The sequence below is a fragment of the Rattus rattus genome, chromosome 15 (assembly GCF_011064425.1).
Source record: "Rattus rattus isolate New Zealand chromosome 15, Rrattus_CSIRO_v1, whole genome shotgun sequence".
NCBI lineage: Eukaryota > Metazoa > Chordata > Mammalia > Rodentia > Muridae > Rattus > Rattus rattus.
In genome coordinates this window covers 23,182,112-23,307,931 of record NC_046168.1, presented here as the reverse complement: position 1 = coordinate 23,307,931, position 125,820 = coordinate 23,182,112, and the positions used below count along the sequence as shown (strand labels likewise).

General features: G+C 41.4%; 2 protein-coding genes and 1 long non-coding RNA gene across 5 annotated transcripts; 2 read left to right on the top strand and 1 right to left on the bottom strand.

Annotated features, from left to right (window-relative positions):
• Nucleotides 1–31,722: 31,722 nt before the first annotated feature.
• Dsg1 (desmoglein 1) lies at nt 31,723–61,170 on the top strand. Of its 3 annotated transcripts, none has more exons than XM_032886048.1 (16): nt 31,723–31,770; nt 40,393–40,428; nt 40,866–40,997; nt 42,063–42,218; nt 43,487–43,631; nt 45,827–45,993; nt 48,550–48,684; nt 48,974–49,159; nt 51,563–51,822; nt 52,128–52,267; nt 53,560–53,637; nt 53,788–53,928; nt 55,922–56,058; nt 56,377–56,449; nt 58,521–58,729; nt 59,811–61,170. In XM_032886048.1, the coding sequence occupies exons 1-16, from the start codon at nt 31,723–31,725 to the stop codon at nt 60,822–60,824; spliced, it is 3,057 nt and encodes a 1,018-aa protein (XP_032741939.1). In that variant the 3' UTR covers nt 60,825–61,170. The 3 variants fall into 3 exon arrangements, with proteins under 3 accessions (XP_032741939.1, XP_032741937.1, XP_032741936.1); XM_032886046.1 differs by having other exon boundaries at nt 53,560–53,661; nt 53,755–53,928; XM_032886045.1 differs by having other exon boundaries at nt 53,560–53,676; nt 53,770–53,928.
• On the bottom strand, nt 42,190–48,422 carry LOC116884818. The gene is made up of 3 exons (XR_004385899.1): nt 48,281–48,422; nt 42,806–42,871; nt 42,190–42,274 (listed from the first exon to the last, which is right to left on the bottom strand). It is a non-coding gene; the product is annotated as an uncharacterized LOC116884818 (long non-coding RNA).
• A 17,321-nt stretch (nt 61,171–78,491) lies between the features above and the next one.
• On the top strand, nt 78,492–113,490 carry Dsg4 (desmoglein 4). Its single transcript, XM_032885847.1, has 16 exons — nt 78,492–78,539; nt 88,487–88,522; nt 89,058–89,189; nt 91,441–91,596; nt 91,922–92,066; nt 94,146–94,312; nt 94,546–94,680; nt 96,330–96,515; nt 98,478–98,749; nt 100,109–100,248; nt 102,935–103,153; nt 104,390–104,695; nt 106,971–107,110; nt 107,258–107,321; nt 108,633–108,841; nt 112,720–113,490. Exons 1-16 carry the CDS (start codon nt 78,492–78,494, stop codon nt 113,488–113,490), a joined length of 3,126 nt encoding a protein of 1,041 aa, XP_032741738.1.
• Nucleotides 113,491–125,820: the final 12,330 nt, after the last annotated feature.

Genomic DNA, 125,820 nt, shown 5'->3' with positions numbered 1-125,820 from the left:
GTTCTCAGTTCAATGGTTGGCTGCGAGCATTCACCTCTGTATTTGTCATGCTCCGGCAGAGCCTCTCAGGAGACAGCTATATCAGGAGGAGACTGCTTTAAACAAAGAAAAAAGAGCAGAGATAATTGCTTGGCTCTTTCCTCCCAATGAAACCTCCATCCCCCAGATACCCGAATGGATAGTCTCATTTTTATTCAAAGTTGGACTCAACAATCGTGGGCTTCGTAAAACTCAACTCGATCCCCTTATCCAGCTACATGAAGTTCCACTCTTATGTTCCCCTTACTTAATTTATTTTTTCCCAAAGTGATTCACACATTCTTAACTGACAAACCATTGATTTATTTTGTTATCCTTGTCTGCTTCCCTGTGCAAGACTGTAAACGCCAATAGCTCAGGGATGCAGGGATATTTTATTTGCATTCCAAATGCTTTCAATGGTGCCTTGCCATGGTGGGGATTGACGAGCAGATGCTGAATGAATAGACACAAGGATAATTACCTTCCTTACAACTCTGCACTCAAGACTGGTAAGCACAGCTCATTGCTTTAAGTCTGCTTTTAAGTCCCCAGCTCCCCATCCATATTTATCACACAATTGCAACTCTATTTGTTGTACTATTCCAAAAATCTAGAAATACTTTGTCTTAGAAGGAATACAAGAAGCTTGAGTCCGTCAATAGTGAATGGGTCTGGCCTCTGACAACTACATGATGTGACTGGCAGATTATTTGCTCCTTGTATAACCTCTTGACCTGCCTTGCAGATGTTTGTAAGATTTATGGTCTGCTGCTGTTGTTATTGTTGTTGCTGTTTTGACACACAACCTCTGCCTTTGAACTGAGTATCTGAGGGTGATCTTGAACACCACCCAGATCTTTCTGCCCCCAACTCTTCATGCTGGGATTACAGGCATGCATTATCCTTATACATCTGTATATAGTATAAAACTCTGAGTCTGCAGTTCAAGAGAACAGATGACGTTTTGGTTTGGGGTTTCTCCTATAACTAGAAGCAAGCATTGGATTATTCTGGAGATGGGGGGGGTTATTCTGCAACAGGAAGGTAACTTTCTGACAAAGGAACCACATGACAGCAATAAAAGCTCATCCTTGAGTCAAGCATAATTTTATGTCAGCACCCCATCAATACCTTTAGGAATCACAGTTATTTTGAAAACAATTTTTAATTTGAGGGTCAGTTGAATAGAGAAGGGTAGGAAAATGGCATGTTCTCTCTTGGTCTTTTTTGAGGGATTCAATTTACATTACGACCTCTTGACCGTAGAACTTGATGTATTCATATTTGATTAAAACAGACACTCATTTCTCTGTCAAGAGAAGGCTTACAACAGAGCTTCTGAGAGGTAACACATGGTGCCCAGCTCTGCTGCCTTACAATTAGTGAGCTTTGCTCAAGTCAGAGTCAAGTCCATAAGGCATAGGTGTTCATATCAACAAAGAGCTTATAATTTAATAGAAATGCCATTTACACTACTTTATTTTTCAACAAATACTTCAATATCTTATGCCACTTCTGCTGTGTATGTTTGACATAAAGTAGTTAAGTAATAGCCCAGGTTTTCCATTGTTCTTGTGGGACTTAATCACAGCAACAAAACCTCTTTGGCTAAGCATGGTAGTGTTGTTGGGAATTTAAGAAGCCATTTATAAAGTATGAAAAGGAAGGCAAGTCCCCAGGCAATGCCTCTTTTTATCCAGTGAATGGTGCCCTTTGCCCAGCACAGCAATTCTTAACACTGATTACAAGCAGAAATTCCAATCTGGAGTTCAGATCATTTGCTTGTAATTGATGATGAATTTGAACATTGCTTGGCAAGTCAAGTGTCTGACCGTACATCATCTATTCTCTTCCGAAACTTTCTATGGGGTAATGAATGAACCTGACAGAGTAAGCTAACATGGTCTCAATTTTGATGCCAAGGTCAGATACTCATTTCTCTTTTCTAGGTCTGTTTCATGCAGAGAACCAGAGAAAGGGTCTTAATTTAATGACCCCAGAGTTCCTTTGCAAGGTTTTATAATTCTACTTCCATTAATTGTCCCAAATATGTATTTTTAAGTATCAAAATATATTCTAAATTTGAAATACCGTGCTCATTTATGCATTCATTCATAAGTGTTCTAATTTCATGGATTTAGAATGAATATATACATATATATGTATATATACATATATATATATATTTCAAATTTACCACTTCTAAATAAATGAACCTAGTTTTCAGAGTTTTTGTTTTGGTTTCCTCTGCCTTGATGTCTCTGCCCCCCATGTGTCTCTGTCTCGCTCTCTCTCTCCCTCTCTCTCTCTCTGTCTCTCGCACACACATTAGCACGTGTGTGTGTGTGTGTGTGTGTGTGTGTGTGTGTGTGGTATGTAGTTTTTGTTGAGGTGTTTTAAGGAAAATTAGTGTAGGAAAAGAAAAAGTGAAGAAATCAAATTATTTATGTCTTAGTTTCTTTTTTTTTTTTTTTTTTTTTGGTTTTTTTTTTGGGACTGGGGACCCGAACAGGGCCTTATGCGCTTCCTAGGTAGCGCTCTACCACTAAACTAAATCCCCAGCCCGATGTCTTAGTTTCTATTTCCATGATAAAACACCCTGGCCAATCTCCTATAACAGGACTTCCCGTGGAGGTATCCCACAAAACCTACAACCCACAATTTGCCCCAGCTACAAGAGGTGCAGGGATAAATATGGAGCAGAGATTGAGGGAATGGCCAACTAATGACTAGACCAACTTGGGACCTACTCCGTGAGAGAGAGAGCCAACCCCTGACACTATTAGTGATACTCTACTCTGCTTGCAGAAGTGTCTCCTAGGAGGATTCATCTAGCAGCTAATGGGAACTAATGTGGAGACCCACAGTCAAACATTAGGCCGAGCTCAGGGAGTCTTGTGAAAGGATCGAAGGAACCAGATGGGTCAAGAACACCACAAAAAGACATACAGAGTCAACTGACCTGGGCTCATGGGACCTCACCAACTAAAAGTATGCATGGACTGGATCTAGGCCCACTACACATTTGTAGAAGATGTGTAGCTTGGTTACCATGTGAATCCCCTAATAATTGGAGTAGGGTCAATCTCTGACTTGAACTCTGATGCCTGCCTTTCGATCCCTTTCCCCTAGCTGGGCTACCTTGTCTGGCCTCCGTGGGAGAGGACGCACTTGGTCCTGCTGCAATTTGATGTGCCATGAAGAGTTGGTATCCAACTGGGGGTTTGGGGTGAGCTACCCTTCTCTGAGGAGGCAGAGAGAGAGTGATAGGAGAAGGGGTATATGAGGGTGAGACTGGGAGGAGAGGAGGGTGGGGACTGCGACTGGGATGTAAAGTGAATAAATAAATTAATTAATGAAGAAACAAGCATCATGGCCAAGAGTAACTTGAGGAGGAGAGGATTGTATTCCATCTTATATGTCGGAGGTACATCATCCAGGAAATTGGGGCAGGAACTCAAAGCAGAAACTGACATAAAAGCCATCAATAAGTGCTAAGTGGCTTCTCCTGGCTTGTTCAGCCTCCTTTCTTATAGCAACCAGGACCACCAGTTCAGCAGTGGCACCACCACAGTGAGCTATTCTCTCCCACATCAATCACCAATCAAGAAAGTGTACTCAGGTTTGCCCGCATTCTGATCCATTGGAGACATTTTCTCAATTGACGTTTCCTCTTCCAAAATGACTCAAGCTTGGGTCAAGAAGTCATAAAACTAGCAAAGAAGCACATATACACATCAGCTTAGTTCCCCGCACCCTTTAATCAGAATGATAAGAATCAAAACAATGTTATCTTTTTTTAAAAAACATGTTTTACTTTCCAAGTGGTGAATCTATTACAATAAAAAAGAATCCTTGGTCTTCGGCACATGGCCAAGAATCAATTTATACAAAGCTGTCGTTCAAGGGTTTGGAATTATAGGGAGAGAAGAAATATTCTTTTTCATTTAAGTCACTTCCATTTGATATTAAATGTCTTATCAAATGATCTGCCAAACCATGTCATACCCTAAATGGAATATTATTTAAAAAATATGACCAAACCCCACAAAAAACTTAGACAAGAATTAGAGAACACAGATGTTGTTAACCACTCCCTGCATTTTCTCTTCCAGTCAGTCAAGGGTACGAAAGCACTTCCCACAAGCTCTAGTCTACCCTTTGCTGAGTGCTGGACAGCAGAATACAGTCTAGGATTGGGAGCATCACGCAGAGGTAGCATGCTTACCTAGTGAGCAGGGCTTTGCACTCAGTTTCCAGCTCTAGGGAAGAAAAATGAATGCAGCCCAGTATGGAAGACATACTAGCAGCCAGTTAAACAGCAGAGTGTATTGGGCACCATAGCCCACTAGCTCTTCTCAGAGAGTCAGGAAATAGTGTACAGAGGAGAAACCATCTGAGATCCTTCTTCTCAAGGGAGAAGCTAGAATCGAAGGGAAAGGGAGAGGAAGGAGGAAGAAGGAGGGAGTAGGGAGGAAGGGAGGGACTGAGAAAGATTCCGAGGAAAAACCACAAAGGCAGTGCCTGATAAGAGTAAAGGACTTTGCCTCTGGAACTAAGAATCAATAAAAATGGACTATGTGCTGGATACCAGCGGTGTCTGGGTAAGGTTCTGATCAGTTTTATATACTGTGCACACAACAGTATTTTGAAGCTAGCAATACTGCGCACGCGCGCACACACACTCACACTCACATACAAACACACACATATACACACACATTCTATATAAAAGCACAGCCTCAATTCGTGCCTTCATGGCGCTAAGAATTAGGAAATTAGATGACGACTGAGCACCACCCTCATGACTAAGGTACACAACCGTCACTCTAAGTCGCTTTATTTAAAATAAACGCAATACAACAAGCATCTCTCTCTAGCTCCAGCTCTCACATCCAGAGAACCCCACGGCTGCTCAGAAAAGAAAACTGTTTTTCTCTGCTGCCCTATGCATTCTTCCAAACAGGAATGCGTGATGCCGCGCAACCCACATAACATCGAATCCCACTCAACATTTACACGACTGATCCAACAGAGGGAAAGGTCTGAGAGCCATTGTACATGAAGCCGTGATGACTTTGGCTGGCTCCTGCTTCTGTGCTGTATATGAGACGGTGTCCCATCCCTAGGAAAGCTATTCTGGATCAGCTCTGTTCTAGACCATCCAATGTGTCTCATCCAGGCTCGTGAACTTGTCCTCAACCTTCCACTACTCTCTCTTTCTCCCCTGTCTGGCCCACTCTGGTGACATTTTATTCCTGGGAAAGAGTGCCCGGGATTATTACCCTCTTCTACTATTGTGTCCTTCCAGAGGAACCTAGAATCACCAAACTGAAGAAACGACAGTGGATTTTCCAATGAGCAATCAGACATTAAGGAGACTTTTCCCCCAATTAATCGTCATCCACAGGTGTCAGCGAAAAGTCACTGCAGTGCCCACCCAAGCTTCCTTTTCACTCTGTCTTCAGTGAGACATCCTGGGGTCAGGAGAGGTACATGATGAACAACATGATATGTTCCTGCGTGTGTGTTTGTTTGTTTTGGTCTTCCTTTCCCAACCAATTTCTGAATAATTTTTCCTCGCTCTTTCCCCAAACAGGATTCTCCCTTACGTAACCCATCAGTCCCTGGTGTGCATGTCAGCTCTAGCCAATCCCCTCATCTTACTGAACCCAGAGGTGCACAACCGGAGAGCAGAAAGCGAGGCTTCTGGTATTTACACTCTTGGTCCCACAAGTCAGCAGCTATTACATCTTAGGACACACAGAAAGACTAAATTTTATGTGATGTTTTTATTCTTTCTAAGTCCCAAAACAGTTCTCTGTTCAAAAGTAAAAACTGCTTTTGGATGTCTAAAATGAAAGGATTCATACATTTTTCTCCCCCTCTAGCTATGAAACTTTGAAGATTTCAAATATTTTTAAAATTAGGTGAAGATACAGTCAAGAGTTCAAATAACCAATATGTGGCTATGAGGCCAGGCAGAGAGGAGACAGGAAGAGTTGAGTCCAGCTGCAGAGTCTGGATTCTGAGAGGATGGAGCTTATGGAGCACATAGTGTCGTACATCAGCAGAACACCTCCTGCTCCACGTATACCTGAGCGGTGGCTAGCGAGTGTTCCAAACCCTTCATCAAAAAAACCTACTTGCTTATTTACACGACAGGACCTTAAGCCACAGCCCTAGCTCTGTGTGCGTGTGTGTGTGTGTGTCTCTGTGTGTGTGTGTGTGTATATGCGCGCGTGTGCGTGCGTGTGCATGCGTGATTGTGTGTGTGTTTGTGTGCACGTGCGCGTGCGTGTGTGCGCATGCGTGCATGTGTGCGCATGTGTGCGCGTGCGTGCGTGCATGTGTACGCGTGCGTGCATGTGTGTGTGCGTGCGTGTGTGTGTGTGTGTGTGCGTGCGCGTGTGCGCGTGTGTTGCTTCTCAGAGGAAAGCTTGCAGGAATCATCTCTCTGACCTTCCATGTAGGTCCAAAAACAAAAAAAGCCAAGTAGTAGTTTGATGGAGAGACTCTCCCCAAAATGAGCTGTCTTGCTAGCCCTAGTGTCTCCTTTTTACTAAATAGATACATAAATCCTCAGCAACCTTAGCTAGGTTACCATGTGACTTAATATCTCCTCAGAGAAGGTCCTTAACAGATTCCGTAACTAAAAACATTACACATCGGCTTCAGTTTTTTATAAACTCTTCGATTAGACTCAGCCCGTCATCAGCTGAAATCAGACACCAAATTTAGGCTTTGCTACTGCGGGCAGCAACAGCCTTCTGCCCTTCTTCGATGGCTCCAGTGTAAATCGTACACTGCAGCATGGCACTGATGACCATTGTTCCACGCATCTCTTACTTGGCTTTAGGAGCACAGTCTAAGGCTCCATCTTGAGTCACGGGGACGCTAGAGTGTCCACAGTTTTATTAGTTGATGACAACCTTTCCTTAGCTCATCTCTTCAATCATCATTGCCCCGCCCCATCTCTCCCTCTGCCTTTTCCCCACCAAGTTTTCAACAGCATCCTCCTCAGAACTGCACCCTACACCGTGCAAGTTCTGGCAAACGTTCACATGTTTTTCTCCCTTCTCCCAGTCTTCATGCCACCTTTGCAAGGCCCAAACATGCCTAATCTCAGCAAAGCCTCCTCAGCCCTCAGTATGTCCCAAGCCCAGCCCAGAGTCTGAAAGCAGGTTGCTGCTTGCTGAGGGATCTCCTCGGCCCGCCCTGCCATCTCTCTCCACCCACCGCCCCCACCTACGCCAGTCTACGCCCAGAGGTGATCACCTGCCCCGCCAAGCTAGTTATTGCTCTTCCCAGCCCCAGAGCAAGTTTTACTGCTCATTATTCACTAGAGGGTGGAAAGCAGTGAGGCAGCACTCAGTCCCTCTCAGGAGGCTCCTGGGAGGAGCGTCGGTTCCCTAAGACAGCGAGCGGCCTTCCATCTTTTTCTTCTTCACATCAAAATACATACACACACACACACACACACACACACACACACACACTCACACACACACGCACACACACATGTACGCACACACGCACACTACACACACATACGCGCACGCACGCGCACACTCACACACACACACATCCCAAAGAAAATAGAAATTAACCCAACACAATAGAAGAAATAACTGAATTACAGGATAGTATGTATATACAATTAATTCACACTAATTCAACTACACGGTTAAAAAAAACAACAGAGATTAAAATTGTGTATGTGTGCTTTTCATTATTTTATGCGCTTTATACATTTCTGTATTGTAATAATAAGTTATATTTGCTCAACACTTGCTGGAATCTAGAAAATGTGTTAAATTACACAATCTTCTAAGGCATCAAATAAGCACGGATTTTGCTCGGTTTTCTGGTAAGATCCTCAGAAGCAGGAAGGCTGAAGAGCGTAGGCAGGCAGATAGAAAGTGGTAGGAGTGGGATCTGAACCCACACTGATACAGTTCGCAACTGAGGCCCTGGCCCTGGTATCACATGTGTGTGACTTCGTACCACTGCCTAAGAGTAGCTCATACAGTGAAGTATATTGCTATTCAGGGTAATTTAAGGCTTTTTGCAGATTTTATGATTGTAGTTATCTTAGCTACAGGCCCTATTCAGAGGAAACACTCATTTTACACTTTCTAGTAAATTTTTGAAATGATGTAATCATCTTAATACAATAATTTGTTCTTAACAATATAGTATTCCTGTTAAATATAAAACACATTTTCAATCAGTCATGTATCTAACTTTTCAGACAGATGGATATCCTAAATTAAAACATGAAAAGCTTTAAGCTAACCCTCCTGTGTATCTTTCTTTTATTCTTTAACTAAAGAAGAGAAAATGGGTACTAGTAACAATACCAGAATGAATGGCAAACAAAAAAAAAAGAAGAAGAAAAATATCCTAAAAATGGGACTATAATCATTTCCCCACAATCTTAAAACCAAGAGTCTTATCCCTGCCCACTCTAAAGCTCTATTTGAAATTGATAGCTACTGGGAGAAGGAAAATCCACTTATTTCAATGGAGTAGCACTGAGTATATCAACCTAGTGTAGGTCCCATGCTCAGGTGAAGTTAGCCCACACGATTCAAACTCTATGGTTTGTTTGTTTATTTATTGTTATTTTGTTGGGAGTTTATTTTCATTGTATATAACTTCATTTATTTGGTTATTATTATTATTAAACTTGAATTTAAATGGGTAGACATTGGGGAGCATCCACAAGGAGCTAAAGAAGAGGAAAGAATATGGCTAAAATATACCATATGAAATTCTCAAATGTTAAATAAAAGCATTTTTAAAAATCAACAGGATTAGCAAACTAAATAGAAATGTTTCTCTCATGTTAGGGAAAACAACAAAACTCTGACCCTGTACTTCAATTTTGTCCACAATTTTAACTATTAATTTTGTCTTGCCTTGTTTAACTGTGAAACAAGTAGAAGTCTTGATATTAGTTTCACTACAGCTAATTTTTCTAAGTCACAGTGTCGTATCTAATGAAATGATGAACGGACACCGTATGGAAGCATGCATAAAAGGAGTCAGTGGACTTAAGTGACTCTTGGCCTACGCTTTCCTGTCTGTGGTGGCACCACAGAAAAGCTGCTCCCAAACTCAGATTTGATTCCTCTTAAAAAATACAGAATGCATTCTGGGAAGTACAAACTCACTAGTGCCGGAAAAAGAAACAACTTGCTATTTATTACACCAGATTAAAATTTTCAGCATGCAAAACAATCATCAGGGAATTAATGATTGCCTTAGGAGCCGTCCAGCTCAACGTAATTCCAATGCTCCTTTTCTCTGAAATTTAGAAGTGATTGCATTTATCACTGATGTTTATTTCCTGGATCCTCACACTGTTATAGCTAAGAGCAGCCCTACTTCACCTAACAAAACAACTCACTCTAGAGGAAAGAGGTCTACAATGCAGGGATGGGCCAACATGGTTTAAGCATAAATTATTTTAAAGTGAATGGCATCAAGGCCTGACCCACAACTTCCTTTAAATGTCACCGAGCAAACTTCTCATCTTTAATATCACAAAACTGTGAGACGTTTTCGAATTGAGCTTAGCTTCTTAAGGCTCTGTACGTCTAAACTATTTGAAGCCCTTCATCCTCCAAACTGTTTTGTGTGACTAAAAGTTGGTCAAGAGGGAGAACAAGTAGTGTGAGCAAGGCGCACCCACGCAGAGAAGAAACAAGTTTAACATGTTCCTGCTGGGCACACCCTTAACCAGACCCATTAATTTAGAAAAATAATGGTAATATTAGTATAAGCAACTATGGTAGCCAGTAGGATAATAAGACAGCATCCAGCATAAAACAGTGGGAAAACCTTCCCAAGTTGTGCAAGGTTCATTCCACTTCAACACGAACCTGAACCATGAAGCCCAGTGGGAGGTGTCTACTCTGTGCTTGTGGTCCTACCTGGGAGTTGCCGCCAAAGGATTGACCATGTAGTTAGTCAGGAAAAGAAGACTATTCCGCTTCTAGCAATACCTCTAAACTCAAACCATTCTGAGATGCAAGGCTTAATGTTTTAACTGAATAGTCACCCCGGCTTACAGAGCTTGGCAACCAGGCATCACCATTTTACCTTAATGCTCCTTGCTAGTTGGTTTCTTGAAAATTCTGCAATGTAACAACATCAAAATTCAGCAACTGCCCAAGGTTCAGGAGACTGATTTCCCAAGTAGATTCTGCGAACACTGTCTTGATATGTTTGGACCCTCTAGAAAGCACAAAGCACTAAGGCTGTGTGCAGAAGATCAGCAAAGGGGCCACATCTGATTTCTTCCTAGCATTGATATTGGCTGCTTCTAGCCTGGGCCTGGAACCTAGCCTTGGCTAAGCAGCCCAAGCTGACTTAAGCCCCACAGCTTCCTGAAACTCAAGAGCTGTTAAGTAAACTATGTAAAACACCCTTTTAAAATGATTCAAAAAGTGGCGAATATTTTACTTCAAAACGATTATAAAGAAAGAAATCATTTTTCTGCAAAGTATACAGTAAGTTAAAGGTCAAGAAGGCTTCTCAGCCGTTTCCACTCAGCTTGAAAATCCTTTTATCACACTAGTGTAGTAAAATATATGTGGCAGATTAATGTTTTCAAACTCTTTCAGACCATGTATTTATTTTAGATACAAAACAATACCATTAAGAATTACTTCAATACATTTGTTGATTTTATTTTAGAAACCTTAATACTTCTTTTGACATTTCTTAAAGAAAGTTTAATTGAAATATAATTACATCATTCCCCAGTTTCCTCCCTCAAACCGCTTTCATACCCTTTCTCTCAAGTTGATAAGTTGATAGTCTCTTTTTCTTTGATTGTATTTATTGCATATATATATATATATATATCCCACTGAGTCCATATTTTGTTGTTTGTGTGTATTGGACAACCAATAAGGGAGCTTGTCCCAGGAAAAGGCTAATAATTCTCCTTTTAGCAGCAGTCATTAGTCACTAGGGGTAGGACCCCCTGAAATGTCCCCCTTCCATGTTAGCACATCTACTGACGCTATCGATGTCCTGGTCTTATTATGCAGCATTTCTGTCCTACAGTGGACTTCCTAGTATTTTGGCTCTTACAGTCTTTCTATCCCCTCTTCTGTGATGTCCTGAGCCATAGATGCAGTGGTTATGATTCAGGAATACCCAGGATCCTTTGATCACTGCCTCATATCTTGTTGTATTTTTCCATGATGATCTTCAATTGTTGTAAAGCTTCAGCAACGAGGGCCGAGGGCCACACCTGTACAGGAAAGGTGGCACACACACGGGAAAGATTTATAATTCTTTTTTAAATAATTTCCCAAATAGTTTGTGAGCGGAGAGGGTAATTTAGACATCAAGGGAAAAAGAGGATTAGGGGAAATCGAAACTTCTACTTTTTCTCACTTAAAACACACTGGCTCTGCAGCCACTGCTTCCCACACTCTTACCTGGTCATATTATCTACTAACATTGATAGCATTTTAGCTGAATATTAACAACTTTGTATAAAATTAATAAGAAAATAGATTCATTGCAGAAAAATTAATTGATTCATGCATTTTGCTAAGTAGCTCGTTTTGAACACACTTATCATTTGACATAAAACCATTGCTTTCAAAGTTCTGGTGACTCAGTTCTCAAGAACTTGAAATTTTTAATGTATGAAATTTTTCTTCTAGTTATTATAGACGTTATGGTTGTATAAAAAGGTTTTACTATAGTACACAATAACGTCTGTCAAGCAAATTCTCAATGACTAAAGTTGCAACTAATTGATTAATTAGTGTTTTATTAATGTTATAGCACTTTGCAAGGAAGTCACACCCTATAAATACTTGGGAGTGTTCCTAAGATGTTTTATTCCAAATAATGAGTGGAAGATGTGCAGGTTTCAATCTAACGATTACTTAGAGTCTGATGATGGATTCATGTACGCTATCAGAGGCGCCTTACAGAGAATTCGACAACCCAATTCCTAGTAACCTTATTAAACACATCAGACTAATAGAAATATAAAACAGGGCTCTCCAGACTGTGAGTTCCCGTAAGGGCACGCACTTACACAGAGCATTGCACCTGAAAGTAAGTGTTCAACTTCTGCATGAATCAATACATGGTCAACAAGGACTCCTTGCCATGATCATTTACAAGTAAAGACACATAGACAAAGGGCTATCCTGTGGGACACACTGTGACACATTACAGCTTCCATAACGAGATGGGTTTGTTGTTCGTTTGCTTGTTTGTTTTATTCTATTGCTTTTGTTTTAATTTTCTAAGGGCAGATGGTAAGTACAGAGAGAGGGGGATGAGTGGGATTGGGGCGCATAATGTGAAATTCACAAAAAAAAAACAATAAAAAGTAAAAGAAAGGAAGAAGAAATAAGTTGACAAATAAAAATAAATGGTCAAATTGCACTAACTAGCAAGTCCATAAATCCATTATCTACCAGGTCTTCAAACTGTTCTTTTGTTAGCTCTTTCTGTGTGGCAACCTCTGCAGATCCTTGAGTGTTTATGGTGCAGAGTGTGGTGGAAAGCAGGTACACTCATTCTAAGGGAGAAGCAAGCCTGTGCTGTCACTCACACCAGGCAGTGAAACACTGTCCCCACCACTGGACCCACAGCAGCAGCAAAACAGTTTCTTTTTTAATGTTTTTTTAAAAATTATCATGCAAGGTATTAGATGTCATGGTTTCAGTGTTTTAGTGACTCTGTTCCCCGCCTGTCCCACCCTCTGCTAACCCTGATCTCCAAGTCTCTTCTTCCCTTCCATGTGTCCCTTTGCCCATCACATATCTTTCCTCATCAGCAGTTTTTGCTCTCTCTTGGGCTCCATTCTTAGTTTTTAGGATTTATTCACGCTCACATCTGGTTAAATGCACACACGAATGCTTTCTAGCAGTGTTCTCAGCCTGTGGGTTGCAACCTCTCTGGCAAAAACCTGTCTCTAAAATCTACTTACATTATGATTTGTAACACTAACAAAATTAGAGTTATGAAGTAGCAACAAAATAATTTTATGGTTGGGGTGACCCCAGCATGAGGAGCACTAAGAAGTCTGGGAAATGGTTCTTTACAGGATTAAGACCTGAACATGAGACTCTGAGGAGCTGCCTCAAAAAAGCAAAATAGGAGTATCTAACCCCTGAGGTCTCCAGAACCTTCCACAGACACACGTGCACTGCATGGTAATTGCTGCTCTGTGAGCAACAGCCAACGGGCCCAACCTACATAACCATCAACAGATAAATGCATAATGAAAATATACATAGAAACAATGGAATATTACTCATCGTAAAGAAAAATGACATTTCCAGGTAAATGGGTGGGTCTAGAAAAGGTTTCTTTTTTAAAAAGGAACATGTCCCCCAAGGTCAAACTGACTCTTCTCAAGAATTTCGATCTCAAAAGAACCCTGGCCTGAGCAAAGCATTATTGGTAATGCCAAACCCAAGGCCAAAGAACCCTTATCCCTAGAATTAGAAAGAAAAATGTGGACATCTCTTGAGAGATACATAGCTTCATAAGAAAGCTTTTTACCCCTAAAGCCTTTCTGCTGTTGCTGTCTTGCTTTGTTTTTCTGTTTTAGGCAGGGTCTTTCTATTATTTAGCTCTGGCTGTCCTGGAACTTGTAACGCAGGTCTCAAACTCCCAGAGATCTGCCTGCCTCTGACTCTTGAATGCTGAGATTAAAGATGTACAACACTGCACCTGGTTCTGTCCCAAAGTCTTGAGAATAAATAAAAGGCAGTCATGAAAGGAGAATGAGCATTTAACACACTAAGCCTTACATAACACACCAAGAAACATACATGCACTAACACACACACACACACACACACACACACACACACACACACACAGAGAGAGAGAGGTTAAGAAGACCACACCCCATCCCCCAGCAGAACATTCACGACAGAGATTGACACGAATATACTTTAAGCAAACATTTTGAAGGGAATATCTGGTTCTAAAAGTGCGTTTTGGATTCTAGTTGTATAAATAAAATGGATGTGAAATGTCACAATAGAACTGTCCTTCTCCACCTGAGCTAAAGAGGAAATGCTTGTTATAGAGCATCCCAAGATGCTGAAGAAAGAGCTCTCGCAGCAACAGCTGGGCAAGCATCCGGAAAATAGCACGTGGCCTTCAGAACAGTCACTCTGATGTGGGCTGCTGTGAGCAGGCTGGTGATGGTCGCAAAGCCACCTGTGAGGGCGTGGCTTGGTGAGGAAACAGGTAAAGAAGAGAATGACAGCCCACATGGCCTGCCAACCCTGTGAGGCTTCAGCAGCCCACTGTCTGGCAGGAGAAGGAAGTTCACTGATGAGCGCTAGTGAAGTAAAGAAGGGAGAGCCCTTTACAGCAGAGTCACCCCAGCAACAAGTGTCAAGACTCCATTTCTTCCAACGTGCTAGGCTTGGCACATCTCTGCTCCCTAGAATGACAGCTCCCTCCTCCCGTCCACCTCCGTCTAGAAACCCCCGCCTCTCCCTCCTCTCTATCCTTCTCCTCTTCCTCCCTCTTCCTCTCCCATTTTGAGACACACTTCAAACATTCAGTCCTTTGGGAAGTCCTTTGTCAGTCCTTAGTGGCTTTCCCTTGCCTTTTCCTATAGAGTTTTATGCAGAGTTTTATTACAAAATCAGCTACATCAGCCAAGGGTAGTGGTGTACACCTTTAATCCCCGTACCTGGGAGGCAAAGGCAGGCAGATCTCTGTTATTTCAAGGTCAGCCTGGTCTACAGAATGACCAGGACATCCAGAGATAAATTATGAGTGAGAAAGACCCTGTCTCAAAAACAAAAAACAAAAAAGCAACAACAAAAGCCTAAATTTGCCCCATGACATTTTAATTCAGTTTGACCTCCATGTCCACCCAACAGAGTGTGTTAATGAGTCCACCCACTGGCCTCGTTTCCATAGTGTACTTAGTAAATAGTAGATCGTGCAGCTGCTCCCTGAAGTACCCAATGTACATAACTTTCTCTGATGCCAGATAGCCTCCTCTAATGGAGCTCAGGTTGTCGCTGGCACTGTTTTCCATACCAAATCTTTCCCCACCTTTGTTCCTAAAGCAATTAGTGTTCTCCCTTCCTCCCCAACTGCCACCTCCTTTTCTAGATTCTTAGATAGGGAGGCTACAGTCTAATGAGGCTGGGTTTGTTCAAGGACAAAGCACGACTCTGGATATCTCTAATAAGTTGAAGACCATGAAAAGACTATGGGGTTTGGAAACCCGTCATCAAGTTCAAGGACTCCCTCTGGCTCTAAAACCATTCATAACCACGTCTGTGAGCTTCCTCTCTCTTGTCATTTCCTTTCGTGCTACAGTTCACGTCACACAAAGCTGCACAAATTCATCATAGTTCCTCACTCCTCCATCTAAGCCCCCACTTGCCCGCTGAACACGATGCTGATGTCCACTTTGCAAGTAAGAAAACTAAGACATAGTTTCTGATTGAACCAAAGTGGCATAGAGGAAGGCCCCGGCTAGAGCTCACCTCTGCATGGTTCAGAAGCTTGGCCTTTTCTCTATGCCTGATGATCTCCTCAAATCAGCAGTGGCATCCAGACTGCTGAAAAGCTCACAAACTAACAGGAGCAGTTCAGGTACAGATGTTCCCTGAGTGACCAGTCTCTGGTCATTTAGAGGATATTTCCAAAACGTGAACCAGGCCCTTGTGGTAACATCTTACCAAAGTCCATGTTCCCATATCAAAGATCTTCAAATTTAAGAAGACATCTACTTCATTACGGACGCTTGAACTAAGTAGTTTCCTGCCTGTGTTCTCTCAAAAGATGGATGGAAAGATGTAAAACTCTAGCAAAAAAAAAATCACATTTTCAGAAATAGTTTCTATAGGTTTTTTATACAAGGCAGTTGTTAAATATCTCCAGTAGGAAGTATACATGTTTGATAAAATTCTTGATAGAGTCCCTACTTGTCTGAATTTGACTAGGCCAACCTCTCCTCAGGCTGGTTTGAGTTAGAGCTGTTGGTTAAACACAGACCCAAGGTTCCTGATAGACTCATGCGTTACTGCAGTCCATCTTCTTGGTGTCTCTGATCATACACAGGTTTGGCTGGGTGTCTTCTCACTGCCTAAGTCCACCGCTCTGTGACTCAGAATAGACGAGTTCGACAGCTTGGATGTGAGCTTCCAAGTGTTAGTCATTGGAGTTTCAAAGCGTGTCACTGATTATATCATGGAATTTTGATGATGTTTGCAGATGCTTAAGATGAAAAAAAAAAAAAAAACTTCTCCCAAACCAGAAACATGTTTTAAAATCTGATCTCTGGTTTCTTCTTGTAAATAGTATCATAACTATCAGACACTATTCTGGCTACAACTACAACTGAATTCTTGAAGTCAACAATACTAGAAAAGTTATATATAATATTAATGTATATAGGCACTTTATACATACCCATCTCATTTGAGAGCAAGTGATGAGAAAACAGTTGATTTAGTAAAGACTAATTTTTCAATTATTCCTTCAAGAAACTGCAATGAGGTTGAGTTTGTACAGAAGTTACCATGAGGCAGAGTTAGATAAATGCAAAAACATAGTGGTAGATTTTCCAAAAAATGAGTCTTAACTGATATATTTTCCACTTACTGAGTCGACATGCAAAAGAAGGTGAGGGAAGAAAGGAGTTTCTCCACCTAAAGACCTTGTCAGTTAAGGGAGTATGCACACAGCTCCAGACCATAATTCATGCCTCCATAAACACCAGTTCCCAGGGCCACACCCTAAGGCTTTTGAGATCTGACGTCCAGGCACGTAACCTCTAAGTGAAGGTTTGGGGGCTGCAATCTGCTGTCCTGGAGATCACATTCACTTCTGGTGTCTCTTCTGATGTATCGAGGCCTCATATTCTTGTACCTGGTGTTTCTTAGCCACAGGACCTTCCACAATTTCATTTTCTTTACCTTCCAGAACAGTCCTCAGTCCAGCCTAGGGTCACTCTTTCCAAAGAGCACCCTCTTATTATTCGAGATGGTTCTAAAATTCTCTGAAATTCATTTGCTGTTTCTCGGTACTTCATTTCACTTGCTTATATTTCTCAATAAAACTCGCTTTATTCTTGAAAACTCACTTTGTTTTTATTTTATTAAAAAACACACACAGGAAAATGGCTGATCTTCTGAACTCTTTAGAAACCTTTTGTGTTGAAGGTTTGACTATAATTTGAATTACACTGGACAGAACTAGTTTGAGTGGTTCTTTGCAACAGTTTTTCAGTCTTCTTTGCTCACTCTTATCCAAGCAAATGAAAACCGGAGTCTCCCCTCAAGTAAGGTCTTCTGCCTTTCTCTCCAGGCCCACTTTAGATGGTTTCTTGCACTATCCAATCCCATTAGCATGTTTCAACTGGCAATTTTCTAATACCTCTCAGACTCAGATGGGCATTCAACATGACAGTCTGCTTATGTCACACCAGAAGGACAACCACGAAGCATAAGATATTTCTATCATTTATTATGAAGAGTGCTTTCGACTATTGAAATGGCTTGAAAGGGTACATATTTAAACATTTCCTTGTCCTATATGAAGATTTAGGTGAATAATTCCAGAAATGTTTGGGGCATATATAAATATGTATCCATAACATAGATTTTATCTCTATGCTGTCTATGACTATGATTTCGACCTCTTCCTCTACCAATACCTAGATATGTGCCTAGTTTTATTCTAGTATGCAAATGCGCACCAGTCACTTCGTCAACTCTGTCGTGATTGGCCTACATTGTTGCAATTTTTCACTATTCTACCAGCAATGCAGCAAACGTCCTCACATGTGATTAATAATCTGTTGAGCTGCTATACCTGTGGCTAAATTCAAAGCCTAAAAATTGCTGATCAGGGCTGGAGAGATGACTCAGTGGTACAGTAAGAGTGCACACTGCTTTTGCAGAGGCCTTGAGCTTGCTCCTCCACACCCACAGTTTACAATGCCTGTCACTCTAGTTTCAGGGGACTTGACTGACATTGTGGTCTCTGTACACATCCCACACACGGACACACACATACCATTAAACAATCATGAAATGCATACCTTAAAAGCTTGTTGCAACAAAAGTGTTTGTGCTTTCTAATTTTTGCTAGACTGTGTCAACTTGCCAGCCATCATTAAACCAACACGACTCTCCCGTTCAGAGAGACATTTTCCTGTTTCCCTATCCTCTTCCGTTAAAGGTATTGTCTAATGTTTTGCTATCAAATGTCTAGTGTTTGCTCATATGATTGGTGAAACCCTTTGCTTGTTTTCAGTGTTATTTTTATGTTTCCGACTGAGGTCAAACATCTTTCGTTCTGGCTGTTACTCATTACACATCCTGTTGAATGGCAGCTCCAGTTACAACCGCTGCCTGGGTTTGGATCATCAACTTTCTTAGTGATTTGCCATTACTCACTGAGCGTTAGGGAAACTGGACCTGTGCATTTTACACACGTAAATGATCTTATCCTGCTTTGCCCGTGTTCTCCTGGGCCAACGCTTGCTTTCCAGATAGACTTTCAAACTTTTTCTTGGCAAATGTCATCAGCCTTTTACTTGATGGGTTCTGGGTTTGCACAGGTAGTGCTCGCTTCAAATTTCTTAAATTCACGCTCAGTTTTCTTCTACAGTCAGCTTCTTTCTTTTTCCTTAAAAAAACTTTTATTAATACTTTTAAATTTTTTGCATAATGTGTTTTGAGCATATCCACCCCTTAGGCCCCAATTCTTCCCAGATTCACCGCCATTTCCCTAACCACCTAACTTCCTATCCTCTTTTTTCCTTTATGTTTGTCTTTCTACCCATCAGGTTCAAGTTTGTGCTGCCCATATGAGGTGTGGTCAACTCATCAGGGGCTACGCAGGAAAAAAAACCTGACTGTCATCTGTAGCAGCTGTGACTTGTCAATGGCTCCTCAGCTGGGGGTCAGATTTCACGTCCACCTCCACTCTCCATACTGGAACTTGGTCTAGCCTGAGCTTCCACAGGACTATACTGTGGTCTTCTATTCGAGCACAATCTTTACTCTATTAGAGATTTCTCTGGTATAAAGGAGTAGGCCAAGTTCCTTCCAAGTGCCTAGTCATGTGTCTCAGTGTTAACAAGCCATCCTAGTTTTAGACAGGAGATCATTTCTTAACACACACACACACATACACACACACACACACACACACACACACACACACACACACACACACACACACGGACTTGCTTACAATACTGAGTTTTTTCTGCACAAAACCAAGGTTTCTTTTTATCCACATTGCTTCCATGTCTCTCTGGAAATTGTTAAGTTTTACTTTGTGAGCATTTCACTTGTCAGAGTTTTATTCCAAAATACCTCAGATTTACAGCTGGTACACTGAGTGGTATATATTTCTTTTGCTATACGTTGTATCCAGTAACTGAATTTTTTTCACTTGATTGATAATTCCTTCACTTCATGATGCAAAAGTTGTAAGTTGCTGACTGTACTATTTGTTTGCATTTCAGTTTCTCATTGTAAAATGAAGAGCAATGTTAAAGTCCTCCACGCCCATTTTCCCTGTCCTTCTTAGCTGTCAATAAGCTCTGTGGATCAAACCAGACACACTCAAACTAATAGAAGAAAAAACTAGGAAGCATCTGGAACACATAGGCACTGGAAAAAATTTCCTGAACAAAACACCAATGGCTTATGCTCTAAGATCAAGAATCGACAAATGGGATCTCATAAAACTACAAAGCTTCTGTAAAGGCAAAGGACACTGTGGTTAGGACAAAGCGCAACCAACAGATTGGGAAAAGATCTTTACCAATCCTACAACGAATAGAGGCCTTATATCCAAAATATACAAAGAACTCAAAAAAAGTTAGACACGCAGGAGACAAATAACCTATTAAAAAATGGGGTTCAGAGCTAAACAAAAGAATTCACAGCTGAGGAATGCCGAATGGCTGAAACACCTAAAAAGAAATGTTCAACATCTTTAGTCATCAGGGAAATGCAAAATCAAAACAACCCTGAATTTCACCTCACCAGTGAGAATGGCTAAGATCAAAAACTCAGGTGACAGCAAATGCTGGCGAGGATGTGGAGAAAGAAGAACACTCCTCCATTGTTGGTGGGATTGCAGACTGGTACAACCATTCTGGAAATCAGTCTGGAGGTTCCTCAGAAAATTGGACATTAAACTGCCTGAGGATCAGCTATACCTCTCTTGGGCATATACCCAAAAGATGCCCCAACATATAAAAAAAGACACGTGCTCCACTATATTTCATTAGCCTTATTTATAATAGCCAAGCTGGAAAGAACCCAGATGCCCTTCAACAGAGGAATGGATACAGAAAATGTGGTACATCTACACAATGGAATATTACTCAGCTATCAAAAACAACGACTTTATGAAATTTAGGCAAATGGTTGGAACTGGAAAATATCATTCTGAGTGAGCTAACCCAATCACAGAAAGACATACATGGTATGCACTCACTGATAAGTGGCTATTAGCCCAAATGCTTGAATTACCCTAGTGGCCTAGAACAAATGAAACTCAAGACGGATGATCAAAATGTGAATGCTTCACTCCTTCTTTAAAAGGGGAACAAGAATACCCTTGGCGGGGAAGAGAGAGGCAAAGATTAAAACAGAGACTGAAGGAACACCCATTCAGAGCCTGCCCCACATGTGGCCCATACATATAGAGCCACCCAATTAGACAAGATGGATGAAGCAAAGAAGTGCAGACCGACAGGAGCCGGATGTAGATCGAACCTGAGACACACAGCCAGAATACAGCAAATAAGGCGAATGCCAGCAGCAAACCACTGAACTGAGAACTGAGGGACCCCCGTTGAAGGAATCAGAGAATGAACTGGAAGAGCTTGAAGGGCTTGAGACTCCATATGTACAACAATGCCAAGCAACCAGAGCTTCCAGGGACTAAGCCACTACCTAAAGACTATACATGGACTGACCCTGGACTCTGACCTCATAGGTAGCAATGAATATCCTAGTAAGAGCACCAGTGGAAGGAGAAGCCTGGGTCCTGCTAGACTGAACCCCCAGTGAACTAGACTGTCGGGGGGAGGCGGCAATGGGGGAGGTGGGGAGGGGAACACCCATATAAGGAAGGGGGAGGGAAGGGGATGTTTGCCAAATGTACATAAGAAATACTCAAGTTAATAAAAAAAAAAAATCTATAAAAAAAAAAAAAAAAAAAATAAGCTCTGTGGAAAAGCTGGCTTTTCTTCACGACTCTCACCTAAGGAGCCCTGTGAGCGCACAGATCTTGCGAATTCCTTCGCAGTCAGAGAACCAGGGGCGATTAGCATCATCGTTCCTTTGATACTTCTTGGATCAAAGACACTTAAGCTATTATTATGCAGCAAAAGTCTGTTATTAAAACATACAAACCATGGTCTTGGAATTAAAGCAACATGCTATCCTCAAGTTATATTCGATCTTTTAATAAAATAGAAACAAGAAATAGGTAAGAGGAGAAACAGCAGAAAAGCCTAATATGATAAAATGTCCGCCATATTACTATGCTTTATCTATTATCTATTATCCTGCCTTTGCATTTACCATCTACAAGAAAAGCTTTCCCTGCCCCCAAACCCTCATTCCCCGCTCCTCTCCCTCTATACAATCTCCTCTTGAAGCTTCTATTTCAACTTCATCATGTTTCCATCGACCTTTCCTGCCTCAGGGTCATTGTCCTACCCATTCCGATTGTATCCAGTGTGGCTCCCTCGAGTCTCGTCTCTTTTCTTTTCTTTTTTTTTTCATTGGATAATTTTTTATTTACATTTTAAATGCTATCCTCTTTTCTGGTTTCCCCTCCAGAACCCCCCTATCCCATTCCCCCCCCCCCTACCTCTATCACTGTGCTCCCACCCCCACTCCCTCCCACCCCCCCCCCCAATGTTCCCCTACACTGGGGTATCTAGCCTTGACAGGACCAAGGGCCTTTCCTCCCATTTATTCATGACAAGCTCATCCTCTCTACATATGCAGATAGAGCCATAGGTCCCTCCATGTGTACTCTTTGGATGGTGGTTTAATCCCTGGGAGCTCTTGGGAGTCTGGTTAGTTGATATTGTTGTTCTTCCTATGGGGTTGCAAATCCCTTCAGCTCCTTCAATCCTTTCTCTAAGTCCTCCATTGGGGACACCATTCTCAGTTCAGTGGTTGGCTGCAAGCATCCACCTCTGTATTCGTCATGCTCTCACAGAACATCTCAGGAGCCAGCTATATCATACTCCTGTCATCAAGCACTTCTTGGCATCCACAATAGTGTCTGGGTTTGGTGACTGTATATGGGATGGATCCCCAGGTGGGGCAGTCTCTCGGTGGCCTTTCCTTCAGTCTCTGCTCCACACTTTGTCTCCATATTTCATTCTGCAAGTATTTTTGTTCCCCCTTCTAAGAAGAAATGAAATATCCACACTTCGGTCTTCCTTCTTCTTGAGCTTCATGTGGTCTCTGAATTGTATCTTCGGAATCCAAGCTTTTGGGCTAATATCTACTTATCACTGAATACACACCAAGTGTGTTCTTTTGTGGGTTTCCACACTCAGGATATTTTCTAGTTCCAACCATTTGCCTATGAATTTCATGAAGTCATTGTTTTTAATAGCTGAGTAGTACTCCATTGTGTAGATGTACCACATTTTCTGTGTCCATTCCTCTGTGGAGGGGCATCTGGGTTCTTTCCATCTTCTGGCTATTATAAATAAGGCTACTATTAACATAGTGGAGCATGTGTCCTTTTTATATGTTGGAGGACCTTTTGGGTATATGCCCAGGAGTGGTATAGCTGGATCCTCAGGTAGTCCTATGTCTAATTTTCTGAGGAACCTCCAGACTGATTTTCAGAGTGGTTGTATCAGCTTGCAATCCCCCCAACAATGGAGGAGTGTTCGTCTTTCTCCACATCTTCGCCAGCATCTGTTGTTATCTTATCGTAGCCATTCTGACTGGTATGAGGTGGAATCAAGGTTGTTTTGATTTGCATTTCCCTCATGACTAAGAATGTTGAACATTTATTTAGGTGCTTCTCAGCAAATTGATATTTCTCAGTTGAGAATTCTTTGTTTAGCTCTATAATCCATTTTTAATAGGGTTATTTAATTCTCTGGAGTCTAACTTCTTCAGTTCTTTGAATATATTGGATATTAGCGCTCTATCAGATGGAAGCTTGGTAAAGATCTTTTCCCAATCTTTTGGTGGCCATTTTGTCCTAATGACAGTGTCCTTTGCCTTACAGCAGTTTTGCAATTTTATGAAGCCCCATTTGTTGATTCTTAGAACATAAGCCATTGATGTTTTGTTCAAGAAATTTTCCCCAGTGCCCATGTGATTGAAGCTCTTCCCACTTTTTCTTCTATTAGTTTGAGTGTATCTGGTTTTATGTGGAAGTCCTTGATCCACTTAGACTTGAGCCGTGTTCAGGGTGATAAGAATGGATTGATCTGCATTCTTCTACACTCTGACCTCCAGGTGAACCAGCACCATTTGTTGAAAATGCTATCTCTTTTTCCGCTGCATGGTTTTAGTTCCTTTGTCAAAGATCAAGTGGCCATAGGTGTGTGGGTTCATTTCTGGGTCTTCAACTCTATTCCATTGATCTATCTGCCTGTCTCAGTAACAATACCATACAGTTTTTATCCACTATATTAACAAACTCAAAGAAAAAAATCCACATGATCATCTCATTAGATGATGAGAAAGCATCTGAAAAAATTCAACACCTTTTCATGTTTAAAGTCTTGGAAAGATCAGGAATTCAAGATCCATGTCCAAACATCGTAAAAGCAATATACAGCAAACCAGTAGCCAACATCAAACTAAATGGAGAGAAACTGGAAGCAATCCCACTAAAATCGGGGACTAAACAAGATTGCCCATTCTCTCCCTACTTATTCAATATAATACTCAAAATCCTAGCCAGGGCAATCAGACAACAAAAGGAAGTCAAAATGATACAAATTGGAAAGGAAGAAATCAAAATACCACTGTTTGCAGATGACATGATAGTATACTTAGGTGACCCCAAAACTTTCACCAGAGAACTCCTAAACCTGATAAACAACTTCAGCAAAGTGGCTGGATATAAAATTAACTCAAATCAGTTTTTCTCTACTCAAAGGATAATCAGGCTGAGAAAGAAATTAAGGGAACAACACCATTCACAATAGTCACAAATAATATAAAATATCTCGGTGTGACTCTAACCAAGCAAGTGAAAGATCTGTATGACAAGAACTTCAAGTCTCTGAAGAAACTGAAGAAGATCTCAGAAGATGGAAAGATGTCCCATGCTCATGGATTGGCAGGATTAATATAGTAAAAATGGCCATCTTGCTAAAAGCAAGATGCAATCTCCATCAAAATTCCAATTCAATTTTTTACAGAGCTAGAAAGCAATTTGCAAAATCATTTGAAATAACAGAAAACCCAGGTTAGTAAAAACTATTCTCAACAATAAAAGAACTTCTGGGAAAAACTCCATCCCTAACCTCCAGCAGTATTACAGAGCAATAGTCATAAAAACTGTATGATATCAAGTCTCTTTTCTAACCGTACCTCACAAAGCTTACAAAACAAACTCATACCGTATAATGCTAACGTGACACCTTACAGTGGTGACTCTATGCCACAGAATACCAGGGGCATCCCTCAGCTGGACCTTCAAGCCACTGCCCTTGCTCTGCCCGCCCTCAGCCCTGCTACGTCTTACAATGTATGGCCTGAGAAATAACATTTCTTCCTGCCTCTGTTCTCTCTCCATTGTGACTGTGATCATCACAAAGTTTCCACATGTCTCCTGTACGTTTCTTCAGCTAGCGCCCTCAATATTGAAGCTATGCCCCTGGTCCTGTTAAGATCTTGTCCGCATTATCACTGTCTTTGTGATGAGAACATTTTAGAATTTGTTTTCAGTTTGAGGATTTCATACCCGATTATGACATGTTCTCACTAACTCCACATCCACTCCCTCCGCTCCATTTCCTCCCCTACTACTCTCATTGCTTATCCCCCCTAACTCAACCTGGGTTTTTTTTTCCATTTCGTTTTGTTTTGTAATCCACTGAGTCCATTGGTGCTGGCTATATGTGCATGAATATAAGACCTTCTACATGAATATAGGTAGCCTCCCGGGGACTGTATCCCTGAAGAAAACTGATTCTTCACCTCCTAGGAACCATCAATAGCTAATAATTTCTCAGCTAGGGGCAAAGGAATGAGTCCCTCTGATATCCATGTGGGATTTTGACTGTCTTGATCATATATGGGTCTTATGCTTGCATTTATAGACTCTGTGAGCTGCAATATTCAAGCAATAACCTTTAGTATCTGACAGCTATTGCTCCACTGGAAACATCTACTACCTCTCATCTTACATTATGCCCACTCTTTTTTCCACTCCAATTTCTCTGACTTGGTCAGGGGCGGAGGGTTCTCTGCAGGTGTCAGAGAAGCAAATCACAAACAGATGAGAATGGAAACTCAGCTCAGATTGACTTCCTCAACCTGGATCAAGCCTTCTAATGAACCTGATTAATGAACCTGATTAGGTTTATGCCCAACTTATTCAAGCCCAGAATAATTTTGGAGAAAAATATTTCCCAGTATAATGCAGTCTTCTGTGCACAAGGAACTGTAATTACATGTAAATTCAACTCAGGGTACGTGTCATTTATTCCTAAGAAGATGGGTTCTAAACATAGCCTACCTACATTAGTTTAAGGACTAAAGGTCTGGCCTGGTTTTGGACCTACAGATAACCTAGATGTCATTTGGGCATTTATTAACCACTTCTGATCCTGGCTGTAGAAGCTTGGGGAAGCCTCTGGCTCTAAGGGTCATTTACGAATGATCATTACGAATCTCCAGTTATAGCTGTAGAAGCTTGTAGGAGCCTCTGCTCACGAGGGTCATTTAGACCATTAGGTATTTCCTGTCCTGTTTGGGGGGGCTTGCGGAGCTCTGGTCTGTAAAGGTCACTTAGATTATTAGCCGCCTCTGCTTCTGGTTGTAGGAGCTTGATACGGTTGGCTCAACAAATAATGTAGATCACCAGGCTGTTAATCAGCTGTTAATTCTCAGCTTTCTGGGTGGAAGGACAGGTTTTTCATCTTTCCCATTGGAAAGACAATCCTGTGTGCTTTGCATAACTGGTTTCAATGGAGATCTGTGGACACCAGGACCTTCATGCTGTGCTCCCAACAACTTGTGAAGAAAGGTGTGATATAGATGAGAACTCCACAGTCTCTTATCCTCAACAAATCACCGGAGACTCTGTATCACCATCTATGGTAGAGGGAAGCTACTGTGCTGAAGTCTGAGAGATGCACTAATCTACGGGTAAAGGTTAGAACTCGGGTGGCAGTTTATTACTGTGGCCAACAGTAGAATAATGGCATTAGGTTTTATGACCTGTGGACCCTGCATGCCATAGATTTTGGGCTCTGTTAATGATACCAACATGAGTTTCATCTTCTGTAACAGATTTTAAAATCCAATAGTAAAATGGTTTGTTACTGTCTTTGTTACTGTTCTATCGCTGTGAGGACATCCTTACCAGAACAACTCTTATAAAAGAAAACTTTTAACTTGGGACTTGTTTACTGTTTCAGAGGATTAATCCATTATCATCATGGCAAGAAGCATGGCAGTGTGCAAGCAGGTGTAGGGCTGAAAGCTTCCATTCTGGTCCATAGGCAGGCAGGCAGGCAGGCAGAGAAAGAGAGACACAGAGACAGACGGAGGGATGGGCAACAGAGTCTAGCCCTGGCTTTTGGAACCTCAAATGTATCCCAGTGACACCATTCCTTCAACAAGGATGTACCTACTCTAACAAAGCCACACCTCCCAGTCTTTCCCAAAGTGCTCTGCTAACTGGGAACCAAGCATTAAAAGCCATGAGCCTATGGGAGTCTTTCTCATTCAAACCGTCATGGTCACTACCATAACATTTGCGCCAGTATTGAACCAGAGCATATTTTGCCAATCCAGTCATTGTAGCTCTCAGTATTCGTGCTGCTTGGTAGGACTCTTGATGGCTTTTCTCTCCAGCTAATATGCACAGAACATCCAGCACCATGAAATCTAGGGATGAGAGCACTGATACTAGTTTGATTTCTCCTCGTCAAGTATGTGGTGGCTCAGCAAAATGATCTTACAGTCAGGCTGTGGAGAGCACCCAGGAGCAATGACAATAGCCTGCAAAGTTTGTGGTGTCTAGGAGAGCCTCAAGCAATGGGCTTTTGGTTGATAGCCCAGGGTGTCTCTGGGAAGCCTTGTCTCCACACTGTATGTATATATCTTAGAAAATTTCCAAAGTAGCATATTTATATTACATACGTTTTTCCAAGTTTTTAAGTTTAGCTACTCCTTGCTCTAATCTGCCCACCCATTACCCACCCCATTAGCCCCTTCCTGTTCTCTTATTCCCTTTTCTCCTTCATATCACCTGCTTCTGTCCCCACTTCCGTGAAATTCAATCCCATGGGCCTCGCTGATGTCCTAACTTCTGTACGTGCCCCAATTTAAACATACATATCTAAAAATTCAAAGTTCTAAAGATCCAAAGATTCCATGTTTGAGAGAGAACATGAGGTTTTAGTCTCTAAGCTCTCGATTACTTCCCTCCAAATAGTTATTCCTGGCTCTATTTACTTAATTACAAATCTTACCATTTCATTTTTCTGTGCAGCTGAGTAATATCCCATTGTGTATATGTACTGCATTTTGTTATTCATCTGTCGATGCACACGTACACTGTTTCTATTTCCGTTTGAAGTGAATATCGCAGCAATGAACATGAATGAGCAAGTGGTGTTTCTGAAGTAGGGTACAGAGTCCTTTGGAAACGTGCACAGGAAAGATATAGGTGGCTTACACGGTTGATCTATTTCTAGATTTTAAGAAACCCCTATACTTGATTTCCACATGGGTTGTACCAATTCACACTCAAATCAATAGTAAATAAACGGGAACTTTTATGAATATATATGTGTGTATATATATGTGTGTGTGTGTGTGTGTGTGTGTGTGTGTGTATGTGTGTGTGTCCCTACAACCCCAGCAGTCCATAATAATCCTAAGAAATGTTGGTGGAACTGAATTTTAAAAACACAGCAAAGGCAATAATTTCTGAAAATTCTGGAAAAACAGTAGGTGGACTAAAGCCATTAGTGAAAAATACTGTGCGCGAACACAGGTTACTACCGTCTGTAAAATTACATAAGCTGTTATCTTTTAAGCTCTTTTGACCACCTGTTCTCTATGAAAACTCAGTGCAGAATGAAATTACCCATAAACCCTATGTAAGATCCCGTGAGACTGCTGGCATTCCAATTATAAACAAAAACAGGCCAATAGCCAGATTTGATCAATGTTTATCATTCTTAACTCCTACTCTGGTCTATTATTATGAAATGTTTAAATTAACCAAAACAAACAGCAAAAAAACCCAGAGAATGTCTTATGCTAGCACTGAGCATTAATAGTTGCTAACATCTTACTGTATTTATTTCATTTATCTTAATTGCTGAGCAACCAGAAGAAACAAATCACAAGAGTTCCTTTCCTGATATATAAATATATAATGTGACCCACCCTAGGAAACCTTATACTAATTCTCTAACAATCTTGTTTAAACTTCCCTACACATCCCCATGACTACTTTCATAGCTGCTTTTCTGAGCCAGCAACCATTAAACATAAATTTGCACTTCATTTTTTTATATATGAGTAAATTCTTTTTCATCTAGTGTAGACACCAATCTCTTGGGTATTTTTTGTGCATGACACTAACTCATTAAGGCATCACCTCATTTTGAGCAATATTAAACACTATGTCATTGGAAAATTATTCAGTAGCTGAGAATGACATAGAACGTCTATCCTCCTGTTTCTACCACCTGAGCTCAGGACTACAGGCCTGCACCACTGACCGGATTTATGCATAACTGTGGATGAAAGCCCCTCATCTGTTCTCTATAGCATAGGATTGGGTAAGATCATTTTGACCCATACATCACAGTAGCACATTCTTGAAGGTTTTTCTGAAATTCGAGTGTCTGCTCTGGGCACTCTAAAAAGGAGGTCAGATAGGAAATAAATTCCATAGAGCATGCCAACGCAATTCTAGCTTAGCATAATCTATTATCCTTAAAGATTTGTTTGTGTTCCAGGAAAGTGCTGAACAGAGGCAGAAATGCCATTCCTTTGAGGTGACTTTCCGGGGTTTACCATGTATTATCAAGAAAAAGGGAAGTTGACTGAATTTGTCCGCTCACTAGGGAAAAGCCAATTCAAAATTACCCTCTCCCCTGCCAAATTTCATAAAAAATTCTAAGAAATGGGAATCGCTATAAATAGTAACCAGGACTGAGGGGAGGTTTGCGGTGTGTGGAGATGGACAGGTGCAAACTGAGTAGTGGTTACGCCAAGATGAGGAAGGGGCTGCCGAGCGAAGACCATTTGAAAAATGGAGGAGAATGAGAAGACTTCCACAGTTCACCTCAAGGGAGCGTCACTCCTTAGCATCAGGACCAGGGAGCAGTACCGAGTCAGGAAAAGAGGCTGTGCCCATGACCGATGCAATTCCTTTTAAACAAGGGAATAAAGGGTAAGCAGGCACAATGGCGTACAGCTGCAACCGCAACTCTAGGCAGGCTCCGGCAAGGAGGTGCTGAGTTCAAGGCCAACTTGGACTGTGTAAAGAAGCTTCCCCAAAAAAAAAAAAAAAAGTGCATACGAATGCATATATGCACCACATTCTAAGTAAATAAAAGCACTTCCTCAGTGCTTAGACGAACTGAACGATGAAAAGACAAGAGGCAAAGGAAGGGCAATGGAGACTTGGAAGCATCCTCCCGGCTTTGCTTGATGTGGCTGATTCTCCCACTGAGATTGTCCCTGCTCCTCGAGATCAGGGCTCCTCCCCAGAAAGCTGCTAGATAAGTTGCTTGTTCCCCACACCATCTGGTTGGTTGGGATTGTTGGAGCAGGGCCTTGAGTTAGGGTGGGGCCAGGGAAAGATAATTCAATGGGTGAAGAGGGGCCGGGCGCTTCCTGGCAGCAAGCCCAGAATTCCAGATGGGTAGAATATTCCCTGGTCACGCCAGCCTACAAGAGTCGGTCCTCCAGTCTTTGGTGCCTGGTGAGTGCTCTGTCATTCCCAGTCACATGATCTATTTACTAATAATGCATTGTTCAAACTGAGTCATAGGTGGACCCTCATCTTCTCGGTTACTGGTGAGGAATTCAGCCTACTCCTCTCATTACTTTGTCTAGTCACAGCAACCAATCCCTACCAACCATTTTTACTCACTGCAAGCGCAGAAGGCCCCTTTCCACCCCTCTGTGTCCTCCAGTGAATCATGTGACATTTCAAACCGCTGTCAGGTAAGTGTTGCCACACACCAAGAGCAAAATGACAACACCGTATAGGCTGGCCCCCAGAGAGATCTTCCTTTTCTGGGACAAGTTTAGCATTCTCTGACAATAATCTACACGTTATCACACTGGCCTTGCTTCCGAGTGCCATAACAAATCCCGAGGGTGTCCAGCTCCGACTGGGTTCCTGAGAGGGTATTTGAGAGAAGATATCCCAAGAGACTGTTGCTGTGTGTGGGTCAACATTCTTGCTCGCCTCAAGCTCTTGCAGCGCTGCATGTGTGGGCAGCCTTACCCTGTGTCTTAATTGGCTCCGTGTGCAGTCTTGGCCCTGTGCTTGGGAATCCACACTGACTTTTAACCACCTCACCCGAAGTGAATCTTCCGTACCCTCGTTAGCATTTCAGCACTGGACAGGATTTTAACTGGAGACTGTGGCTGTTCCCTTCAACTCTACTTTTGGTGAAGTTTTCAAGTTTGTTTTAATGCATTTTAAAAGGACAGGCCCTTAAAGAGGAGAAAATTAAAGAGGGAGATGAAAATACCCATAGAGAGAAAATGGGGAGCTTCCTGGCCTTAAACAGGTCACATAAAGGAGAACAGGAGTTACACAAGGCAGTAAATGATCGGAAGAGTTATGCCTTGTTCGTTCAAAAATGCTTTTTAAAAATCCTCACTCGTCATTAGTAATTTTTAACCTTAATAACTCTGGAACTAGCTGCATCTTTCCTAACATCTACTAAAATGAGAAGCTTATAATTTTCTACTATGACCTGAGGGTTTGGCTCTGAACATAAGCTATACGAGTCTACGAATGACACAGACAGTCCAAATATTCTTGTCTTATTAATCTGATGAAGAGCGGGAACTTCTGAACAGCTGAGAAGCCTTTCAGCACAAGCAGGAGCCCCCATGCTTTGGCCCTTTTGACTGTCTGTCACCAAAAGCCTTCAGTAGAGAAGAGGCAAGTCCCACCCCCACAGAGAGCAGCTTTTCGGCTGGCAGAGGGTGTGTCCCTTAGCTTTTACCTGGGAGCAATGATGATCTTGTCAAGCATTTCACTGAGACCAGCCCAAGTTTTTAGGGTGGGGATCCAGACTGGTTATACGTACCTTCCCTCCTTCTCCCAGTGGAAGGCAGAAACACCTCAAAGCCTGCATGTAAGAACATCTACTGGGAAATTATTTTAATCAGACACCAGCGGAGTAGGAGAAGGAAAAAGCAGAGAAGAGCAAACAAACTCCGTTGGCTGTGGATGTAACAGAAGCCAGCTGCAGCGATGGACTGGCACTCCTTCAGGAGAGCTGCCCTGCTGCTCGCTTTCCTGGTAAGTGGATTCTGCTCGAAGCATCCTCTACCCCCTAGCCCCAGCTTAGCCGAGCGAGGACTTTTCAGAGAATGTTATTTCCAGGTACTTCTGCGCTAAACCATTAAAAGTTTATGTTAATGACAAGGTGGTTTTTTATGAACTGTGATTTTAAGTGGCGTTTCTCTCTTTAATTGAAGACTCCACACCACACCATATTAATGTCCCAGTGTCCACTCACCAAACCATGTCTGACATCCCAGTCAATGGTTGGTCACTCCGGGAAAATATTGAGTTTAAGATAGACCTAAGGTTGCTGTGTTTGCTTGTTTAAATTCTCATTCGCATGGATGGATCTTTTCAACTTGATATGCCAGCTGTGTCTGGGTTATGAATTGAAACATTTCCCCTTCTCGGGGTGTTTTGATTGACAGACTGACATTGTGTTTTAAAGCCAGGAAAGGATTTATAGACATGAGGATTACAGCTGTCGGTGATGAACCTCACAATCCCAGCCATCTCTTCCTTCCCAGAGGTTGTCAGAATCTTACTAACGCCAAATCCCTCTGCTGTTTAGAGCGTGAATGAAAATTCCATTGCTAATTTCAAAAATGGCGAATACAGGAGGAGTTTTATATAAATATATAGCAGGTGATGGGATGAGCTTCACTAAGGGATAGGTGTGATTGCCGCTGTCCGTGTCCTCCAGTCAGGATATGGCACAGAAGCTGTACACCTGTTAGTCAAACCATGCATGGGAATGATTTATTATTGCCCCCCTTCCAAGCTACCCACTTTCTCTCACAGTTCATAAACGTGCCACACCAAGATATTGATCTCATGTTCAGCAAAGAGTTTTAAAGTCATAGTCTCTCTCCCAGTGGGATAAATGTCATCTCAAAGGGCCAGGGCCAGGCAAATCCCTCCCCGGCTGGCTTTCGACAGGATATGGCCCTGCACTGTTTTCACCTGCTTGGTTTTTGAACTGCAATGGTGGATTCGCATCATACCACGTTAGAGTTTTGGTTTACTATATGCTGGCTAGTTTGAATTCAGTTTGTTTATTAAGAAGGGCCATGGGGCTGGGGATGTTGCTCAATGAGGGGATACCTGCCTAGCAGGCACCAGGCCCCGGGTTCGATTCTCAGAAGGGAATGATAGAAGGGCAGGGGCTCGTGAGTACTAACGTGTAGTTACAAGTGAGTCTCAGGAGCTTTAGTTCGAAGCCACCCTCAGGTGTGACTGCTGTCCACATGCTTTTTAACTGACTTTCTAAGGCTCACGTGATGTCACAACCTGGACTATGGGGGAAAAAATCAATGATTATTATACCCCATGTCATTTAACCACAGGGATGCCTGTGTACTGCTAAATAATCCAATGCTTTAATTTTTAATTTCATATAAATTTGACTCCTTAAGGCTTCGTGTGGCATTTCCTCTCATTTGTGCTGTTTTAGCGCCTATCTGCTAGCCTTCATTGAATTCATGAAAAGTCTTTGTTTCTTCATGTATACAATTATTTCTAATTAACTGCATTTTACAAAGTTCCTCCAAACAGGATATTTCTGATTTGTCAATAAAATAGATCATCTTACCAAAGTCCTCATGGAACTGTTGGCCTAGGGGAAGAGGTTCTGGAAATATATAGTTTATTCTCTAGACTTGGAGGGGAGGGAGAGACAGAGACAGAGACAGAGAGAAACAGACAGGGAGAGACAGAGACAGAGGGAGAGAGACAGACAGACAGACAGAGACAGAGAGACAGAGAGAGAATTGGTTTGGAGAAGAGAGAGAGTCTGTGGAATCTAAGACATGTTTCTCAGACATTTTATCTTTATTTCTGTTTTTACTTGTGTGTGTGTGTGTGTGTGTGTGTGTGTGTGTGTGTGTGTGGTGTGTATGAATGAGTCTGTGTGAGTGTATGCTACAGGTGTGTGGGTGCCCCTGAGCAGGTGTTCCCAGTGCTGACTAATCAAGGAGTGTGGGTGCTGAGGGCTGAATTCAGTCTTCTGCAAGAGCAGTGCACGCTCTTCACCACCCAGCCTTCTCCCCAGCCCATCTTTAGAAACTTTTACTGTAACAACTTAAAATAGCATCTTTCCAGTTAATTCGACTCTTTTTGGTGAAATATTTTCCTTTGAAGGCCTTGGCTATCCTATTTGCATTGCCAATTTTAGCAGAGATTGCAATCCCAGTCTTCAGTCCTCAGCCTCACTGAGGGAGGTATTCACCTTTACCAAAGTAAAAGAGTGGAAAGCAATATGAAGTCTATTCGCTGTTAAAAGTTGATAAATAAAAATCCATGTTAGGAATGTATTTGAAGAATGCCAACTTCTTTCAAATGTGAGAGCTGATAATATTTTTATATAAAGCTGTTTAGAGGGCTTCCCTAAATAAGTAAGTTAGGTCAGAGAGACTACAGCAGAGAAGTTACTCCTAAAAGGACCAGGATGGTGGCATGAGCTCCCCACTGACTCACACATCCACCTGGGTAGATGGTAGCTCATATCTGTTACAGCACTGCAAGATAAAGGCATGAACTGACTCTTACTCCTCCTCATCTCCACCCCCTTTTCCTCATCCTCTTCATCCTCTTCTTTCTCCTCACCCCTCCTTCTCTTATCTATCATCTATCTCTCATCTATCAATCTATCTATCCATCTTCTCTCATCTATCTCTCTCATCTATCTCTCATTTATCAATCTATCATCTATTTATCTTCTATCATCTATCTACCATCTAACTATCTATCTTTCTGTTTATCTATCTTTCTATCTATCTCAATGTATGGAAAGAATATTGTATTTTTTTTCCTGCCAGAGAACAGTGCTACCTTTACAACAAAAAAAAAAGAAAATCTTTGCTGATGGTTGTGATGCCTATGATGACCTCAGCCTCTATGATAAAGAGAATAGTAGGATCTGAGAGCTCGAACAATTGCTGGAAATTTCACCTACAAAGTTGCCAGGTCTGGTTAATCTGCCAAACATGAGTATAAATCTGAAGACAGCTTTTCCTATAGAGGCAACTTCTACAGTTTAAGGATAAAAAGAACACGATGGAGGGGGGAGGGGGACTCCTTTTTTTATCTGTTAACAAAAATAATGTTAGTCATAGTTTTGGTTTTTGTTTGATTTTAAATTTTTGATTCAGGGTCTTCCTCTGCAGCTCAGCCTAGCCTGCACTCACCAGGCAGTGCATGCTACTCTTAAACATATCCTCCTGTCTCAGCCTCCTCAATGCTTCGGTTATAGGCATGCACCACTAGAGTAAGCTCTAGTCTACCCTTTTTATGAGATTTTTATGATATTACTCTTTCATTCAATTAAAAATAAAATGTCTAAATGCCCAATAGACTAACCCCGCAATGTGAACTTGATTGAACTTTTTAAGCATACATGAAAGAGTTAAAATGGCACTCGTTTATGACATAGTTTATTATGTTATTTGAACCAGATATTGAAAGTTCCCTTATTTTTGTTAACTGACACCAAAAGTAAGAAAAAGTATTAAACAGCTGCTCTAGACCAAACAGAAGAAAATCCAGCATGGAGCCTGATGCTGGACCTACACTGCCGAGAATAGCATTTCAGTCCCTCATGTTATAGGGAATGGAATTGGTGTTTCTAGTCCTCTGGTGAGTGAAATATAAACTGTAGTTACACAGGATCATCTCCACAAATGTGGTGTTTGCAAAACCTTCCTAAGTCTCTGACAACTTAGCAGTCATATCTTCTTTCCATTTTACATGAATGGAGAGAACAAATCCACCACCAGGCAATTGGGGCTGCCCCAGTGTGAAAGAAAGCGTTTCAATAGCAAGAAAAGCCAAAGCCAGGATGCAGTAGAGGTGAATCGAGAAGCACCTGACCCGCTGGTCCCTATGCACATCTCCTGCTTTCTGATACCTCTCTATTTAACAAGGACTCTGCTGATGAACATCCCAGCACCTTAACTGTCATTGCCTAATGCCCAGGCAGGAAACTTGGTCTGCTGGGCATTGTGGGTAGATTTCTTTTGCTTCCTCAGCTGAGGTAACGCCCTCCAGGGTGCTAGGTCATGCCACTTGTACTAGTTATGCTTGGCATGCGAACTCTTGTAATGGTCTTAGATAGGTCCAACTTTTCTCATGCCAATGGCTGGTGATCCATGCTCTTAATTGCTCTACGAGCATGAGTAGTCTTTTATACTTGTGTAATTAGAATTATATTCCTACAAATTAACAGCTGATTGCTGCTTTTGAAACTTTTTAATTCTAAGCTATTTGAGGGCAAGCCCCATGTCAGATTAACCTCTGCATCCCTCACAGTTCTCTCAACGAATGCAAGACGACTCCATGGCGTCTCATTGCTCAGAGCAGTAACCCAAAAGGGACATTTTTAATAGCTCAAGTTACTTTTCCCACACATACTCCAAAATTATATGCTATCAAGGAAGTCAGTATGGAAATAATCATGTTGCCTTATCCCAATATTTTGTGATAAAGTGTTGCTCCACCTGTTCAATCAAAGCTTGCCAGAATGTTCAGGGCCTCATGCTTCCTAAGGCTGTAACTCTTTAATACAGTTCCTTTGTGTTGTGATGATCCACAACCATAAGATCATTTCATGTTACTTCATATCTATAGTTTTCTACTGTTACAAATCATAATCTTATGTGCAGGGCATCTGACATGTGACCCCTGTGAAAGGGTTGTTCTTCCTCCAGAAGTATCATGACCTTTGATTGAGAAGGTTAAGAAGCACTGCTTTAAGGACATCATGCTGTCTTAGACCCTTGTACCACATGTTCCTCAAAGATATGAGCAAATCATGAATAAATAGGAGAAACTAACACACTGAAGTATGGCCAACCCCAACATCATAGCCATTTTTGTCAGAGAAATCTAAAAGAAATATAAAAGTCGGGTGTGTTTGTTTTGCTGTTTATTCTGGGGGTGGGGGTTGTTTGTTTTATAAGAAACATTCTATTTTACCCATTCTTTCTGGCTTATGCTTGTAAAGTACCTAATACTTATCAAAGACATTTTATTCAACAAACTGCCACTTCCTTCATTATTAATATAGGACATTTTCCTCATAAAATTACCCTCAAGTCAAATTTTATTATAGCCAAATGACAAGTTTTAATAAAATAAAATAAAAAACTTGTTAAAATTCACGTCTAGTGGATAATCACTACAAGTGCCATGAATTTGCGTCCTTTGGTTTTTAAGTGAATGAACTTTGGCTATGGAAGCAGGTGTGAAGGGAAGAGCCTATTGAGATGAACTACTTACTGATGTTATACAACTTTTGGACTCCAAGAGAGTTTAGTTTTCAGTGCTGGTGACATGACACAGAGACACAGATAGATGAGGTTTTCAGTGGGCAAGAGAATAGAGTCTCGCTGAACACTTGACAGCCCATGTCTCTGGAGAAACTGCCACTGCAGAAATTTCAGAATTATTTCGGAGCTCAAGCTACTCCATCATTGTCAGAACATTACCATTTAGGTCATTTAGGACAAGTGTTCTCTGACAGTGCTTTTCCAATCAACTTATCATAATCTCCATCTTCCTCATTTCGTGCCTACCCCCACCCTTACACCTCTTTTAAAAGTAAGCTTCTTTCTAATCAAAATCTCTTCTCAACTTTCAAACGTAGTATCTCCCTCCTCCACAAAAATTTTCCTGATTCCCACACCTAATGCTACAATTCTGTCTTGTTCTTTTATCTTATCAAAATTCCTGGGAAAGAAATTGTATGTCTTCCAATTTCTCTTCATCCTTTGTTCTCTTTTGGTAAGGCCAACCTTTGTCTTGTCTACTTGAAAACGTTCTCCGGAAGGACCCTGGAACTCCAGGATTTCCTCTCATTTCACACAGTTCAATTTTTTAACATCATCTAACCTTTCATCCGGTCCTTCAACACCCAGTCTTTGACGTCTGTGAGTCGTTTTATTCCCTCCGATCTGTATGGTGCCCTTTCACACCTGCCTTTCTTCCCTCCAGCTCCCTTGCTCCTTTCTTTCCTCCTCTCTTTCTCCATCTGTATCTCTCTTCCTCCTCACTGTCTCTTCACAACCAATGCCACCCCTCAGCTCTCCACACCCCACTTTCCAGTTACTCCCAGTTAAACAAAGTCCCCTGTGCCATCCTTGGCCACAGGCTGTTTCTCTGCCGAATCTTCGACTTTACAAGTATCCAGTTCTCCTATGATTTCAACAACGCTGCCCGAGTGGATACAGCTCAGCATTACAAACCCAAGCTAGGTGTTTGCTTAGTGGCTACATGCCTTTATCTGGCATCCCTCCAGCACCTCCAACCTTCTCCTTCCTCCAGTTCCAGCCCACTCTCTATCCCCATCCCGCCTGCTCTCTATCTCCCATCCCATCTGCTCTCTAACCTTGTGGATCCTGTCAGTCCAGAATCTCTCCCTCGCTCTTTTCCCGTGGCTCCCACTCCCTCAGCATCTACTCAGCTCTTCCTCACCTCTGCTTTGATTGCTGTTTAAGACCCAACAACCTTTAGCCTGTAATTTCTCAGTCTTCCCATTGCTCCTACCAACTGTTGTCCAAGTAATCTTTCAAGCCTATAATTTCAGCATGCCTTTCCCATGACCATAATGCTTCAGCATCCCTGTAGCACACAAAGAATGATGTTAGGACTAGAAAGGCATCTGTGTGAGGTCTGGTTACCCACATCTTGAATGAGATAGAGCTATAAAAGTGATATAGAAATTAATGTGCATGTGTCTTTTGGGCTATTTTTATATAGAATTTATATAGAATATATATACATATACACACATATAGATAGGGCTCTGTGTGTGTGTGTGTGTGTGTGTGTGTGTTGCTTTTAGACTACCTAATGATCTTTCCATGTCATTGTTTTGTCTGTAAAAGCCTAATACCTAGTGTATGAGTTTATTCTGCATTCTGATAAAATGAAGAAGGGAGGAGGAGGGGAAGAGGAGCAGCAGCAGCAGCTCACACACATTTTAAAAGGCAGACTAGGCAGTTTTTTAATTACCCATCCAATTGTGAGTCTGACACTGTGGTGAAACCTTGGTCTTCTGCCGAAGTCGCCTCTCATGGGAAAGAGGATGACCTAGCTTCGCAAAGCTGGGCAGAGTTCTTAGTCATCTGGCCAGTTACCCAAAGCGGCAGGCACGGGCACCTCACTCCAGGAAAAGAAGTGCAATAACAGATAGCCGATGAGTAAACAGGCTGTAGCTATGAAGAAATGACTTCCAAACAGACAGATAAGGCAGCCCTGCAACACCATCACACCCAGAAGCACAAGCAAGCAAAAAATGCCCAAAATAACACAGGCAGCAAGAACTCACTGGGATAAAGGAGTTCTGCACTCAAGCCCAACTCAAACAACAGCATTGCGGTTGTGCACCCTAACTAACAAGCCATGTGGCTTCCATTGTGACCTTGTATAGGTCACATGTGCATAGGCATTCACCTGAGCACACATGTATTCATACATGAAGCACACACACACACACACACACACACACACACACACAGGAGAGAGAGAGAGAGAGAGAGAGAGAGAGAGAGAGAGAGAGAGAGAGAGCAAAAACATGACTAATATGAGATTTAGTTCTCAAAGATGTAATATCAAGGTAATGTTTTAGTTAATAATTTATTTGAGAAAATAGGCTGTCTTACATTTGACTATGAAATAAACACATGTTTAGACTAAACTTTGTAAGGTTGCATTTTGCAGTAAGCTGGTAGCCCCATCTCAGTTTCTTTGCCTGTATAAAGGAGATAATAATGGCCGCCTGTGTTTGAGATGACGATGAACGTGCAGATTTCACTGGTCACATTGTCTTCTACTTAATTATCATCCAGTTAATGTTAATAATAATTACAATGACTGACATAATATTGTGGGCAATAATTCTCTTCACGCTACTCATGTAGACTATAAATACATGATTGGTTGGTTGGTTAACTTTTCCATTTTGACAGTTTTTCCAAAACATTTTCTTGGAAACCGTAAGTTCATATTTTCATTAAGGATGAACCTGAAACCAGCTATAAAAAGCTAATCACTGTTTAAAAGGGATTATTCATATTTTAGTGGTACACTATAGCTTTTTGTATCGTCACTAAAGTCTGATTGTAAGCATGGATTTGAGGCTTTGCTCTTATGAAAAACTCAATTAGAAGCTGAATACTTCTTATTTGAAAATATATTTGCAAAACCTAAGGGTTCACACTCACATAAACTAACCCTCAGTGCAAAATAAAGTAAGGAATGTAAAAAATGTTTTGTTTTTAATTGTACATTTTACCATGTCTTAAACAAATATACAGACACATTACTTTGACAGGTGAATATCAGTGTTTTAAAAAATAATCACAATTTTTAGATTAAAAATCACTTAATATATCCTGCTACTTCACCGCAAGTTATTGCAACACTCAGATCTGGAACTTAACTTGAGCAGAACACTGCTCATAGCACATGTTTTAATGTAGAGAGCGTTTGCTGATCAGGAGAAAGAGATAAGGAAGAGTTAGTGCCATTAATTTACACCTATATTGTTTGGTTTTATTTTTATTTTGTGTGTTTTTATTTATTGAGTAATATAGACTTTAAAATAGTTTAAAGTTAACCGTTGTGGCTGCTTTTTTACAGGTGGTGCTTGAAGTTAACAGCGAATTTCAAATCCAGGTAAGATTTGAAACCTTTTTTTCCCAGACTAATAGAGTAGTGAAGGCTTGTGACCCCAGCACTCCCGAGGCTGAGGCATGAGAACTGTGGATCAGCGGTCCCCTGGGCTACAGAAAGAAACCCTGTCTCAAATCATGTAATAAACAAAAGAAAAGAAAAAACTAGAAAGAGAAAATGGGGAAAGGGACAGAGGGACAGAGGGAACAGACCAAAGGAGAGTTGACTTGGCCATGAGAGCATGTCCTCAAGAAAACCCTCATTCTTATAAATACAAAACCACTACAGTGTGACAGTTCCAACTGCTAAAATTACCAGGATTCTTAGTTTGCCACTAACCCATCCATCTTCTCTTCCTGACATAATTGCTCCTCCTCCAAAATCCCCAGTGGAATACCCATAAGTAACAGTTAACAGACACAACGTTTTACCTATTTAAGGTAAGAGATCATAACGCCAAAAATGGTACCGTCAAGTGGCATTCCATCAGAAGGCAGAAACGAGAATGGATCAAGTTCGCTGCAGCCTGTCGGGAAGGAGAAGACAACTCAAAAAGAAACCCAATTGCCAAAGTAAGTGTGAACCCAGAACAGGAGTCTGGACCGCACAAGGGCTGGGGCGCACTTCTGGAAGAGTCCAGTTTTCATGTGCTTTGTAAACACATATTACTGAAAAGGTACGGTCTAACAGCACCGCCCCACTCAAATTATGAAAACCAAAATTCCTAAAGGGATAAACCAAGGACGTTGGGTGCTTGAATAAAGCGCTAACACCGTTTTGTCTCATTGGCAAAAGTAACACCCATGGACGTGCGTAACACTAAACTCCAAAAGGACCATGATTTACAAATGCACTGAGGACTCAACGTGGTCAGAGTATGTGCTCTTTCTGCTGCATAACCCTCAGAATTAACTCCTGTTTGCCCATATTTACAAACATCCAGAGGTTGTCTCATTCATAACCTCAAGCTCCTCTCATTCTTCTTCTTTTTTTCATACACAAAAGCACAAACTCAGGAACCTACTCCCTACATACACACAGATTCACCCCCACAGACATGTAGATACACACAGAGATGCAAAAACAGCCATTTGTACAGATACACAGGCAACTCCCTTGTAAGATTTGCTTATATTCATAAACTACTTAGAAGTTACCACCCTTTATTGGAGTGGGTATTTTCCTTCTCCTCCCCACTTTTAAAATTAGAAGTTTCAAATAGCCTGCTACTATAAAGTCCATTTAAATACTTTCCTGAATCTTTGTATTTTTAAAGTTATATTTAATTTAAAGAACAACATTACGTGATAACTCTCTAAGAAGGCTATCTCTAGACAAAGAGCTAGCACAGGGTCCAAAACGAATATGAAAATAAAACTATAAATGTTTAATGATTATGACCTTTACAACCGATGTATATAAAGACTTCTTAGGGTGACATTTGTTTCTTTATTGTTTGGTAGACATAGAAATGGAATTGTTTTGTTACATTGTTATTTATCATTTCCCCGTTTCTAAAAACTCCCAGGTGATGTTGTAGACAGCATACTCAACAGTTCTCCAGGAAGACAGTTGTCGTCTGTTGCGTGTAGAAGTTCACACGGCCCTTGTAACATCTTCACTGTGTCTTTATACAGATTCATTCAGACTGTGCTGCAAACCAACCGGTAACATACCGCATCTCCGGAGTAGGAATTGACCAACCACCTTATGGAATCTTCATTATTAATCAGAAGACTGGCGAAATCAATATAACATCCATCGTTGATCGTGAAGTCACCCCCTTTTTCATTGTAAGTGGGCTTTGTGTCAATATCTTTATTCAAGTAGATGTTATTCCTGGAAAAATCTTAGACCATACCAGATTTGATTTCAAGAGTCTCAATATTGGGCCTTCTGAGATCTTTCTTAATTCATTACCCCAGTAGATGAGGAAATATTAATAGAGAAATGTTTCGCTTATGTGTTAACAAAAATCTTAGTTTACATCAGCTCTGTAACAAATTAATTTGTTTGGGAGGACAAATCTTTAACTTCTATTCAATCTTTAAAAGAGAAACATCAGTGGAAATCAATAGTTCCTTCTTTTCATTAATTAACTTATTTACTTTGCATCCAGATCAGAGCTTTCCCTTCCCTTCCCTCCCCATCCCCTATGTCCCCCTGCCTTTCTCCTTTTAAGCCAAGGGATGAGCCTGGAGCTCCTGGAGGCCAGTTGTTTCATGTGAACAAATTTCATTATAATCAAGCTCATCTGAGCTCTAAATTAACTTCAGAAACTCACTCATCCCTACCTGGCCTTATCTCTCTTTTTCATTCCTAGACACTGTCGCACAACTTCAGTAGCCTCTCTTCTAATGTGCCTTAACCTCTGACTTACCTTTTCTCTTCTGTTCTCCTCATCTATCGACTGCCTCCATTTCCATCAATCACATGACTGACATTTCTTAATTAAAAAAAAATAAAATAAAAATAAAAACAAACTTTTCACTGATCTTACAGTCTCTTCTATTAAAATCCCATCAAAGATCGGAGGATGAAACTCAGTGATTAAGCATTTGCTGACTCCATGAAAAGGCCTGGCTTTGATTCCCAGCCCTGAAAAAAATCATATTCCAAGCTACCTTCAGATATTCCTTACTTTTTGCTGCCTTAATTCACACTGCTCATCTGCGTCCCTAGAATTACTTTAATCCCTTGGCTTCCAAGTCCAAATCGGTATTCCAACACTTAAGAATGTCACTTATTGTTTACAGTGCTCCTGACGATCCCTGACCACATTCTCTAATGTCCTCCTCTGGCATGGCTTGATTGTAAACATAGACTATGCAACATTCCTTTTATCTAACGTACCAGGCTGTTTTTAAACTTGCATTGAATGCTCTTCCTTGCCTTGTCTTATTGATTGTATAAGTTGCTCGTGTCACTGTTTTAGTGGGAAATAATAATAATAATAATAATAATATGGTGTCCCTTAATCCTGTGGTACCCAGGGATGCCTGCATTCTGTGAGAAGTGACAAATACATGCCTTACCACTGACTTTTTCCTTTCCCGTCTAGATCTACTGCCGAGCACTGAATGCACAAGGTCAAGATTTGGAGAATCCACTAGAGCTTAGAGTCAGGGTGATGGATATAAATGACAACCCTCCTGTGTTTTCAATGACTACGTTTCTAGGACAAATCGAAGAAAACTCTAACGCAAGTGAGTCACCTGCACTATTAAAGAAACAATGTGTTGATGACTAAATTGCTGTTGCTAGGCAACGGGGCTGAGCTGTGGCAAGGTAAACATCAACTGGGAGAAAGTGTAGAAAGCCTCCGGAACCGACGACTCAGGACACAGTTGTGGTGTCAGCCCAGGAGCACCTCCAAAGCAACACATGCCTCGTGCCCTAGCTCTTCGGAGATTCTTACACTACATCCCGACAGGATCTGCAAGTGCCTACAGGCTCAGAGAAATGGGAATATACTCTCTGCCCAAATGTGTTTGAAAGGCAATCCCACTCACATATGATCAAAACCCTTACTTTCAATTTATTTTTTACCCAGACATAAGAAATGTACCTCTTTATGGGAGTACATTATTCAATACAATACATAATAACCAAACAAGGATCAAGAGAATTCCCCTGTCATTAACCAGTAAGCACTGAAGAATTCCATACTCTCCTTCTGCAATCATTTCAAATAGAACACAGATTGACACTCTATTCTGAAGAGCTCATGCATTGTAACTTAGATCACCACTACACAAATCAAGCCAGACACAAAAAAATAGACATCATCTGTTCTCACTCATTTCCAAGACAGAGGGATGGAGTAAACAGCGCCCAGTAAAAACTGGGGAGTAGTAAGTACCAGAAACAAAGCTGATTACCTTAAGTCACTCAAAGATATTCAATATACGTAATCTGTTTTGATGCTTAGAGCTTTTCTTAACAACAAATGAATGTCAAGAAATCTTTGCTTCCCATTTTCACTCAAGCTATAATAAATGTAGTCATTCCTCTTTATCTGGTTTGGTTCTAGGACCTCTAAAGATAAAGGGATCTATGGAGTTCATATCTTTTTATAAACCATATCTTGTTTGCATAGGTTCACATACTTCCCTTCACGTATTTTTAATTATTTCTAGATGGCAATAATGCCTAATACAATGAAAATGTCATATAAATATTTATTGTCCTGTGGCTCATGACATGCAAAAGTCTTTACATAGTCTGTCAGATGTAATGTAAGTTCTTTGGATTTTTCCCCATTCATTCTGGGCTGAACTGTGGGCATGGACCCCAGAGCTGCAGAAGGCCAATTGCAATGATTCGCTTTGCTCAAGTTGCTGGTTTTATACATTGGAAATGTGTTATAAATGTAATTCCATAGGGCTCACCATAAATACTGGAAGCATATCTCTCAGGTGGTGCTAACTGGTGGCACTAACAGTCTAGTCCACTGTAGCATTTCTCTGACAGGACTCTGACAATCTCAGAGTACAGTTGCCGCCCTGTGGTTCCCTGTACCTAAAAATGTAATTACCAAATACTCAGTAACTAAGTGGGACAGTGCCCACCATTGAAGATTGTTCAAAAGATGTGAGGCTAAGAGAGAGGCGAGAAAAGAGGAAGGGGAAAAAATGACCCAGGGGAAAGAAGCAAAAGGAGAAGGGATGGGATGTCCTGGAAGACTAGAAAAGTGTGTTGAAAACAATTTAGAGTAGCAGAGCATTCCAGATGATGAAGGAGTGCCAACAGCTTTCACACCCACGAGTGTCATTCATCAATACTATATACTAGATTGTGAAAGAAGATACGGACGGGCAGTGTGTGGTCAAACATTTCCTACAAGTTCCTAGTTACACAGCACCTACCCAAGAGCCAATTCCAATCTAAATAACAATGCCACTTATTAAATGCCCAAGATGAACAATAATATTTATTTAAAGTGCATTATTCAGTATAAACATCAGTCAGTATTCTCATTCGCTATTAGATTCTCACATGAACTTCATAAATACGGTGTTATTACCATTCTCATTTGTAACTGTGGGGAGTAAGGACAAGATCATATGGCTATAAATAAGGTCCTATAGCACAGTTGAGAAAAACATTAATTGTGTTTTAATGCTATTTTACTTGACCATAAGCATCTTGCTTAAAACAAGTTATGGTAGATAAATAAACAGAGTCAGAACACAGACTCCTTTCTTCCCTTCTGTAATGTCTAGGCACCTCTCTAACTGTGGTCCTTTTATTAGGACAAAAGTAAAGGGAGGAGCTATTACATCGGTATGTTGGTGTTGTCTAAAGGGGAGAGAGTTAACGCGTGCTGTACGGACACAGGTAACATATTGGACTGTAATGGTGTTCATTACCAATCCTGCCAACTGTCCTTGATTTCTAGACACACTGGTAATGAAGCTCAACGCTACCGACGCTGACGAGCCCAATAACTTAAACTCACTGATAGCCTTCAAGATCATAAGACAAGAGCCTTCTGAAGCACCAATGTTCATCATCAACAGAAAAACTGGAGAAATCAGAACGATGAATAATTTTCTAGACAGAGAGGTAATCCTTCGTCTTTTAATGGATTTTAATTCAAAGGAACTGACTCTAAAGCAATGGTACTTAAGAGAAAGAAAAACTAAAAGAATGTGTTCAAATGTTGTATAATCTCTCTCTCTCTCTCTCTCTCTCTCTCTCTCTCTCTCTCTCTCTCTCTCTCTCTCCCAAAAGAAATAAAAGATCAAAACAAACTCACAAAAACTAGTGATAAAAATTAAAATAACACACAAACACACACACACACACACACAAACACACACACAAAACACCACACACACACAACACACACACAACACACACACCATACATACACAACACTCACACCCATATCATACACACACACCACTTCCAACACACGCACGTACACACACATACACATACCATACACACACCACACACACATACACACACCACACACACACACACACACACACACACACACACACCCCACACACACAACCCAACACACACATATACACACATACACACAACACACATCCCACACACACACACCCACCCCACACACACACCCAACACACACACCCCCCCCACACACACACCACACACAACCACACACACACACACACACACCACCACACACACACACCACACACACACACACACACACACACACACACACACACATACACACACACACACACACACACACACACACACACACACCACACACACACACCACATACATACACACACACCCACATACATGCAACATACACACCACACACACACACACACACCATATACACACACACCACACACACACACCACACATATACACACACCACACACACACACACACACACACACACACACCACACACACACACACCACACACCACACACACACACACACACACACACACACACACACACACACACACCACACACACACACACCACACACACACACACACACACACACACACACACACACACACCACACACACACACCACACACATGCACACCACACACACACACACACCACACACACACACACCACACACACACACCACACACACACACACACACACACACAACACACACACACACACACACACACACACCACACACACACCACACCACACACACACACACACACCACACACACACACACCACACATACACACCACACACACACATTACACACACACACACACCACACACACCACACACACACACACCCCACACACACACACCACACACACACACACACACCACACACACACCACACACACACCCACACACACACACCACACACACACACACACACCACACACACACACACACACACACACACCACACACACACACACACACACACACACACCACACACACACACACACACACACACCACACACACACACACACACACACACATGAGTCTGGTTTCTGTAAGCACTCCTGGACATGGGCTCTGCCCTGGACTGTGGCTGATGTGTGGCCCCCCACTGGAGAAAGCTGTTTCCTCTTTTCTAGCAGGAATCACTTTCAAATAGCTTCTCGATTAGGAGTGGGACTTTGTGTCCACTTCTCCTCAGTCCTGGGATTTTGTCTCATTTGAGCCTATGCAGGTTTTTAGGTTACTTACATTTCTTTACTGACTTGTTTGAAAACACCTTTAGAAAAAAAGGTATGGCTACCTAGCCTTTTCCTTTTCTCTCAGATTATTTTACGTGGTCCAACAAAAATATATTAGCATCAAAATAATTTTAGCAGTCGAGTTCTCTAAGAAAGGGGGTCAGAAGTTAAGGTCATCCACAATCATTGATGATTCTGGGGAACATAAACAGAAGTGCTGAAGTTATATCCATAAATGGGAATTATGTTTATGCACAAGTCTTCCCATAGCTTTTACCAACTTATTTTTTTTAAGATTTATTTATTATATTTGAGTACCCTGTAGCTGTCTTCAGACACTCCAAAAGAGGGTATCAGATCTCCTTACAAATGGTTGTGAGCCACCATGTATTTGCTGGAATTTGAACTCACAACCTCTGGAAGAACAGTCAGTGCTCTCAACCGCTGAGTCATAAGGAGAAGTGCTGAAGTTATATGCATAAATGGGAATTAATATGTTTATGCACAAGTCTTTCATAGCTTTCACCAACTTCTAAAAATGGAGTCGCCACTGAATAGAATTAAAATAGAAGCATCATAAGTGACTCTATTTCTCAGTTTCCCCCTTCCACTAGATACCACTGTACTTGTCTTAACTACTCAGTGGCGTATTACTCATAGCATGCGTCTTTAATGAACCAAATCTTTCTTACCTTAAATATTTTGGCCTGTCTCGTCCTCTATACCCTTCTCTCTCTGCACACACAATGAATAAGTAATGAAGTCTTGAACAGCACGGTTGCGTCTTCGAGAGCATGCTGGGTAAGCGTCATTAGAAATGGACGCCACAGGTTCCATACTGAGTGATATGAGATCTGTGGGTGTTCACCTTCTGTCACCTTGTCTTCTATGGTGGCTTTATGCAGCTGTTGAGCCAGTGTCTACGTCCAGTGTGTGATTGCCCGTAACGTGTCTTTTTCAGCAATACAGCCAGTATTCTCTTGTGGTGAGAGGCTCAGACCGTGACGGTGGGGCAGACGGCATGTCTGCCGAATGCGAGTGCAGCATCAGCATCCTGGATGTCAATGACAACATTCCGTACTTGGAGCAGTCATCTGTAAGCAATCCTTCTTAAGGATCAGACTCCACGACTTCACATTCGCCACACCCCAGTTCTTACAGGAACTCACTTGGTTTTCAGGTTCACTTGCTAGATTTGCTCTCTAGAGCACCAGCGGAGACACACACTTTCTGTTGAATTGTTTCTTCAGTGGGCAAGTGGACTTGAACTAAGTATGCAGTTACACGCAGGGATGTCGTTAGCTATAAATAGTGAGCTTGGCGCAGACGGCTTGGTCCACGGATCTCACCCGTGCTTTGTTCTGATATTTTGCCTCTTGTTCCAGTATGACATCCAAATTGAAGAAAACGCACTGCACTCCAATCTACAGCAGTTCAGAGTCATTGATTTGGACGAAGAATACTCGGACAACTGGAAGGCAGTCATTTTCTTTGTCACTGGGAATGAGGGAAATTGGTTTGAAATAGAAATGAATGAAAGAACAAATGTAGGAATTCTGAAGGTTGTCAAGGTATGGCATGATTACCCTAAACCATTTGTTTTGCTGGTCTTTTTCTATTTCATAACATCAAGTTAAAATGATATTAGCATTTCATAAATGAGTCTATGAAATAAAAAAAATCACCGAGCTTTAAAATTATGCAAAGTACAAGTAATTTTAATATGAATGTATATGCTTATACAATCTCAGGAAAACAAGCATTAAAGATTTGAAACTCTTTTTACGCATGCAATTCTTTCCAAAGATCAGGTCTGGGAAAAGCATTTCTATATAAGAGGGTTTCAAATTTTTGTTTACATTTATTTAAAGATTTACTTCATCACTTTGAATTGCATGTGTGTGTTTCTGTATCTGTGTAAGGGCATGTGCACGTGGATGTAGTGCCCTCGGAAACCAGAGGTACCAGATCCCCTCAAGCCAAAGTTTTGTGTGGTTCTTAGCTGCTCAGTGTCTGCCCTGGGATCTGAGCTCTGGTCCTCTTCGAGAGCATTATGTGCTCTAAACCACTAAACCATTTCTCCAGCTTCAAAGTCAGTAATTAAATAATATTTTTAAAACCGGATTTTTAAATGTGCCCATGCCAACGTTGAGATGCTAATATCATGCTTTAGGAATATTTATCATAAAAATTAAGAGTTGATTCCCTCCCCCAGGATGATAAAATTAAATCATTGTGATTCTGCCAGTGTGGTTCTATGGGATTAAACTGTGACAATCATAGAATTATAGAACCCTCATATTCTCATTTCACCATGGCTGTTGGCCAGGCTTATTTTAGTTCTCCTATGTATCAACTACTCACCACATTTACATTCAGTAAGCTATCCTGGGCCAATGTAAGGTGAAATCTGACTCAGGAGAAGCTGAGAGTGAAGAGTTCAACCTCTTTAAGTCTTCAGTAATTGTTGACAGTTGTATGTGACGCTCACCGTGAATCATTCGGGATACAACACAGTCCCTCTTCATCTACCTCTTACTTTCCTACCTCCATAGGGGTGTGGGGTGGGCTCCATTCCCTGAGAATTCTGCCTCTTAGTGTAGGCCCAGGGTTCCCCCAGCTCCTTCACTCCTGGTCTCTCCAGACTTACGTTCAATCCAACTTGAGTCTGCCTTTCAGAGTAACCTTATGAAGCAGAGTTCCAACAGACTCGGTCCCTTAGGGAAGTGTGGTCTTAGGACTCCCATGTCTCTTAAATTTTTATTCACCGAAACTGTTGCTTCCATTTGCTTGAAACGGGTTCCAGACGCTTCTGATCAGCTCCTCCAGCACCCCTTGAAAATTAGGTTATACTAAATCTATATTGTGACAAAGAAATGGAGGCTCAGAAACCATGCAACCTGTCCTAACTTTTACTGCTAGTAAATGACACAGTCATTTAAACCTAGGTGTCCTTATCTATTAAATTCATTTTTTTCTGGTACTATCTAAAATTGAATGCTAGGGAAATGAATTCTGAATCTATTCACTTTCAATTTAATGTTACTCTTAAAATTACTCAACTTATCTGTTCTTAATATCTCTACCTAAAAACTAGGATGCTTTTCCCTGATATGATAGCATACATCAAATCCTTTACTATGATTATAGAAAAGTAATATGATAACTACTTTATTATGATTACGGAAAAGTAATAACCGCACACACTTATATATGTTATAATTGGTGTTTAAAGTTTCAAATAAAACTAATTCTAAATCCCAGAATTTTAGATGATCAGGAGAGCTCAGTGTATGAATATTTTATTTAAGATATTCATAAAGATTCAGAAAAGATATATTTGGTACATGAGGAATACATCAGCCATCTAGTAAATTCTATGAAGCATGGATTTGGATATTGACTTGTATAAGAAAACTTACTACTTGATTATCTTATAGTATGAAATAATTTTAGAACATATTGAAGAAAAGCATATATGTATGCATTTATGTATAACATTGACATTCAAAATGTCACACTGAGGTGAGTATTTTAAATAGTTCTTCAGGGATAAAACGAGTTAAGTCTCTAATATATTTGACTCATGTTTTGTTATTAAAAGAGTTACTGTGTCAGAAACATGAAATGTCAGCTAACAAATTGTCTTTGCACTGCAAATGTATTAAGTGAATCATATTTTGAATTTAAGTAATTAACTGGTTTGGTGAGCAATTGGAGCTCATGACCCATGCTTTCAACCTTTTCAACAAAAGATCCAGGACAACTAGATTTCCCCCCTTCCTATGCTTGCATGTGTCTACCTTGAACTTAATACCCAGCAAGTAAGACTAGACTGGGTAATCACGTGAATTTGAGTTCAAACACATAATTCAAACAGTAACATAACAAATGTCTTTGAGTTGTCTCAAAGGATTTCTCTGTCCTCTGAGTGGTTTTCTTACAGCATAACTAATTCTCTCTGTGTTTTCTAGCCCCTAGATTATGAAGCCATGCAGAAACTACAGCTTAGTATTGGTGTTCGAAATGTAGCTGAATTCCACCAGTCAATTATTTCTCAATATAGACTCACAGTGACTATGATCACTGTGAAGGTATTGAATGTCATCGAGGGCTCCGTGTTCCGACCAGGTTCAAAGACATTTGTGGTAAACAGTAGAATGGACGCAAATTATAGAGTGGGGGAGTTCACAGCTACAGACCTGGACACGGGTACGACCTCCACCAATGTTAGGTAAGAATGGCATTGTCTAACTAAAATGTTAACCTTAGGGGATCATGAGAACGGAGAGGGAAAGAATGAAAGAAAGAACTGTTTGGGGAAAGGGAGGGAAGCAGCCAGGAGGGCAGGCAGTTTGAGGTGGGTGGGAGGGTAGGAGATTGACTGAGCACAAAGTGTATCTGACAAAGTATGTTTCCAGACACACTTGAAGAGGCACAAGAAACCCATTATTTTGTATACTAACCTTTCAAATGTAATTTTACAATGCCATGATTTGAAAGAGAGCTTTGATTTTTGCTGTATTCTTTTAAATACAGATACGTAATGGGAAACAACCCAGAGGGCCTGCTGGCTATTGACTCAAGAACAGGCATAATAACTTTAAGAAACAGAGTTACCATGGAACAATACCAAAGGCTTAATAAGAGATATGAAGGAACAATTCTATCAATAGATGGTAAGAAATCAATTTAACTTCCAGAGGAAGCCAAGTATAAAATTGTTAGACAATTTAAAAATTCTTATTGTAAAAAGAAAACCTCTTTTCTGGATCCCTGTGAGGAGAAGGGGAAGGGGCAACATGGGAAAGGATTTGTAAGGGTAGAGCAGGGAAGAAGGAGCTGTGATCAGAATACAAGTGAATTTGAAAAGCCCCTTTTCAATAGAAGTGGTCCCGTTGAGCTGAGCACTGGATATTCAAACTGACCTGTCTCATCATTTACTGCTTATTGGATCCTAGAGAAGCCACCTCACCCATCTACACTCCAGTCTTCTGCACAAGGGGGAAATAACAATATATGCTGATAAATGTTTTTTTAAAAAGGAAAGAAAATAGCGAGACATGTTAAAATAGCATGAGCATCATTAAATGACCTTTAAGGTCAGATAACCAGACTTCGAACCATGTCTGCTGCACATCTCCAGGGATTTCATTTCCTTTATTCACAGAGTATTTACTGAGTCTTAACTAAATAATGCTAGTCATCCTGCTAGGCTCTAGGGCTCTGTCAGTGAGAGTAAGACTCATATCTATAGAATAGCACAAAACAAACTCAGCTCGTTTCTTTATTCCTATCTGATAATCCCAGTAACAATGATCATTGGGGAAACACTAAATATGGAGGGCTGAACAGAGATGATAACACCTGTGTCCTTACCAGTTCTATTGAAAGCAGGTAACTAAGGACGGAAACTATAGCCCATTCGCTATAAAATCACGTACCCAACAGAAACTATGTTAATTAAAGGTGTACTATGGCATGAAAAAGTGCACACAATTTAAAGTAAAATCTCAAGTCCCACTGGAAGTAGAATGAACCATAAGATTGTATAAATGTATCAATGTATAACACAGCCCTTATCACTAAGGGCAACTGGTATTGAAGGAATCTAGAAGGGTATCTATTAGGTACTGATGCTATGGGTTAGCTTCTGGTTTTGTTTCACATCTTTCTGTACTTTGACACTTTTCAACCTAGATAGACTATGTAACTGGCAACACTATAAACTATCCAGTAAACAGTTTTGTCAGTAATAATGTTAAGGTTGGTTATAATACTACAATCCCTGATTGGCTTAAAAACTGAGTAGAAGGGCAAAGGAGGTAGATGAATCGGTGAAGCAATTGCTTTCCAAGGATGGGAGTCTCTAGAACCCCCACAAGCTGCTGGGCACGGTGGACACTTGTAATCTGTTAATTGCTAGGCTATGTGTAGACAGTAGTTTCTTCCACTGTGAACCTTGTTACAGATTCCCTTCAGAGGACCTGCACTGGAACAATCATCATTGAACTTGATGGCACTGGCTGGGAAACAGGTGGTGGTGGCGGTGGCAGTAGTGGTGGCGGTGGCGGTGGCGGTAGCGGTGGTGGTGGTGGCAGTGACGGTGGCGGTGGCGGTGGCAGCGGTGGTGGTGGTGACGGCGGTGGTGGTGGCGGCGGTGGAGATGGTGGTGGCCAAGTGACTAATGGATATAAAGACACTTCCACTGAGGAACCGCAACGCAGCACATTACCAAGGGATATTGACAATACTGACACTTTCCAAGCCTACGAAGACAACGTTCACTTTGGTCCTGCCGGCATCGGTCTGCTCATCATGGGGTTCCTAGTCTTAGGATGTAAGTATTCCAGTATTTCTTTTGACATGCGTCTCCCAAAAGATACAGCGAAAGAAATCAAACCGTTTAGGTGTTCAACTTAACAGTGTATGTCTTGCAAGGATTACCTAACCGGTTGTTCTGAGTTTTGCTCTTGTTCTTGCTTACTTCACAACACCACTAGGGGAGGAAAGGTCCCACGAGTGAAGGCTATGCTACATCTGGGGCCACTACAGTAGCCTTAGTCGTGGACAGAAACAGAAATATAGAGTCCAGTGGATGTTCCGGGTGGAATTTAATATTGCCCTAAATTACGACAGAAACTGGAATGGAATGGGGGGGGTAATATCTTGAAGCCTACACACTGTCGTTAAGTTAATATAAACATTGACAGTTGCAGCTGAGCGTGGCGGCACACGCCTACCATCCAAGCAGTTGGGAGGTTGCCATTTTCAAATATAGAATCATAAAGTATTGGTGGTAAAGCAAGCTTCACCTAATTAAATAATTAACCACAAAATGTACATTGAAAGAACTCACGCAAAATTTTAAAATATTTTTTCTACCTTCATTTCTTTCTGTTTAAATATATTTATTTTTATTTTATGTGTATACGGGTTTTTTTGCCTACATAAATGTAAACAAAAGCACGTGGGCCTGGCCCACGAATTCCTTGGAACTGTAGCTATGGATGGCTGAGAGCCGCTTTGCAGATGCTGGGGACAGACTCTCAACCCCTGAGACCGTGCTTAGCCACCTGGCCAGCCCCTCCTCGTCTGTCTTAATGAGTGACTAACTACTTCTTCGCTAGGTTTTCTCTGACTTTAAGGAACTCACCTCTGGGAACATTTCCTCAACACAGATCCATATAAACCACAAAGAAATTTGGGCACAGGGAGAACACAGTTTAAAATGGAGCACTTTCTCTAGAATTTGAAATACACTTCAAAAAGAAGTGTTAACTAACAGGAATTCATCCATGTTGGCTCATAACAAACGGAAAGAAGAACCGGGGAAAGTCCTATGAGAAAAATAATGAGTTTGAAATGGAGTCTTTTCATCAAATTAAACCAAAAGATGCCCGAGTGCTAGCAAACGTGTGGACTACATGAGAACAGAGACAGTCCTCTACGTTTTGTAGTCAATTCTTTGCTTTACTAAAGCAAACTAAACGCCAAAGAGCTGCTGATAATCGCCATAAACAACAGCTAACTTTCAGTTTAGGTCTCCCTGATATCAATGTCCACAATCGGATAGCGTGGCTAATAACGGTTTTCAGTGTTGTATACAAGCCTTTGGGTCAATAGCTTTACATTTCATTCCTTCTCTCCACCTTACGGATTTCCCAAAAACAGCAAAGCCAGTCGGGTTCTTTGCCTTTTCTTTTTTCTGTCTCCCCCACCCCCCGCCCGCCCCACCTTCTCTGCTTTAGTTTTTCCTTCAATTAATACACATCCTTTTTTTTTCTATCTTTTCATTCAGAATTATCTAGCAAGATCCTATGACAATAGTAAATAAATGAAAAACTCAAACAGAAAGAAAAAGACATTGCTAAAGCATGAATGCCTTTACGTGAGAATATGTCCGAAGACAGATGTCTCTGTAGGGGAAAATAATAACCTTCCTAAGAATAACTGACAATTGAGTGAGATTTTCCCTTGAAATAGAGAAGGAGACTGGGTGCAAATGGGAAAGTAAATGCAGTGCGAAGGATCAAAGCTGATACCTGTCTTTAGTCTCTGCCCTTTCTTGAGTGATGATGGGGGGGAAAATCACCTATTTTAATTGTATGATTGTACATATGATCTCAATACTATAAAGCAAATTAAAATTCACGGCAGTCTAGGGTTTCCAAGTTCATGGTTATTTGGGGATCCAGCCACATTAATATTCATTGTTCCGGTAATAGCGATTTTGAATTCAGACAACTCAGGAATCTCATTTGACCATTGAAAATCAGAGTGTTTTCTTTCAACATGGCGCACCGCTGACCCCTTACCTCTCTCTCCTTCAGTGGTCCCATTCTTGTTGATCTGCTGTGATTGTGGAGGAGCCCCTGGTGGTGGAGCTGGATTCGAACCTGTTCCAGAATGTTCTGATGGAGCAATTCACACATGGGCCGTAGAAGGGCCACAGCCTGAACCCCATGATGTAAGTGCTAAGTCTAAGAATGAGATTTCAACAAAATCCCATCTCCGGGCGTGCCCTACCGTGATAGAAATTATTTATTCTACACTATTCGCGGTTCTTGGGCACCTAGTGAAGAAAGAAAGAGGATTCAAATGTACCTCAAAATGCAATAGAGGTCACCAGGCAAGGCTTAAAAATGAGATTCGATTTTTACCTAGAATTCAAAATCATCCTAAATAGTCTCCTTTTAGGAATTCTGTGATAATTTCAGAATAAAAATAGACAAGTAGAGGAAGAAAAGACTCATTAAATGAGAAAACGTTGTCTCTTGTCTTCTAGGGTATAACCACCATCTGTGTGCCACAAATGCCACCTGGTAATGCCAATATTATAGAATGTATTGACAACTCAGGTAAGAAAAAGACCACTTTCCAGCAACTCAAGGGACTAAGATGGGATTTGTTTTCTCTGGTTGGGCATCTTACTGCTTAGGGTTTTTGTTTTCCTGGGTTTGGGGAAGGGTTGTCCGGGAGGGGTTGGTCTTTAAATGCGTTTTTATAATGTGTTTCCTTTTCCAATGACACATTTGTAAATGAAACGAATGGTAAAGGAAAGCCTACGTTATTGATCTGGCATGCTAGATATTTTAATTTTGGTTGTCAGCCTATCTGTCCTTTAACAGCTGAGCCATCTCTCTGGCCCACATGCTATATATTTTAAAATCTCCCTTGATCATCAGAAAGATGATGTAATCAGGTTCTCTATAAATGGGAGTACCAAAATACCATCATGAATAATCTAACAGATGAAGTACTGTATATGTGCATGTGTGTGTGTGTGTGTGCATGCGTGTATGAATGTGAGTGTTTGTGTGTAGAGAATCTTATCCCACAGTTTGTTCGATCAGTGTTTTTAACATTAGCAACACATTTTACAGAGAAAAGTATGTCCTTTCTTAGCATAAGTATAACCATTGCCCTTTAAAACATTTGTTTAAATTCTTAAGCTGAAAGCAAATAGACAAAACACTTTCAAAACCTCTCAAAGCTAAGGTTGTACACACACGGGGGAGTTTCTCTTTGCTTAATCTTAAGACAAGGTATCTACAATTATCTTGAACCAAATATCTAAACTAACTCTCAAGCAGAAGCCGGGAAGCTACTGCTGTAATAAAAAAAGAAATGAAAATAAATTATTCTTCTGTCAGTAGAAACAGTCTTACTGTTTTACTTTTTAAAAAGTAAACGTTACTTATTTTCTGTTTTCTCTTAGTCTTTTTAGCCATTGCTTCTTTTTTTTAATTATTTGCTTTTTATTTTGTGTGTATGAGTGTTTGTCTCCTTGTATATCTGTGCACAATGTGTGTGTGTGTGTGTGTGTGTGTGTGTGTGTGTGTGTGTGTTGCCCTTGGAGGCCATAAGAGAGCATCAGATGATCTGGAGCTGTAGTTACGCACAGTCATAAGCTGTTATGTGGATGCTGGGAGCTGAACCCATGTTCTCTGCAAGAACAGCAAGCACTTTAACCACTGAGCCATCCAGCCCCGACAGCATTACTTCTCTACTTTAAAGAGTCTAAAAATGCACCAGACATAGAAATGTTTCTATCTTGTAGAATTGCATTCAATAATCTGTCTTTCTTTTGTGCAACAGATCACTGTTCCCATTTTTCTTCCTGATGTGCCTATGCTTGTTAGTGGTGCCAATATTTCCCCATGCAGAAAACAGAAATTCACTGAGTCACATCCCACCACCCCACCCTACCACCCCTTCTGCTGTTGGTTCCTGAGACCCGTCAGCTCATCAAACCACCAATATTATCTATGCATCGATTCTCTCCTTAAGTCTATGAAGTTTCACACAAACCCTAAAGTAGCATCAAGGGCATCAGACTCAAATTAGAGTGCTGTGCCATGCGCACTTGCCCTCCTGTGAACCCTGCTTCTGTTCACCACATTTAAATTCATTACCTTTTTATTTCACTACCTCAGCATCTTGCATGCTCCTCCTTGCCCCCTTTCATAGCCAAGTACACCCAAGATAAATCCAGCAACCTTTTTTTCTCATCGTAGCTATGGCCTCTGTCTGAAATTCAGTGGCTCCTATGCCTTCTACAGGACACCACGGGCATCCGGCAACACATCAGAAGTATGCTGATACTATTATTTAATTTTTAGAATTGGAGCTACCTGACTCAGTTTGAGATCCAACTATTCAGCCCACAGATTTTTATTATCTCTCTGCACTTTTTTGGCACATCATATAGAAAAGTCTTTTAGCAGATGATTAAAATTATCGCGATGGTTAATATTACTTTGTCTATTAACACAAGTTTGAAATTAACACTTTCATGATCCCTCCTCTGTGCATCATATCCATCTCTTCTCTGCTCACAATGCATACTTAAGTCAAAAAATTTATACATGATAATTTAGCTTAACCACACTAGAAAAAAATTAAATTTGATGGGTTCACTGTTTGTAGGAGTTTATACAAATGAATATTGTGGCAGAGAAATGCAAGATCTGGGAGGAGGAGAAAGAACTACAGGATTTGAACTGGTGGATGGAGTTAAAACATCAGCTGCACCTGAGATATGCCAAGAATACTCAGGAACATTAAGAAGAAATTCAATGAGAGAATGTAGAGATGGGGGCCTCAATATGAATTTCATGGAAAGTTACTTCTGCCAGGTAAGGCTTTTAGCACATGCTTTTCTCTACATCCACCTCATGCGGCAGTCTCACCAGTTCCCAAGGGCCTGGCCAGTGGTCTCCTCTTCATGCTCAACTGTCCTTGTCTGTTGGTCAATATGTTTGAGGCTCTGCCCTGAGCATTTTACTCTCCCGGTTAAACACTGCCAACGGCTCTATTTTGTTTGTAATTTGAAGTCCAAATTTTATGATTCAGGCGCCACCACCTTAACAGCTCCATCTTCCCCTCAGCACCAGCCTGCTTGCCTCACCCACAGGAGACGGCTCGCCTCAGGCCTCTGGTTGTTTTGATCCACTCTGAAATGTTGAGTTGTGATTTGTTTGTTTGCTTGGTTGTTGTTCCCCATTGCTTCTCCTCTCCCTGCACATTTCTAGGCACCCTTCCAGAGTCAGTTCAAATAGCCCCACCTCTCTGAAGCTTTAGCAGTTAATTCCTTCATTCGGAATAGAAACAAGCTTATCCCATACTTCATTATATTGTTTTTCAAACACAGTTCATACATTTTATCATTGCTAGGAATGTGTTAGGTTTTCGTATTAATTATGAATTATGTTTTCATTTTAATTTCAAACACATAAATTCTTTACATGACACTGACAAGTGAAAAACCTGAATACAGAATCAAATTGTTCCGTCTTGCCAAAAAAAAAAAAAAAATCAAAACCCCAACCAACTTGCCTCAATGAAAGAAAATACAATGTTAGTGAACCCACCCGTCAACTCTAAATTTCCCTTTCAGAGCAAAAATAGTTCCTCCCATCAGCTCTTTTGTTCACATTACTTTTATTTCCCTCCTAAATTATGATAAGATAGATTGTGTATGGATTTTCATATATGATTTTGTGTTCAAAGTGCACTATTTTAAGCAAGTTCACCTAGTTTAAAGAGCGACATGTATTAGAACTATAACTAAAATAACTTCGAACTGAACTCTTTCAAGCATCTGTGAAATAACTTTTAAAGCAATTCTAGTAAATATCAAAATTTAGAAACATTCATCTAATCATAAAAAGGACCTTGTTACTCTTTGTTTAATGTTCTTTGTTCTGTACAAATTAGAAGGCCTATGCGTACGCAGATGAAGATGAAGGACGTCCTTCCAATGACTGTTTGCTCATCTATGACATCGAAGGCGCGGGCTCCCCTGCAGGCTCTGTGGGCTGCTGCAGTTTCATCGGAGAAGATCTAGATGAAAGCTTCCTGGATACCTTGGGGCCCAAGTTTAAGAAGTTGGCCGATATCAGCCTAGGAAAAGAAATAGACTCATACCCAGATCCCGATCCTTCTTGGCCTCCTCAGAGCACTGAACTGATTTGCCCCCAGCGTACAGAGCCCCTTGCTAGTGGACACCCACCCATCTCCCCACATTTTGGCACTACCACAGTAATTTCTGAGAACACCTACCCCTCTGGCCCTGGCGTACAGCATCCTATGCAAATTCCTGATCCTCTGGGCTATGGTAATGTCACTGTGAGGGAGTCCTATACCACCTCTGGCACTCTGAAACCCTCTGTCCACTTTCATGATAACCGACAGGCTTCAAATGTGGTGGTGACAGAGAGGGTGGTGGGCCCCATCTCTGGTGCTGATTTGCATGGGATGTTAGAGATACCCGACTTGAGAGATGGATCAAATGTTATAGTGACAGAAAGGGTAATAGCACCAGGCTCAAGTCTACCCACCTCCCTAACCATTCCTAACCCTCTAGAGACCTCAAATGTAGTTGTGACAGAAAGAGTGATCCAACCAACTTCTGGCATGATCGGCAACCTGAGCATGCCCCCTGAGTTATCAAGTGCCCACAACGTGATTGTGACAGAGAGAGTGGTTTCTGGTGCCGGTGTAAGTGGAGTTACAGGCACCGCTGGGATAGGTGGGGTTGGAGGCATAGGCACCATGGGTGCTGGTGGAGTAGGTGATGGTGGCACCGGGATGAGCATGGGAGGGACAGCCACCATTGGCCACATGAGGAGTTCCTCTGACCATCACTTTAGCCAGGCAGTTGGATCTGCCTCCCCTAGCATGGCTCGAAGTCGAATCACAAAGTACAGTACAGTGCAATATACCAAGTAGTCATGATCCCAGAATACAGTTCACCACCATCTCTGTGATTTACATCCAACTCCTGCCCTCCAAATCTAAGAGTGCAATTTACGATGCAGAGCAGGCTATAAGGAGACTGTGGAGTAAGGAAGAACCACAGTGACAGTAACACACGGAAACATCACCATGGAGAAGAGTGCTCCCTAGCAGTGGTAATTTTTTTCTCATATTAGCACTAAGGAAATAATGACAGTGAACTTGAGGTACAATCTTATCTGTGGCTATGTGATCTACAGGGTTGTCTGTGCTTTTTAATGTGTGCCCTGTAGGGTATCACCAGCATGTTGAATAAATAAAATGTGGCTACATAAACGCACTGGCTTTCAGTGGCGATTGGAAGAATTCTTCTCGCTGTTCAGAAATTAACCAAAACTGTTTCAATGTGTAGCTTGAGCTCACACAGGTGAGGGAAATCTGACATTTCCTTCGCACGTGTCTTGTCTGTTTCACAGGTAATACAAATTAAAAAGCCCTCCCACAGATTCAGGCTAAGGTTAATAGATTTCTAGCTACATGGTTATGTGTATAAGATACCAGTTATTCTTACCGTGGCCACACCTAAGCTGCATTAGATGGAATCCTTTCCAGATTTAGAAGTATGTTCTAGGAGGAAAGCCCATAGACAGGAACAATACAGTGAGTCTCATTTGGCACAAACTGAGCCTGGATCTCAAGATGTGGTTTTAGTTAAGTTTCCTGTGGAGTTGGGGACTTTCCTGGCTCCCATGTGTTTCCTAGGTGTGGCTTGAAGAACAGTGCTTACTGGGTGGAGAAGGGCACCGTAATCATTTTTGCCTATACCACTGTGGTTCAGGGGAAAGTTGTAAATGGCATGGCTGCCCTCACAAGTGTTAATTCTCCTTCCAAGTACAGACAGGACAGTATTATCTCTTCAGTAAGTCATACCCGTTCCTGTGCAGCTCTTTAGTGAATAAACCCATAGTTAAGATAATGTACCTAAGTTGAGCTGTTGGGAAGAAGCTCGCAGTATGGCTAAGCATTGGGGCAATTTTTCAAGGGGATCTGAGCAGGGGGAGGGACTGTTTTTAGAACATGAAAACTGTCTTCAGTGGGAAATGTTAGAAAATAATTGTTTGTTCAGTAAAGGAAAACTATATGATTTAATGTAGTTGAAATTAGTGTCTTCCTTTGAATGACTCTCTGATGTCATTTGGAAGTGATTAACCATGACCCTTTACCAGAAGTGGTGTTACTTTAGGAAAAAGTGATGTAGATACTAGACAAGTCCTTTCCTTATCTAAAATGTGTCATCCACACAACTTGGAAGTTTCTCATTTTGCTTTGTTAATAATCTCTTGGCTTCTAAGCACTCTGACTTAAAGACAGTTTACAAGTTATAGTGTGATATATTTTTCTAGCTTCGAAATTTAGTAAGGTGCTATTTATGATGTGTTGTTTCTGTATGTTTGCCAATTGGTGTTCCCTGGTTTACAACCTCTCGGAAGAATCGAAGCTTTCTAAGAAACAGGTACATTTATTAATGCAGGGTAGTGGAATCTTTTCTTGCTTTCAAATTCACCATTAAAATAGGCTAAAGTAAAATGCTGTGTTTATATGGCATATAAGAATGGGGAAAATACTATCCCTGAGTTGTGAATTGTATACAACTTTTAAAGATATATTCATCACCTTACCATCCATTTCTCAGGATGTCACAGAATCACAGCATCATTGTCCAAATTCCAGACCTAGGAGCAATTGGTTGCTCCAGCAAGAGCTACTTTGTTCTATATGAGTGGATACAGTGGATATTAAAGGCCACAAATGTCAAATTTTAACTGTATAGAACATGTAAAGTTTTGCTAACATGTAGCAAGCCAAAATGCAGAGGCATAAATAAAGTCACTCAAAGGAGTCCTTCTTTTATTGTGCTCGAAAATTTAGGGTAATGCATTGAGGATATGGTTTGGTTTTGATTTTTCGCTTACTGGTTTCTTTTGCTTTTAGAGATAACTCAAAAGGTATTTGTTGAAATATACTTGAAGATGCCTAGGTTTGGAAGTTCGAACAGATAGAAATAATTAATATAGTTTTCCTTCTTTCTTTTTTCATTCATCCATCCAAAGGAAAGTGTACTTTTGCCTTAATGTGCTATAACCTTGCTATATCTTTGCTTAGATGTCTGATGAATCCCAAATACTTTTTTCATTGCCTAACAAGTGGTAATATGACGATCTTTAATAAATGTGATCATCATTCATCAGTTATATAAGACCTGGGAAAATAAAACTTTGAACGAAGAGCTTGTCTTCCTTCTTCCTGGCATAGTTAACTTCTGACCAAACTATTTCTTCCCAGACTGTATGATGTGCCCTGTTTAGTCCTGCATTTTACAGTGCTGTTTAGTAAAAACACATCATCGTATCACTGAAAGGCAGTAGCTCACCAACACCCTTTAGGCAGGATTTTGCTCCTCTCTTACCGTGCTGCAATCTGAACTACGAGTGTTATTCCACAGATATAGGAGAGAGATGAAATCCTTTCACAAATAAATAGCGAAGTTTGTGATTCACAAACCAGGTTGAATCTCAAAGCAACACAAGCAAAGGAAGAAGTAAATACTACCATAAAGTTATTCATATGTGTTTTGAAAATAAAGCAAGGGGTTAGGGATTTAGCTCAGCGGTAGAGCACTTGCCTAGCAAGCGCAAGGCCCTGGGTTCGGTCCCCAGCTCCGAAAAGAAGAAAAAAAAAAAAAAAGAAAATAAAGCAAGATGCAACATCTGGCTTTGTGAAGAGGGAGTCAATGTGTCACAAATGCTTTATTGTTGAGCATGAACCAAATGACACTCAGCTGATTTTGACATATAACTCCCAAAATGTCTGTTGTATGCTGTTTACCTCCATGTACAGTGTAATAGGTGGACAGAATTTTAATCATGCATCTTTAAAAACCACACTTCTATATTGAATGGATGTTTTCAGTTACATTTATTTCTGAATTCAGGCCAAGATTTGGTTGACAACCAATATGCCTTACATAACTTTAATAGAACCTTTAAAACATTATAGTCTCCTTTGGAAAGACATTGGAAATCCAAGTAAATGCTCAAGTCCTTAGCACACTTTCCCATGTGTTTAATAAGCCCCAACCCTTGGGATAGTTCTGGTATTTATAGGATCCACTGCACATAGCTCTCAGGTGTTTATAATGTGGCTTCCACACTACAATCACTAAAACTCAATCTGCCTTCTACCTCCAGATCATTCATTTTGTGTTAGGATGAAGCTTGAGTAGATCAACCTACCATGCACCGAGTACTTTGAAACACTGAGTAATTTATTGTTTGATTCTCCATATTCCCTCCCTTTTAGTTGTATTTGCATACATGCTCTGACTAAAATGTACTTGCCTTAACTTATATTTTTACACAGTTCCCCAAGCACTTTAAATTCTCATAACCACCTTTCGCAGTGTTCAAAGCAAAGGTGATTTCTTTCTACTATAAACGTTTGGGGATGGTTCGGCTGCTAGATCCTTTCTTCATCATCTGTTGACTATTTTAAGACAGTTGGTAATTTCTGAATAGTTGTGTTTCTAACCATAAACTGATTGGCATGCCTCTACTGTCTTTCTAGAATTAAAAGCTTGGAGAGATTTTAGATTAGAAGAAATAATTAAGATTTATTGAATCCAGTTATAATTTTAATTCCATATTCAGGGAGATGACAATTTTGCTGTCACAATATTTACATACGTTTTCATTCTCCTTCTCTTAGCTTCTGCTTATTCTGTGTTACTGGTCAGCCTCCTCTTCCAAATGTCTCCTAGTGACACCACAGAGGAGACATATGGATGAAAATAGTAATAAGGCTTGCCTTTTAAACTTCTTCAGAGACAGTGTTTCCTATTTACAGATGTATTTCTGTAATGAGAACGCTAAAACAGCAATAAAGCAGGAGTTAGGCTTAAACGTGTTGCACATCCTCCCTTCAGCCCCTGGCATTTTCTGGGAACCTCATAAATGAGAGTATTAGCATGGCAGACAGTGAAGGTGCCCTAGATCCTGCATCCCTGTCATCTATACTTTCACCTCAGCAACTGTAAGCCTATGAGGTGGTCCTCAGGAACTACCCCAGGATTTCACTGAAATTCCTTAGCAACCATTTAAGACAATAACTTCATAATCAACCCAAATCCTGCCTAGCACCACTGTAAAAACCATGGTGTAATCTGTCCTCGAGAAGCCCATACCCATCGTCTCTGCTGGGCCTTGTTCTTCCCCTCAGTATCTCTGTCTGGGAACTGGTGTTCTTAAATCTATTAAACGCCATCTTTCAATAAACTTTCTGTTCTGCTTCTCACTGGTTCATGTTCAAGTTGCTTTCTGTGACAAAAATCAATGATCAGGCTTTGCCCAGGATGAGCTCGCTAAGGAGAAAAGGAATCTCAGGATGCTGTGGGTATGAGCAAGGAGCAATGCCTCCAACTTTCCTTTGCCTCTCTGACCTGTGCCATTGGCAAATCTATGGAAGACGTTTTATGTTCAAACCACAGTATCCTGCCCCTGGCCCGACAGACTGGGGGGCACCTCATAATAAAGGATACTTTCGCTGCAATTTCAAGAGTTGCCATAGTCTTTCCTTATCTGTTTAGTTTCAGTTTTTATGTCTTTCACTATACTAATTAAAATAATAATGGGGTTCATTATGATAGATGAGTGTGTGTGTTTCAATCGTATTTAACCCTCCTCCCATTACCCTCTCTAGCCCCAATCCCATCCTCACTAATCTCCTTCTTCTCCTCTACTTCCTTTCTACTGTCTTTTTTTAAAGATTTATTTATTCATTATATATAAGTACACTGTAGCTGTCTTCAGACACACCAGAAGAGGGTATCAGATCCCATGACAGATGGTTGTGAGCCACCATGTGGTTGCTGGGATTTGAACTCAGGACCTCTGGAAGAGCAGTCAGTGCTCTTCACCACTGAGCCATCTCTCCAGCCCTTCCTTTCTACTTTCATGGTGGTGTGAGTGTGAGAGTGTGCTGAGTGTGCATGAGTGTGCTGAGTGTGTGAGAGTGTATGTGTGTGAGTGTGTGTATGTGAATGTGTGTGAGAATGTGTGACTGTGTGTGAGACTGTGTGTGTGAATGAGTGTGTATCCGTGAGTATGTGCATGTGAGAGAGTGTGTGTGTGAGTGTGTATGTATGATTATGTGTGTGCATGTATATGAATAAGTATGAGTGTATATGTGTATGAGTGTGTGAATGTGTGTGTGGGTTTGAATGTATATGTGTGAGTGTGTTTATGTATGAGCATGTGTGTGTGCATGTGTGTGTGTGTGTGTGTGTGTGTGTGTGTGTGTGTGTCCCAGTGTTTTTCATTAGGATTGGCACTATGAGCTTAGGCGAAGTCTGTTTACAGGAGTGTGGGCCCTTTACTGATGACTGTGCAACTGAAGAAATTATCTCTACCCCTCCCATCAATATTAAGTATACATAAATCCTCTTATATTGGGGGGGTGATGGAAGGGACCTCACATGCCCCTCCCCCTTCCATGACAGACTGTTGACAGGCCCAATCTTGTCCAGATCTTGTCACTGTAATTATAGCTGCTATGAGTTCAAGAGTGCAGTGGCTGTCGTGTCTGGAAGTCACTCCCTGCCACCCACTCCTCCTTCTCCTCCATTCTTCCCACCTCTTCTGTGGTGTGATGTTCCCTGAGCCTTGAAGGGAGTGACACAGGTATCCTGCTTATGGCTAAGAATCCAACAGTTCCATTACCAGTCCTTTGACCAGTTTTGAATCTCTGCAGCCACCACTGACCACTACAAAGAGAAGCTTCTCTGACCAAAGCTAACACAGCACTATGCGAACATAGTTACCTAGCATATAATTCCAGGGGTTCATTTTGCCTATTTAGCATAACAAAAGCAGTTTTGCACTAGGTCCTGTGAAGGAGTGTCTTGGGGTCTTCTCTTGAGGACAATCTGTGTACTGTTTCATTTGGCTCAGAAATAGGATATAGATAGCCCTAAGGGGATTTCTCTCTCTGGTGTCAGTGGCACTCATTAAACACTACATGACTCTCTGGGCAGAAGACAAAGACATGGAAGCAAAGAGCAGCAGAGCAGAGCAGCTGAACAGCCATTGAGAAAATTCACCAACGCTTCTTATAGATGCTGGACAGTGCTTCATCTAGATGCTGGGCAATGCCATATATAGATTTTGGGCAAACCCACAATGATGTCAGCACTGGCAGGAGCAGAAACACTCTTCCAAGTTAGATCCTGCAGTGCCTAGCAGTGTTTTTCTGAGCTCTCCATCCAAAAAAGCCATGAGTCTTGGTGTTGCCTCAGCAAAGAATTTTGGGATAAGCCAGAGTAGAGCAGAGGTGGAGTTCAACAGAAGACTTTTCAACAGATTTCAAAATGGGGAGGGGGCTAACAGAAGGAGAAGTGCTCATAAAAGAGTAAGAGATACCATGGAGGTTTCTCAATGGACAGTCAGGATTTAGTAGTATGTGGGGACTTCTCAAGGAAGAGTTGAGGTTCAGTATCTCTAGAGGCACTGATGTTGGTGGCTTTTGAGGTTGCATGTCAAAGGTCTGCTGGGAAACCTTGGTTGCAGGAGGAAATGAAAAAAAAAAAGGTTTTGGAAAATTGTAGAGTATTTCCTGACCAGCATTAGATGTTTTTATAACTGGTGTGGTAAAACCCTAGACTCTGGGGCTGCAAGAGAATTGCCTTTATTATAAACAAAGCTTTAGTCTTATGAGATTCCCAGAAAAATGTCTGAGAAGACCATGAGGACACAGTCCAGGTCAGCCAGGAAAACTTAAATCTCATTGGAAATTGCCTTGAGAAAAAGTTAAGAAGAATAAGAACATTACATTGATCAAAATATATGGAAATGCCAAGTGTGGTGCATGCCTTTAAAGATGCCACTTTCTAGCCATGTACTTGATGGCTGAATTCAAATAAAGCATGAGAGAGCTGGCCCTGCCACTTACCTGCTGGCTGATGGTAAGGGTGAGGGAGGAAGAAATGCCCTCCCCCTCTCCCCTACCACACCTGAGGCAAATAGGAGAGCTGGCCCTGGGGTCATGAGAGTGGAAGAACTGGCCCTGCCTCTTGCTGCCTGTGACATTAGATGTGCTGGCAGGGCAGCGTGGTAGAGCTTGCTCTGCTCGGGAGAGCTGGTGGGCTAACCTAGGCTGAGATGTAGGGTTCTGAGTTGACCCACCCCGACTTCTACCACATTGTTGAGTTACTGGAGTATGAGAAGAGGCTGGCCCTACAGATCCAAAGATGCAGGATCTCCATGACACAGGGCAACAACAGAATATACGAGAGAAGTCCTGGTAGGGATCTGGTATTAATAATATAGCAGAAGCCTCAAACCAGACCAATGGCTTACTGCAATGAAGACCAATGGCTTACTGCATTGAAGACCAATGGCTTACTGCAATGAAGACCAATGGCTTAGTGCAATGAAGACCAATGCCTTACTGCATTGAAGACCAATGGCTTACTGCAATGAAGACCAATGGCTTAGTGCAATGAAGACCAATGGCTTAGTGCAATGAAGACCAATGGCTTAGTGCAATGAGCACATGCAAGGCAAGAATGATGGACAAAAGGGTATGGTATGGGACACACTGTAAAACACTACAACTTCCACACAAGAATTTTTTCTTTTGCAGGGGAGGTTGCAAGGGTAGAAGGTGGATAAGGAGGGACAGGGAGAGAAGTGGGGTTGAGTTGTATCATGTGAAATGCGCAAAGAATCAATAAAAAGTTCAATTTTAAAAAGGAGGGGCTGGAGAGATGGCTCAGGGCTTAAGGGCACTGACAGCTCTTCCAGAGGTCCTGAGTTCAATTCCCAGCAACTACACAGTGGCGTATAACCATCTATAATGGGATCCGATGCCCTCTTTTAGTGTGTCTGAAGACAGCTTATATATATATATGGAAAAAGAAGAGGAAGGTCACTCTTAGCTAATAGTTTCAGAGGTTTCAGGCCATGGTTACCTGCTCCTGTTGCTTGGCTTGTAACCAAGCAGAGCACATGACAGACAGAGTGGTAGAGTCTGCTCACCACACTGTGGTCCAATAACAAAGAGATAGAAATCGACAGGCACCCAGGTATACAGGTGTGCAGGTACTCAGTGCGCCCTCCCAGGCCACTCCCTAGATAAACTAGACCCACTTCCTATAGGCTGTATCACCTGCCAGTCACATCGCCATCTAGGAAATGAGCCTTCAACATACATACTTTTGGAAGATATTTAAAATACAAAATGTAAAAACAATATCTTTAAAACTACCTAAATAATGAGGTAAATTTTATTTTAAAAATAAAACTAAAAAAAAAAAACTTCTAAAGCTTTCCACACGTTCACTGCAATAAAAAAGAAGAAATATTTCCTCTACAATGATATATGTCAAACTATCCTCCATCTTTGCTCTACTCAGGATGGATATGTAATTTTTAGACTGCCCTCTTGGTTCTTAGGGCAAGAAGAGGTCAGCCTTTGCAAAGAAGCTATGAACTTTACGGTTCTCGTGCACAGACAGCATTATTCCACACGACCAGTTAACAGATTTACTCCTGTGTGCAACATCTACAGTTGGAGCTGGGACTTCATTGCCCTCAACAATGAGCTGCTTCCAATACAAAGAAAAGGACAAACGTGAGCCTGGAGGAACCTTTCACAGGGAGAATGCAATTCATGGGAAGCCTGGAGCCTGCCTTCCCTGGGAAGACTGTCCTATGAAGCCTGCAAGCAAGGACAAGGGACAAGATTCTCGGAAGACACATGAAGTGCTTTACGTGTCAGGACAGCCACGAACAGGTTAAAAGCAAAGAAAATCTCAGATAGCAGGCGAAAACTATCAGGAAGGATGCCATGAGTGAGAATAAAAATAAGAAATAAAACCTACATTTAGTTACTTTCATTCAAAGTATGTTAACGTGTAGGAAAACAGCACATCTACGCCTGGTGCCATAGAGCTTAACAAACTTAATAAAGCTTAATAAAATAGGTTAAAGGTTAGACATACTAGAAAGTTGAAAAAAATTACTGCTCAGAGGAGGATCTAACATCTCCGAGCTTTGCTACATAAATAGATCTAATTTAATCTCCCGGAAAATAGAAGAAAATAGAAATTTGTAATTAGGAGTAATTCAGTAACTCGCTCAGAAAAACCGGAGCAGGTGAGGGGCACTGGTGGAACCAGATAAATGTCACATCACCCTGCTGTCACCCTGGCATAGCATACTTAACTGCAGACAAGGATCTAATCTAACAACTGTCAACAGAGTGGAATGCACAATTTAGGACAGGCTTTCAAAATACGAATACATTGTGACAGCAGCACCGCAGACCTAATAATGACAACCAGTGAAGGCATTGGGGACTTTCAGGAAAAGATGGCAGAGCCCACGCATTTAACCCTGCCCGGTTCCAGGAAGCCAAATAAAAATAGGACGCAGAGTAAGAATGGGGAACAATCCCTCCTCTCAAGGAACTCGCCTCTGACCCAATGCACATGCAACACAAAGAAGGTCCCATACATCTTAACGAAGTCTACATTCAAACTAGGAAAAAAGTATGTCCAATTTTTTGTTTGTTTTTCAAGTCAAATTCTTGTCTTTTACATTTTTATTTATATGCTTGTGAGTCTGCGTGGGTATGTATGCACAGTGGGTCCATAGGCCATTGTTTACAGAGGCCAGTAGAGGGCACAAGTACAGTTACAGGAATTGGGGATCTCTAGGTGCGCTACGTGGATGCACACATCCAAACTCCAGCCCTCCTGGTTTCCAGGCGAGCCTTCTTCACTGCTGCACCACCTTTCCAGACCATTCCAGTCTTTTGATAATGTCATCTAAAGATCCTTGAAGCCAGGGGTGTTGGCTCACACCTGCAATCTCAGCACCTGGGAGGTAAAAGCAGGCGATTCCTACAAGTTCAAGGCCAGCCTGGTGTATTTAGCAAGTTTCAAGTCAGCCAAAGCTACATAGTGAGAGCTTGTCTCAAAACAAAAACACAAGCAAAGTTCAAGCTCTAGGGCCCTGAAACTCTAATTTTAAAAAATTAGACATGCACGGAAACCTCACACTGTTTTAAGTAAGTTCACATTTGTAAATTGGACCACATTTGTAGTGACCCTCAGCCGTATGCATCCACTGAGTGTACCTGGTAGTTTCAGTTTGCAGTTGTAATTCAGAATCAATGCCATCTGATTGTCTATCTGCCTCCAAACCAGTACCTTGGAACCTTTGTGAGATTTCACATTGACTGTCAACTTGACAGGTTTTAAAATCACCCAGGAGACAAGCCTCTAGGCATGTGAGGAAAGATTACCTAAGCCACCATAACTATGGGCTTCCCCAGTCTACAGACTGGAATATAAAGGAGTCCAGGACTGAACATGAAGGAGAAAGACAGCTGAGCACAAGTATTCATCTCTCCACTTCTTAATTTTGGACGACATGTAAGAGCCACATCAAGTACCTGTTGCCATGACTTCCTCCCTGTGATAGACAGTGTCCCCTCAACTGTAAGCTGAATTAAACCTTTTATCCCCTCAGCTGCCTCTTGCCAGACATTTTGCTACAGCAATAAGAAAAGTAACTTATATAATCCTAAACCCAAGGTGACAATATCAGGCATGGGACCTTCAAGGAATGATCGACATAGTACATGGCTTCCATGAATGAGATTATTACTCTAATAAAGACAGGCTCAAAGAAGCTCATGGACTCTTCCACCACGAAAGCAAACAGCAAGAAAGTGTCATCTGTAGGACAGAAAATGAGCTTTCAACACACAGAATCTGCCAATGTTGTGGTCTTGGACCTCTAAGCTGTCAGAGATATAAGCAGCAAATCCCTGCTGTGCATGAGCTAAACAGCCTTTGTTTTTAGCAATGTGAATGGGCTGAGACAAGAATATAGTGTTCTCTAAAAGTAATATAATCCCCCATAATATATGAAGCAACTATAAAGCTACCTGATGATGGGAACCTGGTTCCACATCATTGATTAGCATGGGAGGGAAGGTAGAAGGTCAAGCTCCTTAGAGATGCCATTTGTGCTTTCTAAGTCAGTTGTGCGTGTTTATAAATTAGCAGTAATGATATCATCAACGAGATAGAATAAAGGGGAAAGGAAGCAACCCTTTCATATAAAAATAAATGTTAATGGCTAATTCACCCTGCCTCCATTAAAAAGACATTAAATTACATTAGAAAAATGTCCTCACACTAGCAAGATGACTCAGATACTAATTAACCAAGGCTGGGGACCTACGTTCAATCCAGCAGGGATCACACAGTAAAGAGAGAAAAACAGAACCAACTGTTCCCACATGTTATCTTATGTCTCACATGTACACTATAGTGCACATAAGAATGCTAACACACATACACAAAATAAATAAATGTCCTCACACTAGCAAGATGACTCAGATACTAATTAACCAAGGCTGGGGACCTACGTTCAATCCAGCAGGGATCACACAGTAAAGAGAGAAAAACAGAACCAACTGTTCCCACATGTTATCTTATGTCTCACATGTACACTATAGTGCACACAAGAATGCTAACACACATACACAAAATAAATAAATAATATTTTTTAATAAAAACTATGGTTCTTATTTACATAACATCCTTTTTCTCTGGTAGAATAAGATAATGACTTTGAATCCCTGGTTGCTTTAAAATGCTTTCACCATACATTATTTACTTTGTGTATAGGCATACAGGGAGAGGCACACATGCATGGTATATTTGAGGAGGTCAGAAGGCAACTTCAAGAATGAGTTCTCATCTTGTACCATGGAGATCCTGAAGATGTACTCCAGTTGCTCTGATAAATGCCATGACCAAGGGAAACTTGTGGAAGAGCAATTTTACTTAGGCTTACAGTTACGGAGGGAGACGTCCCTCTGGAGACATGCATGTCAGTAGACAACCAGAGCAGGGATCTGAGCGATCACATCCTCAAGCCTGAGGGTGAAGCACACAGATCAATCTGGAAGAAGGAGAAGACTATGAACTCTAGAAGGCCACCCCGGTGACATCATTCCTCCAGTAAAGCTGTACCACCTCCCCAGTGTCATCAGCTGAGGGTCAAGTGTTCAAATACCTGATCCTATGGGGGACATTCTCATTCAACACACCTCAAGACGAAACTCAACTTGTCAGGCTTGGAGGTAAGCACATTTACCCATGAAGCTGTGTCACTGACCCATGAGTCAACAGGTCTTAACTCCAGCCAGCAAACCCAGAATTATCTGGGAAGCATAGAACAAAGTAATTCTTTGTCTCACCCCAGATTCTAACTCAGTAGACCAGAGGCCTAGAAATCGACAAGTTCCCATATTAGCCAAGAAATACAATCCAAAAGTCATACCTACTTTTAGATTTTCTTATTCCTGGATTTCTTCCCCAAACTGAGTTGCCCAGAGACACATGTGCCTCTGTCGATATCAGGAATTCAGAGGCGTTTTCAGGATAAGTGTATAGTGGCCGTGTAAGTGGTAGACTTTGATTAACACAGAACCAGAAGCCAAGCTCTTCTGTGCATGTGTTTGGAATACATCCTACACACAAAGAAAATCAGCAGTGCACCTCAGTTAGGGTGCATGTGTGATTTTAGGGTGCAAACTAGCATCATCCTCATGGTATTAACAACTCTCAGGAAACTAACATTTACCCTCCATAATTTCTAACACTTACCAAATAACTTAATAATAACCTGGCTAGTTCTTGGTTGCCATACATAAATCAGCTTTAATGAGGGCACAGGATGTTTATCTTCAGTGCTAAAGGTGACCCATCAGATATGTCATCACAAAAGCAGCTATACTGGGTCAACACAAAGTAAAGGATGTTTACATTTGCCCATCTTCCAGACCCAGGCTAACAAAGATCGCTTTTCAGGCATCAGTTCTAACACTACTGTATTGTATTTGACAAACTAGTCCATGACCATAAATATTTCTAAATTTCTTTTCCTCTAACATCATCTTTCAAAAGCTGTCTGTAGATGGCTAAGTACCACTTTCTGGGAATCTTATACTATCATAACATGAGGGAAAATATTCACTTAACATTCTTGTCATAGTCTCTTGACCTATGTATGTTATCAGTCCCTTCCCTCCCCCCCAAAGAGAACTTGTTCTGGGGAAAGTCACAATAGAATGCGTGTCTGTATAGTTACTTCACAAATCACAAGTGTGAGCAATTCTCACTGTGCTTCACATGGATGTGACAGATGAGTGTCCTGCTGTTGTAGACATCGTGAGGAAAAAGCAAGAGCACTGATAAACTATCTAGAACATCCTCAAAATTCAAGGTGCATTTCTTTTCTGAGAAAATATTGCAAGCTTGATGTCAGCTATACATATAGTAAGTAGAGGACTCACTAAGATAACATTCTGCTCATAACAACAACTACTGAACAACAGCTTGGTGAGTTCTGACGTATGGGAAGGTCATTTTTAAGCAGTAGCATTCAGCCACCAATTATTTTCACCCTCACACATGCAGGCAATGCCGAAAACTGGCTGGCATTTGAAGTCTTTACTGGCTCTGGGGTGGGGGATGGAATGATTGCCTGTCTTTGGCAGGTCTGAGCTATCACTGAAACAAAGGTCACAGGGCAGGAAGAGAAGAGAGATTGGATTCTAAGACCTCTGCTTAACCTCAAGCACTAATATTTAATGCTCTGCTCTTACAGTGCCTGAAGTCCCCAGGAGAAAGAGATTAGCTGATCTTTGTCTGCCTGTGGTGAGAGCCAAGGCCATACTTCATCTTCAAGACTGGCTGTCACTTGGATCTGACCTCAGAAAGTGTTCCTGTGGCTCTTAAGGGATCTGGTTAGTTTCCCAAATTATAAAATAAGCAAACCTGGACTCTGACTCTCATTTGTATTTTTCTAAATGACATGACCCCGGGATGGCATTAGCCTCATCAGAAGCCACACCAATGGATTCTTCCATTCTTATACTTTTCAGTTTCCAAAACTAAATTAATATTAATTAATAATGATAATAATCTCTTTTCTTTTTATAGTACTTAGTCTTTGGTATTTCTTCATAGCAACAACAATAAAAAAAAAAGACTGATAGACTAGAATTGGGTTTTAGAAAACACTACACTCAAGAGTTACAAATGTAGAAACACAACCAAATGATCTTGTACCTGCTTCTGTTGCTTGTTTTTGTAATCATTCTATGGATTGCATTTGTACCTTACCTGTGTTTCAGAAAAAGAAAGCATGTAAAATATGTCCGTCTACCAGACAAGAAAACAACAATAATAAAAAATAATAAATAACGGTTTTCCCCTGTGAAACGCAATGTGGCACAAAGACACTGGTTAATTTAGTTCTTTCAGAACAATAGAATTGCCCTAATTCAATATTGCCTGAATAAAAAACAAAAATAAGACTACCACATTAGCTAGCTAAGCCATGGAAATTTAGACAATGCACATTAGCAAGACACAGCAGCTTAGATCACCTTGGGGTGTCCTTGAAAAAAATCAAAAATAGAAACCCCTCACTGCAACCCTTGGCTGCTGGCTTCTCTCTGTTCCCTTAGGCTTGTTTGTTTGGTTTCGTTTGGGTATTTTTTGTTTTGGGGGGAGGTTGCGTTTGTTTGTTTGTTTGATGCTCTGGCTGAACCATGGTTTGCATCCATGAGCTCACCTCAAAATTCTTCTTGGCACCTCACTTTCCGTAGTGACATCGACTTGTGTGAGAACCACTGTGATTTCTCATGGCAATCAAGTCATACACAGCCTGGCAAGATGGTTCAGCAGGCAAAGGTGCTGGTCACCAAGCCTGATGACATGGGTTTGAAAACCAGAATCCTAGGACCGATGTGGTAGAATGGCAGACCCGATTCCCTCAGGTTGTCCTCTTCATTCCACATGTGTGGCATGGCACATGCATACAATTAATTAATATAAGAAATAATTGAAGGATTTAAGTCTCCTGTATTTAATTTTATTTGCTATCCCCAGAACACAATAGCTGAATGCTGAAATTTCTAAATATGCTCCAACAACCTCTGATATTCCCTTTATGAAAAGACCAGAAAACGTTTTATATTCAGGAGCTGTGGTAAACTAGCTAGTAAATGTGTGTGTGTGTGTGTGTGTGTGTGTGTGTGTGTGTGTGTATAGAAGTCCATTAGTTTGAGACACTTTACATTCTCCTGTGCTTCTAAGATTCCAATTTGAGAAATATGAGGCAGCCTTACATCATAAATTTCTGAGATATAAACCATCTGCACGCGTGTTGACAAATGTCTGTAAGGTTAGAAACACACACTGAATTGATAGCCAAGGGACATTCCACATGCAACACGCACTAACACAAATTCTCACTGTCTTCTTATTCCATAGTAACTTGGCGAATGAATAACTTTTAAAGGACCGCAATGGGGTTAGAGCCAATGAAAAGCTTGACATTGTGGGTGGGAAAGAATCGTTTCCACTGTTGCTTGCACTGGGTCTCCAGTTAGCCACATCATGTGGACTTCCCACACCCTGGGAATCAAGGGACATTTCCTGTGTCCCAATCATCCACAGTTCATTGTCATCGATGTGCAACAAGCCGTATGTGTTCTTAGTGAAAATTGGGCACAGCTCTGGTCTAGATATAAAAGAAAAACAGCTTGTATAATAGATACGGGGGTCATATTTTCCAAGATTCTATACACACACTCATATACCACACAAAGACACACACACATACACACTCAAAATCATGAAAATAAAAGTTAATTTCCACATAAAACAATGATAAAAGAATTTCTTTAGATGGTCACTTGGGCACATATTATTTCTCTGTGTTTACGTTTAAGGCCCTATATAGCATGCTCAACCACGGGTTAGTAAACTGCCGGGAAGTGCTGTTTGCTTGCTGTTCTAGACAGTCCGCCCCAAACACCAGCCAACTCAAATGCCTGCTCTGCCATTAAACACACTAAAATAAACTGGAGCTGACCTCAAGCTGACTTCTGCCCTTCCAACTGTTCATTGAGACAGTGCAGTTGGTGCTTAGATTGGAAATCCATTTGTAGGGGCTTAGTTTCCATAGCGCCTCCCTTCAAGTAACTTGGGACTATCTGAAGAAGCATTTTAAAACTGATACTGGACATGTTTCATTTGTTCGCTTTACGTAACTTTAAATTAGACAGATACTCTAAAAATTAAAGCTTCACTCCGATAGGTATCTTCAAATACTGTCTCTTTGTAACAATTTATTTTTTTCCCACTACGTGAACAAAACTCCCTTCTGTCCTTCTTAAGAGCGTTCTAAACATATAATTAATTTCTCTTCATTTCAGCATACCACACTAGCCTTCTAATTGCCTATGTTCTGCCCTCTGCTTCCGAAAATGTTAAGCCAAGTTTCTCAAGAGACCAAGCACCTTTAGAAATACTCCATTAGTGTAGTCAGCCTAGTCTCTACATTACAGTGACAAGGGACAGAAAGTGCAATTTCTCTTTGAAATTTTCTAGTCGGGGTGGATTAGCAATTAGAGAACATTTAATTACATTTCTTTCTATGTGTGGGTCTGGCTGCCAAACTGCACTTCCCCCATTAGAAACTCTACACTCCATTCAAGGTGTGCTTTCACAAAGACGAAAAAAATTAGAAGACAAAAATGACCATCAAAATTATCTAGATACTATTTTGGTTCTTGTTTTCTCAAAGTAATCTAATTTCTATGTTCAGCTTCTTAATAGATATGTGTGGAGATTTAAAACACACCCTTCATTTGCGTGATTTACTCAATTACTTGGCTTGAAATTGTCATCAATTTCTCATACAAATTCCATGAGCAGTAAAAATAATTAAGTTCCATTGTATCCTAGAGGTTTGGTTTTGGAAAGGAACATACCAGTCCTGGTTAAATCAGATGCTCTTCAACTTAAATGCCTATTCCAGGAAATCTTTAAAGTTGAGATGGCCTTTCAACCACAGGACTTCTTAAGCAGAAAGCAGAAATCACAAAAATGAAGAGACTTCTAGCACTCATTTTTCCTGTCAGTGTTGGGTCTGGTGCCTTTTTAAGATGTCCTGTGCTAAAGGTTCCATCACTTGAAGCTGGTTGGGTAGTGGACTTGTGTGTGTGTGTGTGTGTGTGTGTGTGTGTGTGTGTGTGTGTGTGTGTTGTTGGTCTATGTAATTTTGCTTTTACAATGTTGGCAGTCAGAAGGAGCCTTCTAATTTTATTCACCATGATGATAGGCCCTAGCGTTTTAATTATTTTTCATGTTGTGAGTAATTTATTATTCATTGGGTATCTTCCCTGTAAATCTTGCCCTCACTCTATAAGATTTTTCTTTGGTGTCCAACAAAGGGTTTCATTGCAATAAGAATCAAGGTGTGTCTAAGTTCTTACCCAGAGCCCAAACAATGCCAGCCTTCCAGACCAGCCCAGGAGTTTGGGGTGGAGAAACAGAGTCATTATAGAATATCTTCATCCCTGTGCCCAGGGAGCACCACAGTTATCATCCATGCCCTCCTGACAGAACATCTCCTAGCACATCCTGCTGCAAAGACTAATTTAGGATCTGGAAGACCAGGACTAGAACTGATTCTCACTGGGGTTCGAAGCCAAGAGAGACTCTACGCAATGGACTGGCTTCTCTTCAGAAATATTTGCCTTCTGATCCTATTTATGGTAAGTGGAAAATTGAGGTCTGGGAAGAAAAGGGTCTAGCTCTTGTTTTTTCTGTCCACCTTCAGGTTTCTATATGGACTTTCTTATTTTAATCTGCTTTCTGCAAAGATCTGGCAAAGAGCCCAGCCTCTGTAGGTCCTCGAGACCTCTCTGTGGCACAAGGGACTTGCTGGGTTGAAGGAGAGTGAGAATGGGCAGAATTAAATTGATCCAGCATGACATCAAATCATATTACTAGGGAACTTCTAAACTCCACGATTGGGCATAAAAATAATTCCACTTCTTTTTTATTTATACTTAAATTAGACAGGTTGTTATGAAAATTCAGAGGGCTTGAAATCTGAAGGGGGCAAAAATTGATCAAGCCCAATGCTGATAAACAGCTACTACCCTCTGATAAATGGTTAATCCCCTATGAGTGTCGTACAAAGAAGAGGACTGTCAACTTTGTCAAAATTATGTTGCAACTTTTTATGAAATATTTAAGTCTCATTAAAAAAGCATCCCTAAAGGCCAGGAAGGGAACATTTAAATGATCTGTTTATTTAAAGTAAACACTTGTGCCTTGGCTATAGAATTATTTCTGTCCCACTCTGCAGTGGCCCAGGTGTGAACATAGCCAGCATCTCATATTCTTGAAAGAAAGATGACAACTACTTCTAATCCTATGTCTGTAGGGAAAGCCAAGCTCAGGATAGACAAGGAATCAAACCATTTCCAATTAGAAAATTTTGCTTGAAGAAACAATTAAAACGGTTTGGACTGGATCAAACTTAAGCCAACTGATGATCAAATGACAGAGCATAGAAGTCAAAGAGCATCTTACAAATAACATAATGATAAGGGAAGGAAGGCATCCCTTTTTCAAAGAAAATCAAACACCTGGTTGTCTACCTGTCTCTGAGAAATGTCCACCTATGTGCGCTAACAGAAACTTGCAAAATGACACCTTTGCTAACTCAGGCAAGGGGCATTATCCCGGTTTATCAGAACATTGTTCTTAGCAGTTCTATCAGCCAGGCATGGTACAGGCAGGGCTGGGAGGATGGGAGTGCAGCCCTGGCCAGTTGGCACAGTAAGATCATTCCAGAGCTTACTTTCTAATGGACTGCAAGTGTGGCACAGGTACCAACACTGCCCAAGGGCATGGAGCCCAAGCTTGAAATGGAACATGGGAACAGTGGAAGAACATTCCATTCTCCATTTAGAAGATAGATTATTAAAACAATTCTTTAAAAGAGTTTTAGAAAATTCCAGGTATCAGTGCACTGCCTTATTGCAATGGCCAGTTTGAAAAAATAAAAGAATCGTTTAATAAAAGGGGGCTGAAAGAAAATTCCAGAAGCTACTGGGTACTTCATAGCTAGAGTCAACTGACAAGATGCTCCTCTTACTATGCTTTTGTGGGCTGTTTTCATGCTTTCCCTGTGGTACACCTTTAGGGCTAAGCATGGAAAACTATACTTCTCAAGAGTTTAGACACAATGTACAGGCACTCGATCTGGCTATGGCTTTCTTCACGGGCATGCTTAACAATAAAATTGTGTAATTGAAGAGTTCATTTCTTTGATCTGGAATGAGAATCATAATTCAGGTTCTCAGGATCTCCCTTGGGTAGTGCTAAGCTATTTTCCCATGGTAATGTTAATGGTCACTGATGCTGAATTCTTCTTCAATTCTCACTGAAACTGAAGTTTTTTGTGCTGGGTTTGGATGGTAACTGTGAAAGATGTATGCTCTTAAACATTTGCAAAGCTTCCGTTGTAATGTCTGCAAATGGGGAGTGAAGATGTGCAGCACACTTAGACAAAAAGATTGAGGAGAATGTACATGATAGTGTGGGAAAATGCATGTTCTTCCTACTTTACTGCCACTGAACTCCATCCCTTTTCCCATTAACTAAATCAAAGCCTGTCTATGACATCATGTCAACTTACTCTCATGAGGGCGTGGCAACTTCTCAGGGTTACTGATTTTGTGTCTGCTAGTTCTCAACCACAAGAAGTACTTAGGACAAGGTTTTGAGAGACAGCCAATCAAAAGTACTCAAACCTGGAGGTTTCAGTGGGGCGTTTCATTCCATCACAAGGTGCCTTGCTATCTCTCTCCTGTGGATACTCATCATGCTCTTCTGCCATAAACTGGATGAGGAACAATTGACATTCACCGATACTCGGCTGTCCCAAGTTTGAGTCATGGTTCCCTTCAAAGAGGCTGTGTAGCTTTGGGAGAGCAATCTGTTCTTCCAGGGCTTTATTGTGCCCCGTGGAGACTGTGCACTTAGACATGATGTCACTAAGATGCTTCCACAATAGAAACTCTGGACTCCTCTAATTACTACCACGAACAGCTTATCCAATAGAAGTTCATGCCTGGCTATGGAATTTGGTTTTCATAAATTTGCCTGGAGAATCGAAAGAGGTGGGCAATGCTGTAGGGTGAATAAATTTTATTAGGCAGGAATCACCAGAGACTGGACAGTTATTAGGCAAATGAGACCTATTTTTATGGAGTTAATAAGATTATAAAAAGCAGTCACTGATCAGATAAGAATTTTGACTGACACATGTTGACCAAGCATTCTACAAGTGACATGTAAACATTCCCATCAAACACCCTGGCTCTTGGAAAGTAAAGTATGTAGATGATGAAGCAGATGATATTATCTTACCCTAAGTTGAAAATAGGCATTAAAATTTAAAAGCATAGTAGAACTAACCTATCCTCATTAACTTAGTCCTCACAGTAAACAACATTATTTTGGTCCAATTGGTCTTTAAAAAATTGGCAAACAAACTTTCAGAAACCCAATGATGGGGTGAAAAAAATGCATTGTTCCCTTTGTTCTAAAGCCTAGAAAACTTTAAATGATTGGTTTCCAAATGACTGTCACAGAGGCTATGGTGTCCTCATCAACGGGAGACTCATGAAACTAAATCTTACTTCCTGTTTTGGTAGTGGTGGTGGTGATGATGGTATAGAAGGCTAAAGACTTGCATATAGTATGTATATTTTATAAGACAACTGGACAATTTTATATTTTCATCTTCAAAGTGTTGTGGTGTTTTGTGGCAGGAATTTTACATAAGAATAATTTTTATATCCTATCAGCTAACTAGTATTACAACCATAATAAAACCACTAACTTTAGCACATCTTTTTTTCAATAAGCTTTACCTAGAGATAGAGTTGCAGAATAAAAATTCTATCTAATCCTCTGGATACTGTGGCCAACTGGCCAACCCATCTGAATCAGTGAGTTCCAGGCCCCTTGAAAGACTCAGAAAACAACAAACGCAGGGCTGGTGGGGGTGGGGATGGGGGAGCACATGTGAGAAACAAAACCTAGAGTTGACCTCTGACCTCTGGCCTCCAAACACATGATTATACTATGTGCTCACACACACACATGAACACCAACACAGATAAACAGAGAAGAATACACACACACACACACACACACACACACACACACACACACAGAGTCCAGCTCTAAAAATATTACATGGCTTTTTATACTAAAATACTTTTTATTTTGCTTCTTTGGTTGTTTGTTTGTATTTGTGGTAGTAGTGGTAATTTTTTGTTCACTCTTGTTGTTGTTGTTGTTGTTCTTGTTCTTGTTCTTGTTCTTGTTGTTCTTGTTTGACTGGTTAGTTGGTTTGGTTTTGGTTTTTCAAAGTAAGGTTTCTTGGCTATCCTGGAACTAGTTTTGTAGATCAAGATGGCCTCCAACTCACAGAGCTCCACCTGCCTCTACCTCCTGAGTGCAGGGATTAAAGTCTTGTACCACAATTGCCTGCTGTTTATTTTTACAAGACACTTCTCTTCCTTTAAGAACATCCTGCATCCTAAATACCTAGTTTTACTGTTTCTTCCTAAAGCCTAAGATCCAGGGAAAAGCTCTTTGAGATGCAATTGGACCGTTGACTGGGCTGTGGCCATGTTTCCTCCCTGCTCTCAATGCTGCTGCAGCTGGAATTCCCCTGTGACGCACTGCAGCTCTGATGATAGGCTGGGAGACAGGAGTGACCAGCATAAAGCCCTGGAACATTACTTGCATGAGAAATGTTTGCCCTTCCTTTCTACATAGAAAATTACATGGCTTACAAACGAAAAGGCCAGTACTTGTTATGCCTTCAATTACAAACAAAAGTAGTATAATTAGGCTTGAACTTGGCATCTCTACCATAAGCCTAGGAAGATGGCAACTGCTTTACTCAATAATTTTATGAGCATTATTTGAGGAAGAACTGCTCATTAATAAGTTGGTCCTGGACGACTTCAAAATTGACTTCAAAAGGACAAGTCATAGAGAGAGTGGAAAAATCCTTATTCAGTAGCTATTACTTTAAATATAAATATAAGAGACAGAATATAAGGGATTAATGCATTTTAATATTGCAATGAGTCCAGAATATACTGCTGATGTAAGATCACCAGGTAGTCTGGGGAAAATATTGAAAGAAAGCATAGGACCAAGAGAAATTTCTGATATTTGCTAAAACGAAATAGAAGTGAAATATTGTATATTTCACTCTTCCATTGAAATTTAACATCAGAACTTGGCATGCATGCAAAGAACATTGCCTGTCATTTATTTTGTCAATGAAACTCGTTTAGTGAATGACTAGCTTCAGTTTCTAACATGGATCCTAGTTCATGCTATTGGCACATTTCCCACACACCCACAGCTTTTATACAGGGACTGGATTTCCCAATGAGCTTGAAAGCCTTAAACTGAGATGAGGAAGAGTCTGGTCTCTAGGGTGTGGTCTGCCATGGTCACCTTACATTGGTCACCTTGCCATTCTGTCACCTTACAGCAACAAACATCTTACTGCTAACAATATTATTTCAAGATAGTCTGAAAAGTAAATGCATTGCAATGAGAGAGACAGACAGAGAGAGAGAGACAGAGACAGAGACAGAGACAGAGAGACAGAGAGAGAGACAGAGAGACAGAGACAGAGAGAGAAGAGTGAATTAAGCTAGTACTTATCATTCAGACTGTCTGAGGCTGAATCCAATTCTTCAAGACCAAAATTCTTTTGGTTGAACTAAAATCTATTCCTATCTCACTTGGGGGACAATTCCAACCCTGACGTGCATCTCTTGTGGTGTCTGACATATTCCAGTATCTGTTTTTGTTCTTTGTTGCCCCCTTTGGCCTTACTTTTCACTGTGTTCTCACAAAATAGCACATATATGTGGGAGACAGCGTCTCATTACCTAAAACATCTCCTTCCATAAATACAGTTAACTCTAAAATAAGGGCACCCAGAGAAGAAGGGTAGATGGAAAGCGGTCTCAGCCTGTGGCCCTCAGAAACAAGCCCAGTTCGGAAGCCACATCTCTCCAAGTTATTTTACTCCTTCGGCAGCAGGTGCCTCTAGTTTCGTCTCTAGTATTCTATCGTCCTGACAACTGGTTCAGCCAGTTCCCTTGTACATGGGAGTCTCTAGGCAGGCTTTCCAGCCAAGCCACATCACAGGAGGATGGCTGGCCCACGTGTGTTCTGAAAAGGTAACTTTCCCAGGCGAGGGATTTCTCCAGGCGTCCAGAAGCCTGTGCTGTAGCTCACAGCTTGACAACCATGCAGCTCAGCTTGATGAGCATTGTCCTCTAGAGTTTTCTCTAAGGCACCCATCCCCAGATGTTTTCCTGCATGGCGAGGTAACAGGGCTCAGTCCCACAGTCCCACAGGCTGAGCTCTTTCAGGGAGTCCAGATAAGACATCTGCCCAGAGATCTGGCATTGCAGGTGCTCTGGCTTTGTAAAGGTCAGTAGGAGAGGAGGGATGTGGAGGTTACACACAAGGATCACTGGGGCTGCCCTGGAGGTTGGTCAGTCATCAGCTGAGCTGGCCTCTGGGAAGAGGCACTTAGCTCTTTTAAATAAGCCCCACATCTGGCTAATGTGGTAAATTTCAGTTCTTTTGATTAAGCAGTACTTTTGCGTATAGAGGAACACCACGCCCACACTCCCCAATGCGGAAGGCCTTTCCCTAGCCCTTCCTCTTCACAGATGTGCCAATTCGCTACCGCTGTGCTTTCCACATCTCGACTCTGTCCAGATGGAGACCTACTTAGATTTGAAACAAGAAGAGCTAGGGGACTATCTAAGGTCACCTAAGAGCACAGAAAGAATGTGTTCATCTGTCTCTAACTCCCGGGAATTTGTCTCTGACTACAGCGCTTTGTACCAGGTCAGATTACAGGTTAGGGTGTGACCCCCCACTATGGGACAGCAGTTCTTTACCTTTAAAGCTATACTGATCTAAGAGACTTGTCAGTGACTTGGTGAAAGCATAGGAACAGTCATTTTGATGAAGGGCACAGTCGTGTCAAATGGTCTAAGGGCAAAAATGCTTTTAAAGAAAATGTTTTCTAGATCCTCAGCTTTCGTGCACACGTAGATACACACATACATTAGGAGAACATGTATGCACATGCACCTTTTCCACAAGTCGACGTACTCCTCTTTTTAAAAACTTCACACCACTCACCCTTAGGAAACAGAAGGATGCAGAGCAGGGCAGTGTGAAGTTGTCTGAGAAAACAGACCGGGAGATAGTGAGGTGGCACTGACTCAAAAAACTCAGAAGCTCGTAGAGAACCCTTTACAAGTAAAGTGGTTTTGAATAGTCCAACAAAACTGGGCAGCCTGTAAGACTCATCAGCTGAGAAGTCGCTTTAAGATGATTTCAAGGATGGATTGTTTTGCAGATTTAGGTTGTATAATTTGGAATAAGTTTAAAGAATTATCTGGGTCTGGTGGCGTGAGCCTATACTCCCAGCTACCCAGGAAACCGAGGCAAGAGAGGCAGAAGCAGAAGGACCACCTAAGCCGCTTAGTGGGATGCTGTGTCAAAATAAAGAGTACAACAGATCCAGAGACAGGGCTGGGTACTGGCCTGTGTCGGTCTTCAGCGATGAGAAGAGAATCTAATGACCTTGCCAAGAGAAAGTTCTAGTGATGCTGCCTACACAGTAATGTTAACGAGTACCCTTGGGACTGCACACACAGGCAAAGGATAAAGCCAAATAAAGCAGGATGCAATGCTTGTTTAATTCTAATAATAGGCTTATCCAAAATGAGTTCTGGAAAACTCCATCCATTCGTAGCAAGACGCTTCTGATCAACTTTTAGTCTCTACACTTAGATCTCCATATTTGCATATCGTCTATCAATCACACTGCTTTCTATTATTGTAAAGCTAATGCAGTCAGTTGGTTCATCGGGAGAAACAGGATATTGGAGGTCAGGGGAAAACAGAAACTAAACAAATTCCAACTCAAAAGCACTTAGTTATCTATTGTGTCTCCAATGGAGGACAATGAGTATCAAGTAACAGTGGCATTTAAACTCTAGTTGCCCACCCTTAAAATGATACAAATTTTATTTTAGGCCTTCAGCATTTATACTATGTGAGAATTTACCTTTTGCAACCCTGACTTTATGATGAACAATTTTAGCTCTTAGTCACTACAGGAAGAGCTCAGAAAGCACATCCTTCCCTTCAAACATTGCTAAGATTCATAAATAAAAACCACAAAGGACAGCCGTAAGGTGACAAAAGCAGTCAGACATACACTGATTGAGAGCACGGGGCATAAATATGTTACCAAAATTCAGACAAAATTAAAAACAATTTGATAAAATTGATACTAAATGACTGGAAGCATCTGTGGGTGTTGTATAAAAAAATCATAATCAGCAGAACGGGGCCACACTCACTTGCTGCCCCACCACGAGATAGACGCAGTGTCAGCCCCGCAGGTTGGAGGCAGGCAGGAGCCAGGAGAGATAGCTCTCGCTCGCTGCAAAGCAGAAATTACCTGGCAAATCTCTCCTGGATTTATAAGCAGGACCCAGCTAAGACTCACTCTCGCTGCTTTCAAGTTAAAGTAGACTATCGGTTGATTATGGGTCTGAAGCTCCCAGCTCTGCTGGACTTCACCAAAGGTGAGTGGGGATGCAAGGCAATGATGCTACCACCATTCTGTCAGGCCTGAGATGATGTCAGGAATGGAGGAGGGCAACTTCTAAGAATGACGCAAAGTGGGAATGAGAGAAGACAGAGCAGAGAGAGTGGTGCTGAGGAAAAGATAAGAGTTTTTCCAATGGATTGGGGAGGTCCACATGTGTCTGTGTTCATGAAGCAGGCATACTTGTTCACATGTATGTATTTGTATATCGAGGTTACATGTGTGTACATGTGTGTGTTCACATGTGTCTGTTTATGTTTGAGGGTGTGTGTGTGTGTGTGTGTGTGTGTGTGTGTGTGTGTGTGTGTAAAATTAGAGGATAACTCCAGGTGTTGTTCCTTTGATTCCTGCAACTTTTTAAGAGTCAAGATCTCTCGTTGGTCTGCAACTCACTAGATAGCTATGCTAGTTGCCCAACAAGCTTCTAGGTTTCCACATGTCACTACTACCCATGACACCACCCATGGAATTACAAGACTAGCCCACCATACCTGGCTTGTAACATAGGTTTTGACATGGAATTGAGCATGGGTTCTCATACTTGGGAAGAAAGAGATTTAGCCACAGAACCATCTCCCCAAAATTTTCTAGGTAATGATCTCACATGCTCATTGACATAATATTACCGAGGTGGGCCCTCCAGCTGGGAATTGAATGTTACATTTAGTTTGTAGTCCTCACTGTGGGGTGTATGTGGTTCTTACTTACTCTAATTTCCCACTGACCAAAATGAACCAATGGCTACTAATGAGATCTCTAAAGCAGCCACCAAAGAAGATGTCTACAATAGTCACTGGCACAGAACCTTACAGCAATAATCACTAAGTACAAACAGCAAATTGTAAAATCATATGTAGTCTCTTCCGATTAAAACAACTGCAAATGTAGACTTAAGTGTTTGCAAAAAAAAAAAAAATCAAAGAAATTTTACTCTCTGAATAGTAAGATTCTGTTCGATTTTTTTTATATCTTCCAGAATGATCTGTTTTTCTAATAAAACTTTAGCCTTGAATCAAGACCATGGTTATAAAATAGTACATTCTGTGCAACCATTAAGTACTGATCTTCCTCCACAGGCTTAGACACTATTAATGTCTAATGAGATTCCACATGCAAAAGACAGTGACAGAAGAGTAGACTCGATACCGACTGGCAGATTTCTAGTTTGCTGTTGTCATTCCGGATTCATTTGCCATTTCAAGACCCATTTTGCTCTATTTCCCCCTGCACTCACTCTCATCTGTCAGAATCTGCTCTGTGTCTATGTCGGGTGACGTGCTCCCCGTTCTTAAGGTCCTCTTCTAGCTGGAGTTTGGGTAGCATCTTACCATCACCCCAAGTCTTCATAGCACCCTCAGATTGCCAAGTTCTTCTGTACAAGAAACAAAGGAACTGCTTGTTCTGTTCTTCCTGTCCCAACATGTCTATATAGTTCAACAGCTATGGAAAAGTTTTATATCTGTTTCTCGTGTGTGTGTGTGTGTGTGTGTGTGTGTGTGTGTGTGTGTGTGTGTGTGTGTATGGAGATCTGAGGTTAAAATTCCTATTTTTATCAAGTTAGAGTTAGAGTCTCTCACTGAACCTGGAGCTTTCTTTTTGTCTAGATTGGTTGGCCAACAGTCCCAGGAATCTGCCACCCTAGGGCTAGTGTTACAGATACATACCATAGTGCCTAGATTTTACAGGAAGTGTGGGCAGGGCCTCACTCTTCCACAGAAAGCATTTTATCCACTGAGCCATATCCTCAGCCCAAAAGTTATCTTTTTGTACTCTTGAAAAGTTCAAAAGGCTATTAACAACAAAAAAAAAGATCTGTATTTCATATCTATAATTCTAATTATATTTTATATTATTAATTGTTTATATACTTAAAATGATATAGGAAAATCATAATTTTGTAATTCTGATGCCTTCAAATTATGCAAATGTATGCTAATGCTTTGTCTTCTATTATAGGTGGTCCTAGGAGTGAACAGTGAATTTATCGTTGAGGTAATGTGTGACACCTATCTTCTCTACTTAAGATGAAAAGATAATTAGATGGCAAAGCACATCACGGATTACAAATTGAAATATTGGAAGCTGTAGTTATCCTGACAAAAGTAAAAGGCAGAATCTGAGCCAAACTGAAATAGCAACAGGAAGGGCTGTGGGTCCTGATTCCTAGGCCTCTAAGGCAAGGTTTCCAGAGCTTGTCTTAGCAACTTCTACTCTTCAAACACGCTAGTAGCCTACTTACAAGCTTCCCAACCTACAGCAAAACAAATGAAAGATACCAGTGATACTCTGTAAATTAAAGAAACACGCAAATTTTACAAATGCATAAATGGGCTCTTCTAGAGACATGAGACCATTCCAACACAGTTGGGGGCGGGGAGGTTTTGTCTGTCCAGAATTATAAATTAGAAAATCAATTATTTTGTTCCTCAATTTATCATTACCTCTGGGCACATCTTAGAATGCTAAGTGATTGTCGCAGTACACGGTCCCCTAACACTATGAGAAACATGAATCGTTTTTGCTTTAGGTAAAAGAATTAGACATAGAAAACGGCACCACAACCTGGCAGACTGTCAGGAGGCAGAAGCGAGAGTGGATCAAGTTTGCAGCGGCCTGTCGGGAGGGCGAGGACAACTCCAAGAGGAATCCGATTGCCAGAGTGAGTGACGGAAGAAGCCAGAGCTCACAGCAGAAGTATTTGCAGTTGAAAAGCTCTGGAATATTTGCTGTCATTGGCCTGGGTTGTTCAGATGTTATTTTTTCAATGTGTGTGCATGTGGCATGTTTGTGTAGGTAGATGCACTTGTGTGAAAGTGTCTGTGAAGGCCATTCGATGGGTCCCTCAGAGCTGTTTTCTCACCTTGTTCTCACTGATCGGGAGCTCACCCATTAAGCTAGGCTGGGTGACCAGTGAGCCCCAGGGATGTACCTGTCTCCACTTGCCATGCCCCTGGATCACAAGCACACGCCACTGAGTCCAAACTTCGTTAATGTGGGTTCTGGGGAGCAAACACTGGCCATCATGCTTACAAGGCAAGCACTTGACTGACCAAGACACAGTCCCAGCCCTGGGACACTATTAAATATCCCAAGCTAGAGGTTGATACACAACAGAAAATTTGTTTTAAGTCATTCTGAAAGATAGACTTGGATGTCCAGCATGAGTGGATGGAGCTGTGTCCTGTGCTCTGCTCTTTATGAACTGCATATGTCACAAGTCTGTGACAGTGGGAGACCAACTCCAAAACAATTGTTTAAAGTAAAGATGATGTGGTAAGTGCAAACCACATCTCTAAGCCCTGAAACTGGGTGTTTTTATAAAGAAAATTTCAATTACATTTGTGTGTGAGGGTGGGATGTGAAAGAGAATGTATAATAAAAAAGAGAGAACGTGTGTGTGTGTGTGTGTGTGTGTGTGTGTGTGTGTGAGAGAGAGAGAGAGAGAGAGAGAGAGAGAGAGAGAGAGAGAGAGAGAGAGAGAGTATGACAAAGAACAACTTGTGGGAGTCTCTCCTTCCATCAGGTGTGTTTTGAGGCTCAAACTCAGCTTGTCAGGCTGGGCTGCAAATGCATTTACACATCGAGCAATCTCACTGGCTGTAAAAGCCAAGCGCTGTAGCAGCCATCCACAAGCAAAGGCTAGCAATGAGAAAGAAATACTCTAAGAAAAACATGCACTTGCTCAGGCCATGAAAAGTTGGAGGCCACTTAATTCTGGACATCTTGACCCTGGACCTTCACTGAAATCAAGGAGGGTTGTCCACCAAAGCCCTTCTTTACAGCTCTAGGATGAAAACAGAGCAGGCGTCGGCAAGAGTTTTGCACTACGTTCAAGAAAGAGACACAGCCTCCCACTGACATCCAGATTTTAGGAAAGCGTTAAGATACCATTTCCATTGAACTCTTCACAAGTTATAGAGCTGTTATCCAGGTTGTACTACAAACTCAGTTGCATTTGCCTTGGGGGAATTGCTAGGTTTTCTCCTATGTAGAAAAGATCTTTAGAATTGAGCTAACCAATGATGTATTCCCAGTCTCCTTGAATTGTAACGGTTAGGCAGCAAATCTTAGACATTTAACAGATATTCTCTTCTGCAGTATAGAGGTAAGATTCCAAAATGTTAATGGTTTAAATTTGTGATCAATGGAAATAAAACTATTAAAGCAAAATTCACATGGCAGATTTACAAATAAATAGATGATAGATAGATAGATAGATAATAGATAGATAGATAGATGATTGATAGAGATATTTTGTTGTCTCTAAGCACCACTTTTTCATCTCATGTTCACTTGCATATCATTATAAGTTTCCACAAAAAGTAACACTAATATAAACCAAATTTCTTTTTAAAAAAATTCTAAAAAGACACCAGGGATGTAGACCAGTTGGTAGAGTGCATGCCTACCATGCATACATTGTTGGGTTCTGCCCCTAGAACTACATGAAACCAGACATATTGTTTCCTGCCTGTGGTTCCAGCTCTGGAGGGAGTGAAGGGACAAAGAATCAGAATTCATGGTCATCTTCAGCAAGGTTGAGGCTCACCTAGGTTGTTTCAAATATAAAAGCCAGGGGAGGCACTCTGCAGAGATAATGCAGAGTAATAACGCATACTGCGCAGAACTTAAATTCCATTCTCAACATTTCAGGTGGCTTGCACTTGTCTCTAATTCCAGCTCCAGGAGGGTCTGACACCTATAACCTCCAAGGGCACCTGCATTCATAAAGACACACGCACACACACACACACACACACACACACACACACACACACACACACACACCCCTATGAGCTAATGTCATTTTGCCCACCACAGTTTGAAGCTTGGAGAGGCTCAGTTGTGATGTTCCATGTAACCTACACTGTACCTACACTAGATCCCAATCCTAGCCACGTCTCTTATAGATTAGATCAGACTGTGAAGTGAGCCAGAGGATCACTTACCGAATCTCTGGAGCGGGGATTGATCGGCCACCTTATGGAGTGTTCACCATCAACCCTCGGACTGGAGAAATCAACATTACCTCAGTAGTGGACAGAGAGATAACCCCACTGTTCCTGGTAAGTCCTGGTCATGGATTTTTATCAATTTTTAAAAATGTTTCCTCTTGAAAAAGAAAAGAAAGAAATGTATCAAGTCTGTGGACTAAAAATAAAATAGTAGATAGAAAGAATTGAAGGGTTAGAAAGAATCAAAGGTCTGAAGGAGACAAGTTGGTGTCCCATGTACTACGCCGATTTGTGAACAAGTTCCAATGATATGCAGTATAATCTGAATTGTATTTCATATTCTGAGAAATATTATTTCTTGGAATGTCTCATCATACGTTTTCAAGCGTGTTGCTAATTAAGTGGAGAAAGACAGCTTTGCTCTGAATTTGCACAGATCCATTGCCGAGCTCTCAACTCTCGAGGAGAAGACTTGGAGAGACCGCTGGAGCTCAGAGTGAAAGTCATGGATGTAAATGACAACCCTCCAGTCTTCACTCAGAACGTGTACACAGCCAACATTGAAGAAAACAGCGATGCCAGTGAGTGTGCACCGCCCCTTTACTGCCCTGTCTGTTCACTTCCTCCTCAAAAGCCTGGGAAGACTGATACGCCGACTTACTCAACTACCAGAAAAAGCCCAACTCTGTTTTGAATAAACCCCAAACATTCTGATGTTTAGAAATACAAAAATACGTAGTTAAAATGCTAGATGGACTCCTAGTTCATGGACGATTCTTACACATGCAGGTGAGCCAGTATTCAGTATCATTCTCAGAAATGGGTAGATTGACTTACTCTGAAGAAATAAACAGAGAAAACTAAATACCACAAGACTCCAATCTGAACTATGGCTCTAAAGGACATAGCTGAACCATAGGAGAGAATAGCAGTGCAGGAGGCATTCTCCCCATCAGAGCAACCAATGCAAGCAATCATATCTTCAGGCAGCAAGAGAAACTCTGTTCTCTCTTCCTCTCTCTCTATCTCTTTCTGTGTCTCTCTCTGTCTCTCTATCTTTGTGTCTGTCTCTCTCTATGGCTGTGTGTGTGTGTGTGTGTGTGTGTGTGTGTGTGTGTGTGTGCGCCTGTCTTTGTGTCTCTCTTTCTCTGCCTCTCCCCATCTCTCTGCCTCTCAGTCTCTCTGCCTCTTAGTCTCTCTAACTCTCAGTCTCTCTCTCTCTCTCTCTCTCTCTCTCTCTCTCTCTCTCTCTCTCTCTCTCTCTCTCTCTCTCCCATCCCCCCGATTTTTCTCCCATTTCTTTCCATCCGGCTTAATTCCAAGCCTAGTACCTCCCTTATTCTCTCTGTCTTCCCTTTTCCTTCTTATTCTTAGGCTTCTTTGCTGCTGCTCCCTTCCCCTCTCTCTCCTCCCTCTCTGCCTATTTCCATCTCTCTCTGATCCGCAAATGTTCCTTTACTTTTCAGTTCTGCATCTCACATTATACCTTGAAAGACATTCCAGAGGCAATAATAGAAAAATTGAAAAGAAAGATAGAAAAACACATATGTTTGGAACATACAGAGTAAGAAGGCATAGAAAGGCAGAAAGGTTTTGTCTAAGGGACAGGAGAGAGGTGGTTGGGGGTGGGGGTGGGGCGGCAACTCTGGCCTTACCTTCTTGCTGACCTTCCTCAGAGCAGCCTAGGTGAGGGAAGAGGAGAAAGCCACACCTAGTTCAGTGCTATTTCCTCTTGCTCCTCCCCCTCCCCCTCCTCCTCTTCTTCCTCCTCCTCCTCCTCTTCCTCCTGTGAGCACAGCTTCAACACAATGACCCTCAGGACCAGGACACACCTTCATAAGCTCCAAACTCCTGGTGCCCCTGCATTTTTTGGTTAAATGGTACCAAGATTCAATGCAGTAGGGTCTGCACTTGAGGTCTGGGAGATGAAATATTGACCAATTCTGGAAAATCAACCCTGTAGATGGATGTTACCAGTGGGGATGGTCCATGGAGCCTGTTCTTTCTCTGCATGAATAATTAAGAACTTCTTATATTTCTCTGATCAATTACTCATTTTGATAACTATATAACTTTTACTTTGATAAGTTATCCCTCGTGCAAACAGTAGTAATTCTGCTGTAAGTGACAATTAGTAATATACACATTTACCAGGTGTGATGATAACATGTGCCTTTGATCCAAGCACTCCAAGGCAAAAGTAGACACACCTGCAAGTTAGAGGCCAGTGTGCTCTACAGAGATACCCTGTCTCAGAAAAGATAAGCAATAAATGATTGCAATGTTGAATTTTAACTAAGTCATCAACTTCTTAATTAAACAATAGAAAATAATTTCACAAGACCATGGTAAAAACAAATCCAATCAAATGGATTCCGTCGGCTTTATGACACTCTACTGAACTTTTTCATATATTAAAGGATATCGGTTTGCTACTAACTTATCATTAGCAGAATGAAAGAATAAACTGCCAAGAACTTTGTATGTTGGCTACTGTTATTTTTGTAACTACTGATGTGGTTAATGTAAGCTACAGTAACATACTCTCAAGGAAGTCAGGAAAATCAAGGAAAGGCCAGCCACTCTCTTTATACCCAATGCCTGGAGGGATTGATTCTAGTAAAATTCCAACCATTCTCTGCCTCCATCCTTACTTATAGATGCACTGGTGGTGAAGTTAAGTGCCACGGATGCAGATGAAGACAATCACTTGAATTCTAAAATTGCTTACAAGATCATCTCCCAGGAGCCTGCTGGTGCACCCATGTTCATGGTGAATAGGTACACTGGAGAAGTCCGCACGATGTCCAACTTCCTCGACAGAGAGGTAAAGCATTCTATGAGTGACTGGTTTTATAAAGACAAAGAACAGATAATTTGTGCATGACTTTAGTCTAGTGGCACAGGAGGGAAGGAAAAATACTCTAGTCATTTTTAATGGAAACTAAATGACCAGTGATACAGATTTGTTTTATGCACCTATTAAAAACAAATAATGGCGCGGAGTTCTGTTGGAGTCACAAGACCTAAGCTTTCTGACTCTCTTTCCTTCTAATTAAGCAACACAGCATGTACAATCTCCTGGTGAGGGGCTCGGATCGGGATGGAGCCACAGACGGGCTGTCCTCTGAATGTGACTGCAGAATCAAGATTTTGGATGTCAATGATAATTTCCCCATCCTGGAGAAAACCTCAGTAAGTCATTGTTCTAATGATCTTTCTCCCTTGTCGGTAGTCAGTTTGCCTTTATGCTTATGCAGAAGCCTGGCTGTTACACTGTGGGTGAACAGCTTTGTGATATAAACTTACACGTCTTATGAAGGGTAGCACACCTACATGTTTGTCTTTTTATTGCTTAACATTTTATATTTTACTTTAAAACATTTTACTTTTAACATCTTCTAAATTTTATTTTTATTTCTATATGCATTAGTGTTTTGCCTGTGTGTATGTCTGTGTGAGGATGTCAGATCCCCAGGAAGTGAAGTTACAGACAATTATAAGCTGCCATGTGGATGCTTGGAATTGAACCTTGGTCCTTTGGAAGAGCAGTCAGTGCTCTGAATTGCCAAGCCACTTCTTCAGCCTTATCTTTTTTTATTTTTATTTACACTTATTCTCTCTCTCTCTCTCTCTCTCTCTCTCTCTCTCTCTCTCTCTCCCCCTCTCTCTGTGTGTGTGTGTGTGTGTGTGTGTGTGTGTGTGTGTGTGTTATATGTTATGTGTCAGCACACACAAGTCATGGTGCACATGTAGAAATCAGAGGACAACTTGCAAGAATTGGTTCTCTTCTTATACCATGGAGGTCCCAAGGTTCAAACTCTGCTTATGTCTTGACAGGAAGTGCCTGAACCCCCTAGGTAATCTTTCCTGCTCCTATATACATATCTTTGACTCACTGTTCCAAGCAAGCCTCCTCTGGAAAACCAGCCTCCTCCACATATTCTACTCACAGAAGTGTGGGAAATTTGCTGATCCAATGAAACAATGGTAGCATTTCTGTATAGGCGTTGGAAGTTGCTGAGTTAATTATAATAGAGTCCCAGACACCCTCAACTCCCATTCTCACCTTCATCACAAAGTATCATAAAGCTGGGACTAGGAATGCAGTTCAGTTGGAAGAATGGTTGCCCAGCATGCTTGGAGCCCTGGGTTTGATCCCTAACAACAGTGCTGTGGAGCATACCTCTAATCACAGCTCTTGGGAGGTTAATGCAAGAGGACAAGTTCAAGGTCATTCTCAGCCACATAACAAATTCAAGACCAGCTTGGGCTATGTGAGACCTTAAGTTAAAAAAAAATTACAAAATCCAAATAACAGAGCCAGGAATGACTTGTCACCTATTTTAGTCAAAATATTTTTCTCCTCCTCCCCTCCCCTCCTACCCCTACCCCTCCCCCTCCTCCCTCTCCCCTCCTCCCCTCCCCCTCCCCTCCCACTCCGTTCTTCTCCCATGTTGTGTGTCACTACCTTCTGCTGCAACAGTGACATGACAAGCAGTTCCTGTGAAGAGTTTGCCAACCACAAAGTCCAATGTTTACTATAATGTTTACTAAATAGCCATTAACAGATTATTTAAAACTAAGTCATTTTTTAAGAGTAAAGTAGGTTAAATATAAATATGAAAAAATGAAGCAGCAATGGAATATTGATTTCAGATGTAGCATAGGAAAACAAATCTTACACTCATGTCATTCTTACATTCATGACTGAATAGATGACATCTTAAAATGATACAAAAATCGCTGGCTCAGTTCGTTGTATTTTAGAGGATAATCATACGGTAGCAAATGTCTTTGTTCCTTTTCAAATCTGCACCACAAACCCGCCCTATGTATTTCAGTACTCAGCAAGTATTGAAGAAAATTGTTTGAGCTCAGAACTGATACGACTGCAAGCAATCGATCTCGATGAGGAAGGCACTGATAATTGGTTGGCCCAATACTCCATCCTCTCTGGCAATGATGGGAACTGGTTTGAAATCCAAACAGATCCGAAAACCAACGAAGGCATTTTGAAATTGGTCAAGGTAAGCATGGGATCCATAAGGGCTCCTTCCAAAGAAGTTCCAGGTGATTCTTAGGTTGGGAGGATGCCTTCGGAAAGTACTTCAGAGCCCGAATGCCCTTCATATGCACGACTTTCCTGGACTGTGATAGTGGGGCCCTCCTGGCCAGCAACACAACATGTATTAGCAAGAAAGCCAAAGCTATATTGTTCTTGTACTGCTCAATGTTTCACTGAGAAAACAAGGAAAGTACCCTCAGAGTAAGTCGTATGTCTGTTACAACCAATAGTGGTGTCTGAGTATGACATAAAGCCCCAACAAGGGGTGAAATTCCACCAGGAGAGGAGAAGGGGACATCTTCTGAACCAGGTTCATAGAAAGGCTGCTTACTGCAAGCAGAGGAACTGGGGACCCTCTCCTCTGGGGGTGTTGATATAATAAAAAAGGAGAAAACACTAGTCTTTACTAAGCAATTGCAATATTCTACACCAGCTACCAAAGTCCATCCGTAGGAGGGCTCTGCACACAGACCCTCCTCTAACCCACACCACTCTGAGAAGAAAAGCTGTGATCCCTTTGTAAAGAAAATGAGACAAAATCAAAGACTGAATTGCCTCAGTTCTCCTAGGTGGCAAATGACAAAGATGAGATCCAACACGATCTGTGAGCTCTCGGTCTGGAGATTGCAAACCGGATTTCAACAGAGCCAGTGTTGCTTGCGTTAGCTTCCACAACAGTGTCTCTCAGGCAGTGTCCAGCACACCTTGTTTCTGCCATGGCCTTTCCACATGTGACCTTTCACTTCTGCCCATAAGTCACTCTAGATCAAACGACCGAATTCACCTTTCATCTGGGAAACTCAGTTCAAAGGTGACTGTTTCTCAGGGTGTGGCGTTTACTCGAGTGTGCCTAACAAAGGAGTCATCTTGTCAACCAGACCCAGTGCAGCTAAGTGACAGTATTGGGCAGCCGGTAATAGCATGATAACTTAGAAATGTTTGCATCATCTCAATAGTGATTATATGTTCGCTTACAACCTAGATATTGTCTCCTCTGTTCTGTCATTACTACTTTAAAGAGAGTCTCAGATGTGAATTCTACAAAAGGAGGTCTGAGTCCTAACTGCTCAGTCAATAATTATGGGTGATTTTTTGATCCATTCTAGATTTACTTCTTATTTTTTTTATAAAAAGAGGTGGGTTTTGTTTTTTTTTTTTCATTTTAAAGTTTTTTTTTATGTAAACAGTTGAAAACTCTAAAATACTCACAATTTTAAGCCATGGGCTTAGGAATTGTACATATAGCCAGTGGTGGAATACCCATCTAGCATGTTCAAGGCCCTGGGTTCTATTCCCACCATCATAACAAACAAAGATAAACAAATGAACCTCTAAATTTAACTGACCTACACATGTGCAAAAGGTTTAAGTGATTGCATGCATAAAACACCTTTTGAAGCTGAGATTATCTCAATTTAAAAATCAGAATCACACAGTTCCAGGACTTTGCTCTAGCGTATAGGCTCGTGTTTCTTATTCTGTGTAAAGGGAGCACTGGGCTGGGGAGATGGCATGGCTAGTAAGGCACTTGCCATTAAGGCATGAGGACCAAAGTTCAAATCCTCAGAACCCAGAAAAAGTCCTTTGAGCAGGAGGCCCATCTGTAACCCAAGAACACAGGAAACAGAGACTGGGGTGGGGGGTCCTCAAGGCAAGTTCGATAGCCAGATCAGCCAAACATTTCAATTTCAGAGAGAGACTCTACCTCAATATACAAAGTGGAAAGCCATTGAGAAAGACACCCAGCATCAGCCTCAGGCCTACACACACACACACACACACACACACACACACACACACACACACGTGTACCTACAACACTCATGAAAACAAACACATCTATATACACCGCATCCTCCATCTTCCTCCCAGAGAAAGAACCCTTTACTAGCTCAAAGCTGTTTCTTTCTGTTCGTCATTTCAGATGCTGGACTATGAACAGGAACCTAACATTTACCTCAGCATTGGAGTTAGAAACCAAGCTGAGTTTCACCATTCAGTGGCATCTCAATTCCAAATGCACTCCACTCCCGTGAGAATCCAGGTTATTAACGTGCGGGAAGGACCAACCTTTCGCCCAAGTTCCATGACATTTAGTCTACGAGGAGGAATGAGGGGAGACTCCTTAATGAACTATGTGCTTGGCACATACACAGCCATAGATATGGACACGGGGAGCCCTGCAACAAACGTCAGGTATGGCAAGCACTTGTGTGGCAGTCCTACCACTGTTCATTCATGAGGGGTGTGCAATAAAATTTGTGTAGTGCTTGGGGAAAGGGGGTGGGGGAGTTCTCTTGTTGCTTGTTTTAGAGGACTATGACAGCATTTGGCATTTTCTTGGAATTTAATAACATGCTAGTGGGAGCTCTGGCTAGTTATAGAGTCAGTGGACCTAAAACATGATTACAACATTAAAGCTCTACCAACATTGCTGTGAGACTCTCTTTGATCCTTTGAGCTCAGCTGTACTACCCTGAACTAAGCCTAAATAGGTTATATTATAGCCAGTGGCACGCCATAAAAAATGATTCACTTCCTGTTTCCACAAAACCTCTGGCTATCTTTGAGATGACTTTCAACTCTCTGCTTGACCTAAAAGGGACAAAAAAAGAAAGAGTGAAAGAGGCTTTGTGAACATAAAGAGCGAAAACAGGAAAGAGAACAGTACATATTCGGGGCACTGGGCACAGGGACTATACACAAGAGACTCCAGAAATCGCTATAAATGGTCTCTCTTCACCCTTTCATCTGTATCTCCTCTTCCTCCTCAGTACTTATGGAGTGATCAAAGTCTATAAATGTAATAACCTAATTGGCTTTGAGGAAAACTTCTGAAGTCTACTCACATGAGGAAATGACAGAGAGAATCAGATGAAGGAAGTGTGTGTGGGTGCTTGATCTCACCTGCTGGAGAGCCCACTATTCTTCCAATCAGCTTAAGGTCTTTAGATCCTTATCCATGAGGAAACCCAGGCAGAAAGGGGGCTAAGGGCTACCACCAGGCCCTGAGCAAGCCAGCAGCAGCCAGGCCCTCTGAAACCAGCATGCCTCAAACCCACAACCAGCAAGCAGAGCCTGCCATGCATAAAAATAAATATTTGTTTTTCAAACTAGATAAAGGATATATTGTTAATTAATAGACCTGAGCTATATCCATACATTTTACTATATAATTGAAAATCTAGAAGAGGAATGATGGATTGTTGTTTTCAACCTATCACAAAATATGTAATACTGAATTCCCACTGGAATATAACACACACACACACACACACATACATACACACACACATACACATAAACACACAAACACACACACACCACACACACATACACACACATACATACACACACATACACACACACATACACACATACACACATACACGTACACACACACACACACAGAGTACATTTTGTAAACTAAGACAATTGTCATGATGAAGCAAACAAACACAAGTATGGGTTCATTGTATTGTAGTTCTGATGTGATTTAAAAGTCTAACTTTCACGGAAGGAAGCATAATGATGAACTTGTTTATTTAAAAACAGGTATGTCATAGGGCACGATGCAGGCAGCTGGCTAAAAGTTGATTCAAGGACTGGTGAGATACAGTTTTCTAGGGAATTTGACACGAAGTCAAAATATATTACAGATGGGATGTATGCAGCAGAGATCCTGGCTATAGATGGTAAGAAATTTCTTTTCAGTATTTTATATAATTAATATACAAATGAAATTACATGAACTATTACTAATACAGCTATTCTAATGTTGATAATTGTATCAGTCAAAATTTATTATTTAGTAGTATAAATGAAACTTAAGACAGAAAGTTTTAAGTATGTTAGATTAAGAACTAATCAAACTTGAAAAATAGAAAGAATTGAAGTATACACAGAACCACAAATTATACTCATGTCAAACTTTATCTCATTTAGTTCCAAATCAGAATCATGCGTGATTTGTGGTATGTACAGAAGTTAGATACTGTATAAATGAAAGTTCGTTTCTATTTATGACCACATAGCTTGAGTATGACTGATCTCACTTGTGGAGTGCGAGAGGAATGCTTCCTCACAGTCAGGATTACAGGGTCATTGCAGGGTCACCTTGGTGGGTGGCAGTGAGCCTGAGAGCACACTTACTTCAGTCACCAGAACTGAGCTATAACGAGAAGCCTGCCTGTCACTCAAGTAGACAACATTTATAGACAACACTGTCTGTTGTAAGATGCTCAAGAAATTTTCAGGTGATTCAAATCCTACCATCTTTAGGCAAAGATTGATCCACTTCCTTCACAGAAAAATTGATGACAGATTCTTTCTGGAGAATAGCAACAGGAATTTATTTGTTGAGGATCAAAGTTTCTCCAGAACAGGACCTAGGAAGCCTGCTGCTATAGAGCAAACCAAGCAAAGTCAGTAAGAAAGAAAAAAGATAAATGTCTCAACTATATCCATAAAGAAGTCTGAGGAGGTTGGGTAACGAACGACTCTATCTGGCCTTTACCATATATGGAGAGAAAGGCGAATGACTCAATGTATGCTCAAGGGAAGTCAGAGGTAGTTGTTAGTGTTCAGAGAGACAGGTGACGCTCTATCTGGACACTTTAAAGGTGAATGACTAAACACAAGGCTCAGAAGAAAAAAAAAAAGCAAAGCACAATAAAGTCCAAGAAATGAGCCACGAGTGCTTGTCTTCATCCAGAGTGCCTCTTTCAATGTTCAGGTCAGTTATAGATCTAACATTTTCTTGCTTATTGTCAGCATTCTGGAAGGCTATTTTTTTTTTCAAAGCAGAGTCTAACCACGTTGATCATACATTGATCATACCTTGGTCATATGTGAAAATCTGCAGTAAGTAGGACAAAAAGATAATTATGGCTCAAGAAAAGAAAAAGTGTTACCAAAAGATTGAAAAAGGTTTTGCTTACCTAAGCACAGGATCTGTGTAGGCAGAGGGCCTTGTCACCTGGGTGGTTTTCTTTGAACCAGAATGTCTACCTAACGAGCAAAAGTGGAAGCCTTGGAGAGCAAGCTTTATTAACAATGGCTTTGCTTCAGTTACAAATCACAAGGCCACAAGTCAGCTACAGAGAGCCAAAGATGGAGAACTAGAACCAACTACGGGACAAAGTGCTGTGTCTCTAACAAAAGAGTAAACAGACACCTTAGAAAGTCTCATGATGATAAACTATGGGGACAGAATCACATGTGATAAAGACAGCCTCTTGATTTATCATCACTTAGGTATCCAAAAGCATCTTTGGGGTGGGCCAGATAGCTCAGTGAGTAAAGGTCCTTGCTGCCAAGCCTGCGGACCTGAGTTGTGTCTCTAGGTCTCACATGATAGAAGTAGAGTCAACTACTACACGTTGTCCTTTGACTTTCATGTACTCACTGTGACCCACACATACGGACACATGCACACACACAAAGACACACATACACACACACATATACCAGCACACACAAACACAGACATAGACACACAAACAAATGAATAAATAAAGGTAATAAAATATTACCTTTAAAATAAGTGTGCTGACATCTGGTGACATGATTTAGCTAGTCAACCCAGAAAGAGGGGATAATATCTGAGTTTTCAAATGAGAAAATCAAGGCTCCTTGCAAAGTAAAAACAATGATACTTTATTCACTATAACAACAGCATAAAGTAAGTGAGGACTTCACTTGGACCTCAATTTTTATCTTCTGCCTTTTTTAATAAGCTACACTAATACTTTCTTTCAAGTAGATTAGAGGAAAACTTGATATTTTTTCCTAGAAGAGTCATTACACAGAGAAATAAATAAAATTTCTTACCAACAAAAAAAAAATAAAATATGCAAGCAATTCTTTAACTCCCCACCAGAGTTATGAATACTGCAGCCTGTCAGACCATGAGTGGGGAGGTTGGCAGCTGCTTTGGGGTCTGCCTCATTAGGACAGGATGAGAAGAGCAAGGATGAACGTTCTTTGGAAGATATCCCATCTTCCATTTCCATGTCCACTGAGATCAAGGCAATGAGAGGAAGGGAAAGGCATCTGCAGAAGAGCGCGCAGTGTAGAGCGTGCAGTGTACACAAGAGAAGAAAGGCTGAAAGAAGGCTAGGAAGTCACGGTGACTGGGGTAACGCAGCCAGCCGGAAACCGTCACACCTCCCACGTCACGGTGACTGGGGTAACGCAGCCAGCCGGAAACCGTCACACCTCCCACGTCACGGTGACTGGAGTAACGCAGCCAGCCGGAAACCGTCACACCTCCCACGTCACTCACACTATTCACACTTCCTGTGGCAGCGATGTAGGGTATGAAATGAATCTTCTTCCTGGCGTTGCTCACCCTAACGCCCATGATGCTCTCCCTTACAGATGGCTCTGGGAGAACAGCTACGGGAACCATATGCATTGAGGTTCCGGATGCCAATGATTACTGTCCCGTCATTTATGCTGAAAGTAGAAGTGTCTGCACCCATGCTTCGTCTGTCAGGATCTACGTCAACGACCATTCTTTCGGGGCTCCCTTTACCTTTTGTGTGGTTGACGAGTCGCCAGACACGGCTGATATATGGGATATCAGGTCCATCAATGGTAAGCAGACTGGAAAGTGCTCACATTCAAAGGCCCGAAGCAAAGCAATGACCAAATATAGTCCAGTAGTCAAACACAATTTTATGTGTTTCTATGACATAGCTACATTAAATAAAAATTTAAATTAAAAGCCAGAGAGCAGTGGCACACAGCTTTGAGCCCAGCACTTAGGACACTTGGGAAGCAGAGGCAGGTGGGTGAACCCTCTGTGGTTCACCCATCAGCCTGGTCTACAGAGTTGAGTTTCAGAACAGCCAGGGCTACAAAGCGAAACCCTGTCTCAAAAAATTATATATATAAACTTTCAGGTATACTAGACATTGAGGGGGAGGGGTTAGAAATCAGTCTGAAGAAAAAAGACGAAAACTATAGTGTGTAAATACTGTTGCTATTTAATCTCAGATATTAATATCAGATATCAGTTGTTAATAATATCAGAATAATCAGACGCACCCCTGGGGAAAGAACACACCAAACCAATACCAACACGGTTCCACGTGGTGAGATTTTAATGGGGGGAGGAGTCAAAGGGAAGAGGCGAGAGAAAGAAGAGAAAAAGAGGCCTAGGGGGCAGGGAATTTACCTTTTCTTTGGAATGAGGTAAAGGTTCCCAGATAGAGGTGTAAATTGAACCAAAAGGTCTTCCGGGAAATGTATGGCTGTTGCCATGGCAACAGTGACCAACCAGTGTCACTGCTAAAGGCAATTCCTGATACCAACAAATACCAGCTAACTAATCATTTTATACACATGGACGGTTTAATCCCTTGAAATAAACAGGTCATTTGACTAACACCAAAGGTCAGACTTCCCCACTTTAAATAATTCTAGGCAAATACACAGACGTATCTCACATCCCCCTATCTTAAAGATATCCCCTCACTTTCTTCCCACCAATGAAATTGTTTCTATGATGAGCTATTCGAACATTCCTATTCATACGGGTAAAAATTTAAATCCAAATTGTCAAATATTGCAGAAAGAGATGAGCAAACCATGGGACACGTCACTAAGATGTGGTACTCTTGAACGTGGCAGTATGGGCTACAGCTGATGACAGGGGTAACTGATAGAAAGGGAGGCAAGTATGGAGTCCGGCCGTCTCCATGTGCAGAGTCTCCAACTCTGGTCTTAAAGACACAGAACTTAGAGGAGCTGAGTCTGCTGCCTAGGGCACCAGGAAGAGTTACTTCCAGGGGAATTTTCACCTGCTCCCTCTACCTTCTTGTTTTCCAGGAACTTCTGCGATCCTTATGACTGAGCAGACCTTGTCTCCAGGACCCTACCAAATCCCCATCCTCGTGAAGGACAGTCACAACAGAGCATGTGAATTGCCACAGACTGTACTGTTAGACGCCTGCTTGTGTGACGACTACCATGTGTGCTTGCACTCCAGCACCACAGGCATCTACACTGGGGACACCATCTGGGTGACCGATGACATGCCTGGGACGGTCACTGATGATGGACTCAGGCAGTCAAACGTCGGACTTGGCCCAGCAGGGATTGGCATGATTATTTTGGGTCTCTTGCTGCTGTTCTGTAAGTAGTGCCTACATAGAGTCTCTTCTTAGACTCACCAGGATCGCTAAATTCACGTGGTCATTTCTTTCTGGCATCTGTAGCTATCTTGGGGCCGACAAGGGCTCACACCTTTTTGATAATGCTAGCCACAAAGATCAAGGGTTTGTGATCGTCCTAAAGATGAGAAACATGTGCAAACCATTAAGTATAACAAAGACACGTATAAAATAGATCCTATAATAGAAACTTTATAAAAAAATGAGTCAAAGTAGAGAAGGCAAGAACAAAAAACTCAAAGGAAGTAAGTTGTGGAATTGTTTACAGACACGGATTTAAACAGGGCCCTGAAAGTTGAGGATTTTTCTCAACTTACAATGGTGATCTAAGAGACAATCTAGGGCAAAGAGGCAGCCCTGAGCAATAGCCAGGTGGGATATTGCAAACCGCTAGTCAGTGAGGGCCCTGGGCACAGCCTTGAGCATCAACAGAATAACACACGGGCTGGGGAGAGACTGAAGGGCTGAGCACATGGAGGAAGTAGAAGTTGAAAAGTAGAAGCAGGGGTTGGGGATTTAGCTCAGTGGTAGAGCGCTTGCCTAGGAAGCGCAAGGCCCTGGGTTCGGTCCCCAGCTCCGAAAAAAAGAAAAAAAAGAAAAGAAAAGAAAAGTAGAATCAGGTAATAAAGGGTCAGCGTGGAGGCACTTGGGTAATCTGCCTGGAGCAGTAAGTGTTCTGAGCTTTGGCTCCAGGCAATGAGGGATCAATGAGGACTGGGCTCTTGGGTGAGCTGCTCCCTCTAATAGAGCAGGATTCATCTCGAGTAGTTTCAAGAAGCCCCAGACCTCTACCCTAAAACCCTGGTCCTAGGAATGTAAAAGCCCTGAGCAAAATTCTCAGAAGGAGGCCTGCCCTCCCTGTGCTTTATTTTCAAACATAGGGGTTTTTTAAACAGAGTCCAATTATGTATTTTAGATTGTCCCTAAAGTATTTAGACTTCATGGGGAATCCAACACTGGGTTCTTAATCGAAATGATTAAACCGTACCGTTAAAACACTGTCATTTTGAGATACAAGAAAATAGTGTCTGCTGTTTGGACAGACTTTCCTAAAATGAATTGGCAAGGTTATACAAAAATCATGAATGATTCTCAAAATGTCTCTGGAAATGTCCCAGAAGCTGACCTATGGCATGTTAGCAGTCATGATAAATAACTTTTAAGTCACATAAGAATTGTTGAGACGTCTTTACAATGATTCATGTCGGACAGGACCTAAGCATTAGCACGGGAGGTCCCCCCCATCTAGGCTTTCAAACACCATGTCCACAACATTCGCATCAGGCTACCTGTCCTAGGGAAAGGTCAAAATTCAAATTTCAAAATGCAGTTTCTGTTGTCTATACATCTTTCCTTCAGTCTTCTAAAGTTGGGATGTTACATGGGGAACCATCAAAAGTGGAGGAGCGGCTGTGTGTACGTCGGTCAGGAGTTGCATATTATCATAGACATATGCACATTTTTATGCATGTAGATGAGAGTTGGAGTCAGAGAAATGAGTTAGAATCCTGAATATGTAGTCAGCTGACTTAGAAGTCCTGGAGTCCAGGGAGAATGGAGCTAACTTGGTTAGGGTTTCTATTGCTACAAGGAATCCCCAGGACCGAACACAGGCTGGAATGGAAAGTGTTCATTTGCTTTCACTTCCACATGGCTGTTCATCCCCAAAGGAAGTCAGGTCAGGAACTCAAACAGGGCAGGAACCTGGGGGCAGGAGCTGATGCAGAAGTCATGGAGGGGAGTTGCTTACTGGCTTGTTTTCCCTAGCTTGCTCAGCCTGCCTTCCTACAGAACTGAGACCAAACAGCCCAGGGATGGCAGCAGCCAAAATATGGGCCTTCCCCCATTGATCACTAATCGACAAAATGTCTTGTAGCTGGGTATCGTGGGGGCATTTTTTTTTCAACTGAGGCTCCTTTCTCTCTGATGACCCTAGCGTGTGACAAGTCGACACACAGAACCAGCCAGGACAGGAGCTTTCCTTTCAAATCAGTTAGAAGAGAGTCTGGATTACAGAGCCTCACATCTCTCTGCTTCCGGCTCTCCAGTCCCTTGTGATTTGGTGTTTGTATTTATAAAGATGGACGGTCACATTTGATGCTTCATTCTCTGGGGAGGAGGCATCTGATACATGTTTGCCCTTGTGTTTGTCCCTTTGGTTCCAAGTATGGTACCTCAAAAAGCGTGACTTTCTAACCTGGGCAGTTGAGATTAACTCTCGTCACTTTCTTGGCCAGTGTCACCCCTTTTACTGCTCATGTGCTGCTGCAAGAGGAGACAGCCGGAAGGCCTGGGGACAAGGTTTGCCCCTGTGCCTGAGGGAGGCGAAGGAGTGATGCAGCCCTGGAGAATCGAGGGGGCTCATCCGGAAGACAGGGTGAGTGGACCACCACTCTGCACGGAAGTGGGTGGTTTCCGTGGGAATTCAGCCAGCCTTGACAATTGCACGCAAGGCAAAGTAAATAGGTCTCAGCTTTCAAGGGAAGACTTCGAAACATTTATTTTAAAATCTTTTTTCTTTCAGGATGTATCAAATATATGTGTGCCCATGACAGCCTCTAACACCCAAGATCGCATTGATTCCTCTGGTCAGTTGACAACCAATTCTGTTTCCCTTTCTAAGGTTTACAAAAGTATTTTCTATCAAACAGTCTCAAGTTAAAGTACCTTATAAATTAGCGTATCTGTGAACGTCATTGCATGAGAGTGCATTCAGACTGTGACACACCTGAGGTGGCCACTCAATTTTTCTATCTGAAGTTACGGCCAAGCATAGTATAGCACAGCAGTTTGACAGGCACATCCTGAAACCATCATTGAGTTTTGTTTCTAGCTCTGCCCCTTATTAGTAAGAAGTTCCTAGAAAGTCCCGCCTCCCTGGATGTAGCCCTTCTCCTTGAAAGGAAAGCTACATGGCACTTATGTAATTGATGTTGTAATTATAATTCTATATAATGTGATTTTTTTTTAAAAAAAAATGCCTTTACACAGCATTGATACAAAGATTTTTTTAATGTCATATGTTATATAAAATATATAACCTTCCAGGTGTTCAATAAGATGGATGGATGGATGGATGGATGGATGGATGGATGGATGGATGGATGGATGGATGGATGGATGGATGGGTAGGTGGGTGAGTGGATAGATAGATGGATGGATGGATGGATAGGTGGGTGGGTTTTCCAGTGTGCTATAATGTACATAAATAGAGTAGTGCCTGGTTACTGTAATGGATATCTATAACAAAAGTTTAAAAGTTATTTACAGAAAAGGGAAGAAAAGAAAAACAGCAAATGTGTTTTTTGAACACTCTCCAAATTCACATGTACTTTCCCATACCAGTGTCATACACTCTGCTAACTTAACCAGTCCTACACAGCACAGAAAATGCAAAAGCACCTTGCAATTGGGGATGACTGATTCAAGCAGAGGTTGTCCAGTTCTAGAGCAGATATGAGCATTTCCAGTGCTGATTCCTTAGTACCCAATGCCTAGTACTTTCCATACAGAGTATGCGTGCTTCCCAAGTGAGCCAGCTCTCCAGCGCATGTGCAAATGAGGACTGGAGATTTGGCTGCTGGAAGCAGCCTGGTCTTTGCTTGGGGGGTCTGGGACTAGGGCATAGAGATTACTGAGGTAGTGTCTACCTCTACTTCTGTATCTTTAAATATCCAGGCAAATATTCTCACGCGTGAGCCATGTCCCATAGCTGCCTCCCTCTGTAACACTTAACATTTGTCAAATCAGAAAACTCCATTTATGATCAGAGTGGCTCCTTGCCCAGCTTTCTAAAACCATGTCTGTGTTGTGTTGATGGTGGAGGAGGGACTGACAGTGTTCTGTGTGCATCAGCCAGGTAACTTGAGCCTTGTCATGGAAACACCCTGTCTTTCCAGAAATCTACACCAACACTTATGCTGGTGGAGGAACAGTGGAAGGGGGTGTGTCAGGAGTGGAGCTCAATACAGGTGTTGGGACAGCTGCAGGCATAGCAGCTGGAGGAGCAACAGGGACCCTGAGAAAGAGGAGTTCAACTATAGGGACTCTTCGGGAATACCAAGACACTGGCATGAACATGGCCTTCCTGGACAGCTACTTCTCTGAGGTAAGACTCTTACAGCTTATCCACAGAGACTTGGGAAGAATAACTGTAGGAGTGGAAATATATTTGGTTGCTTTTAACCCTATCCCAATCTCACATAAAAAAAATTTATGATTTCCCAGTTCTTAAAAGACATAAAGCCAATTTATAGCAGTGTTTCACATTTCACTACTATGAAAAGACCAACATCTCCCATCATCCCCTCCTTCCCTTTTCTTAACATCTTCCCTTCTGCTTTCTTCTGATTTTTCCCTTTGATTTCCATAGTAACGACAGAGCAAACAGATGCTGACAAAGAATCAAAACTTCATTCATGCCCTAGGACACCCTTCTTGTTCTCCAGATAGATCCAATGAAAAGAGAAAACATAAAAGTCAGGGCAGGGCAATGATGTGGCTCAGTTGGTAAAGTACTGGCCTAGCATACACAAGGCCCTGGGTTCAATCCCCATCATAAACCAGACTTGGTGGCACACTCCTGTAATCCCATAATTCCTACATTTGGGAGGTGAGGGCAGGAGGATCAGAAGTTTGAGGTCATTCTCAGCTACGTAACCATCCTGGGATGACTTGGAGCTATGATGGATGGATGGGATGGATGCATGAGAATGTGTCTCTGAAGAGAAGAAGAAGAAGAAGAAGAAGAAGAAGAAGAAGGAGGAGGAGGAGGAGGAGGAGGAGGAGGAGGAGGAGGAGGAAGAGGAAGAGGAAGAAGAAGGTGGTGATGGTGATAGTTATTATCATTATTAGTAGTAGTATTATTATGACATGGGTAGGAACAAATGATTTAAAGGTGGACCATGCATTTTCACAATTTGGTGATAGATGAAAGCTGACAGATGAGAACCTAGGCTCTAGGTACCCTCTTCTCAGTCTAGTGCCCATCCTTTTGTATCCCGAGGAAAAAGTGTCACAGTTCTGTTAGCATGCCAAAGAAACATTCCAATATACTGTGTTTGTTTAATAGAGTGCCATAAATAGTAAATAAGTTCAGACTAGAAGGATATATTAGAAATTAAGAGTCCTGCATGCTCTTCAGGAGGATCTGGGTTCAATTCCCAGCACTCACATGGTGACTCATAAGCACCAATAACCCCAGTTCCAGGGGACCCAACACCATCTTCTAGCACCATGCATACATATGATGCATAAATATACATAAGGCAAAAATACTCACAGACATAAAACTAAGACAATTTTTAAATGAGTCAATAATTCCTCATATTAGAAAACTTTATTTTGTTTAATCAGCAATACATTTTTCTCTATCTCCATTGGACTTATTCTTCAAATGCTAATACATAAATTTCAACATTGCTCTTTGGGAAAAAAAAGTTTGAGCATTCTATGACCACACTAGACCACTCTGTTCAACATTTCATCATGGACAGGGAGGCCCACGAGACCACACCCTATGTGACAGTTAATGGTTAATAGCCGAGGTGGAAATGGACATTTTCTTCAGTTATGTACTTAGTAGGGAGCAGCTCATTGACCAGCAATTTCCCCCCTTACCTGTGCTTAGACTCAACCCCAACTTAGTACATTAAAAAAATATACTGCTAAAGTCACGAAAGCAGCAAGGAGACTAGAAAGGAAGAAACAGGGGTTCAGAGGTAGTGTGGGAGATTAGAGAGAGTGGAGGCAAACCAACATAATCACAATAGTATGCATGAAATTATCAAAAATAAGCAAAAGATTGCAGTTAAAATATTAATATAAAAATTAATAATTAATAATTATTTAATAATGGATCAATACTACTAAATCATTCTGAAATTTATAACTATATCCTAAATATACTATAATATATATACTATATACTAAAGATCTTCCGCTCCTACCACTACCTAGTGTTCCATGCAAGAATCTGAGGGAGTACCATTCAGACCATGAATGCCACCATGATTTGGTCTCAACTTCATGATACTCACTCACTCATTTCCGGTGGGAGAATGCGGAGAACAGAGCACATGGAAAGCAAAACACCACAGGATGAACAATGGGATTCACTTTCAGACTTTATTCTTCAACTCTTTGGGACTTGAGCATGCATCGCTCTCTCCCTCCCTCCCTCCTCCCTCCCTCCCTCCCTCCCTTTCTACCTCCCTCTCTTTAGTTATTTTATAACGTAGAAAGGCTAGGCTGTATCAAATGACACCCTGCAGATCCCTAGGATCCCATGGAAAGCCATGCATGGTGGCACAATTTGGAATCCCACACATGTAAAAAAAAAAAAAATTGAAGCCAGCCCAAATTAAATAACAAGACCTTCCCTCAAAAATAACATCAAGCCAAAAATAAACAAAAATAAAAGCATCATGGATGTGACGGAGAGTTGTGAAATCTCACCCTTAGCTGAAGAGCTATTGACAACTGATGGTCCCTGGGGAGGGAGTCGTTAGCCCCTGAGAGACTATGCTCGGTCCAGTAGCTGGTCCTACAGCCATGCACATGCAGGGAGCACTGAGTGGACGCAGTGGACACAGGAAGCTGAGAGAGAACAGTGAAAAAGGAGAAAGGAGAGGGGATTGGGGAGGAGGGGATGAGTGGGAGTTGAGCAAAACATATAATACGCGTATATGAAGATATTGAATAATAAAATAAATTTTTAAGGAGAAAATATGCTGAGGCTGAGATTGTAAAGCATGTATGGAACCCTGCTGGGCCAAAACAAGAAGCTGGCTGGGGTCTGCTTCCAGCTGCTGGTCTAAACAAAGAGGCTCACTTTCTGCTGCTCTCCTTTATCCACTGGGCTCCTGCTAAGAGTGTAGACTTTGGCTGAAGAAACGGCTTAGTAGTTAAGAGCACTGACTGCTTTTCCAGAGATCCTGAGTTCAATTCCCAGCAATCACGTGGTGGCTCACAACCATCTGTAATAAGATCTGATGCCCTCTTCTGGTGTGTCTGAAGACAGCTACAGAGTAGTCATATAAATAAAATAAAATAAATCTTAACCAAAAAAAAGAGTTTAGTCTTAAAAGTCCTTTTTGAAAAGTAATTTGAAGCAAGGCATGATGATACGTGCCTATAACCCCACCTTTGGAAACCTGAGGCAGAAGAGGTATGGGCTTGAAGCCAGTCTGAGCTCCACAGTGAGGCTGTCTCCACAATAATAATTTGTAAAACATCACAGGGACTCATCTCTCAGACCCTTCCTTCTTTAAACTTATTCCTGTCATCATCTTTGAATAGCTAAAGTCACACAGATCTTCAAGGACATTCTGAGAAAAGTCTCCAACTGTCAGAGAGATTTCTATCTTTACATATGCTTTTGTTCCAGATTGGTCTAATGTATCTCACTACAGAAACATTTGGAGACTAGCAAGATGGCCCAGCATGTTTAGTGTTTTATGCCAAGCCCAACAACCTGAGTTCTATCCCCAGGATCTGCTTCTTAGTAGGAGAGAGCTGACCTGAAAGTTGTCATCTGACCTCCATATGACAGCATGCAAACATATCCACATATGTGCAAACAAATAAATGCATCAGTATAAAAAGCTTTTATGAAATGAGTAATTTGAACATAACTAAACATATTTTATTTCTAGGTGACCTCAGAGACAAAAAAAATCATAAATCAAAAAAATTGAAATTTGAATATTATAATATATTCAAAACACAATGAAATATATGCTGTCGTTTATTACTTTTAAAATTAGGGAAACTCACACGCATTTCTGAAGTTCTATACCCCATTAACTCACACAATGATCTCTCTTTAAAAACACAATAATTTAGTAATACATCAAAGCGTTATTTTTTTTTTTAATGTAGTCACAAAATCTTTAGGTCGGAAGTCTCTAAAGCGTTGCTAATACTCCTCACTGGTTGATGTAAAGAAAAAGAGACCTTAATTTCCTGTCTTTCCTCCCATCTTAGAAAGCGTATGCGTATGCAGATGAAGATGAAGGCCGACCAGCCAATGACTGTCTGCTCATTTATGACCATGAAGGAACTGGCTCACCCGTGGGCTCCATTGGCTGCTGCAGTTGGATTGTGGATGACTTAGATGAGAGCTACATGGAGACTTTAGATCCAAAGTTCAGGACTCTAGCTGAAATCTGCTTGGACACAGAGATTGAACCGTTCCCCTCACACCAGGCCTGTATACCCATCAGCACTGACCTCCCTCTGCTGGGGCCTAATTACTTTGTCAATGAATCTTCAGGAATGACTCTCTCGGAGGCTGAATTCCAAGCAGAAATGGCAGCAGCCTCTGAACCCATGATTCATGGGGACATCATCGTGACGGAAACCTACACTGCCACTGACCCATGTGTACAACCCACGACGATTGTTTTTGACTCTCAGCTTCCACCCAATGTAGTCGTGACCGAAACGGTGATGGCACCTGTCTATGATGTTCAAGGGAACATCTGTGTGCCTGCCGAGATAGCCAACACACACAATGTATACTACGCTGAGAGAGTGGTGGCGAGCCCTGGTGTGCCTGACATGGGCAACGGTAACATAGGTGATCCGTGTATAGGACCAGTGATGAGTGGTGGTATTTTGGTAGGGCCAGAAATTCAAGTGACACAAATGATGAGCCCAGACATTCACATAAGCCAGACCACACGCTCTACCTCCCCAATGACGTCTCAACACCGAGTAACCAGATACAGCAACATACACTACTCCCGACAGTAAGCCCTCCATGGAGACTTTGTGTTCCAATGCCCACCAACATCCCATCAACGGTGCTGTAGTCAACTCTTTAACACTCAGCAAACGTTAACACGTTCTAAGTTCAGCGGGGCTCTTTGATGACAGCTTTGGGAGGATAAAAACGACTACGCATTTTAGATAAGCCTCCTTCTAGTTCTTTCTGTTTCTCAATAACAGGCCAAAAATACACCATAGCACATCAGTCATGGTTCCAATCCTGAAAGTCCCCGGGCTGAATCAGCAACCCAGGAAAGATGGTGTGCACAGAAGTTGCAAATGAACTTTCATCTGCATCTTCTATCCATATTTTTCTTTAGAGAAATATTTTGATCAGATTTTAATTCAGGCCAGAGCTACATAGTGAAACCCTGTCTCGAAAAAAAAGAAAGAAAGAAAGGAAAAGTCAGTTACTTCAAGACTGCAAGTGCAGCTCAATGGTAGCGTTTGTCCAGAATGCATGAAGTCCTATGCCCAGTCCTCAGCACCAGAGAAAAATTAGCTGAAGCAAGTGAAATGCAAATTTCTGAAAGGAAGGTGACACATTTGTAAGAGCATAGGAATTGCGTTTTCAAAGGGTTTCGCAAGACACGCAACATTAAGCATTATTGTAACACTAAGCATGCCTTATATGAGAAAAGGTTGGAGGCTTAAGAGTATTTACCGCTCTTGCACTGGACCCAGGTTCACTTCCTGGCATCCACACTGTGACTCACAGTCATGTTTAACTCCATTCTAGGGGATCTGATGCCCTCTTCTAGCCCCGCTGGGCACTAAGCATGAACATGATACACATACATACATGCAGTCAAACACTCAGACACATAAACGAGAGAGAGAGAGAGAGAGAGAGAGAGAGAGAGAGAGAGAGAGAGAGGAAGAGGAAGAAAGGGATGAAGAAAAGGAGAGAGGAAGAGAAAGAGGAAGAAAGGGAGAGAGGAAGAGAGAGAAAGAGAAGTTTGTTAACTAGAAATCCTTCCTCCAAAGGATATATACGTACATTTATCTATAAATACATATAGTTATATTTTATTGATTTATATTAACTTAAAATCACAAAAAGAAACAGATCTTGGAAGATGTATTAGTATTTTCCCTATTACAAGGATTTTTTTTCCTTTTGCTAATTATGTCAAAAATATGACATATTGTTTAATCAGTTCCTTTGGCCTGAGTCATGGAGGTTTCACTTGGCCACCAGAAGTTTTCCTGATATACATACACAATTATTATATTTTTAAGCAACATTTACTTGGAAACTGCCAGGTTTTGAGCATTGGTGCTAGCCTTATGAATATGGAAGGGAAGAGACCAGACGTGCCTGCCTCAAGCTTTGCGCTCATTTCTAGATGTAAAAAGAAAACATGGAGGTATGACTTTGCATGCATCCAAGAACAGTTAGGGAACAGCTCAAGGCCGTAACAGAGCTGTTCTTCTCTTTCTGACAGTGCGTGTGATGCCGAGTGTGCGAAATGTAAACAGTAACACAGACTTCCTGTTTTCATCAGGCATACGTCTGGCTCGGGAAACAGAAACTATCTAATTCTGTAAAATATGTAAACTGTGCAGTACAAACTCTAATATGACTGGAAAAACAATGTAAATGAAATAAATATCTTTTCAGGGCTGATTCCTTTTAGAAGGAAACAGTGAGAGAAGTTCTTAAAGTTCTTGCTTTTCTTTTTCTTTTTTCTTCTTTTCTTTCTTTCTTTTTTTTTCTGTTCAATTACCTAAAAGCTTTTGCACTGAAGCATCCACCATGAGCGTTCATTCAATTTTGTATAGAAAAGAAATAGAGAAATAAAGTAACCATAGCTTGTTATTTTTGGTGCAAAATCTTGAACCCTTGTTCAATCCCTTGCCAGTGTTCTGATACTATAACTGCATCAGAATAGAGACTGCCTGGGGGCTGGTGAAAGTGTTTGACAACAAACCTGATGACCTGAGTCTGATCTGCAGAACCCACATGGTGGAAGGAAAGAACCAGCTCCTGAAGGTTACCCTTAAAAAGATGAAGAAAATCCAATTTCACCTGTTGTGTGAACTGTGCTGTTTGTGAATTAGAACAGAAAAGAGGTCTCTTAAAAAGCTGACTTCATGAGTGTGTAAGTGAAGAATAGCTGTGGCAGTTGAAGACTTTTGCCTATCACAGGTAATCATGCACCCGAGCTATTTTGTAATAGTTTTCAAATACCTCACACTCTGATAGACATCTTGAGTTATTCCCATCATAGATTCAGCTACACTCCTCTCCTTTATAATTTGGTGAGATCCCTGGACGAGTCCAGCAGCTTCGTTTCTGTAGTCATCTTAGGGACAATACCTGCCTGACATTAGCTGACCACAGAGTGGCTCCTAGGCACTCCGTTTTGAGGCCTATCCTGACATGGACTTTTCTCTCTTAAGGTTTCTGATCCACTGAGCCAATGGCTCTATAAATCAAAAACACCAGTCAGTCAAAACTCAAAATGCTACTGTTAGGTCTCAAACCTAACAAAGCAGATGCCAAGTTCTCGCAGCATTCCTCAGCCCTTACCTGTTAAACAGGGTTGGCATACTCTGTACCCTACCCTGAACCTACAGACCAGGGCAGGACTGCCCTTCCCTGGCTGTTCTTCCCTATATAACCAACCATTTTTGCTATGCTGGTCCTTTTCACTCCTTTTGCACTTTTGGCCTCTTGGTATCCTGGCTCCCCAACCACCCCATCCCCCCCCCACCGCCAGCATGTTCCAGCTTGGTCTGCTGGTCATGTCCATTCTGATCTCTCTCAGAGGTCACTGGTCATGTCTCTGGCTGGGCTCTCCCTCTTATCTACTTCTTCTTCGTAATTCCTTTTTCATTCAACTATGAGATTTAAGAAATAAAGTATAAAATAGGGCCAATCGTGAGGCGAGAAGGAAATGTCTCTATGAATGTTTTCTTCTCTCCCACCATCACTGTGCTTCCAATTCATGCCATGCTGGGTCCTTCCTCCACTGCACACTGCCTGTGGATTCAAGGTCAACAGCATCTCACTTTCTCTTTCTGCACTAACAGTCAGCAAAAAGCCTTTTAATATACCATTGTGGTCAAGACCTCTCACACACCACTCAAGTTTCTGTAATTGGCATATTTTTGAAGATCTTCGCAGACAAAAAAGGGAAAAATCAAAAGTTGTACACTTCGGTTAGGAAGTAAACTTGAAGTGACATTTACATTAAAGGCTTGAAAAAGAAACATGGAAACCTAGGCAATAAAATTTTGATAAGTAAGCATAATAGCATATATTTGACTGACATGTGAAATTTCTTGAGAAGACATAATTATTAATGAATAAACAGACTCTCTTGGAAAGGTCTTGGGTATAGAGAAAGGAAAGCACTTAGAGTATGACCATGTTTATAAATTTATTCAAAAACTTCTGTTTCAAAATTTTTTCTCTTTGGGACTAAATATTTTCATTGCAGCAAAGTACTAAATGTGATGATGTTTTATATATTTCTTTAATAAAAGCACATGAGCTGAGACTGAAGGCGCTTCATTGGACTCTTGGCAGAGGTAGCATTTCATGCATGGCTGCAGACATGCTCATCCTGACAGTCTTCACTCACTCTTGTGTCAGTAGGCAGGGATTCTCCTTGTCCTCACTGTCCATTCAGAACAAGACTTCACTTATAAACTTAAATTCTGAATGACTAACATCAAAGGAATCATTCATCAGAAATTGCTGTAGACATTGAAATTACAGTTAAGTTCATCTCTTTACATCCCCTTTTGAAAATGAAACAAAATTACCACTATTATTTCTGTAGTAAACTAGGAAAGAATAAATAATTTCATTTTGTCAATTGAGAAAGGCTCTCTAAACACGATAAAATATGGTGATGACATGTAGAATTTTGCCTAACAAGTATCAAGAAAATATATGAGCCAGAACTAAAGAATATACCCAAAGACAAAGACAAAATTGAAGTCTGAATCAAAACAAAAATTATAAAATTATCAGATAGGCAGCCATTTTAATTATGACAACATCGTTCCACTGCCTTCTTGCTTAGCCAGCAATCCTGAACACACTGCCTTTCTTATGCACATTAGCCTATGTGCTCATAGAAAACAAAGACAATACTTCGCTTGTCTTCTGTATCTCCAGTGTCATACGTCTAGTACACGGCATGCAGTCCTTAATTTTAGAACGTAGTCTAACTCTCCCTAAAAGCAAGTATCTACAATTCACCAGTGCTGCCTCTAGAGGGCACCCTATGGAATAATCCTCCCAAAGACTATATCAGTCACCCTTAGCAAGAAGACACAAATCCATAGCTCATAACGTTGATTACGTTTCAGGAGAAACTGACTTTTTGCCAAAAGGATGCGGGAGATAAAGTTATGAAAAATAACTTCTAATTCTTTTTAAGAGTTTAGGGTATACTTGAAGAAGTAAATATGATAGAGAAAGCAAGTCAGAGATGTAGAATTCCTCCAACATATTAAAATTCAATGACCTGTTCAAGATCAGGACACTCGACAGGGCAGCATGAATTCAGTAGTCCAGACCCTACCCTGATTGATGAACTTCTAGTAGGTAAAGGCTGTAGGAGGTGGAGAGAACCATTTTTCTCTGGCTGCCGGTGGGTTACCCATCCTCTGATACATGGCCCTACACCCATGCATATATGGGTACCACTAATTGTGCTCCATAGGTTATGAAAAAAGGAGGAGGAAGAAGAGACATGAAATTGGTACGAGGATGTCAGGAGGAAACTGGAAGGGGCTGACAGAATGATAGAAAGTAGATACGCTCTACATTCATTGTATTTGTGTAAGAACAACCAAAGAATATATTGTTCTAAACAGTGGTGCCAGGCTCTATATCTCAAGCCCTTCTGCCCGATGGCCCAGAAAACCACTTCCACCTAGATTGTACCCTCCTAAAGGGTCCACAACATCCCCAAAGAGTACTGCCAGCTGGGGACCAGTTATTCAAACACATGAGGCCATTGTTTCTCTCCTAAATCTGAAACACATCAAACACACAGGGGACAGTTAATATCCAAATTATAACAGGTAACATGGAAATGCCAACAAATTATGTGACTAAAGCTAGCTGAATGAAAAGCGAAGACTATCTGTATGTGTTTCTGCCATAAAACTTCAACCAAGGAATGGGAAAAAGTCGCTGTGGGCTGGAAAGATGGCTAAGAATGGCTGTTGCTCTCATAGAGAAGACAGTTTCAGTTCCTAGGACCCATCTCCAGCAGTCAACAACCACCTGTAACCTCAACTCCAGGGGATCGGATGCTCTCTTCTAGTCTTCAGGATACTGAACTCACGTGCATATGTCCACACACAGACACACAGACATACGCATAATTTTAAAACTAGATATTTTTAAAATAAAAGGTCTTTTAAAAAATAAAATTGTACTTCGGTTGGAAGTCCATAGGCTGGGCTTCCCTGTGAGTACCCAGGTGACTGATTTCTAGGTTTAGATGCTGAGTGTGTGTTTGACTGGGAAGCAGTGTGTGTCTGTGTTGAGTCATGGTGTATGTGTTAGGGCAAAGGTCAGAGGGCAGGCATGTGATCATCAAATACATATTGACTAGAAAAACTTCATTATGAGTTTAAGAGGGAGGTACTGCCTGGGTGGGGACTTTGGTATCAGTGAGGTATGAGCCACCAGATGTGAAAAACACGAAACTAGGTGGAAGTTAAGCAAAGAGTAACAAAACCAAGAATTTGCTCATACTGTGCTAAGTGTTTCTCAGAGTTTTTCCTCATTAAATCTCATAATTTTCTTTTTATAAATTAGAAAAATAAAATTTCTATTTTAGATTAAGAAGAGTAAAAATGTAATATGAAGCACCATGACCAGGAGAAATTCCCATAGTCATGTGGGTTCTGTGTTGTTGGTTGGCTGGGGTTATTTTTTGTTTGTTGGTGTTTTTCTTATTTGCCTGTGAACAAACTGCTAAAGACAGAAAAGTAAATCGGGGTAGATATCAGGCCTTCACAGTCAGATTCAGGAGGAAATAAAGAACTTGAATCAGACGAGGGCACCTGAGAAAGACAGAAAGAAAGACCTTTGACCCCAGTTGAAAGTGTGTTAGTCAGTTAGTCAGTTTTTTCAGCATAGCAACATAACAACTGTCACAAGCAACTTAAAAGATTGAAAGATTGACTTTGACTCGTAGTCACATGGCTCCTGGGAAGTAAAGCATGGTGAAGACCATATTGTTGGGCACACCAGAGCTGCTCAGCTCACAGCGGTCAGGAAGCAGACAGAGAAGAGTCTATCTATATACAGGACACGTCCTTCCAAAGCATATCCTAGAGAAAGGCTCACTCCAGTGGGCTCCACTAACATCCATTCAGCTCCATACCCATCAAGGATAAGTACACTGATACATTAGAACCTCAGTGACCAATTTTCAAAGTCCACAGTAGAAACTAAGCCTTTAATGCATAAGCTTTCAGTCACAATGGGAATGAGCAACAAACAGCAAAGGGAAGAATAGAAAAGGCACTTCAAGACAGTAAAACAGAACAGGAGAGAACAAAACACCAATGGCTTATGCTCTAAGATCAAGAATCGACAAATGGGATCTCATAAAACTGCAAAGCTTCTGTAAGGCAAAGGACACTGCTGTTAGGACAAAACGGCAACCAACAGATTGGTTATATATCCAAAATATACAAAGAACTCAAGAAGTTAGACCGCAGGGAGACAAATAACCCTATTGAAAAATGGGGTTCCGGGCTGGAGAGATGGCTCAGTGGTTAAGAGCACCGACTGCTCTTCCAGAGGTCCTGAGTTCAAATCCCAGCAACCACATGGTGGCTCACAACCATCTGTAATGGGATCCGATGCCCTCTTCTGGTGTGTCTGAAGAGAGTTACAGCGTACTCATATACTAAATAAATAAATATTTAAAAAAAAATGGGGTTCAGAGCTAAACAAAGAATTCACAGCTGAGGAATGCTGAATGGCTGAGAAACACCTAAAGAAACGTTCAACATCTTTAGTCATAAGGGAAATGCAAATCAAAACAACCCTGAGATTTCACTTCACACCAGTCAGAATGGCTAAGATCAAAAACTCAGGTGACAGCAAATGCTGGCGAGGATGTGGAGAAAGAGGAGCACTCCTCCATTGTTGGTGGGATTGCAGACTGGTACAACCATTCTGGAAATCAGTCTGGAGGTTTCTCAGAAAATTGGACATTGAACTACCTGAGGACCCAGCTATACCTCTCTTGGGCATATACCCAAAAGATGCTCCAACATACAACAAAAACACATACTCTATTATGTTCATAGCAGCCTTATTTATAATAGCCAGAAGCTGGAAAGAACCCAGATGCCCTTCAACAGAGGAATGGATACAGAAAATATGGTACATCTACACAATGGAGTACTACTCAGCTATTAAAAACAATGACTTCATGAAATTCATAGGCAAATGGAATTAACTAGAAAATATCATCCTGAGTGAGGTAACCCAATCACAGAAAAACACACATGGTATACACTCATTGATAAGTGGCTATTAGCCCAAATGCTTGAATTACCCTAGATGCACAGAACACATGAAACTCAAGACGGATGACCAAAATGCGAATGCTTTACTCCTTCTTTAAAAGGGGAACAAGAATACCCTTGGCAGGGAATAGATAGGCAAAGATTAAAACAGAGACAGAAGGAACACCCATTCAGAGCCTGCCCCACATGTGGCCTATACATATACAGCCACCCAATTAGACAAGATGGATGAAGCAAAGAAGTGCAGGCAGACAGGAGCCGGATGTAGATCTTTCCTGAGAGACACACCCAGAACACAGCGAATGCTGTATTCATCATGAACTGAGAACGGGACCCCCGTTGAAGGAATCAGAGAAAGGACTGGAAGAGCTTGAAGGGGCTCGAGACCCCATATGAACAACAATGCCAACCAACCAGAGCTTCCAGGACTAAGCCACTACCAAAAGACTAGACATGGACTGACCCTGGACTCTGACCTCATAGGTAGCAATGAGTAGCCTAGTAAGAGCACCAGTGGAAGGGGAAGCCCTTAGTCCTGCCAAGACTGAACTCCCAATGAACGTGATTGTTGGGGGGAGAGTGGTAATGGGGGGAGGGTGGGGAGAGGAAGCCCATATAGAAGGGGAGGAGGAGGAGTTAGGGGGATGTTGGCCCGGAAACCGGGAAGGGGAATAACAATCGAAATGTAAATAAGATATACTCAAGTTAATAAAGATAAAAATAAAATAAAATAAAGTACAATCTCAAAAAAAAAAAAAACAGAACAGGAGAAAGACAGAGAAGGCTCAAATACAAATGAGACAAATTCTCTGAAGCGGAAGTGGTTGGTAAGACTGATGAATACATGATGGGGTTAGACCACAAAAAGACTTGGGATGCAGCTAAGTTGGTAGAGTGTTTGCCTACCAAGCTCAAAAAAGCCTCAGGTTCAAAACCCAGCACTGCATGAAACCAATTGCCCTAGTGCATATCTCGAACCCCATTATTCAGAAGGTAGAAGCAAGATGGTCAGAAATTCAAGGTCACCCCTGACCAAACAGCCAATTTGAAGCCAGCCTGGACTCCATGAGACATTGTCTTAAAAAATAAAATAGATTTTAAAAAGCCTCAGAAGCCTGAATTTGTGGTGATATGCTAATTAATCTATATTGATCTGAAATTGAAGTATAGCTGCTGAAAAAAAAAAAAACAAATGCTGGAAAAGAATCCTTTTGAGCCCTTTTGGTAAACATCTGTATTAGTGTAGCTACTATGAACATCTGTGTAAAGATGCTCCAAATAGGTAAGAATAGACCAACCATAGGATTCAGCTATACTACTCTTGATATTCACCCAAAGGAGTCAAAACCAACACAAAACATACACACATGTTTATTATAGCAGTATCCACAATGATTATACATGGAGTCAACTTATGTGACCAGCAATAGATGAGTAGATAAGGAAAAGCTTTTGTATACACTCAACAGGAAATTATTTATCCTCGAAGAACAAAGTTATGTCATATTCAGAAAAAAAATGGATACAGCTTGGTTTCATCATATTAAGGAAAATCAGCTAAACTCAAAGTAATTTGTATATTTTCTACCATATAAGTAACCTATTAGGGTGACTACATGGCAAGAAAACAGGTGACCAGTAGAAGAAAAGAAGGGGAACAAAGGAGGGTAAGTGGGGAAATTAATGCAATCAAAATATATTAAGAATTTTATAAAAATGTTTTCACAATGTATTATTTTATACAATTAATACATGCTAATAAAAATTGGAAAATAAGTAGAAATTATTGCTGAAATACTTGATGAAGAGTGGTGAATTTGGAATCACTCCTGATGTTTGCTACAGTACAAATACAAAGCAGATGAGGCCAGCAGGGATGGTTCAATAAAACAGAGCAGCAAGGCAGTTACTGGGGTCCCATCTGCACCTCAGTCCTCAGCATCGCTGGCTGGCTAACCAACTGCCATTCATAGCACCATATTGCAATTGTGCATCAAGTTAGGACACCTATGTCCCAAAGATGGCACTGCAGCCTAAAATTCCAGAGCCCAGGGAATCCCTCACACTGGAAGGCTCTCCCTGCAGGTCTGTGAGCTGAATGAGAAGAACCTAGAAACCAAGGCCCAGAATTTTATCTCAAGAGTAATGTGATGAGTGGATTATAACGGATGAATAACGGTGAATTCTGCCAGAAGAAGGAATAGAAAAGAAGCTGTCTTTTCTACTGCTGTGACAAAAGACTGACTGAAGGAACCTCTAAAAGAAAGGATGTGACTGGGACTTCAGTTTCAGAGGGTTAGAGTCCACAATGGTGGAGCATAGGCATGACACAAGGAACAGCTGAGAGCTCACATATTGATCCATCACTAGGGGGCAGAGACGGAGACACTGGTAATAGTAAAGGCCTTTTGATACCTCAGAGCCTACCACCATTAACACACTTCCTCCAACAAGGCCACACCTCCTAATCCTTCCCAAGCAACTTGACCAGCTGGAGACAAGTATTCAGACATGTGAGCCTATGTGGGTTAGTCTCATTCAAACCACCACATTCCACTCCCTGCATTCCACTCCTGGTGCCCACAGTTTTGTAGTCTTATTATAATGCAAAAGGTATTCAGTCCAACTTTAAAAGTACCTGTGGTCTTTCAGTCTCAATACCATTTAAAAGTCTCTCAAGTCCAACATCTCTTCTGAGACTCAAGGCAATATTTTCATGTCTTATTGATTAAAATTACTATACAAAATATGTATTCATGGACAACCAAGATTTAAAAATAGGCAAGACTATGAACTGAAAATCCAAATAGCCCTAGGATGTTCAAACTACAACCTTTTACTATTATTATTATTATCATTACTACTACTACTACTACTACTACTACTACTACTACTACTACTACTATTCTTTTATATATTACATTCTGACTGCAGTTTTCCCTCCCTTCTCTCTTCCCAGTCTCTTCCTTCTACCTCCCCTCAGAAAAGTGCAGGACTTGCAGGGACATCAACCCAACACCATATAACAAGCCAATGAGACCAGTCACATACCATACCAGCACACCAAGGCTAGGCAATGCAATCCAGTAGGAGGAAAAGGTCCCACAAGTGGGGAAAAGTGTCAAGGACAGCCCCCACTCCACTGTTAGGATCCTCACAAGATCACCAAGCTACTCAGTCATAACAGATATGCAGAGGCCCTAGGTCAGATCACTATAGGCTTCCCTAATCTCTGGGAGCCCCAACCAGTCCTGGTCAGTTGATTCTGTGGGCCATATTGTCATGTTCTCATATTGTCCCTGACTCCTCTGGTTCCTCTGATCCTACCCTCCCCCTCCTCCTCAGCAAGACTACCTGGAGCTCTGCCCAATGTTTGGTTATGTTACTTTGCATCTACTCCCCTCAGTTGCTGGATGAGTCTTTCTGGTCTCTTTAATTATGATTATGCTAGGCTCAAGTACCAGAACACTCTGCAAGCAGGACAAACATGCACATCTTTCTGGATCTGGTTTACATCACTCAGGATGTTTTATTTTATTTTATTTTTTTAGTTCCATCCATTTGCCTGAAAATTTCATGTCATTGTTATTTTTAATGGCCGAGTAATACTCCACTGTACAAATGAACCACATTTTCCTTATCCCTTCTTTGGGTGAGGGACAGCTGGGTTGTTTCCAGTTTCTGGCTATTTACAAATAAAGCTTCTGTGAACATAGTTGAGCAAGAGTCCTTGTCATAGGACAGTGTCCTTTGAGTATATGCCCAGGAGTGATATAGCTGAATCTTAAGATAAATTGATTCCCAATTTTCTAAGAAATTGTCATGTTGAATTCCAGAGTGGCTATACAAGTTTGCACTCCCACCAGCAGTGGAGGAGCACTACTTCAAGGCAATCTGTTAACTGTCTTGACAATCATCTGTAAAATCCAATGCAAATTACAACAGAGTGAACAATTCCAACAGATGTACCATTATAGTTACAAAAGGTAAAAGCCTAGGATAGTGGACCAAAGCACTACAGGAACACACCAGGGAAACCTCTACTTCCTGTAGCCCATGTCTGATGTCAGTGGGATTAGACAGCTCTGTGATTCTGGCTTTACCCATGCAATAGATTCCTCATCCTTGGTCTGGTTCCAGTCCTCTTGTATAGCTCCCCTGGGCAACTATCCACAGCTCTGGCACCTCTTGTATCTCACAGTCTCGAACACAATCCAGTCTTTCCCATAATGGGCTCCCCGCCACACACCCAGCCTCGGTGGTCAAGGAGGGAGAGCCTGAAACCCTTTCACTCTTGTATCCTTCATAACATAAAACCCAGAACTACTTAAGTTTGGCCACCAACTTGCGGCGGACCCTACACATCTGCAGCAGCCTTGGTTTGTTCCTGATTTGGAGGAGTAGAAAATTCCTTAGGCCTTTTTCTTCTACAAGTTGCAAGATTAGGAGGGTAAGGTCTTGCCCTGATGGTGCAGTTTTACTGTGGATCAGGCCTCTCCTTCATCTCCATATCAATTTCAACACAAGTCTGAACTCCAACATTATATTTCCTGGTTCTCTTTTCTTACCTAAAGTGCACATTCTGTATTTACTTTTGCTCGGCTTGTTTTTTTCCAATGTCGACGTGCAGGAGAGTGATTATTAACAACCGTGTGTCTTTAAATCATCTCCACCAAAGAAATTAGCCTAGTATTCTTTCATTCATCCATGGGCAAAAGTGTCAGGGCAAGGGAGAAGACCAAATGTCACAAGAACTGAGTCTAGCTCAGATGCCCTATGAAATCTGTTGAG

Coding starts and splice junctions, on each gene's coding strand:
- Dsg4 (XM_032885847.1), top strand. CDS start 78,492: ATGGACTGGCTTCTCTTCAGAAATATTTGCCTTCTGATCCTATTTATG. Junction 94,313..94,545: donor CCAACTTCCTCGACAGAGAG/GTAAAGCATTCT, acceptor CTTCTAATTAAG/CAACACAGCATGTACAATCT. Junction 104,696..106,970: donor GGGTCTCTTGCTGCTGTTCT/GTAAGTAGTGCC, acceptor TTTCTTGGCCAG/TGTCACCCCTTTTACTGCTC.
- Dsg1 (XM_032886046.1), top strand. CDS start 31,723: ATGGACTGGCACTCCTTCAGGAGAGCTGCCCTGCTGCTCGCTTTCCTG. Junction 31,771..40,392: donor CCCTGCTGCTCGCTTTCCTG/GTAAGTGGATTC, acceptor GCTTTTTTACAG/GTGGTGCTTGAAGTTAACAG. Junction 51,823..52,127: donor ACGACCTCCACCAATGTTAG/GTAAGAATGGCA, acceptor TTTTAAATACAG/ATACGTAATGGGAAACAACC.